At 52.4% G+C, this 139,166-nt stretch overlaps 1 pseudogene; it reads left to right on the plus strand.

The window, feature by feature from the left end:
• Window positions 1–15,237: 15,237 nt before the first annotated feature.
• On the plus strand, window positions 15,238–114,560 carry LOC129783362 (hydrocephalus-inducing protein homolog; annotated as a pseudogene).
• The last annotated feature ends 24,606 nt before the right edge of the window (window positions 114,561–139,166 follow it).

Below are 139,166 nucleotides of genomic sequence, written 5' to 3' on the forward strand. Positions count from 1 at the left end.
CTTTTAAGAGACCATTCTGGGTTAAACAACATTTGTTGCTGACCTGTATTTCTGATTACATATGGTCCAATTGTATAAATCTTTGGAACTGGTTTAGTTAATTTAAGATCAAGTGTTAATGGGGTTGTTGTAACTGTGGTGGTGGTAGGAACAGTGGTTAGCATGATTGTTATTTTGATCTTATAAGTCAGAGCTGTTCTTGGGGATTCCTTTCCTAGGCATATTATAAAGATGGGCTCGGTTAAGGTAAAATTGTGCCAACATTCCCGTGAATTAAAGCACACGGTTGTATTTAGAAGGGTAAATTCCTTATCTGCCTTTCTGACATTAATCTGGGTGTCTCCCGAAATCTTGGTGTTATCCTTTTCATTATATGTTTGACATCCTACTTTTATCTTATCTCCTAATTTTCCCCATAATCGGTCGACTTTGTGTACATCCTCCCGATCCCATTGATTCCTTTGGTACACCTCATTTTCAGAAAAAACCACCATAGCTAGTTTCGTCTTTGAGTCCACCTTTCCCATTATTCCAGTGTGTTTTTTCTGGGCATGATTCCAAGGCCATTTATCAGGCTCTTGGTTGTAGGCAAGAGAGAGGGTACAAAAAAACACAAATGGTTTAAACCCACTATTGATCATTTTAAGAATCTAAACGTTAAAATCTGTTTTGATCAAAAATATCTTTGTTTGAGTTGGGGCTTACTAATAACAAGTTGGGCAAGACTGGCCACTGGCTCAGTCCCCGACTCTTTTGTTCTATATTGTTTGTTGTGGTGCCCTTCCCATATGGTGGATCCTCAACCGCTCAGGTTCACTTACTTGCCACCCACATTGTTCCCATTTGTCCGAGTAAATTTGAGTTTCAGTTCTTTTTTATCTGGGGTTACTTTCCAAGAAGTTGCAGGGGCTTTCTTAATCCGGGTATGGTGAATCCAAGAATTCTGTCCCTCAACCTTGATTGCAGTGTAGGTGGTGAGTAGGACTTGAAAAGGTCCGGTCCACTGTGGTTCCAGGGTTTTATCTGCAAAACACTTAACGTATACATAGTCTCCTGGTTGTATATCGTGAACAGGTCCATCCAGACCCCTACTGCGTGTTCCCATCACATGCTTCTCAATTCTTATTAATTGTTTGTTTAGTGCCACCATATAGGAAGTCATTGTTTCTTCACCAATCCGTGAAGACATCCCCTTTTGTACCCCATAGGGTCGTCCATATAAAATTTCAAATGGGCTAAGCCCCTCTTTTGCTCTCGGTCTAGTTCGAATTCGTGTAAGAGCTAATGGCAAAGACTGGGGCCAAGTTAGATTTGTTTCTTGGCCTAACTTGACAATCTGTTGTTTGATTAGATGATTCATCTTTTCCACCTGGCCACTCGATTGTGGTCGGTATGGGGTATGTAATTGCCAATCTATTCCTAGATGGTGGCTAATTTGTTGCACTATTCTGGACACAAAATGTGGTCCTCTATCCGAGGACATTACCGCTGGGACTCCAAACCTAGGTATTATCTCTTGGAGTAGTATTTTGGTCACTTCCCGGGCTTTAGCAGTTCTGCACGGGAAGGCTTCTGGCCAACCTGAAAAGGTATCTGTTAGTACCAATAAATATCGATACCCCCCTTTTCTAGGAAGTTCTGAGAAATCGATCTGCCAGTGTTGCCCAGGAACATTTCCTCTCCCAATTTTTCCCAACTTTGGCCCCTTGGTAATCTTAGGATTAGTCTGGAGGCAAAGATCACATTGTTGGGTTACTTGTCTAATAGTAGTATACAAATTTCGTGCTATTATGTTTTTAGTGAGATCCTTATATAGAGCTTCTGCCCCCCAGTGCCTTTTTCTATGTTCTTCCCTGACCACTGACCATACCATGTAGGAAGGAATTACTATTCTCCCATGTGAGATTATAGCCCACCCTTCCTCATTATATGATCCCTTTAGGTCAGAAATTAGTTTGCGATCTTCTTTTGTATAGTCTGGTTTACCTTCTAGAGATATTTGTCCATCGGGTATTAGCGCACCCTCTACCTTGATTGCTTTTCTGGCTGCCTGTTTTGCTTCCCTGTCTGCCAGTTCATTTCCTCTTTCCAATTCTGTGCTCACTTTCTGGTGTGCCTTAATGTGCATAATTGCCACCCTTTCAGGAAGCTGGACCGCATTTAGGAGTTTCAAAATTTCTTCCGCATGTTTGATGATTTTTCCTTGGGAGTTTAACAGTCCCCTTTCTTTCCATATTGCTCCATGAGCATGTACCACTCCAAAGGCATATTTAGAATCAGTCCAAATATTTATAGGTTTTCCCCGAGCTCTTTCCAGAGCTCGAGTAAGGGCTATGATTTCAGCCTTCTGTGCCGAAGTGTCAGCTGGTAGCGGCCCCGATTCTATCACTTCTTCAGAGGTTGTAACAGCATATCCGGAATGTCGCTTTCCATTCAGCATATAGCTGCTCCCATCCGTGAACCAATGTTCAGCTCCATTAATAGGAACATCCTTGAGATCTGTCCGACTAGAATAAGTGGCTTCGATTGTTTCTAGACAGTCATGATCGACTGATTCTCCAATATTCCCATTAAGAAATGAGGCTGGATTGACGATGTTTGTAGTCACGATCTCAACATCATCTTGTTCCACCATTATGGCCTGGTATTTTAGGAATCTCTGTGGGGAGAGCCAATGCCCCCCTTTTGTTTCAAGGACTGCAGACACTGTGTGGGATACTAAGACAGTCATTTTCTGGCCCAGGGTAAACTTCCGGGCCTCTTGGATGTTTAGGATGACGGCTGCTACTGCTCTCAGGCAACCAGGCCACCCTTTTGCAGTGGCATCCAGCTGTTTAGAGAAGTATGCCACTGCCCGTCTGTATGGTCCCAAATCTTGTGCCAGTACTCCTAATGCCATTCCCTGTTTCTCATGGGAAAATAGGAAAAATGGCTTACTCACATCAGGAAGTCCTAGTGCTGGTGCCGACATCAAGGCTTTCTTCAGTTCATGGAAAGCTCTGTCTGATTCAGCATCCCACTGAAGATCCTTCTGGTTAGCTGCTATCAGGGAATATAATGGTTTAACAAGCAAGCCATAATTGCATATCCAAAGCCGGCACCATCCTGTCATTCCCAGAAATGTCTGCAGTTCCTTTACAGTTCGTGGTCGGGGGGCTTGGCATATGGCTTCTTTTCGGGCCTTCCCCAGGACCCGTTGTCCGGCACTGATCTCGTACCCCAGGTATGTGACCTGTTGTAACACCACCTGTGCCTTCTTCTTAGAAACTCGATATCCCTGTAGTCCCAGAAAGTTCAGCAGACTCACAGTCCAAATAATACAAGATTCTTCGGTTCTGGTTGCAATAAGAAGATCGTCTACATATTGTAACACTTTCCCTTCTTCTGACGGTGGTTCCCATAACTCCAAATCCTTTGCTAATTGGTTTCCAAAAATTGTGGGGCTATTTTTAAACCCCTGTGGCAACACCGTCCATGTGAGCTGGGTCTTTCGACCGCTTCTGGGATTTTCCCATTCAAAAGCAAAAATTCTTTGGCTGGCTTCATGGAGAGGGAGGCAAAAGAAGGCATCTTTTAAGTCTAAAACTGTGAACCAAGCTAGGTCAGGTGTCAGGGTGGTAAGTAAGGTATAGGGGTTAGCTACTACAGGATACAGATCCTCTGTTATTTTGTTAATGGCCCTTAAATCTTGAACTATCCTATAAGACCCATCAGGTTTTTTAACTGGGAGGATAGGTGTGTTAAATTCTGACTCACATTCTTTTAGTAGTTTTAGTTCTATGAATCGCTCTATGTTTGGACGAATTCCTTCCCTATCTTCCCTTTTCAGTGGGTATTGTTTAATTCTTACCGCACTCTGTCCATCCTTCAATTTTACTATTACAGGTGATGCATTCTTGGCACGTCCCGGTATGTCAATTGCCCATACTCCGGGATATACCTGATCAATAATCCTGGTATCAATTTCCCTTTTTATAGGAGTATTGGCCAGAGATAGGCTCATAACCTGTATGTATTGATGATTATTTACCTCCAGAGTAACTTCCCCTTTTTTAAATTTGATTGTTGCCTCCAATTGTTCTAATAAGTCTCTACCAAGAAGGGCCTTTGGGGAATTTGGCATAAATAGGAATTTATGGATCCCCATCTGTTTTCCCAACTTATATTTTAAAGGTTTACAAAAATAAGCCTTTTCAGTTTGGCCAGTTGCACCTTTTACTGAAACATAATCATTTCCCAAAGGCATTAAAGCCTGGTTCAAAACCGAATAGGTGGCTCCTGTGTCTATTAAAAATTCCACCTCCTCCTGTTCTTCTCCTAATTTTAATTTTATTAATGGGTCGGCTAGTCAATTTTCTTCTTCCATGTGAGCTATTGTTTTCCCTTGATTATTGCGCCATTTAGTGTTTTCTTGATGTCTGCGTTCAGGGCATTCGTTTTTCCAGTGTCCTGTCCTTTTGCATATTGCACACTGATTCCTACCCAGGGGTGTCAGCCCACGCCTTGATTTAACTTTAGATTTTTGATTCTCATTTTCTCTTACTACTGCTAATATTTTCTTTTGGTCCTGCTTGTAACCTTCTTCTCGATTACTAAATATTCTCCATGCTTCCTCTACTAATTTTTCCAAGTCTCTATTTTCAGGAGGTCTCAATTTTTGCAACTTGCGCCTAATATCCCCCTGTGATTGTCCTAAAAAGAGGGATATTAGTTGCTGTGCGCCTACCTCCGAATTTGGGTCCAGAGACGTGTGCCGGCGCATTGCATCTCTTATTCTGTCTAAGAATTCTGAAGGTGTTTCAGAAGGACCCTGTCTGACCTCATATAACGCTGCCCAATTTATTGTTCTAGGAATTGCTTTCTCCATTCCTCTGAATATCCATTCCTGGTATGCTTGTAATCTTCCCATTTCAGCGGCTCGGTTTGGGTCCCATTCCGGGTCCAACAAAGGAAACCATTCTCTATAATTATCTCCCTTTATATTATAATGTTCCTTTGCGAGATCCCCCGCTGTTTTTATGACTAATTGTTTTTCAGTTTCAGTCAAACAATCTAATAATAATTGTATATCACTCCAGTCAGGATTGTGCTGTTTTATTAGAAATTTAAAATTCTGTGCCGTCTTTATCGGATCATTACGGTATTCTCGGGCAGCCTCTTTCCATTCTCTCAGATCAGCGCCCGTGAACGGAACTTTTATTTTCATTGTTCCTCCGTCCGGATTTACAGCTTCTCGGAGGGGTGCCTGTAAAATAGACTTCTGTCTGGTGCGTGAAGACACCGGACTATTTGGAGCCGTAATGGCAGTTTTTGTGTTTCCTTGTGTGGCACCGGGTGTTTGGTTTTCTTTATAAATAACTTGTGGAATTTCTTCCTCTTGTTCGCCTGGGGGTGGACTGGGAGCCCCGGCCGAACCTTGTCTCTCCACTCTATAAGGTGGATTAAATAAATCATTTAATTCGGGCTCTTGTTCTCCGTTTAATTTGATACACCTTTGTCCAATACTACATGCTGAGCAACATCTTTTTAACTTTCCTTTACGCTCCGTCCTGTCCTCTCTTTCTAGTGCTAGTACCATAGGATCCCGAGGGGGTACTAAGCCGCAGTCCTTTTGCCACTCAGGTTTGTCCCGGAGGACAAAGAACATGTCTGCATATGATACTTCATCCCATTTTCCCTCTCTCCTCAGAAACAACATTAATTGAAGGAGAGTGTTATAATCTAACGTTCCTCCTTCCTGAGGCCATTTCGCATCGCTCTCCAATTTATACAAAGGCCACCACTGATTACAATATTTAACCAATTTCCTTCTATTTTCGGTACCACCCTGTCCTACGATATCACTCCAATGTTTTAATATACAACCCAAAGGCGATTTTTCACAGGGCTTACTCCTTCCATTTCCCATTTTGCAATTTTAATTACTTTGTTTTTCTCCGGCCGCCTTAGCCACCCAAGGTTGGAAACGCGGATAGAGCTTTTTACTCGTTTTGCACTCAAACGCCTGTCTCAAGCACTCTTGCACTCACACTTAGTCAAAATAATTAAGCTATACACGGAAAATCAAAATGCGCATCTCAATCACACCATTCACACTCTCCGGGCAGCCCGCAGTCACACAAGCAGTATGTTATACGGTACCGTGCACTTATGTACAAACTCTTAGGAACACTAACAGTTCACAAAGTATGCATTTCAATGAACAATTGCCAAAAACCAAACAACAAACAAAAACCAATTTTTCCTGGTCTTAAGCAGAGTGTTAAGTTTTCCGCTATTTGCCACAAATTACCAGAATGTTAATATTTTTCAACATACATTTCATAACTCCGAGTTTTGAACATATAACAAGACAACACATAGAACAAACAAGACACAGAGCGCTATTTCAGTTGTTACATTCCAGGAATTCCCCAATTCTTAAGACAACCTAAAGGAAGTTTTTAGCTTCCTCTTTTTCCTACGCAAAAGTTTCCCTTTTACTTTTGCTGTGAGGTCCCTCTTGTTCCTGTGAGATTCCGCCTTATTCCGTCCCGCCCCCCGCTTTCCGTCACGAGGCCTCCGGGCTTTTAGGAATGGCAGTAACCTCGGGTTTGCTCGATCTGCCCTCAAGATCGCTAGCGGCCACCCCTTGGTCAGCAAACCCCCTCCCAAGGTACCTTTCCTCCTGGGGACTACGCTGCGCGCCGGACGTCTCCGTGCGTCTCACCAGCCGCCCCGTTACTAAACATACCGTTTTATCCGTGGATCCAGGGGTTTCTCTTCTGCTCCCGGGTGAACAGCTGAGAAGAGGAGGCTCCTCCGAGGAAATCTCCCGGGGCGCGCCTAGGAGCGTCCGCTCCGCAGCTGGTCCCTCAGCCGAGCAGAAATCCTCCTGGCTGGCTCGCCAAACTGACGTGCGGAATTAGACTCTATAACTCGAAAGTTATAAAGTAGGTATGTTTATTGCGCGCAGATGCACGGGGGATCGCTCCTCCACAAGCGTGCATACCCGAAGTGACGAACCATCTCACATTTATACAATGAACAAATGAATATTCAATTAACGCCTATACATATTTGTTACCTAAACCCCGCTTCGTATGTTAATTAGCTTATCAGTTCGTTTCCTGGAATGTGGTGGTCTTGCAGGTTTGTAGGTGATTCATGTTCTTGTGACCATCCGATCTTCTTCAGGTGATTCATGTCCTTGTGACCACCCGATCTTCTTCAGGTGATTGTGACCACCCAATCTTTTCCAGCAAGGAGACTTAGCACTCCCTCCCTCTAGATAGCATTTGAATGTCTCTCATCTTTTCTTATTCTCTTTTAAATAGCCCCTTTGTTAGAAGAAGAAGGGCAGGCGTCTCCCCTTTGTTAGAGGAAGAGGGGCAGGCGTCTCCCCTTTGTTAGAGGAAGAGGGGCAGGCGTCTCCCTGTCTCCCCTTTGTTAGAGGAAGAGGGGCAGGCGTCTCCTCAAAACTGTAGTTGTCACCGCACCCATGACTAGTCACCATACCCACATTCCTTAAGCAGACACATACAATCACAATCCATGTCCATTATCCCCATTTCACATTATTTCTCCATATCAACACATTTCACATTATTTCTCCATATCACTCCTAGCTGGAGGAGCCTCTGTGTCCTTGAAAGGAACGTGAGGGATTCAAACAACACTCAGCGAGCAGTGACCTCCCTCGAGCCCTGTGTCAGACCCTGCACAAGGGCAGGGCAGAGGCGCCCAGGTAAGTGCATCTGTCTGAATGGACCACCGGTGTGCCTGGTGCCCGAGCTCCTCAGCGAGGGCGTAAGGGCACCTGTGGGCTCTGTCAAGAGTTGAGAGCTGTGTGTGATGCTGTGCTTAGCAGGGTTTGCTGGCTGCGGTGCTTCCCTGAGAAGGACAGGTCAGTTGTGCTGGTTTGTGCCCGGGTGTGAGCCTGCGCCGAGAGCCCTGCCGCAGGCAGGCTGCGAGGGGCGCGGTGGCAGCGCAGCAGGTGAGCTGCTTGAGCTGGGCTCCAAGTTATCCCAAAGTGAGCAGGCCAGAAGAGCAGCTGGTCCCTTCTGAGGGCAGTGCTGGCACCTCTGTGGGTTGTGTGGCTTGATTTTTAGGATCTGTTGTCATAGTGGGTGTTTCCAGATGGCGTGTGGCTCTTGGATGATGAGTCTGGAGTGCTGGCTTGCTTTCTTAGCCCCGGGGGAAACCCTGTGGGTCCTGCCATGAATTTCTCTAAGGGCTGCCGCCGTGTTTTGTGCTGAGACGGGCAGGGCTGTGGCTGTGCTGAAGCTGGGAGGGTGTGTTGGAGGCAGTGTGGCTGCATGCTTGCTGTGGGCGTTGCACGCGTTCCCTGAGCTGCTGTCAGTGCTTGGAGAGCAGGCTGTGCTAGCCAGGCACCTGCAGTGCCTGTGCCCAGCAAGTGCAGGGAAGCGCGGCTGGTTCCAGTTGCCCTGGGGCAGGGGTAAGTGGGAGCTCCCTGCTGAAGCCGTGAGCTGGTGTGGTAGCTGGGCACAGCTGGGCTCCTGTTTGTGGGTCCCCCTGGGCTGGCAGAGGCTGGGTGGGAGCCGGCTGGGTGCTGAGCATCCCTGCAGCCCTCTGCTGTGCCTCTCCGCGTCCCTGCCGTTGCCACGGTGGCATCAGCCACTGTCCCTGCCGTTGCCGCGGTGGCATCGGCCACTGTCCCTGCCGTTGCCGCGGTGGCATCGGCCACTGCCCCTGCATTAGCCACTGTCCCCGTTGAAGTGGCAGCCAGGACAAGGGGCTGGCTGTCAGCGCCGACCGGGAGTGCGCGGAGTGCGCGGGTGTCCCTGCGGCCCCGCCGGTGAGGTGGCGGGTGGCTTTCGGTGCCGGGGCCACCTGCGGGTGGGAGGGCTTGGGAGCGGGGCTGGGGGCAGCTCGGAGCGGGGACACAGAGGCAGGGCTGTGCCTGGGCCGGGGTGACACGGCTCCTGCCAAACGCCTCCCGGCAGGACGTTGTGCCCATCTTCCGGCGGGGTCTGTGTCCCTGCAAGGAAGCTGCTTGTGGGGGGGAGGGTTTGGGGGATGTGGCTGCCTGTGGAGGGAGGGGGGGGCTCCTGAGGCACCTGGAGGCTGCAGACATCCCTTGTCAGGCACCGGCAGTTGGAGCCCCTTCTCCTCCCCTCCCGAGCCGGACAGGGAGCGAGCTTTGCTCCCCGAAAGAAAACTCGGTTCTTCCTTGCTTCCCATTCCCACGGGGTGTCGGTGTGCCTGCATCCGGACTGGGTTAACCGTGGAGGGGGTGGAAGCTGCCTGCTTAGCTGCTGCTGCTCTCGCCCTCCTCATCTTGCTTTCTCCCTGTGTTGCCCCGTCTGTAAATGAGGGGTGAGATGAGTTGTTCTTGCTCTGTCTACAAAATGCTGTGAAGGCTCGCGATGAAAAATCGGACAGATGGCCCAGGTAGAAGTGACTGCAAAGCTCACTGCTTTCCTTGCATTTTAAATCCATAGGTGACTTTCTGAGAAAAAGCAATTTGTGTATACATCTAGAGAAAATGCAGAGGCTAGAGTGCTCCAGGAGGGAGCAGATGATTCTTAACAGGCTGTCCAGCCTCACCCCTTCACTGAAGGATGAGCAGTAACTTGGTGGTGAAGCCAAAGCTTCCTCTGTAACACCTTGGGGTTGCAGCCAGTGCTGTAGTATTACAGCAGCAATCCAGAAAATGCAGAATATTTACTCTTCTGGCAGCCAGTAATGTGTGTGTGTGTGCTGGAGAAGCAGGCAGAAGGCTGGAGCCAGCCCAGGCCGGCTTGGGGGGTTGTGTTTCTGCTTTTGGTTGTTTCCCTGCCTCCACTCTGGTGTCTTCAAACTGAGTTAATGTTTATGCTCTGCCAGAGGTAGAAACTCCTGTGTGACAACTGGGCATGAATATACGTAACTTTTCACTGAGGAAGTTTTGAAGACTGAGGTTCTAACACTTTGGGTTGGATTAAGGCTCGTAGGAGCATTTTGGACAACTGGGCTGATGCCCAAGCTCTCAGGGTCCTGGCAGGTGAAGGCAGCTGGTGGGTATACGTGAACACCGTGCAGCCTGTGCTGTGCGCTGCGAGTTGATGGTGCAGAAACTAAGAGATGGTGCAGAAACAAGGGGAGTGAGTGGTGTTTAGGGCTGCTGGCAGTGTCCCTTGTTCCATCTTGGTGTGCACTTAAAGGGTGGATTAACAAATTCTTGCAGATCATCAGAATGGAGATTACTGGTCTTATGCTTTTTCATGCTGCCCAGGGAAGCGGTTGAGTCACTGTTCCTGGAAGTATTGAAAAGGCACATAGACGTGGTGCTTAGGGACATGGTTTAGTGGTGGACTTGGCAATGTTAGGTTTATAGTTGGGCTCAATCCGAAGGGTCTTTTCCAACCTAAATGATTCTATGAAATGCGATCCAGGTGCCAGAAAAAGAGTAAATAAAGAGGGAGTTGCAAATCTGCAAAGCTAGGGTAGCCGAGATCAAATGCTGGGTGAGGCAGCCTGGAAAGGGACAATAGTACTGTAAATACTTAGGCAGGAACCAGAGTTACTGTAAATGATGGTACGTGAGGCTAGGGAATCTCCAAGCAGACCCTTGGAAGTGAGCTTGGTTGCTGTCACTGTCAGCTGGCAGCTGAAGTTTATTGAAAGAAATTAACAGGAAGGTATAACATGAGGCTCCTATTAATTATCTCGGCTATGGTAGAGCTTTTGTAATAAATTGCAGGATGGCAGAATCAAAGTGATAAATTAGAGGTGGACTGGAATATAAAGGTGACAGGTGAGGCTTCCTGCGTAGCAAGGCTTGATTTAGAAAGCACTCAACCACTTAGCAGCGGGCTGGAGGGGCAAAAGAGTAGTCTTGGAAAATCTGCTTCTCCTTTCCTGGCTTCCTTGAGATGCTGTTGATATGGTAATTATAGGTAAGCAGGTGATTTCTAAGCAAGAGATGTGATGATGCTACTGAAGCCTGAACAGGGCAAGATGGTCTAACTGAACAAAATTGTTCAATAGCATCCTGATTCTCACTTTTAACGGATCTCCTTGTCTTGCTCTTCCAGCAAAGTGTAATAGAAAAGCAAATTAAGCAGTTGCTCCAGAGAGAGATGGTTTATCTTTGCGGAAGCAAGAAGAGGATTTATTGTGTATGCCAAAGCAAGACTGAGCCACCAGTCTGTGCTCCTACCAGAAAAGCTGGGTGTAGTGTGTTGCAGCGCAGTGTGCGGGTCCATCCCCAGCCTCTGCCTGGAGAGCAATCGGCTGGTGTCAGACCGGCTCAGAGGCTGGTGCTGGTGCTGCAGCACGAGTGACGTGGGGTCCTTCGAAACAGGAGCACTGGCACATGGCATGGTGACAGCTGCAGGATCTGTATGGACAGAGCTGTGCCTTTCCGTCAAACTGCCCTTTTTCTCCTAGTGGGCATTAAGGATTTTGCTGTTTGTTCTTAATTTCCTGTCTTGTTTGAGCACAGTACCATCAGAGAGTGGTTCAGTTTCATTTATAGAGGGAAGCTGTTGGACTTGCACACAAAGGGATTTGGATGCTTTAGGGCCATATCTAAGTGCTCTCGTCAAAGTGTTCCTCAGCACAGCTTTTGCCAAGCTCACGGGTGCTGAAGGGCCACTCTGTGCCTGCGTTGGTTGAGCTTTCTGACTTTTCAAGACGTGAAGCCCTGCCTTGTGCCTGCAGATACTTTGGCTGTACGGCCCTAGCCTGTATCGTGAGCCAGGCAGTGTTCAGAGGTTAATACTGCTGCCCTAAGGAGAAGAGGTGCTTTTATTTATCCTTAATGTAGCTCATGGCCAAAACACTCGCCTGGGAGCAGGATGATCCTGTGCAGACCCTTCTTTTCTGCCTAACCTGACTCAAGGAATCTCTGTAGTAGCTGTGAGCCCACATCATGAAACGGATCCTTTTCTGTCACCTTGAAGATTGTCCTGATCTTTTTGATTTTTTTCTCCAGAGGCTCCTTATGTGCTGCACGTGAGTCATTAGCTAAAAGACTTTGTAACCCAGGGAGCAGAGCCCCCCCAGCCAAGGGTTTTCCTTAGCTCTCAAGCATCCTAGCTGCTAGCCTGCAGATCAAGCTTTTTCTCACTTGCTTTCTGGAGGCAGCATTGCTAGGAGATCTGGAAGTGATCTTGTTACCGAAATCTCGGAATGAAGAACTTATCGACACCAATGTGATGTAGATAAGCAGACACTTCTTTATTGACGGCCGGGTGCGTGAGCGAGTCCTCTCACGATCAACGCACGCCAGGTCCCAAAATCAGATTCCATAGATATAACTTATTCATACATATTCATTAAATATTCATGCATAATCATAACATTTCGCGTAAATCATTAACATACTCTCCTCCTATATCCGATTCTGTGCAGTAGAGCTTAGAAAGGTCTAGAAATGGGTCTGGGGTGCAATTTGGGTAGGTGGTGTATGAGTCGGTGGTCGCGATCTCCCCCTGCTGGAATTACCTTTTACTGAAGTTCACAGTTTCTTGGCAGGTAACCACAAGCTGTTCCAGTCGACTCTCCCCAGTTCCCATTAATCTCATATTCTGACATTTCAGTACACCTCTGCATACAGAAGACTGGTTAAATACAAAGAAACCTTTCAACCCTAAAGTTATTACCTAAGTTTTAACAATGGTTCCAGCCCCTTCTTCTAGCCTTGGTACAGGACGTACAGAAGATCCCATAACAACTTTTACTGTGCAGCTATAAGTTTCTTATAAGATTTTTTTTCTTATCCTTCTATATTTTAATTTTATTAAATGATTTTATAAAATCAATTAATCAATCAAATAAAATCAATCAATCTTAACTTATTAACAAATCGATAACAATCTTGTCTGGGCTGACGAGCAGGGCTGAGGAATGGATTTGGCCCTCTCCATCTCCCTGGGAGGGCGGAAAGGTTTGGGCTGGAAAACCAGAGGAGTTCAATGGCAGGGACGCAGCTGAGTGTGGGAGCAGGGTGCTTGGGTTTGAGAGCAGGCTGAGATGCCAGCGTTGGATGCTGCGGTGCTTGCAGGCTTTGCACAGGTTCCATGTGGCTTCTGCCATGCAGCTCCATGAAGGCACTTTGCAGCTGGTGGTTTCCCTTGCTAAGCACCTGTGGCTGCTTTGTCAAGTCCTCTGAGTGTGAAGCCTGGCTCCAGCTGTGCTGCTTGCCTGCAGCAGGCAGGAGTCACTTCTGTGCCGAGCCGGGGAGGCTCTGGCATTGCTTCTGAGGTGGGGGAGCGGTGGGCAGGAGCACGTGGTGGCAGACCTGTGGGTGCATCTGAGGCCAAGCATGAGAGCCCTGATGGGTCTCACCTTGACGTCTGTCTTGGAGTTCTGCCTTCTGAGGCAGGAAGCATCACCCAGCGTCTGGTTTCCTTTCTTTAGAGCGCTTCTGTCTTGGAGCCTGGAGCGCACCGGGGTGTCATATCTGAGCTCTGCAGTTCCTGCTCAGATTTGTGGCTGGACACCATGTGGGAGACGTGTTGGAGTGAGTTGCCGCAAGCTAGCTGGCTGGAGAGCCAGCTTTTATCTTCCCTGACCGGACTGTAAAGCCCCAGATAATGTATGCTGGTTTTCCAGCGGAGGGTTCCTGGTTCCCTGCCGAGCAGATGTGCTGATTTGGTTTGCTTGTGGCCGTGAGTCTCATGGGAAGCGTTTGTTTATGCCGTATGCTGCGCTGAAAATGCGTGAAGCTCCCTGGCAGCCGAGATGGCCTTGTAAGTTGGATGTCCTCAGCTGGCGTGTGTGTAGATGTGTGCACGGTTAATTGGAACAAGCTCATTAGGTGGCTACTCACCAGGTGCAACAACAGAGGACACCCCAAAGGCATTGTTGGAGCTGTGGCAACACGGTGATTTGCCTGTTCTCTTTTGCGTTGATGTGCTTGGGGTCCTCCCCAGGCAAGCAAAATAGGAATTAAGTTCTTGCTTTGTAAGTCAGCATGGAGGTTTTTCTGTACTCCTTAAAGAAATGAGTAGCTTGTCTGCAGTGTCTGGATGAACTTACCTGAAGCTGGGATCTGTGAGTTTTTGCTTAATTTTGGGATGTCAAAAAGTGTTAGGGTAGAGCTGGGTCTTTCAAGTCCCATAAAATAAGAAGTGGGCAAATCCATCCGTCCCTTGGTCCAGTTAGCCAGAAAGGGAGGGGAAATGATTTCTAGTCCAAAGTAGTGCTTAGTAAGTGCTGTACATACCTCTCTTTGATTTTTGTCGATGCTTGAGACCTGCTTTCTGGGGGTGTTTTCTCCTCTTTCCCTTTCTTGCACCCGCACTTTTTGAGATGCAGATGGAGAGGTCGTCAGCAGGCTGGTGGTAGAAAAAGAATGGCCCATGGACCTGTTGACCCATGCGGCCTGCAGGATGAGGATGCTGGAGAAGAGCTGCCGTGAGGATAGCCTTAAGTGGCCCTGCTTTCACTAACGTTGCGTTTATATTTGAGCTAATTGCTCATGCAGCTTGAATGGTTTCATGCTTTTCTTTCTGCTGTTACACCTTCGAACGCCTGTAGGGAGCCTTGAGTTTGGGTGTTAATAAGTGAAAAAAGGGGCCCTCGTTCTCCATGGAGAAAGGCTCTTGGTCACTGTGGCAATTTCATGCCTGGGAGGAGTCCTGTTTGCTGGATCATTTTTGCAAGTTAACCAAATTAGCTTTGAGAAACCATAGTTGATAATCAGAGTACTGAGCTCTGTGCTCCATTAGTTAAAACCATCACCAACCTCCTTGCACAAAGGGTGGGCATTCGGTTTGCAAAGTAGGAGAGCGGTCTGATTTTGATGCTCGGGGCAGCAGCGATCCCCGGCTTTAAGGTTGTTCCTAATACTCTGAGCACTTAGTAGGGTCAGGCGCAGAGTCGCATCGGGTCAGCTGCTTTTGCAAAATGAAGCAGTGAAGTGACATTTCTCTTTTGTTCCCACCGAAAAACTTTTGAAGAGTAATAAAGGACAGTTTGGGTATTAATCGAGATTTGGATAAAAATTCCAGTAAATAGTTCCAAAATAGATGGAAGTTGGAGGGAGAAGGTGAGAAATGCCAGCAGGCTCTGATGTGTGCGTGTGGCTTGTGAAAGGCTGTTTTGGCTCAGGGAATGTTTGTTGTGGGGTTTTACTTCTATCAATCTTCACTCTTCTGCTTCAACATGGTCTAATTATGAGACAGGGTGGGGAGGCCGCAGTTATGAAGGATGCCACAACCCGGAGACACAGCTGTCTCCTTTGGGTCTGCCATGTAGGGGATTCTGGATTTTCAAAGTCCCGTTGTTGTTCCTTGCAGGTCAACTGAGGCATGGCCACTGGAAAGCCCTGCTGGTTCACGGGGTCCTCCAGGATGGCTGGTGGATTCCCGAGCCAAGTGGTAGTGCCTCGTAATCCGAAGCTAGTCAGAGAGACAGAGAAGCCTGCAACTGTAAGTACCTGCTGCGGCCAGGTAGGAGCTGTGTAAGGCTGGAAACTGCCCCCACGTCCTTCCTCTACCTGCCCCTCCTGTTGTCTGGCCGCACTGTGAATCTGGACACCACCTCCCCGTCTCTCTGCTGCCGTGCTTCTGTTGGAGGTGGCGATCATGGTGCAGTAGGGGATGGACTGTGTGCTGCTTCAGGGCAAGCCCAGAGTCTGTCTGGATGTGCCACCGGAGCCAATTTAAATGGACGTACCGGGCATTGCACCGGAATAGCTGAAGCATGAGCGTGTGCTTCGTTCTGTCCCCTTTGTGTGGGCAGCAATGTTTTGTCACGTCGGGATGCTTGCCAGCGCTGCTCTGACCATACCTGCCCTCCAGGCAGCTGGGCATGTGGTGGGCTGCTCAAACTCTGCCTGAAGGTTTCGAGAGGTATGGCTGGTCCCAGATGGAACAGGTTCCAAAACAGTTGTTCTGTCCCGTATCCCCTGTGGAGCACAGACCCAGCGCTGCAGACAGCAGTGGAGTCAGGGCAGTTCCTCCTCCCCATCCTCAGACGTCCTTTGCTGACCAGAGCTCACCTGACTGAAGGCGACCTGGCGCTGAGGCTCTGTCGAGGAGATCTCTCTGCATACTTCTGTGGAGAGGTCTCGGAGGCCAGAACAGAGAAAACAAGTGCTAATTCAAAAGAGATAACTAAAACCTGGAGCCATTCCTCTCCACCTCAGTTTTGGCACAACACTGCTTCTCTGCTTTCCTCTGACTCACCCAGCAGTGACGTCTCCACACGTGTGGTGGTTGTAAGCGTTGTGCAAGGATGGAGTTAGGGGGTTGCTGGTAACTCCTCCCGACCTTCTTCAAAGGTCACTGGCTCAATCCAGCAAATCTGAAGAGGAAACAAATGCCTGAAGAGCCAAATCCCCCAACATGTCACATCAAATCACAAAGGAGAAGCTACTGGGACAGAGCCACTTGGTTGGAGCGTGTGTATTCCGCTCTCTATCATTAATTTACTGATGTTAAATATTTCAGCGGGTAATTATGGGACTTCCAGGACTATCCTAGTGGCTGTGATCACAAATTATTCATCAGTGGCTCTTGCACAAGAAAAGCCTTTCTGAATGAAGGCATTTCTGTAGCTCTTGCTGGTGTTTTGCATTTCAGCTGACTCCCTCTGCCTTCCTGAAGGAGATGACTCTTAGCACCAAGCAGAGGCTGGCCAGCACTCGGGAGATGCGGCGGCCCCAGATTACCCAGCTTCTCGACGTGAGCGAAGCCTCCCGTCATAAGGTAGCCTTTTCTTGCCCTTTTCCTTGCTGTTTGACGTGACATTTGAAGTGGGCCTATGCTTGTGACAGGCTTGCCTCCAGCTTATCTAAATACTTTGGTGGCAGTTTGTCGTTTCAAACTGCTGCTGGTGGTGGTGGCGTTCCTTCTGCTGGGGGAAAGGTGAAATGTTTTCCCCCAGTGAGCTGTTGAAGTCCTGGCCTGCACTAAGCCCATATAAATCACCTCTGCTGAAGTTGGTGGCTTTTGCTGGAGACGAGCTACTGTGGCTAAAGCATGATCCTGGAGAAAGGCTGGGGGGGGACACAAGGATGCAAGTTTGCAATTTCCCACCCTCCTGCTGAAATAGGCAGCCCTTGGTCTGGTGTAGTCTCTGTCAAACGCTTGGGGTCATCGGATGGCCTCAATGGTGGCAGCGTTGGTCTTTGAGGGCTGAGGGCCTACGGTAACTCTTCAAGGTGTAGCTCAAGCAATTGCATGAATGCTTTGGGTTGGAACGACGAGTGGGACCCTTACAGGGTGTTAGATTTTTCAGGCTGCCAGGTACACAGGGGAATGGCGCTGGGCAGAGGGGAGCGGGTGTGCTTTATCTGGATCAGTGTTTGCTTACATGTATGTTGAAAGCTGCTCTTCTTACACATCTGCTTAGTAGAACGCACGTTCCAAGTGGGTAGATGACTGAGGTAGGCTGTTGAGTGGAAAAGTGCCAGCAAGAGACCTGTAACAAATTGGTTGGGGATTGCCTTAGACAGCACGTGAGGTTGGGAACGCCTCGGACGAGCGCACACAGAACTGGCCGTGTGCTGTGGCTGCTGGCTTCAGCACGACCCTGACTCCTGTGCAGAAGCAGGAGACGTGCCTGTGTCTTGTGAGTGCGAAGAGTTCAGCTGGAAGGGGGGAGACAAAGCAGGGAGGGATTTTCTCCAAGTAATGCCTCTGCGCCGTAAGCGTTTGCTGTTTCTGTGTGTCGTCAGGCGCGCTTCTGTAGTGGTATTAACTGACGTGGCAATAATGGACTGTAATGAAGCATCCGTTGAAAGCTCATGGGAAAAGGAGATGCCAAGTCCAGCCCTATTCAAGTTGCGCAGTAGTGCTGGGGAAGGAGCTGAACCTTATCACCTCATCTGTTGCTTTCTTAACGGCGGTGTTCCTTTTTGGCCTGTCTTCTCTTCCTCATGGTTTCTAGGCTGTGTATCAAAAAAGAGATTTGAGGATGGGTTGGACTTGGTGACTGTCTCAGGGTAAAGATAATCCCCAAACTGTTTCCCGTGGAGTCTCCTGTAAATGCTTGGCTTTCACTTGCTGCACGAGTGCTTACGGCTCTCGCAGTAAGTGCTCTGGAGCGGTGTGACCGTGTTAGCCCAGGGCTCTGCCGGAGGTAAGCGCTGCCTTGCCTTTTGGAGCAGGAAACCTGGAGAAACGGCCAGCAAAAGAGCTGCTCGCTTGAGCCTGCTCAGTGTGGCCCAGAAACATTTGATCTGCTCAGAGCACAGGTGGGTGAGCTGCCGTTCCCCTGGCGTGAGCTGGGCAGGCGTACTCACCGGGAGACTGTACTTCACTGGGGACCGATGTAGTATTCTCTGATTGATGAATCTTTCTCCCAGCGGCTGAAACTCTGTTTTGCATCTGCAGTTCTCGGCACCTTCCCCGAGACAGCGCTCGTTCCAGCCTTTCCCGTCAGAGGTGGTATTCCAGAGCTACGTCCCCTACGAGGTCTATGAAGTGCCACTGACTCTGAGGAACGAGGACAAGGTAAGTGCTGGGATGTGGAAGTTTAACCCTGTGCTGGAACTGGAGAGCAGTGTCATCCGCGCGGTGCACAGCACAGCCAGTCACCTGCTGCAGCACAGCACATCCGGAGTAAAATGTCTCGCCACCTTTATTTTGCAAGATGGTGGAAATCTTGCCATGCTGAGGTTTCTCGCCCTGGTTTTGGCTGTGTGTTGGTAGTCCCTAACCGAAAGGAGCTTTTCTAGTCAGCATCCTTCCCCCTGAAAGCCCTGGATGGCTGGGAATGTTGAGGGCTGTACAGTTCTTCCCTGCCCTCGTGCTTTCCCTCGAGTGTACACCGTGTCCTGGTGGCTCCGTGGTTAATCTTGGTTTCCACAGGGCACCTCTGCCTCTGGGTGAGCTGCACAGAGAGCTGAACGGGCTGTCAGAGCTCGGGGGTTGAGTCTTCTCCGCTTTATGCTGGAGTAAGTTATAATTAGTGGTAACAGCGCTTCAGGAAAGGTGGTTTGAAACAGCAGTGGAAACAGACTGATGTAGCAGAAGCAGTGGGAGGCCTTTAGGTGCCGCTTCAGGCTCCTGCTAAGCTTAATTGGGTTCTGCTCAGGTTTTTCTGAGGCAATGTGACGCTCTGCTTCCCCTTTGGAGAGCCACAGCACGTTCAGAGTCAAGTGCCCTCGGAGGTCTCCACCTTTGCTTGAAAAACCTGATCATTTTGAGATTTCCCAAGAAAGCTGCAAATGGAAAAGCTGGAAAATGTCAGCAGTTTTGTTCCACTGTAAAGAGGGAAATTGAGACCTTTTGAATTTCAGTTGGGGAAACATTTGCTGGAATGAGGCATGTGCCAAGAGCAAGCTGGTGGGAAAAGGCAGAGGGAGGAAAGGAGCTGAGCTCGGTGTTCTCTCACTGCGCACTTTCCTACACGCAAGGGTTTCTCTTGATCTGTAGCAGTAAGTGCACTGGCAGCAGAGAAAGGTCAGGAAGAGAGGTGTAATTAAGGATACTCTTCTGTAATGAGGAATAAGAGGTATGTGTGAGGGGAGGGTGGGATGGGAAGATGGAAGTGTGCGCAAGAGCCGGTGAATTCCCCCCAGATTTCCAGATTTACCTGCTGGGGGGGACAAACAGGTGGACAACAAAAAAAAGCTGCCAAGGCAGCGAGTGGAAGGACAGCGGGAGAAGTCCAAGTATTTCCTGAGAGAACAGGTTTTGACAGGGATGTGGGTGAAAAGGGAAGACCCTTTGGCTGGGAAGGATGCGTGTGTGGTCCCTCAGTTATTCCTGGAGAGTACTGCACCATTCCTGGTCTGGCATTTAACTTGGGAACGTGGATAAGGTGTGGCATGGGTGCCTGCACCCAGGGAATGCCACTGGTGTGGTCTACACTGGGGTTTGGGCACCCCTTGCTGTAGGTATCTTCTTCCCAATTAAAATGTGCCTCAGTTTCTCTCTTCCTACTCTCTGCTTCGTTCCCACTGAGTCTTTTGGCTTCAGCTGCTCCATTATCCATGCAGCACCTCAAAATGGTTATCTTTGCCAAGTACCAGCCAACAGGCAAACAGTTGATTTGCTCTGTTCATGCTTCCTCAGGTGGAAAAGAACATCTGCATAACATTTCTGCCCTTCCCAGTAAGGAATAATAAACTTGTCCAGCTGCGCCTTGGGGTTTACGGGCCCTGTAAAGGGGGAGGCAATGTGTGAATGTGGGATTTTTCCAAACCGAACTAGTTTTGAAGCTGGTAAGACCTCAGCCATTGGAGAGCGTGGGTGTAAAAGTAAGATTAGCTCTAAGGAAAATCCTTGGTATGTTCTAAATACAGAAAGGTAGAGATGATAATCCTGAGAGGGTGTTCTATTCTAATTTTGTTGGCTTTTGGCAATGTCCTGGAGAAGAGCAGTGTTGTGCTCTGTCTCAGAGTTTTCGCACTGGTTTCCCAGATTCTTCTGAATCTTATACTGCATGGCAGCCTGAAGTTGTTTGCCCCCTAAAAATCCAGCTGACAGCAAAATGTATTCCAAATAGAGGCTCTGTAATGGTGCAACTACAGAAGTGCTTCGCTATATACTTACTGCTCTCACCTGTGTTGTACAATTGCTTTTCTGTCTTCAGGCTGTTCCTCAGCACCCTCAGGTGTTCTGGGTGGCTTTTGCTGAAGGTCTTAGCCACACGTGCTCCTCTCCTAAGGGACCTGGTGACCAGACTGCTTGTGTGCACTGTGAAACTGGCTCCTGGAACCCGCTGCCCCAGGACATTGCTGGGTTCCAAGGGCGTTTGGAGAGTTCAGGACTGCCTGGGCCATGGGTTACCAGGCTCGGGTGGGTGGTGCAGAACAAGCCTCCATTTTTTCCAAGCCTCCTGTGGGGTTGTTGTTTGTCAGTGAAGCTGCCCGTGAGTCCAAATCACCTGCTTTAGACTTTGAGATTTGGTGCTCAGGGGTCGAGAAATGCCTGCGTGCTGTCTGTGTGCTGGTGGTGTCCCAGAGGGCAGAACCGTGCAGCAGGGTGCCTGCAGGGACTGCTGGGGGTGGGCAGGGATCCCCAGGGATCTGGCTTGCCTGCGCTGGCAGCTGCCTGGCTACGGTCACAGGCAGCAGGAGCCTCCGGAGAGCAGAGGTTGGCTTTTAAAACTGAGACTCCAGCGGCAGTCAGTGCCGGTCATGTATCTCGAGGCAGAAGATGCCTTTGGAGCCCATAGTTGATAGCCAGAGCCTGGGGGGTTGCCTGGATTTCCATCACTTTGCCAAGTTGCTGGCTCTCATCCTCTGCATCAGCCTTTCCTTGTAGCGTATTGTGCTTCTCCCTTGCTTCTTTACAGCTCCCTGTGAATTTTCCTAGCCATCCTCTGTTTGTGGGGTTGTCGCTTTGTCTTCCCATGTTCCTCCTTTTGCTCTTCAGGCTTGCTTTTATTCCCAGTGAGGCCACAGTATGTGTGGTCTCCTCCTCTTGCTGGTCTGCATGCATGACTCTAGCCCTGCTCAAACCTAGCATGTTAAAGTGCATTTCTTCCTTCCCCCAGGATTAACACGTACTGTTTGGCTTTCAGACAACACAGTCCCCTTCTAGGGGCATGACTGCCTGGGTGTGTACAGGCAGAAGCCGGCAGGTTCTTTGGGCCTGTTGAATACACGGGTGGCTTGATTCAGATATTATATCTCGGTGCTGCTGGTGTCTTCCCTGCTTGGCCCTTCCTTCATTGCCCTGCTGCCTCTGGCCTTGAGCTATTTTGCCCAGGCAGAAGGGATTAATGTTGACTCTTGTGTATTATGTGCACGTACCTCCAGAGCTAAAAGTGCTTTGGAAAGGTGGTTAAGGAAGGCTATTGGCAGGTCTCTTCTGCTCCTGTTTCCACAAGCTGCAAAATCATACTTTCTTACCTTTTCTGCAGGTTCCTCAGCTGCTGAAGGTCACCTTGGAGAGGTCACCTTATTTCAAGTTGATCAGCCACCATGCCGTGTGCCGCAAAGTACCGCCTGGCATGCTTGTGACTTTCCACATCGTTTTCACCCCCAATGAGAACAAGGTGAGACTGGAGGTCCCAAGAGACAGGTGCCTTCAGCGGGAGGCGAACCTGCGGGGCTGGGTTCAGAACAGGGCGTCTGCTGTGGGGTTTGCGGCACTGCTAATATCTGTCCGTTGCTGTATGGTTATGGGTTTGCTCTGATAATTATAAATACAAAAGCCTATTTAAAATTGACCTGTTGTTTGGAGGACGCGAAGTTGAGCCTGATCAGAGTGAGGACCACCACTTTTGAAAACTGGAGTCACTGGGATGTGTATCACGTTGGACACAGCAGTGAGACAGTGGAACGTTCTGTCTGAAGCCGGCACTTTCCTTGCGCACTGGTTATAGCCCGTGCCGTGCTGCAAGGTTTGCTCTAGGCTGTGGTCAGGCAGCCTGCGGCTGGTCACATCCTGGCTGGCAGCACCATGCGATGCCACCGCAGCAGGGACTGATGGGCTGTGCATTCCCTCCCCGTGCTTTCCTGGGCGTTTGCAGGGGAAGGTGCACGTGGGACAGTAGGAAGATGGCCGGGAGGAGTGTTGATGTTTAGCCATCCCACCTCTCTACTCAGTGTTAGGGGCTTAATTATGATAGAAAATACTAGAGGAGTGAATAGATGCAGAGAGCTTTCCTCTTTCCCATCTGGCAACCAGTTCCCTGCCTCACCCTGGGCTGGAGCGAAGGTGATGCTTTTTCATACCCTCTGTGTTCCAGCCTTGCCGCTGTGCTGCCCCTGAGGATACTTGCCTGCCTGTGCTCCAGCTGTGATTCTAGGGGAGAAGATGTGCTCGTGGCGGGGAGCCAGCCTGGCACAGCCGCACTGAGCTCTAGATGTCTTTAATCACAGGGGGCCGGTGTGCTGCAGATGACAGAGACATCTGGAGCACACCCAGGCATTGAAGGGGCAGGTAGAATCTGCAGGCAGACACTTACCCCGGAGCCTTTGGGCAGTCACGCTGGTGTGGCTGTGGCTGTGTGCATGTGGCTGTGGCTGCTGTGTCAGCTGGCACCTATTCCCTGCCCCATGTGCCATGCTTTTGCTTGGAGGTTGGAACATCGGTGCTGTGGCTCTGGCAAGCCTGGCACGGTGCCGTGATGTGAAGGGGTGACAGTGTTGTCTGGAGGCTTCTTAATGCAGAAGGGTTTAGCACATGGCATGGAAGGGAGGAAGCATCGCAGGGGCATACAGCCAGGCTGACTCTTTCCAGCAGCACTCTGCTGCCTCTTGGCAGGGTTCTTTGTGTGGCTGTGTGGGCGAGGCGAGGTTAGGGGATAGCTCTGAGCCAGCTGATGCTTCTGCGCCAGGCCAGAGGCGCAGGATCCCTTTGGGCACAGCTGTTCTCTCATCTTCTGTTTGCTGCTTAGATTTAGTTTAATGCCCTGTCCTATCCTCAAACAGCGTGGCTGTAGCAAACTAAAGAGGAAATGCCCTGCGGCCCCTGGCTCCCTGAGCTTGTGAAATGATCTGTTGCTTTGGGGAGGGACTGAGAAATGGTTTTACATCATTCGTATGGAAGGTTAAAATGACCTTGGCCTAGGGCAGTTCTCCATACTGCCCAAGTGACATAAGAGCTTAACCTCACCGAGGTAGGCTTTGCAGAGGACGCTGCTTCCTTTAAAATGTGATTTATTAGTATTCATGAGCATTCATTTTTGGGGTGGAAGTAAATCGGTTCCCATGAAGGGCAAATTGCTGCTCTTCAACTATAGAGAAGCAGCAGAGCAACACATGAACATCACCCCAAATAGAAGTAGGGTGAGAGAACCCCCAGGAACACTCATGTCCAGTACTTTGTCCCTTGTCTTGCCCTTGAACTGGTGAGTGTGTGGCATTAGGGAGCTGTGCCAGCGAGGTCCTCTGTACAGCTTCAGCGACACCACGGCAGTTTCTGCTGACCTGGGTTTTGTGCTCCTTGCAGGGCATTGGGGGAGGGATGTGGGCTGCTTGGTGAGGAGCACAAGGGGGATTGTACAGCAGAACCAGAATGTTGTACAAACGGAATGTTTTGGCTCATACTTGATGGAGCGTGAGTCAGCGGAGTGCCAGAGTGCTGTAGCTGAGCTAGAAATGCATCAGTAGCATGGTCAGGAGGTGCAGAGCACCTTGCAAAGCCCTTAGCCAAGAGGCAGGCTTTGGGAAATGGTTCCGTAAAGCCACCTGCGCTGGGCTTGCAGTTGCTTGCCTGCAGAGTATCTGTGTGTTAATTGCAGAAGGCTCAGGAGTGCTGCCTTTGAACAACCTCTACATCCCTGATGCTGCACGATCCACAGGGACTGTGGGTAACCCAGTGAACTGGGATGCGGGTCTTCCTGATGGGGAGTTGGTTTGTATAATTCTCTTGCTTTGAATCTGTTCTTCCCTGGGGTAAGTCTGACTTGAGTGAAGTCACTCCTGAATCAAAGGAGTACAGTTGTGGCCAAGCCTTAAGTACTAGGGCCATGTGAGCTGTTGGTGGCTGAAATGCTGTGTGCCTCGTAGCCCTTTCTTGGAAAATGAGCAGTTCCCTGCTGTCTGGCAGTCATTTGGGAATGTGCCACGTGATTGGACTGTCAGTAAATAAATAAACAGCTGGTGTGCCTCTTGGTTTATTGGCACTTGTGTTATAAATGAACTGCTAATTTTTCTGCTGGGCAACATTTCCAATTTGTTACTCTTGCTGCTTCTGATTTGCACGTTTCTGTTTTATGGCTCCAGTTGTACAGCGTGGGTGTTCTCGTGCCAGCCCCTGTTCCCACATGTTCTTGCGTTATGGTCTGACGGCCTCTGCTGAACTGGAAACCATTGTGGCACTGACTGGCAGATAAACAACAGACAGAAATACTTCCATTTGTGCGTCCTACAGGCTTATTAATAGTTTATTGTAAAGGAAGAAGGAAGTAAGAAGCACATAAAAACATAGCACAGCTTATTCCGTGTTGTCGTCTTGCTCTTTTCACTGTAGCAGTGCACTGTTTTCAGGCAATGCAAGTTCAGTCTGTGAGGTTTGTGAAATTCATTACTGATGCTCGGTGGAGACTGAATTAATGCACATTGATTACTATGAAATACGACAGGACAGCGAGTTACTGCATTACTGAAATGAAGTCCTTTACAATTCAGCGCAGCCCTGTTAGATGCTTTGTAGCGCCCAGAAGCTATTCCAAGTATACTTTCAAGATGACTCGTGTGGGGAGGAAAGGGGCAGAAGACCAAGGCAGATGGCCCGGTGATAAATGAACCTGGAGCTAAGCGACTCATTTCAGAGTGCTGCGAACCGGCAGCTGAGGGGGGCAGGTGCAGGGGCACCCCCTTCTCCTGCGACTGTATCTTCATCCTCCGGTCCCTCCTCTCTGGTCATGGCCCTTATTTTCCAGCCTTTGATATCAGGGTTTCAGCGGGAGCTTTCCCTGCTTGGCTTGCCGTGTGACCTCATGCTACAAGGATCTTTTCTGTGCAAGTCGTCTGCTGCAAGGAATTCAGTGCAGGATTTAGGATGGGTTATGCAGGAAATCTGACATCCGAGTGTGGTGTTGTGGGCAGCTAAGGTTGATATCACTGTGGCAGTATTACCGTTAGCCCCTGAGTTTGCAGAGAGCCTGAAACAGCATCAGAGACGAGCAGCTGCTTCAGTTCCAGCGGGTGCCAGTTCAGATGCCAGTGGCGATACCTGGAAGGCCAGAGCTTGTAATTTACTGCTTGTCAAAGGGGTGTGAGAGAAGGGGAACCATCGTACAACTGTCTGCCATCCTTGCAATGGAGAGGGGAGTTGTATGAAGGATGTAGTCATGTTTTCATGAAAATCTGTAGCCTGAAGCTGTGTCTAAACACAACAAACTTTAGAGCATAGATGGGATGCAACCCCTCTGTCATCCAGGCACGTTTATTTAGAAACGTGGTCTTAAACAGTCTGCTAAGGGTTTGTAGTTGCGAAGCAGAACAAGATTTTGCACTGGTCTCAACAGTTGCCCAGGCTGTAAGCAAGTGTGTAGCAGAGTTAGTGTCCAGGTAGCACGAGGCAGTGCTGCAGTGGAGACTGCAACCCGTTCCCCACCCAGGGGGGCAATTCAGCTTTCAAAAGCTTAAGGGACCATGGGTCCACAGCGACACAAACAGCCAGCTTCTGCCTAGCACCCCTCCTGCCTTGGGTTTCGCCCTGTTTGGGCTGACGCTGCATTCAGCCTGGTGCAAGGTCCCACTTTGGTGGGGTGGTAGAGCGTGGCTGAAGGGTCAGCCTGCTCTGAAGTCCTGAGTCAAGCCTTGCACGGGATGCCATGTTCCACGGTGTCCCTGGAGAGGGGGCTTGGGACATAATGTGCATCTGCATGAATGGTGAGAGGCAGCTTTCTCTCCCAAGGTCGTGGTTGTCTCTGTGAAACCAAATCCTTGCTGCTTTAGCCTTGCCCTCGGGTCCCTGGAGAAAGAATTCCCTTTCCTTGTGCGTTGCTGTGCAGGTTGTCCCGGTGCCCCTCCAGCAAAGGAGCTGGGAAGGTTGCCTGTGCTTGCTTTTGGGGGAGGGGGGGATTTATTTCTTGGGCTCTTAATTGCCTTGCTGTCATCCATTTGCTCCTTAGCAATGACAACGACTTGACAATTACTTCCTTTTACTTCCCTCAAATACCTCCAGTTGTTTTAAGTTCCTTTTTTTTTATCTCCCTGCTGATCTGAACTTGCATCCTCCTCTGTCTACCTGGCATCTGGAAGAGAGAGATAAGTAAATATGGCATGCCAAGACTTAATAAGGCAGGTAGCTTTCAATTGGCTTTGCCTTTGTTACAGTAATGTGGCCGAAATAACAACAACAGCAAAAGCAAATGGCACTCTCCATTTGCTAATGCAGTTTCTGAGCATCTGAACAGTCTGGGAGGTGAAGTACCCAGGAGGTAATGGGTGCTTTAAAGTCATATGGGCTGCCCGTAGCTTTTATTTTAGAGGGCCTGGGCTGCAAGATTGAGTACAAACTTGCTAATTCAGAAAGACTTGCTGAAGATGAAACCCTTGCCTGGAATATGATGTTAAATCCTGCAGGTTGCTTGCTGCAGTTCCCTTGCTAGTATTTTACCTTCCAAATAGGAAAAGCAAAAGCCCTTGTGCAGTTTGTAGGGTGACTGTTTGAGATGTCTAGAAGAAGAGATCCTTCTTTATTCTTTGTGCCTTGGATGGGGCAGCATCTGTTTTGCCAACCTTAGTGGTGGGTGAGGCGCTGGGTGGTGGGTGAGGTGCTGGGTGTCAGCTGTTGTGTTGGAGCACTGGGTACGTGTCTGTGCCACGGCTGGCTGCCTTAGGGCCCTTCCAGGAGGGGATGGGGATGGGAGCAGGAAATCCCAACCGCGGAGGAATCCGGATCAGTTCTGCTGAAGGGAGTTTGCTGCTGTGTGCGGTTCCTAAATCAAAGTGCTTGCTGCTTCAACAATTACAAGAATATCAAATGAGTTAAAAGCACCGGGGCAAAAATCAGGGCAGCGAGTGAGTGATGAGAAGCAGAGCTTTGATCAGCTCATCAACAAGAGCGCTGCTGGGGGTAATGGCTCCTGGCCCTATGGCAGCAGCTTTACCACTGATTTCAGTGGGGGCAAGGTGATAGTTCCAGCGCAGCGACGCCATGCCATACATCTGGAGACTGCTCTGCTCATCCCTACAGTAAAATGCTTTTGGTAATTTGATTTGCCTTCCTGCTGCTAAACGCCAGGCAGCCGGGGCGCGGGGGGGATTGCCTGGCTCTGTTCTGAACGAGCCAGTGGCTGGGAATGCACAGCCGGCTTTGCTCTGGTGGGGTGTCTGAGTGTCCCCCGTGTGCAGCTCCCGATGCCGCCTGCCTGGGGTGGGTGTGCTAACCAGGCACGCCGTCACTTACTCCTCTAGAACAGACCTTACAGAGGGGTTCGATTACGGCATCAGCCAGAGCTGTCTCTGTGTCCCCTGGGGCTGGGTGAGATGTAAAGGGAAACTGAGATGAGGCAGAGGAAGAACTCTCTTGAATTGCAGTGCAGAGCTGGCGTAGGCTGCTGAGGGCAGGGGTGGAACTGTTAGTGCTTTGAAGTACCTGTGAAACCTCTTGCAAAAACAGTTTGGGTCTGGAGCTGAGCCGGCTCTGGTGTGGGGAGATGGGTCAGGTGGCTTTTGAAGGGTGCGTGTCCCCAGCCTTGGCCCTGTAAGGCTGTGGGAGCGGGTGAGAAATACAGCTGTACCCTACACTCAGCTGGCATCGCAGCAATTACCGTGTCCAGCTTGTGAAGCATTTCCCCAGCGACTGACCGTTGACCATGCATGTGCTGAAGTCCTTTTGAAAACATACCTGAGCATCCCCTGCCAAGCTTCAACGAGGTCTCCGCGTTGCTGGCATTGGAGTTAGTGCTGTGGCACAGCTGGGTTCTCAGTGGTGCTTCCAATAGTCTGCGGTGGCGATCGAAGCAGGTTCCATTAGTGCTGTGATCCCTTGCGTGAAGCGACTCTGTTTTGGTGCCTCGGAATCAAAGCATCAGATAATTGTGGTGCTGCCAGCTTGCTGCGAAAGCGGGTGAATCAGTGGGCTTGTTTCTTCTTTGCAAGTTAACAACTGTGTGCAAGTCATGCTGGAATGAAAGGTCATGAAGGTAAAAAGTACTGTTGCGTTACTGAATGATACTGCTACAGTCCTAGAAAACAGCAATTTTCCTTCTGCCATGGGGAAAGTACTAAAAGCATTGTGCTGAGATTGTTTCTTTCCCTGCAGGATTATTTCCACGAGCTCATCTGCATCACAGAAAGGGAGAAGTTTGTTGTGCCAATCCGAGCTATAGGTGCCCGAGCTATCCTGGACTTCCCCGACCAGGTGAACTTCTCAGCCTGTCCAGTCAAGTACAGCACCCAGAAAACGCTGCTGGTTCGCAATGTTGGTAACCGGGCGGCCCGCTACTGCATCAGCACGCAGAGGTAGGGAGCTCATCTTTTTTTGTGCAAAACACTGTGGCGTGATAATATAGTTGGGAAACAGCGACAAAAAGGAACCGGAGCACCTGAGCTGCCGTGCTGCTGCCGTGGCTGGAGATGGGCAGGGCACGTGGGTTTTGCTGTTGATTATAGTGTTTGAAGCATGGCGCAACCTCTGCTAAAACCCTGCAAGCTGCAGAGTGGAGTTTTATAGTGCAACGGTGTCTTCAGAGCACAGTCGTGCAAGACTGATTCTGTTAGACTGAAGGAGCAATTGTAAGAAGGCAGCTGGACTGCCCTCGGGCTGTGGAAGATCCTGCGGGGCAGACGACAGCTCTAGGAGCTCAGTTCCTGCAGACCAAGGGCAGTGTTAAGAAATGGGCAAGCTCTGAGCTGGTGGAAGAGACATTTAAGAATTTATCAGCAGCTTTGTCTAGAGTAGCAAGTGCAATTGGAGATTGTAGATCAAAGCAATTGGTATAGAGACCCTGAGAAAAACAGGCTGTGATCCAGAACCTGGTTTTCCAGTAGGTTTGATCTGGTCCCTGGGATCCAATATTCTTCAGCAGAATGAGCTTGTAAGTGGAGATGAGCTGGCAGTGGCTTCAAAGCTGCACTACAGCCCCAAAGAGGAATGCCTTACAGCGGGGGCACAGGCCAAAGATGCAGCAAATACCTGGTGCATGGGTTGGGAGCCTTTTCTAGAGCTTTGTCTCTCTCGGATCTCCTGGAAAGTGCTCTAGCATGCTGTAGTAGCCACCACCAACCTCCTTGATCCTCAGTACCTTCTGAAATGGTTATGTGGCCCTGTTGGACAAATATACGCGTTCCTTGGGAGGCCACAAGCACGTGGTATTTGGGCAGTCTCCTGGTCAAGCGCCCGATGTGTGCTGTGTCGTGGACAGCCTGTACTGTTCCTGTTGGTCTGAGAAGACAGTCACTGTTTTTCCAGTTTGCTGAACTGCACCTGCAAGGAAACCAGTTCAGCTGGCTGGTAGTTAGCTCCGAGTTGCTTGGTCCCAGAGGTCTTGGTGCAGGAGCTGAGGTCCAGAACACAGCAAAGACGTGCCGTCTGCCTTAGTGCACCTGAGTTGCTTCAGTTTCTTCCCCAGGAAAACAGGGGTCAAGAGAAGGCTCTTTGCTCTTTCTCCTGGGAAGCGTGAAGGTCCAAGAGGCTCCTACCAAAGCCTGGCAAGGCTATGGAAGCTTCCAGGATGCTATTCAAGCAGGCTGCTGCTTTTCACTGTGGAAATACGTAGGCAGGACCTTGTAAATCCCTGTACAGCTTCCCTCTGGGATTTCCAGATCTAGTCGTCACCACCAAAACAGATACCCAGTCGTGTCTGGCATCTCTTGGCAATGTCCTTGCCAACTCTTCTATTGAGTGATCCAGCGTGTGTTGAATCCTGCTTGATACGGATTTTATGCTGAACTTCAGCAATTAAATTTTTCAGTCCTGATTTGCAACAGAGAGATGGGAAGTGTTACAAAAGCTTTATTTCATACGACACACAAAAAAGTACAATTCTGAATAACTGGATTGTGTGTGTGCAGAGATCAAAAGCTGGTAAGATTTCCCATGTCAGCTGAAGGCATCAGTCATCTCTTCCATTTCATTACGAATTTTGAAAGCCAGTTTGAAATTTCAAACTGATGATTTAAATCTTTGAGTATAAGCAGCGTTTTATTCTAATGAAGTCGCCTCCACTTTCATTCAGATTTCTTTTTAAATACTCTGAAGTTCCTGTGTTTCTGCTGTTTTTATTTTTTTTGCTTTAAGTGTTCAGCAAAATGTCATAATGGATTCTTCATTGGGAACTTTCTTAGAGGTTGAGTTCCTCCAATGCCTGTCTGTCTACCATCTGCTTGGATATATGCACAAATGTATAGGAAATATGAGAAATTTGGGGGCTATATGTGAAATGGAATTGGGCTGATGGAGAAGAGAAACTCAGAATAACTTTGGAAGGGACCTCTGGAGATCATCTGACCAAACACGGCGCTCAAAGCAAGACCAGTGTCAAAGTTCAGTCGGGTGTGCACACAACATGAGAAGTAAGATCGGGTAATACCAGCCTTGCTCTGTCCTCCTCCAGGCTGTGCAAAGCCCTTTATCCCAGCATCTCCCTGTATGTCCTGTGCTGCAGCCTCTAAGCTCCCTTTCCGTAGAAAGGCTTTTGTGCCCTCCAGCCTGTACTGCCAGGGATTCTTCCACCCCAAATACAGGTGGCTGCATTTCCCATCCCTCGGCTGCATGCAGTTCTGCTGTGTCCCAGTGAATGGCAGCCCAGCCCTCCAGTATCTGGACCGTAGTGCCCCAAGCTTGTATCCCCCACTCAGAATCCAAGTGTTCCCCCCTCTTGACCAGGTCAGCACATCCCCTTGCAGCCTGAGAGCAGAACCCCCACGTTCTTTCTCCCTGTGCGATGAGGCCATGGTGTGCCAGGAGCGGTTCTTCCAGCCAGTGCTGGGGACTGCACTGTGTGACAGTGGGTTCCCTGCTGCTTGTGCTGTGAGAAGTTGCTCAGGTACCTGCCCCGAGGTCCCAGGTGAGCTCAGTGGCTCCAGCAACCCCAGCAGAAAAGAAGTGGCCTCCCAGCTGGCTGGGAGTAGGCTGGAGAGTCAGAGCAGTACTAGTGTAAATATAGAAAGTCTCTTCCTGTCGTTCTCATTGTTAAGGCTGGATAACGAGTTTCTTCTCCATGGCATTCAGGGAGATAAATGTCATTCCAGTACGTTTCAGTTGAAAATGGCGTCTGGAAGCAGATCTCAGCGCAGCACTGCCTTTTCCTGACGTTACAGACCTTGTGCTACGCTGTGCTATGGCGCCAGAGAGGATCCGTCTGAGAAGATACATTAAGGAATGGCCCATCAGGCTCTGAAAGCTCAGGAAATGATGCTACAAGGTGCAGTGCTAGGAGCCCCCTGTAGTACCCCTATACGACATCGAGGTGTGGGATTGGAGAGTTACCACAGGATGTACAAGGACAGGACAACAGATGCCAGAACAGATCCCTATGAAATTGCTTACTAGTCTGGTGTTGCTCCCTTTCTGCAGGGCAGTAACGGGCAAGATCTCAGCAGGTTCTGGCGGGAAGGTCTCCCTCAGGCTGGTGTGGCTAGAGGAGTTTATACAAGCTGGGGATTGCAAGGCACCGCTGGGAGATCTGGACCTGTGACAGTTTAGATGTTGTACAACAAAGCAAACGTACAAATGGACGTAGTTAAAAAGGATGTCAGAAAAGAAGCTGTTAAAAAACCTCCAAACCTTATGTTTCCTGTTTTTTCAGGAGCAGTAGTGATTCACTAACAGGGTAGATCTAACAGGACAAGAATTATCCTAAAGAACAGCTCACAATTAATGGAGAGAAGGCCAGAGTTTAGCCTGCCAGCTTCATCTCTTGGCAGTGGCTTTCATGTGGCTATTAGTGTGTCAGGGACGTTTCCTTAGCATCTCTTATCTGTAGGCTGCAGCGAACAGCTTAGTGATGTGGACTGAAATTCAGAGTTCAGGTTAAGCATGGACCTTGCATCCCTCTGGGTCTTGGAGAACCAGGTCTATGTGAGGGATACCAAGCTCCTGCGACAGCAGTAACAAAGTTGTCCCGTGGGTACAGCGTGGGGTGGGAGGCAGGAGGTGCGGTGTCTGACTTGTGCTCTGTTTCTCAGTCCTGAGAATGAGTCCTGACCTTGGTGGGATCCTCTTCTTCTGATAATTTGAAGATGGGAAGATACCTTCTTTCTCGGGCATCCCCTGAAGTCATCCTCAGGAGTGTTATGCCCATCCCAGCTATCTGAGGGCAGGGGTATGCAGACAAGGGGATGGGATGGGAGGTGTGCTGAAGTGTGGCCCTTAACCAGCAGCTTTTCTGTTCTGGCCATGTTTCGGGGGGGGGGGGGGGGGGGGGGGGGGAGTGAAAAAAAAAAAAAAAAGTTGGGGGAATTTTTCTGTGCCTTTCCCCCAGCAGGCAGTGACGCTAGCCAAGCACCAGCAGAGCCCTGCCCAGTATAACCAGGCACAACCCCCAGTGCAGGTGCAGGGCCATGTAGAACAATCCAGTTCTGAGGCTGGCAGGGCCTTGGCTTTCCTCCTCCCTCCCAGGTGTCTCAGGTCCAGCACGTGAACATCGCAGGCCCAGTGCTTCCCCATTAGTCACTGCCAATGTTCTTGCTGTTGTCAGGGGAGCAGGTCAGGCCCCTAATTGCAGCAATATCTCCTTAATGAGCAGGAACTCCAGCAATGTCATCAGCTGTCACTACTTCCATGAATGAAGCTCAGCTCGTGCATGGCTCCAGTTTTTCTCATTATTTTTGTGTGCTGCATTCCCTAATCACTGGGAAACTCTCTGGAAGGTGTTTTTGAGGTGACAAATTGACCACCAGCAAAGCACTAAAGCCAGTAACTTTTGCTTTCTAAGTGAGGCTGTACAGGAGCCACAAAGCCCAGCTGCTGTTGTGCAGGAGCATGTTGCATCTGACTTTTCCCTGAGCGTTAAAGAACTGAATTATGTGTCTGTCAGCCGAGAGCTGTTTACCTGGCCACAAATCATAATTGCTCGTGTTAAATCTAAAGTACACCAACACGTTTTCATAATTATTTCCAACACATTGCACAGAATTCCTCCAGCAGGCCAAGCAAACAGTTACCAAGCTTGGATTACAACCCGGAGCCCCAGATTGCATTGCTTGTGAATACACCGAAAAGCTCCTGTTAAACTTGCCTCGATATGCTCCTGCTGATGGTGCTTCATTTAGCCAGAGATCTAATTGTTCAGGTTGTAAATGGGTACTCCTTTTGTGTCTTGTTCCCTTGTTATTGTATCACTCTAATGTGCCTTTGCACTCGTAGAGATTTTTCTTTGCTTAGAGCAGCTTTCACTGAAACACTGTTAAAATGTGCCCTTTCTTAGGCAAAACCAGGATGCTTTCAAGGTAAAAAAAAAAAAAAAAAAAAGAGTTGAATTCTGCAAATTAAACTCCAGTTATTCTCTGGTCTTCAAGAAGAAATTCTCTTCTCCCTGTCTGATTTCCAGGCTGCAATCTCACTGCCTTGACATTTGTATCTCTTGAGGTGTATAGGTGGCAGGAAAAGACGGATTCCTGAGGAAGTCTGTGTCAAGCTGTGCATGCAAATAACCCTCACCATCTCCGTGTTCTTCAAAAACCCTCCTCCGATCGTATTGCTAGCAGTCAGACTCTTGAGCCTTGCTGCAGAGAACTGGATGCAGGGTATGGGGGAGACGAGGTCGTTTTATAGCATAGGATGTTCTGAGGGCTGGAGCTCTTCAGGAGTCGAGTTGGTGGCTCAGTTTCTGATACTGTCTGTTCTCTTTTTCTTCTGCTGACTGTGGTTTGTTTGCTTCTTGCTTGCGCAGGTGAGCTGGAGTGAACGAGACAGCCACATAGTCCCCAAATGTCCCACAGTAATCCTGATGTGCCTCTCTGTGTTGCAGCCCTTTCTCTGTCGATCCCTCTGCTGGGACTCTTGGGATTGGTGATGCCGTGCAAGTAACAGTGGACTTCCACCCACAGAAGACGGGTGATTATTCCGGGTCCCTGACAGTACACTACGACACAGGTAAGTGCGGGACACTGCATGGTGCCCACGCTCTGCGTCCTTCAAAGCAGAAGACTGTTAAACTTGCTTTGCAGACTCCTCTAAACCCTTTTCTTTCTAAACCCTTTTCTTTCAAAACCTCTGCATGTTTTGGTGCTTCAAGTGAGCAGGTAAGGGGCAAAGGCTGAGTGTGCCCTTGTTCTGTGTGGCTGCGTGCTGGTCTCTCCCTGGGGGACGCTGGTGTCAGCCGGGAGCGTAAGTGTGTCTGTGTCCCCGGCTCCTCTCCAGGAGAGCAGCAGTAGGGGATGCTCAGCAAAGCGTGTAGAAGCAGGCAGTGCATGTGCTTTCTGCCTCGTGGGCCCTGGAGTTAGCATTTTTCTGTGCTAGAGGCTTTATTCTCATCTTTGTTTAATCACTTCTGATGGTTTTACCTTCCAAGCCTTTGTCCAGTTGCTTTGTGGGTTTGTAGCTATGAGCATCTGTAGGCTCCCATGGCAGTACGTTCCAAAGGAAGGAATATTCTTTGGGAAAGTGCTGGTACTACACTTCTGTAATTTCTGACTAATACTATTTCAGGCCCTTGGGTTCCTGTTTTACGACAAATGGTGACAAATTTTTCCTCCTTCGGATTTTCCCAGGCCGTTTGTGCTCTTACAAACCTACCTATCTCTTGTGTGATTTCTAGGTTAAGGAATCCTGTTCAGTCTTTGTATAGAAGCTGCTCTGTACTTTGGAGAAGGGCAGAAAGAATGATTACATTTCAAAGGCTTCAGCTTGGCTTTGAAGATCAAAACTATACCCATTATTTCGAGACCCACGTGGCCATGGGTTTAGACAGTGAGACCATGATAGTTTTCGTGGAGTTTATTTTGCAGTAGTTAGTTGTCTCGTAGAGCATGAGGTCATGTTTCCATGAACCGGAGTTGTGCATGCTCGAAGCACTGTGCATGTCTCCCAGTTCTTGGGTCCTGCTTCCTCTGCTTGCCAACGTATGCCGAGGATTCAGCGGAGGGGGAAGGCAAGCTTATAAAGCACGCCTGCCTCTGTAACGCTTCTGAACCTCGGTTATTTTTGTACGCTGAGTTGTCTGTTACAGAAAGCAGGCTGTCCAGTCACTGGAGACGTTGCTGTTTCTCGCAACATAACTCGTGTCTGGCCACGAATCCCTCCCACTCCTCCTCGGCTCCCTTAAGAGCAGAGAAGTCGAGGTTATACAGGCACGAAGGCTGAACTCTCCATGTGTGGAGATGAATGAATGGCTGCAGAGATCTGTTTGAAGGGTGAGTCGTTCTCCAACCTCCCTCCAAGAGAGGGGGGGCTCTTTTTGCCGGCACGACTGTGATACTGCCGCATTGTGTCTGGCTTAGGGTTTAAGGAGTCCATCCAGTAGGCAGCCAGCTCTCCCCTTGTGCTTTTGTGTGGCAGCCTTGGAAAGGCAGGTCCATCCCCTGGCTGCCTTGCTGTAACCCGTGCAGCGAGGGGAAGGCTCTGCCTCGGCAGAGGGATGCTCTCCAGGGATGGCCGGGTCGCTGCCCTTCTCAGCTGGGGCTGGCTCTGAGGCTTTAAACACGCTCCACAGAAGTGCCATTTCGATGGAGAATGTCTCGTGTTTGGGGTTTGCTTCTCACCTGGGAGGCCCTCACCTGCAACAGGCAGAGTAGGCTCGGTGCTCAAGTTTGTGCTTAGTTGACTCCTGGGAGTTGCTTGGTAGGAAGAATGAAGGTTTGGAAGCTCTGGCAGTGAGGGACGCTTTGGTGGGGGTCTCTTCTGGAGGGTGAAGTGCTGGCAGGTGCTCCAGCAAGACTCCAGGCGTTAATCGGCTGCTGTGCGCAGCCAGGGACTCTCTCCTCTTCAGCTCGGTCTGAGGCGGAAAGCAAAGGTGTGTTCGCTCGGGTTGTGGGACAGCTTGGGAATACTCGGTGTAGACTTGCACGCTCAGGCATAGGCACCAGCAGGCTCCAGGCAGAAGAAATGGGCTTGCAGGGCTGTGATGGGCAGGTTGGTGTGGGCCGTGCCCCACCGGTCTCATTCTGACATATCTTCACAGACCCACAGCAAGTGAGGGCACTGCTGCTCCAACACAGGGAAGTTCTCATCCGCGTCCCATCCTGCCGTGGGCTGTCACTTTGCCTGTTTCTCTTCACCTCCCTCTTCTGCCTGCATGCCCCAGGCATCTTGTCATGTTGGCAACAAGGGATCAGGAGAGACACAACCCTGGTGGCGTGCTTGCAGGAGACTCTGGGCGAGCCGTGACCGAGGTGGGGCCTCCTCCGAGTCACCTGAATGACTTTGGATGCAGAATTCCCTGTGACCCAGGTGGGATGGCAACCCAAAGGCCACCTGGGCACACTGAAAACATCTCCCTGTAGATAGTGTTGCCTTGGGGATAAATGTCTACAAGCCCACCCAGAAGTAAGGTGCTTAAGGTGGTGCCCAGGACATCCTCATGCTGTACACCTGCAGCTCTTGGGGTGCAATAAATATATTGATCTGTGGAACTGCTCACACAGCTAAAAGCTGTGACACTTCTGTTCCCTGTGGTTTCCTCCGTTCCTTGTACTCCCATCAGCAAGGGCGATGAGCAATGTCTGCCTTTTGCTTTGTTCTAGGTGAAGATACGCACACAAGCCTTCATGGAGCCGCTGAAGATGTCAACATCAGGCTGGACAGAAACTCCTTGGCAGTTGGGAAGACCTACATCACGCTGTCAAATCACAGATGTGTGGTCATCCACAACCGGAGTAAAATCATAGCCCACTTCCAGTGGAAGGCTTTTCTTACTCAAGAGGAGGAGGATCAGGAGAAGCTGAGGTTCGTTGGAAAGATTCCTTTCAGTAAGACACACTGCCCAGGAGTGAAACTACCATACGGCCTCAGAGGGATGTTGGTGCTTTTTTGGATGGTGTAGGAGAAATAAAGCATCCACCGCATCCGGGTCTGTGTCCATGGGCTTCAGGGTAATGGAGCTCGGTGCTTCCCATTCTGGTTCCATCCATGTTCCAGCTGATGTTTTGGGGAGGAAAGGTTGATTGCAATGACTGCATTTCCTCGGAGAGCAAATTCCCGTCTGTGGGAGCCCTAAATCAGTGAGGCCAGGTCCCTGGGCTCGCAGGGGGTCTGTGAGGCTGAGGAAAGTGTCGGCACTCCTTACCTGGGACGGCGTTGAGCGGTAGCACCTAACAGCTGCAGGCAGCGTACCTGCTGTGATATTCACTGCAGTTTCTTCCCCTCCAGCTCTGGTAGGATGGCAACCTTCTTCAGCCTGCTTTTGCAGTAGTGCGCAGGGCAGGGTGCTTTGCTGGCCCCGAACGTTGAGGCCATCCGGCTGTAGGATGCTGAATTGCCTTGCGCTGTCCCGGCTTCCAGCACAGCGAGGTATCCCTGCCCCTTCTCCGGGGCTGGGGAGAGTTCGGAGGTGGAGGGTTCTGCGGGGAAGGCAGGGACAGGACTTGGAAGTGCCTTTGGGCGTCAGCACCTGTGTCTTCACGGTGCTGAGAGGTGGGGCAGGCTCTCCAAAGGGTGTCTCTGAAGCTTTGAAATTCCGTTTGGGGCAGGAAGGAAATGCTTCTAGCCCAGGGGGAGGCACTGGAAGTGACACTTCAAAGCTGGGGTGATGTAGGGGGGTCCTTGTGTGACTTTTCAGACTTGGACGGCTGTAGGTGTATAGGAGTTAGTCTGAACCCAGAGCTGATCAGGAAACTGCCTTCAACTGGAGCAATTTTAAAGGGCTTCTGAGCAAATAAAGTTCAATGTAATTAGGTCAGAAAAGCCTTGAAGGCCAAAACTAGTTTTCCAGTGTTCTCTGTTTTTAATTACACAGTGTGTGACTTTGGTGCAAGCGCAGTGTGCTAAAGGAAAAAATCTCATGACCTTGTCTTGCTACTTCCCTGCACCATTCTTTTCGCATCTCTCCCCAGCTGCCCGTCACAGATGGGACCCTGAGCGATCCTCTCTCCCCTCAGAAGCGACCAGCTTTCGCCACAGTTAACGTGTTTCCCCAATTTTTTTGCAGTGACGCTTGATCTCGTGCCAGCCTGTGTTCTTTACTGTGACCAGGGCGCTTTGTTCTTCCTTACTTGCAGTCTTAGGGGTGGTCATGGCTCCGAGGCCACTGTGCTGCTGTCGGAGCAGCTTTTGAGATCTTTTGAGAGCAGAGAGGACTTTGACAATGGGAGGAGGCAGTGCAGCAGCCTGTGCTTGGCTGTCACCCAGAAAGACCTGGCTCTCACAAGGTCTACCCAGGGGTTTGCTCTGTCTCCCTCCTGCAGGACTTTCTGGGATGTAGCGGTGGGATTCTTGTCCGTTGCTGAAGGCTGAGTTGAGGGTTGCTCATGTCGGTGGCTGGAAGCCCTCCTCATGCACAGCGCTGTAGGTCAGCCATGGAGAAACATTTCCCACGACACTCCACTGGGAGCGAGCCAAAGAAAGTATTTTTGGCACCGGTGACAGCATCTGCCCGAGGCTCTGTCTATGTGCCGCTAGTAACGTCCGTGACTGTGTTTCCTTGCTGATTGTATTGGAATTCAGCTGGGTGGTGACTGCTGTCCTGTTTATAGCGTGTTGCCTCGATTTTCTGTGTCCGGAGCCTTCCCCTCATCCCCCTCGAGTAGTCACCTGCTGGTTCTTGGTGGCCGGGGGACTGGAGCGTGAAGGGGGCACAGCAACGTGCCAGCTGGGAAGCAAGTGCTCTGCAGCAGTGCTCCCTTCTCACCTCTCGGTTGTGAGCTTTCAATGCTGCAATGATCGCTGCTACAACTACCAAGTAAGGGAGAGGTGACCTGTGTCAAAGCTCTGTGGAGAAGGCCCAAAAGAGGAAAAAGGTGAAGTGGTTCAAGGCTGGATGTAAGGGTTTGGATTCAGAGGTGCTGGTGCTGACTTCTTTATTGGCTAATGCTGATGCCAAAACGGCACAGAGTAACAGCTCAGAGACTAATTTTTTCTTTAAGCAGCAAAGGTATTTATTTCGTGCAACACTGGGGAGCTACCGATTTGCACCGGACAAACTAGCTCCGAAGTTTTCGGTGAAAAGTCGGGTAATTTATACAGTTTTTGTGAGAGGTTACAACATCTTTACATACATATTCATTTGATTTTGACATCTAATCATTCTATTCATAATAGGTGGGATCTAGGTGGAGTAAACCTTTCAACTTTCTTTGTTCAATGATCTTCTGACTCATGGTTTTCCTTTAACATCCTCAGTGGAACCTTTCCTAATTATTCAGAGTACACGCCTTTACCTTTTCTAATCATTCAGAGCACATTCCTCTACTTTAACGTGGTCAGTGGGAGGGAATAGGCCCTGCCATCTCTCTCTTACCTCAACACAAAGAGAGCATCACCCAGAGCACAGTACCAAACACATCCTGACTAATCTTTTTAAGACCTTGCTCTGTTTCAATGCCAGGCAAAGCTCTCAGGGCCTCTGTCTTCATGCACCTAAACCCATTAATTTCACTGAAGTGATGCGATGCCCGAATGCATTAGCTTGCTATGCAAGTGCTCTGGGATCCTCTGCTGGATGGCAGTGTAGGCAACGGAGCAGCCAGTTTGCTTATCCCTGCCGGTGCAAAAGGGAAGATAAACAAGTGATGCTGGTAACCTGCAGCTGAAGCCCAGCTGCTTCTCCGCTTCCCAGTGAAGCACTGCAGTGGGTGCTCCTTCATCTCCATCCGTCTCCCCCGAGCACCTCTACGGGCAACAAAGCCATCTGAGGGTGTTGGTGGGGTTGTCCATTAGTCGTGGCTGTAGCCTTGAGCCAGGAGGCTCCCCTGAGGGCTGCTAGCTTTCAAACCCCTCTTCTTAGCTTGTGAGTGTGGCGTAAAAGTACCTGCCGTGCCAGTGCAGGAGTGATAACCTGATCTGCTTGGGACCCCATGGCTTGGGGTCAGCCCCTTGCTGAGCTGCTGCTGCTCTTCCTCCCCCAGTGCGTTGCTGCTCCTGCACTTACATGACAGTCTCTGCAAATATGTTGTTTATTAAATGATCTGCTTGGTTTGTGTCTCCCCATGGCTGCAGGCGCTGTCGCAAGCTGCAGAAGCAGGAGGAGAATGAGAGGAATTCTTTTCTCAAGCAGCGCGCGGTGGACCCCACGCTCCAAGAACGCCTTGCCCTTCTCTCCCGTGCCTTCCAGAACCAGAGGGCAAAGGTGCAGGAAGACTCTATGCTTTTCTCTGATGATATTTTTGCCATTGAGCCAGTGGTAAGTGATAGCTGGGAACCTCCCTTCCTCCTCCTCCTCCTCCTCCTCTTCCTCCTCCCTGAATGAGGTTGCTTGGCAGATCCCCACATCAGTGTCTTGATGTGCCGAGAGGGAAGACATGAGGTTTGTAGTGAGGCTGGGAGAGATTGTTGCAAAAAGCATTTCTAAACTGCGAGCTCCGGGCAGGCGCTGAGAGCCTGCCTAAAGCTGAGCTCTGCTGCAAGGGCTGTAAATTAAGGGCACTTCCTAAGTGTCCTGACAGTGTTCCGAGGTATCGATGATTATATATAAGGGCACTCCTTACACGTAGCGTATGGGGATTAACCATGAGTATTAGTTCACATACTGAAGAATGAAAAGGTCCTCTATGGAAAGGAGGGCAAGTTCAGCCCAAGTTTAATTGCGGCAAGACCAATCCCTTCATATAATCTGGACTTAGACCGTGCCTGAATCTCCCTCCCAGCATCGTCTGTGACCTGCACGCAAGGCTGGCGGGTTTAAACAGACTTTTTTGAGTTCTATTGCACGCTTAGAGAAAAGTTTTTGCTTTTGTATTTATGCAAACAAAACCTCATGTCCTTCAATTAACTAGAGCCCTGATTCTGAGTATTTGTGTGGTCTGAGATGACGAGTGCCTGCTGTCTGAGCAGTGTAAAATCCCTTCTCATCTTGGAGCAAACCCTAGAATAATCTTAGCCTCTTCTTTCTTGTAAAATAGGTGAAACTATTGTTTTATTATTTATTTTTAAGGAAGGGGATCGTGTTCTCTTCTTGGTTGCTCCTATAGCCCGTACAAGGCTGAGAGCCCCCCATGTCAGCACAGCTGCAGTTTCACACCGCCGCAGCTGAGAGCAGCGTGATGTGACCAAGAGCCTGTGTCGGAGCAGCAGGGCTGTAGCAGGGAGTGGGAGCTGATCAGCTGAACATGAAGAGCATCCTGCAGTGTGTCAGCTGGTTTTGGAGCGTGTCCCAGGGCTCCTGCTGCGGTACAGCCGACTATACCTCCATAACGAGCTTAACCTGCTCTTGGGCTCCTGAAGTGCATTAGGGTGAGGTCCAGCAGCCTGGCTGCCCACTGAGTCCTGGTGCTCCCTGTAGCGCTGTACGGACCCAGAGTGTAGCCTGGCCTCACGCCTTGAGTGGAAACCTTTCCTAAATGGCTGTGTTGATGTTATAGTTTGCTCTAGGACTGAGCGTAAGTGGGCTGCTGCAGGAGCCTCTCCCCTTCTGTCCTGTCCAGCATTATCAATCTTGTGATTCCCATTAATTCCATGATCTATGGAACAATGAGTTTCACATTCAGAGTTTTGCTCGTGTCTGTCTTCCCCCCCGGCATATGGGTGTCTTCACATCAAATGTTAGTATTTTTTCCTCTTTATCAAGTGTAAAATCTAAGAATGCACTGCCGCCGACTTCCACAACCTTCTCCCCGGTGACAGCCCTGTAACTTTTAGCTTGGGCAGGCCCCTTCTGGCAGCGCCGTGTAAATCTGCTGGAGGGGCCCCGCCAGAGCCTGGACCTTGCTGCCTCGGACCTTCTGGCCAAAAGCGGCTGCTGCTCTTCCCACCTATCACCCTGGGAGCACCCTATAGAAAGAATCAAACCCTTGGAAGAAGCGGCTGGAGGTTCCCAGAGGTTAGGAGGCTGCTGGAGGGACGATAGCCTTGGAAAGGCTCTCTGGGCAGGGTGGCTTTGCAGGGTTTGTGCAGCAGCTTTGCTGTGTAAGCGGGCCGGTAGCTGCCAGGTGTTGCTCTCTGTGGAAGCTGCAGCGGGTTATTTCAGCCTGTATGGGGTTAACTTGTGGATGAAAATAATAACAAAAAAGGAGGCAGTGATTTTGGAATTAGCATGTGACCATGAACATTCCGAGCAGCCATCCAAGCCTGTGGGAGACAAGCTGTTGTGTAAGTCTGGCTTTCTGAGCGTGTCTCCGATTTGATTTATCGGAGATGTCGGCTGTATTTCTGTCACAGATGTGCTGGCCTTGGGGTTCATCGAATCCCAAAGTCAGCTAAACTCACTCAGCTGGAAAAGTGCGCTGTTGTTAGCAGATACATATTCACCAGGCCAACGGTTCTTTTTAATTTTCTTCCTTTCCCGCTTAGCTTCGTTTTTGCTTATGAATTGTGTTACACTTGCTTCCATTAACGGGAGATGTATTGCCTCTGTCAGCCTCTGAGTAATAACCAAACTGCCCCGAAGCGTCCACAGGGCCAATATATCTGATGGCGGCACATAAAATAGACCAGTGAGTACCACTGGCTTGTGATCCAGCAGAGACGAGCAGCAAAAGAGTACTTTGTTAGATAGTTGACCTGAAAGACTGATACTGCTGCCTTAGGCTGCCAGAAGCTTGTTTTCTGGCCTCAGTGGAAGGAGAGATTTGGTTTGAAGGCTCAGGATGCGCTCTCCTTCCCCGCTTGGTGCCCCTCTAAGATGAAGACCTCAAGCATCGTCACTACTCTCAGCATTTCATTAACGTCCTTCCTCAGCACAGCAGCAGCGATGGTTTGTGTGGCGGGTGGTGCTGGTAAGCCTGGCAAGGCACAGTTTGTCGCGCAGGAGCCGAGCGAGGGCTGTCAGCAGCTCTCTGGGCAGAGGGCCCCAGCAGCTGGAGGATCTAAGGGCACCACTGGGCAGCTCAGCCCACGCAGTGCCCTTTAAGGAGGAGCGCAGAACGCCGGTGAGCCGGGGTGTGTGTTCAGCTACAGCTGTCAGGCTGGAAGCAAATGCAAGCAGCTGCCTAATGCACGCCCCCCCAGGGACTGCCTGCCCAGGGTGAGACCACTGAATTCAGTCTGTTAAACATACAGCGAGCAGCTGGGTGAGGAGCGCTGGTGAGTTATTAGACTCTAATTAGCCAAGCCAGGGAAATCCGTCATCTGAGTGTTTCTTCTCAGTGGCTCGGCTTAGGCAAGCTCCAGGTGTCGTAGCAGGGCTTATGTTGTTCGGAGCAGCACCCCAAAGGCTTTTATTCCTGTAAATTCAAGATTACTCTCTGGACGCTTTTGAGTCTGTGCAGCATCCCAGCAGGACCCGAGGGATCTGCTATCTCGTACGCTGACTGTGGGTTGCAGGCTGGTGTCCCCAGTTTGCTTCCTCAAGCGAGTGTGTTATCATCTAGTAATGCTTCATCTTCCTCCAGTTGCTTGCTGGGTAGAAACACAAAGTCCGTTTGATCTGGCAAAGTGTTTTCTCTAGGTTTTGAGAAAAATCCAGGTGACTTTATTGTTTCTTCTGTGTTCTTACGCTTGGTTTGTTGGAGTTGGAAACAGTTCTCTCTACCTGTTCTTCCCTCTGAGCAGGCTGTGCATTAGGGAATCATTGTAGCTGCAGCCCAGTAACTCAGCATGTCATAGCTCTTTAATTTTTGTGGGGGCTGGCCTCTGAGCTCTATGTGCTAAGTTGATGGGAAGTATTATAGTTGTTTAATATTTATGCTGTGGCAGTGCTGGAGGCTCCACTCAGTTCAAGATTCCTCTGGACAAAGCACGGAGAATACCCAGCAGCAAGCAGAATCAAGCTTTGTGCATAGAAAAATAACTGTTCTTTTTGTGGTCTTCCCAATTTTTTTCATTGCTTTAAAATATTATTACGGTTGTCAGAGATGCATATATTTATGCCAACAAATGGATGAAGAAGCATTTGTAGTGCTGGGGACTGAGGGGAATATCAGTGGTGCCTTTGTTGAAACCGGTCGCAAGAAGCAAGAGCCTTTAGAAGCCAGGGATGTCTCTGAAAACACATGACGAGGCTCCCTGGGACTGAGCACCAGTGCCAGGACTCTGAGAGAGGGGGAGAGAATGAAGACCCTGAGGAAGCAGCGGTTGCGCACACACTGGTACCATGGGCCGGAGTTAAATCCCGGAGCAAGAGCCTGGCAAGGAAAAGAGCTTGCTGGTTGCAGTAGGTGTGGAGCTGTAAGCAAATGCCATCTCTTCTTGTTTGAGCCTGTGTTCAGGGAAACAGGGATGTACGCACCTTGCAGAGAGAACCGGGCTGCATGTGACTCTCAGCTCCCTTCTCGGGTCATCCATCAGCTGGAAGAGCCTGCGAGCTGGCTCAGTGCTGGCGGCACAGGGCAGGAGGAGCCTGGTCTTCACTGCTCCCCAGGAGGGCTTGTTCTGCTTGGTGCTGAGTGCCCTGACTCACCAGAATCCATTAAAGAGTTACATGCACGTACAGGTTGAGGGTATAAGAGGCAGCACGTTTGTAACGAAGAATGGAAAAATCCCTTTGACTTGCTGACTCTCTTCTGATCTGGGTAAAACATTCCCATGGCCATAGGGAGACAGGGATGCAAGGGAAGGGTTGGAGGAAAAGGTGCCTTGTGCTTAGATCAGCTGGTACTTCTGAAGAAATGCTTGATTTGCTGAAGCCAGCCAGTTGGGTTCCTTTATTAGAACCCTAATTAAGAAAAAAAAAAAAAAGCCTTTACCAGGTGCTAGTAAAGGTAAGGGACTGACATTTTTTGCAGCTGCTTCCAAAGTCTTACAAACCTGGATAAGTGCTGTTTGCTTCTTGCTCTTCATTGGTGCTCTAAATAAAGGCTTACAGGGCTGTGGTTGAAAACAAGAAATGTAGTGTTTGAGGATAAATGGTTTGTTGTCTGCTTCTGTTTTAGGAGGGAGATGTCTGGCCAAATTCTTCAATTGAAATTAAGGTGATCTTCAAACCCCGAGAAGCCCGAGTCTATCAACAAACAGCCTACTGTGACATCTCAGGTACGGCTCCTTTCTCCTCCTCCTGCCACCCACCGCAAAGGCAGGGCACAAATACTCTTCCAGCCCCCTTGGTCCCCGTGGACTTGCTAGGAAGGGCCGGTGGTCAGCAGGGCAGCGCCGGCACCTTCCTGCTGTCCCTGTGGCTTCCAGCTGGTCTGTGCAGAGCCAGGGCTTAGGATGCCTGGCTCTGACCACTGATGGCTCTAGAGCAGCCAAAGCAGCGAGGGGATAAGCCTTCCTACCAGGCATTTGCTCTGCTGCAAGGTGTTTGTAAAGGCCAGAGAGCTACACCGCAGAAGAGCTTTGGTGGACGAGCACTGAGCCCCTGTAGACCTGCAAGATGAGCCTTGGATCCGTGGATGCACTGTCAGGCTCCTGAGGCGGTAGGAGCTGAGTGAAACGTGCCCCCTGCCCCTGGGTCACCTCCCGCTCTCCAGGCGCTGCCAGACCGTAGGTGGCTGAGCCCCGCTGAGCGCAGGGTGTCTGTGAAAGTACCAGGCGTGTGCCGCTCTCCCTGCGTGGGACCAGTCACCTCGTGGCTCGAAGTCCGTGCTGCATCTGCGTAGTGTTGTACAGGGCTCGCTGCCCTCAGCAGGGTGAGCTCCCTGCCCAGGAAGCACAGTGCGAGCAGCCTGCTAGACAAGCTTTATGCTCCTCCTGGCTGACAGAAGTGCTGTCACGGCTTTTGCTGGGAGCGGTTATCACTGACCCACCGCGTTACGCTGCCTTTGCCCTTACAGAGGTGTGACGGCTTTGCTGTGCTGGCACGGGCAGGGAATGCTTGCAGCAAGCTCCGTGGTTCAGGTTACCTTGTCCTTCCTCTCCGTCTGTGTGGTGCTGCTTGAGGTGGTTTTCAAGAGCGGGAGGTCCCTGTCAGATTTCCATCCAGGGAAATGATTTTCCCCATCTAAGAGGAAGGAGGTGCGAGGCCAGTGGTCCCCAGCAGCCAGGCTCCCGTTCTGGAGGGTGCTGAGATCACTAACCCAGCTGCTTTGATCCCGTCCTTACTGCTCCAAGCTGACGGATGCAAAGGCCATGAAACAGCTTTTTATTGATACGGTAACTGCGCAGGGTTCAGCAGGCTGCTGGGGCGCGGCTGTCAGCCGGCTGCTGGGCCTTGCTTGGGCTCTTCCTTCTCAGCTCCTGTGCGGTCATCTCTGATGGCAGCGATACAGACAGCAGGTTTTTATGTTTGGTTCTGTTTTGTGAGCTTTGTGCCTTCACTGAACGGATTTCAAAGCTTGTCTAAGTGCATGGGAAGGAATTCCGAAATCGTCTTTTATGCGCAGCATATCTTCTTCAGGGTGCAAAGTGATTGCTAAGTTATAAAGCAGCCCGAGGGCTCAGTTAGAAATGAGAAGCCAGCCCCGAAGTATATCTCCTGAGGGAAGAGAGGGGTCCTGTATCTTCTCGCGGAGCACCTAGTGCTGGTGCCACCCAGCCCGGAGTCAGGGACTGGCTCCGAGGCTGCCTGGAAAATCCAGGCGAACCGAAGGAATTCTGTACTGACATGGCAATCTCTCCCCAGGCCGTGAGACCAGGCTGCCCCTGCGCATCAAAGGGAGCGGCATAGGGCCCCAGCTGCGCTTCAGCTTTGACCAGCTGGACATCGGGAAGGTTTTTGTTGGATCAGCCCAGAGCTATGAGGTGAGCAGTGGGGTTTTCTGGGGTTGGGGTGGATCCTGATGGCTCCTGGGGCAGCGGTGAGCTTTGTGGGCCTGCGGGATTTCTGGCAATGCCGGCAGTTGTGAGCACGGAATATTTGACGTGAGTGAAATGTGGGAGTTTTTGCAGAATCTGGATAGTTTTGATGGGGTCTGAAGGGTGTGTCTGTTGTTCCCAAAGCCCCGATCCCTGCTTTTTGGCAACCTCCCTTTGAGACCAGCTGGGAGGCTTCATGCAGAAAAACCAGCCCTTGACACATGAAAGCACCACCGGGTCAAAAAGGTCAGGATCCAGAGGCTTTTGTTTCAGCCCTAGATGCACTGCACCCTGGTACCCTGGCGGTTAAAAAGCAGCTGGAACAAACGTGTTGTGTTCCAACTCGAGTCCGTTGCAAACACCTTTCAGTGAAGCGCATCCTCCTGGCTCCTGGCGCCGGAGGGAAGCCGGCCAGCCTCCCCGCACAGAGCTGCCCGCGCAGGCACCGGGAGCGCTTTCCCTGCTGACCAGCCTCCTGCCACCCTTCAGACCTGGTGCACCTCTGGCTCTGTGAACAGAGCAGAGCAGTTCTGGAAATGAAGCAGAGGAGCTTTCTACATGTTTCCCTCCCCCCACCCATGATGGCAAGTTTTCTGTCAAAAAAAACAAACCACCAAAACCCACACAAAGAAAAAAAACAACCCAAAAAAACCAAAAACCCCCCAAAAAACAAACCCCCAAAACCCCAAAAATCTAACCCCCCCAAAAAAATACAGCAACTGAAAGAGGTAGAAAATGAGGCAATACGTCGTGCCAGACGCTTTCAAAAGCTTGACTGTGGCAGGGAAGGACATGTTAAGGGGTTTTCTTACCAAAATCTTGTGCGCTCTATGCATTTTTAATGCTGATACTTTATGGAGTCTATTTATATAAATTATTTTTTTTCATTACTTGAGAAAATGTGAATGAGTAGATGATACTGTAGGTGCTGTATTGAGCAGCCAGACTGGAGGTGAACCTCAGCGCAGGATCCCTAAGTGCAATTTGTAACTAAGGTGTAAAACACATGAGTAGTTTTCCAGTTACCAGTGCAGAGTTGGAATAGGTGAATGTTTTCAACAGCAGCTGCAAAACTGGAAAATAAGGGCTGTATGTCTGCTTCTGTCTCAGTTTTTCTGACAGGTTTTGGGGGGACAGAAATTAGGGAAAAAACCTCCAGAGCAGGTAGTTGGGAGCGCAGAAATGGCAGGCTGTCACCTGCAGCCATCGGAAACTGTAGGGCTTTGCTTTTGGGTAGGTCTGGTGACCAACAGCGTGCTGGTACTCACAGGCAGGTGTGGGCGCTCCTTGCTGAACGTGAAGAGAGCTAAATCTCACCAAGCGCCGCAGGATTGTGTCGCTTGTTGGAACAGTAAATAATGGTAAATTGGCAGATGATGGCTGTGAATATTTGTGAAAGAGAAATTCTTTAGACTAGGAGGAGCTGCTATGCACCTCACTCTCGCCCTTTCTTGACGTGTCTGGTTGAGCAAAGACAGAGAGACTCTCGGATGAAAGAAAAGAATAAAATGAGCCTCACTGACGTACCCTAGCAGAGTCGGGGAGTGCTGCTGAAGCTGGTTATAGGGCTGTCCCGAGGTATTTTCCACATCAGATGAGCTTGTTGGCGGCAATGGGAGCTGAATGTGTTTGCCCTTGGCGGGACTGGGCTCGTCTGGAGCAGAAGCAGTTAGGTGGCGATGCGCTAGTAATGCTGTGACCGCCCTTTGCTGCTCTTTGGGGCAGGTCTGCATCGCCTTGGTGATGCAAGTCCAAGCGGACTGCTCTGTGTCAGTGGAATAAGCCCAGGGTGACTCAGTTTCTGTGAAGTTATCGCTGTTCTGCATGCAAAAGCCCAAAGGCAGAACCTGTCCCGTTGTGTGTTCTTTAGCTTCAGCCAAGCAGCAACACGTGGCATCTTCTGCCTTTTATAGATGTCTAATTAGAGAAGAAATCAGCCTTCTGTAAGGAAGGAAGATTCCTCATGTATTTCCATTTTGATTTCTTGCTGCTGCAGGCGATCCTGTTTAACAAAGGAGTCATCGATGCCCCCTTCAGCTTGGTCCCTCCAGGGACGGCTCTGGGCTCCTGCTTCTCCTTCCACCCCCAGGAGGGCATCATTTCACCAGATGGCCTCCAAATCCTCCGGATCTCCTTCAGTTCCACCATCCTGGGGCCATTCACAGAAGAATTCCGGTTCAGTGTGGGTGGGTCCCCTGAGCCTGTGACCTTGACTGTCAGGTGAGGAGGGTTCTAGGAGCCTGGTGGGCACATCTGTAGCCATCTCTGGGTAATCATCTCCCACCTACCTCATTTGGTGATGGAGCAGAGAAAAAAGGGTGTCGTCTAATGTCTTAGTCGAGCACGAGGGTGACGGGTTGGTTTGAAACCCACTGTGGTGCTGAGACCAGCTTTTCCCTGTCCCGGTGGTAACAAAAGCTGAATGCTTTGCAGTTCTTTTTAACCAAGCCAGTTCCTTCTCTGCCTTTGTCCTTACAGGGGCTGTGTCATTGGACCAACTCTCCATTTCAATGTACCTTCCCTCCACTTCGGTGATGTCTCCTTTGGTGAGTGTGCCCTGGGCTTGGACTGCAGGTCGGGAGGTCTGTGCCTTACTGAAATGAAGCACTTGAAGAACATCTGTCGCTTGTGTTCCTCCACAGCAGCCTTCAGGGTGTTAAAAGCAGGGCTGCCGCTTGCTCAGGTGGTGTTTTACTGTCGTGAGAGCAAATAGGGCCAAAGGAATAGCAAGCCAGTATTTTTCTGGTGCCCTCAGAGCCTGCTCAGCCCCAGCCTCCCATACCTTGGCGACAGAATGATGGTGAAAGCCTTTGTCCCAGAAGGGCCCAGGGGCTGGGGCTGCAGGAGAAGGGCGTTGGAGCCACACGCTAGCCTGTGGCTGCTCAGGGCGAACGCTCCTGCTGCAAGGCGAGGACACCACTTACCCACTTGACCTTTAGTGTGAGATGTTGATTTGTGCCGTGAGGGCTCCTGGTTATCTAAGCCCAGGCAGTAGCTCTGTGTTGGGCACTGATGTCCCCAGAGATGTGGGCTCCTTCTCCTTCCCCAGCTGAAGCGCTGACGGAGCGGGTGGCTGAGCCCCAGTGTCTCCATTGAAATGCAGATTCTGATTCTCCATCTCGAGTCTCACAAAAGGCTTTTTACTGAGATGATCTAAAGTTTAAATGTGAAATCAATTGTGGATTGATTGAAGGGCCGTTATCATTCTGCACCCTGGATGCCTCTGTGTTTTCATGATGTTTGTGGGCTTTTTAAAGTAAACTCATTACCTTCCCCGAGCCGCTTCCCCCTCTCCCTGCATCACCGCTCTGCCACTGCTGTGTTACCTTTTGAATAAATAAACCCACAAGAAACGCACCAGGCAGGAATACGGTTGTGTAATAGGAGATTCATCCTACTTAATCTGATTTCGTTAACAAGGCCTTTTCAGCTGAAGGCAGCTATTGTATTTTTGCTTCTTGTAACTGTGCTGCTGACTGTTGTCTGCCTCTGGCGACTTCGGTCCCATTTGGGGCTGTGCAGTCTGTGTGTGTCCTTTCTGTGCCCCCCCCACCCCCCGGCCGGAGTAATTGCTGGCCGTGGGCAATGCTCACTGCTGATGGGCACGGAGAAACATCTGCTGTGCCTGCAGGTGGTTTTCCTCCCTGTCTGTATGCAAATAGCGCTTGGTAAGCAGGGCATGGGAGGTGTCTCCTTCTGGCAGAGCTGGTGTCCGCTCCAGAGCAAGCTGCGGGCTGGTGTCCTGCCTCTGCAGCACATCCCCTGCCACCCAGTGTGGTTGTATCACTGGTTTTCCATTAGGGAAAGCAAGTGTCAGAGCTAAAGTGATGTCAGGCGTTGCGGGCAGTAATCAAAGGCAGCGAGGATGTGATGTCCCCATTTGTTAGGTAAGGCGAGACACGTTCCTGCTCGTTTCTAAGGAAGCGTCAGGTTTCCTGCAGTGGGGTGGGCTGAGTTGTCCTGTGCTCAGTCGTCCTGTGCTCAGTCTGGTTGCCCCGAAACAGGAGCTGCCTTAGGGATCCTGCCTAGGGAAGCTGCATCAGAGTGCTGTGCATCATGTTGTAGTGCCCAGTTTCGTCCTTCCTTGTTATTGAAGAGAAGCTACAGCAAGGAAAATCTGCTACTTTCATATATTGAAAACCAGGGGAATGTTCATGGAGTTAATGGGGAATTTTACAGGCTGAATTTTCAGGATAAATGGTCTGTCTGGATGCACGCTCGTCAGTGAGAAAGAGTTGGGGCTGGTTTGGGGGCAGGTGAGAGGGCTCCTCACAGTTAGAGGGAGACTTCTGCTCTTCAGCACCAACACCGCTGCCCATTGCCAAGGAAGCAAGCTCGGCCGTCGAGAGAAAAGGCAACTTCAGTCACAACTCGCTCCTCCCCGAGCTTCTCAGTTACCTGCCGTGCACATTGACAAGAGCTCAACTCCAAGCAGGGTTTTATCCTAACAGGAGAGTCGCAGCAGGAATCGCAGCGTAACTGGGGACTTAACTGGTATTTGTCTCACCTTTCCAGGCTTTCCTCACACCCTGTCGTGTCGCCTCACTAACACCTCCTTGGTGCCTGTGACTTTCAACCTTCGCATTCCTGGCGATGGCTCAGGACAGCGCAGCATCACCAGTTTTACTCAGATTTCAGACAACGCTTGCCTGTCCTGGAGGAAGGGAGCCCAACATCACGTCGAGCCAATGGAATTTACCATAATGCCTTGCAAAGGCACCATCCGCTCCCAAGGAGCCCTGGATATCCAGGTATGGGATGAGCCCGGCCATACGTGCTTCAACAGGTGGAGCTGCAGCGCTGCTGGCTTTGGGCATAACCGAGTAAGAGATGGGCTTTTGTTAGCTGGGGGACTCTGGGATGGAGCAGCGTTTTGTTTCCAGAGTCGTAAGCCAAGGATCACGTATCGTGTGGTCAAGCACAGAAGCCGTGCGTGTGTTTCTGAGCTGCTTAGAGCGATTTGTTTGATTTGAAGGGGGCCGAGGAAGGGTGAGGACGGAAGGTGGCTGTTGAAAAGAGAGATGCCATTGCCTAAAGCAGTTTGCTTTTCTTCCCGGTCTTATTTTTCCTCTCCTGTTGAGCAGGATGAGTTGCATTCACTGCAGCGGGGGCTGAGAAAGCTCCAGCAGCCATGAACAAACTGCACAGCTTTTGCTGGGCCACGTTTTGCCCTCAGCTTCCCAGTGTAAAGCTGAACTCGTTCTGGGAAAGTCAACAGATCTCCCCTGGGTTCCCGCTATTGTAGTTGAGATGAAAAATTGGTCCCTTAATACAGTGGTGAGTAGACCATGAGTTGTGCTTTGATTTAGCTTACACGTGCCCTGGTGTGCAAGGTGTATTTCACAGGTGGGGTTTGTCAGCAGAGTTTTGTTACTGGGAAAGGCAGTGGTCCACACGTGGAGCAGCAGCAGAAGCAAGGCAAAACGCTCCCTTTCCTTAGCGTGGAAGGAGAAGGGCAGGACACCACACGTGCGTGGCTGATGGCTTCTGGGAGTGCTGAAGTATTTGACGCCGCTCTTCTCCTCTACCAGGTCACCCTGTGTTCCAACACGGTGAGGCAGTACGAGCTGGCGCTGGTGCTGGACGTGGATGGTGTTGGCCAGGAGGTGTTGGCGCTGCCTCTCACAGCCAGGTACCGGCGCTTTCCTTGCAGCTGGCCACCTTTCCCCGCGTAGCCAGGCCCAGCACGCTGCCTGGCGTGTGGTGTGCTGGCTGCCGCCCCAAAGGAGAAATGGTGCTTCATGAGCTGGTTCTGCCCAGCTCGCTGTGAGCACAGCCGTGCTTTGCCAGCGGCCCTGTTGAGAAGCACCTGTGCTCCGTGCTCAGGGCCATGCCTTTCTTGTTCTGTTTTGAAGGCAACAGTGCTTATATTCCTTGTTGGCCCATCGTCTGGGACTTGAGGAGTAACGAATCTGCAAAGGGCTGCCCCTGCTTCTCCCTGCAAGCGGTGGGCTTGTGTTGGGTTGGCCCAAAATGCAGCATTTGTTTGGAAGGCGGCGAGCAGCCTGCTGAAAGCTGGGGTCTGGCTCAGTTAATGAAGGCGTGTGCAAATGGGAAAGGGGCTTACGGCAGGACTGGTGGGGGGAAACTAAAGGGGAAACTCGTCCTTGGTGTGGCAGGTGAGCTCAGCTCTCTCTGGTTCTCTTGAGCATGAACGTTCCCAGACTTAAGCCAAAAGCTGCTCTTGCTGCAGCCACGCTCAATGGCGTTGCGCCGCAGCGGGTGCCAGTTTAATGACGAGAGGGACGCAGTTCGCTGGTGCTGTTCCCTCTCCCAGGCAGTCAGCCAGGCGGTGCCTGGGCTGCAATTTTGTAAAACGAGTGGGAATGGGAAAAGTCAGTGTGTGGGCTGGTGTGTGGAGGACCCAGGCAGCTGCAGGAGCTGGGAGAGGCTGGTCACCCACTGCGAGAGGCAGGCGGTGCTGGTGCCCTCCATCGCGGGGGCAAGCGGCTGAGGTTTCAGGCAGGGCGAGAGCGGTACGGGAGAGGAGGGAGTTGCTTTTACTGAGATGCTGGAGTCTTGTTTTTCTTGAGCTTTGGGGAGCGCTGGTCCTCAGCGGGAAGGCTCCCGCAGAGCTCGTGCCTTGCTGGGACTGTGGGAGGGTCCTTGCCGGCCTCCTGGGGCAAAGGAGGGGCAAAGCTTGATGAGAGAGCACTGGGGCAGGGCACTGGGCAGCCTCTGCCACGGGAGTCTGGGGCTGCCCCTCCTTTACAAGAGTCTGTTGATAAAAAAGAAGTTAGAGGTGAGTGATTGCTGTAGAGGTAGGAAACGTCTATCTGGCAGAGACAAATGCCTTGTGTCTATTTCATGCTGTTTGGGGAGTGAACAACTTCTACATTCTCTGTGTCTCTAATTCCTTTTGGTCATCTCTTCACCCAGATGTGTGGTTCCTCTGCTGCACGTGCTCAGCCCTGTTCTGAGATTCGGACGGTGCTTTCTGAAATTCCCTTACGAGCGGACACTGACCCTTGTGAATGACAGTGATCTTCCAGGCTGCTATGGAGTCCTTCCTCAGGTTTGGCATTGCGTTCGCCTCCTGCCCTCCAACGTCGTTATCGAGGGGTTTATTAGGAAAAAAGGGGGTTTGGAGAAGACCTTGCTGTTTAGTGTTCAAACCTAAAGTTTTGCAGAGAACGGGAAGCTACCTGAATATGAACTTCAGGAGCGGTTTGAACTCTTTAGGAAGCAGTTTTGGTTCTAGTCTTTGGGGTGCTTTCATGCAGGAGAACTTTGAGGGTTGTGAAAAGCAGCTGCAAGGAGGCCGCCAGCACCGGAGTGGGTGTTTGTGGGTGCAGCAGCTTTTGGACCCTGTGAGGATGCTACTTAGCCCCATATAAATCTTGCACCTTGTGTTGCGCTTTTCTGCTTTCTCCTAGGGATTTTTAAAAATGTGGGTGAATTGCTGTTGTGGTAGATGTTAAGGAGCTTGAAGTTTCCTCAGACTCTGAGGTTCTGTCAAATTCTGACAATTGTTGTCTTTGATTCTGTCCCTTATAGGAGCACAAGGAGGATGCTGCTGTGTGGTACTCCAGCCCTGTGCCGTGTGGGATTATCCAGCCTCACAGCTCGGTGGAGATCCCGTTTACGCTGGAAGCCCAGGCGATGGGAAGGCAGGACACTATTGCTAGTGTCTCAGTGTTTGGGAATGAAAGATCCCCGCTGGTGAGTGCTAGGCGAGATGCGTGCCTTTGTGTGACTCATCTTGGTGGGGCATAAAGTGTACTGGGGTTCTGCCAGGGAAAAGGAGAAGGTCATAATATGTGGCTGGTGTGGACAAGGAAAGAAGGGGTTCGTGGCATAAGTAACAGCTAATGCCTAGAGAAGGGTGGTGTCCTCGTAGGCGTCTGAGATGGTGTTTAATTATGGGCGTGTGAAGCGGGATAACAAGCCCAGCCTGAAACCCAGAACAATTCCTGGGTCTCTCGCTCTCCTGCATCATTAGATGAGCAGCAACAGATTTCTGTAAAGCTGGATTTAAGCTTTCATGAAAGTCAGGTCCATCCCACCTGAGAAATATCCATCATATCTCTTTGCCAAAAGCCCCATCCAAAGATGCATGAGACTCCACGCTGCTTGCATCTGGAGCACAGACTGTTGTGTGTTTGGTTTTTTTTTTCCCTACCAAGCTTGGAAAGGGGTGAGGCGAAGCATTCCTGGACTAAAGCCTCCTACAAGACATTGGCATTCAGGCATGTACAGCAGCAACAACAAAGTGTAGGCAAGAGAATGTTGTATGTGGTGTCCTGGCTTCCACTGGCTGAAACAGAGAACAAATTTAGTTAATAATTTAATTTTAGAACCTTTTTAATTTAAAAGGAGATTAACTTTTGAAGCAGCTGTTTTAAAATGTCTTGTCCTCTCTCTGAGCACAGAAGGGGATATCAGAGGATTCCTGAGAACCTGAAGCTTTCTGTAACGGAAAGGAAGGCTGGCATTTTGAAAGCAAATGCAGGGCTATAAACTTTTTATAAAATGAATTGAAACGATGATGCCAAATCCCCTGGATGCCACTGATCATCTCAACCCCGGCTGCTGGGGATGTGCATGTAAACCAGTCAACAGCAAGGCCAGGCAATGCAGGCTTTGCAGGGAAGTCTCACGTTTGACAAAACAGTTGCTCGCAGATAGAAGGCATGCTTCCCTGGAAGAGGAGGGTTTCTCCCCACTGGAATAGCCAGTTGTTTAAATGTCACCTGGTTTTTGAGCTGCAGGTCCCTTGAAAAGCTTTTACCCTTGGGCTAACAATTTATAAATTGAAAGTTGACCTTACCTTAATCTTTTCTATTTGGCCGTGAACGTGTCGATGTTTTGCCCAAAGGGCGAGCATTTCAGCTGGAGAATCGTAGCTGTCCCTAAAGAAAGGACTAGATGCATTGCGTTTTCTATAGGTCTGTCTTCTGGTTGCAGTGCAGTTCCAGTAGTTCCCTGGTAGCTGACGCACCCAAAGCTTTCTGGGCTGGCAGAAGAGCTGGCTGTCTTGTTACATGTCCTGCGCTGGTGGCAGATCCTACCCGTACGGCTGCAAGTCTGACCTTGGGAATCGCTGCAGCGTGTTCCAATAGAACTTCAAAGCTCGTTCTTGCCTTCGGCTGGGGTGCCCAGTGTCGATGCCTGGTCTTTACCGCCATTTCAGGCGGAACGTGGTACAGATCTTTCATCCAGGTTGTGCAGAGTCCCTCCACAGCTCTGTTGTCGGGTATTTTGTTTGCAGGTGACCGCGTGCCAGCTTCAGTCTGGTGTGTGTCATCTGCATGAAGGAGCTGGTAAATCCCAGCCCTGGCGTTACTGGTGGCAAGGCAGCCTCGTGTGCCGCGGGCAGGGGGTTTGGCAGCTGACCGCTGTCAGAATAAGCGGGCACTCGAGCACAGCTGTCCGCCAGGGTCAGATGCTCTTCGTTCCTAAGTGATCAAATGTGACATGACCTACCTGTTGACAAAGCCAGAGGTGCTGGGGGGTGGGGTGGGGTGGGGCGGTGGCTGGTGGCTGTTTCTGTAGCTGTGGCAATATTGCTGATGGCAGAGCTGCCATCTCTTCTTGCTGCCTTTCCCTGTGCCATGTTGCCTGTAACGCTGTTGCATGGCATTTTTCTTGTCCCTTTTAAGAACCCTGTAGACGAAGGGGTTGGGGTTTTTGAAGCCCTCTCCTTGGTGGTGAGGATGCGTCGTGTTAGTACACAGGCTGACAGAAGCCAGCTTGCCTGGGCATCCTCCAGATGTTGTTCTGCTCATTCCCAAAGAGCTCTGCCCTGCCTTTGCTGCTGCTGTCCCGCTGTCACCAGGAAGCTGAGCTGGCTGGCGAGGCGCAGCTCTTCCCTGCAGCTCCTCCTTCCCGGGAGCTTTGGGCAGCATCGCCCAGACATGCATCGTCGTGCGTGGCTTCAGTTCCTTATTTTTGAGGCCCCAGCCTTGGTAGGTGATTTTTTTTGGTGCTTAGTTGCATGCATCAGTGGCCTGTCAAGGGATGAGCATTTCTGGATGCTGCTGCTTCTGGCTGAGTTGGGCTGGTGATTCTGACAGCTGTCAATGCCACTTCCTTGAGCCAGACATCATTAAAGGTTGTACACGGTGGAGGCTGGTTTCTTTTTCGGTTAAATCGTACTCTGTGCCCTCCAGTGAATCATACAGCATCTGGTCAGCATTGGGAGTTTTATGCATTCAGATCCTGTTGAAGTGTTGAGGTGTTTGGAACCAGTAAAATCCACAGCAAGACTGGACAAATTCTCCTTGTTTTTAATGATGTGGGAAGGTGGTTTAGCAAAGGGATCCGTGTTCCTCCTCCAGTAGTCTGTGCCAGTTCTGCAAGGAGAAAGCTTTTTGGGTCTGACTGTCAAGAGGAAAAACACGGCTTGAATGATGTAATGAATAATTAATGCCTGTTATTCATGTCATACCGGCAATGCACCTAGGCACACATCAGATGTGTGCAGTAACTTGCACGATCTCTGCTCTGAAGAGCCTGCTTCGCTTCTGGCTTGTGCTGGTTTTCAGAGGTGCATTTTTGGGAATGTCAAAGAAGTAACCGTCCAAGTGTCACTGTGCAGCAGCAGTGGTCAGGGAGGTTTGGGGCTCGGCTGAGCAGCAGAAGGAGCGGGAGCAGGCACAAGGCAGAGAAAGGAGAGCTAACTGTGGAGGAGGTCTGGAAAGGAGAGCGTGGGACCCAGGGTTTCTCTGTCCCCTGAGAACGGGAGCTTGTGGCTTTCAGATGGGATCGCTCCCGAGCCTGCACTTGCCCCAGGCCTTCTGTTTCAGCCTTGCAACACTGAAAACTTCCAACAGCCGTACTTATCGCCCCGTCGAGGAGGAACCTTAGAGCTGTCTCATATTTTTTAACTTCCCCTGCTTTTCTTTTTTCTTTCCTACCTGCTTCCTGGAGCAGAATGTGTCTTTAGTGAGCGTTGGAGAAGAACCGGTTGTCTATGTGCATCCGAGGGAGATAAATTTCGGCAGTATTCAAGTTCTACAAGATGCGTCCAAAAGTCTCCACCTCTCCAATCAGGCTGTCATCCCTGCATCCTTCTGTGTAGAGATGGTAAGTATCTGTGGGGCTGTTTCCCAATGAAAATTGACTGGTCTGTAGCAGCCTGTGGCTTGATTTTTACATGCACCGTTTCCATATTGCTGTCTCGGAGAGAAAGCAAGGCATTCCGTCCCAACGCAGCGAGAGAAGCCTGGCTCTGGGGGCAGTTTTAGCTGGGGCACCCCTCAGTAAAGTAGACAGCTTGCATAGACGCTTGTGCAGAAAGGAGTCTGGATCATCTTTACAAGTTTTCCCTTTGTTTTCTGGAGGGTATTTAACCGAGTCGTGTCTTTGGAACTCTGAGATCAAGAGGCCCCTGTGGCCCTTTGCTCCTGGAAGGGCATGGATTTCCCGACACTTTCCCCATTAGGTCTGCGTTTGCTTTGTGTCAGACTGCTGTTTGTGACAGTCTGGGGTGTGAAGTTTGTCCTCAGCCTGGTTGTGGCGAGGTGAGTTTCACACCTGCTGGGGGCCCAACCAGCTGTGGTGTTGCACAAACATGTAACGGTAAGGGTTGTGTAGCTACAGGGTCTGTGGGCTCCGTCGCGTTGCAGAGCATCTCCAGGGGCCAGCCGCAGGGAAAGGCCGTTGAACTGATGGAGGCCGCAGCTGACAAGCTGCGTGGCAGGTGGCAGGAGGCGGTTGGGTTGCTGCCCTGGCGGGGGGGGGGCAGGGCTGGTGCAGCCAGGGAGGGCTCCGTGCGGAGGCTGGGTGGGATGTGCTGCTCACTGGAGGTGGGATCTGTGAGGGGCTTAAAAACAGGGTTGGGGGGAGGTTTGTTCTGCTCCACGCTAGGTGGGCTGGATTTGTGGAGCTGGTTCACCCAGGCCTGGCTCTGTGGGCTTGGTTGGGTCTGCGGGTAAAGCATCAGGCAGCGTGCGAGAGGCCAGGCTCAGCCTCCTGGGCCAAGGGGGAGGGGGACGAATTTCCTCCTTGCTGCTTTTCCAGCTGTTTGGGGGACAAAGGTAACCTCCAAGTGGGGGAGGGATTCCCAGGGCAGCTTTCTCTGAATCCACCATGAAAACCCACTTTCCATCTGTGGCGAGAGCAAGCCACCAGGGATGGCTGGTACTGGTGTTGAAATGATGGGTTTGCATGCCTGTCGCAGGCAGTGACCCGCAGAGCTGTTCGGGTCCTGCTGCCCCGGTGCAATGCCTCCCTCCTCCCCGGGCAGCTCGCGGTGTAGCCGGGGGGCTTGCAGGGTACATCTGCCCCTCCGTTGCCTCAGGGCCCTAACCCATGGGACTGGGCAATAAAGCCTGTCGTGCTTCACCGCCATCTCTGCCAGTCCTGGGGCTGATCAGTCACTAGAGCAGTAATACGAGGCGGCTCAGGGACGGTTTCTTTGCCTGCAATAAAGACAGGCTCTGCTTGAGCAGTGGCTTGGACCAGATGATCTCCAGAGGTCTCGCCAGCCCCAGCCGCTCTGTGACTGTGTGTGTGATGATCCCCCCTGCTGACTCCACGGGGCCGAGTTCCCCCATGGTGAGCATCTCTGCTTTTCAGGGCAGCTGCTGCTCTCATGGAGACGTGCCAGGAGGCAGGTCCTGGGAACCTGCTCCATCAGCCGCTTCACCAAGGGCTCTTCAGACAGACTCCGGGCACGGTGCTGCTGAGGCTGCCTGATGGGAGCAGCGCGGGCGTGGGCGAGATGTGCCCGAGCTGCGCCCTGGCCCTCAGCAGCTGCCTGCTCTGCCGCTCTTTTGCTGCCCCAGTTGAAGTTTTGCCCTTGGCTGCCTTACGCTGCCTGGCAGCTCCTTGACGGGAAGCAGAGGGGACTGAATAATTGTGGAGATAAAGCCTGAGATGCAGTTGGGCGTCAGGGTGACGCGCACGTGTCCACCTGAGAGCGGAGCAGGCTGGGCTGTGCCTTAGCCCAGCTGATGGGTGACACGGGCATCCTTCATTCCCCCGTGTCCCTGAACCCAAGCCTTGTGTCCTCTAAAGCGCCAAAGCCGCTGCTCTGATTCCTGCTTGGAGGTTGCTGCAGGGGGGTGAGCCGTGATTTCCCTGTCTCCCATTTGTTGGCCAATCTGCAAACGGTGGCTGTGAGGCTCAGAGATCATGGTCTCCACTTGAAAGAGCAAGTTATTGACTGAAATTTTCACAGGAGCGTTGCATCGGGAATGTTATGCGCACTGACCAGCAGCTTGACGAACTGAATGAGGTTAATTTGAGGGGCAGCAACAGGGCAAACGAAAGGCTGGTGTCTTGTTTGAAACAGAAAAGGAAGATGCTGTAATGCAGATGGCCGTGCTGCCACCCCGATGGTACTCTTAACCGTCGAGTGAAAATTGCTCTTCCTGTTAAGGCAAGCTTGCTGCTCGCTTTGGGGGAGGCAAGATCATTACCTGAGCAAGCCAGGATGATTTGTGGTGAACTTCACTTTGGGACAGTGACTTCAGGAATTACTTGCAGTTCCCCTCAGGCACCAGCTTCCCTGTACCCCTCTCCTCTCTGCTGGGTGAGTTGTGTCTGTTCTGTTCTCAGTTGCAGGGAGCAGCAGGGAGCATCTCTGCCACCAGAAGAAAATAAATAAAACCCTGCCAAATCTGTGTGTTGAGATGGGGCTTTTTGGGTGGGAAGAGGGTTGTAGGGACTGCATACCTGCGTCCTCGGTTGGCTTATCCCTGCTTGCCAGGGTGTCTGCAGCTCTGCGACCCTTGGGACCAGTGTGTCATCCTGTGCTCACCCAGTGAATCCTGTGTCTGTCGGGTGTGCTTTTCCCTGTCAGATTGCTTTCCCAGCTGCCAGGCAGCCCAGCCTGCTAGGGAATCCTCTGGATCCAGCGAGGGGGGGATTTGTGTCTGTCTTGGGTAAAAAAAGACTGGAGCAATGGGTCAACATGAAGGAGCTGTTGCAGCTTAGCTGGGGGCTGATGTAACCTGCTGATAAAAGTGGCTGTTTCTCCTCCTTGCTCCGCTGTCATCTTCTTTTCCTGCCTCCCTAAGTGCCTGATTTTTGCCATATTGACAAGTGCCAAAGGCTTGTTATGGATAGATGGAAGTGTTTGCTCTCCCTGCAGAAAGGAAAAAGCATCGTTCTTAGATCATTTCCTACTTGTTCTTTGTCATGCTGTCTTCTCAGGGATCTTTTGTGTGACTGCTAAGGTTGACATCTCTTGGCATCACAGAAGGCAGCTGCGTATCACGTCTCTGTGATCAGGAAAGAAAAGACAGGCCTAGGGTGTAATTTTTCTTAATCAGTGGCAGCTTTCTTCTGCCTGCATAACCCCCGTGCTGGGTCTGTTATATGCTACCGCAGGGTGGCAAATGGTTTCCCAGTGCCTTGTAACGAGGAGGAGACAGAAAAGCTTCCTTGGGGTTTCCTCTTCTCATGACAGTCGTAATGCGGGGTCCTGTCTCCTTCAGCCTGAGCCCTGAGCTCCCGGATCCAGAGCCCTGTGCTCCAGGTGAAGCTCGCTGCTGCCTGGTTTCCAGCAGTGCTTGTACAGCCAGCTGGGTTGTCTTCAGGAGGGTGCCTGGTGGCTCAGTGCAGATCCCCGTCTGCGTTCCCAGGGATGAGCTGCTGCCACATTCAACTGGAGCTGACCTTGCAGCATAGACCAAGATTTCGTTGGTTGGTTGTTTTTTTTTTTTTTTTAAAAAAAAAAAAAAAAAGCTGTACCTGGTTATCTTGTCACTGGGATTCGCTGTGGATAACTCCATGGATTTTTCAGGCAGCGTATAAAGGCTCTTGGTCAGGTGCGGTGTAAGCAAGGGCAGAACACGCAGTTCCCATACTCTCTGCTCCCCTGTAGTGCAGGATTTGTTTCATTTACTAATTTCATTGCTTATTCCCTCAAGCTTTTGATGACATTGCTTTTATTAATGAAATGGCCATATGGAAAGACCGCAAAACACGGAGATAAACTTCCAAACAGTGCTGATGCTGCTTTAGTGACTCTGTTTCTGGGTCTGGCTGATGGGCGATTCTGTTGCTCTCTGAGCAAACCGTGCAGGTTCCGGGCAGTGAAGGCTTTGAAGAGCACATCAGCATTGTCTGCAGTTCTCCCCAGCTACTCTCGCTGAAGTCGGAGCAGACTTCAATCAGCAAGAGGATGGTTTTCAAATCTACTGTAAATCACTCCCCCCGCCCCCAAAGCAGCTGAATAATTGGCCAGCCTGTCAGTGTTTGCTCATAGTGAGACAGAGGCAGACAGTGCTGCGCCCTTCTCATGATATCTGCAGTGCTGTTTAGAAATTAGGATTAAATTAACTTTCCAGGGTACGGGCAGCACTAGCCCTGCATATGTGGCCTCTTCCAAGGTGAGCAGAAGTTTTGAAGATGGATAGGCTTAACTCTTTCCTGAGCTGTCCCACCAGAGCCTCATGGTGCTCCAAAAGCTCACCTTTAGAATGAAACCCTTGGTTTGGCTTTAAAGGCTGTGTTTTGCTTATACACAGCGGTACCAGTTTGTGCATTTCCACCCAGTTTGGTTTTGCCGGAGCCCTTTGTTGTAGCTGACAGGGCCTGGAAACACACAGCATCAGTCGTGAACAGGGCTCGTGGCCAGGAGCGTCCAGTCTCATGCTGGTGAGGGGTTGTACCAAAAGCTGAGGAAGGTAAAAGGCTGTTTCCCTCCCAGTGTCACTCAGGCTTAGGTCCAGGGCACGTGGGCCTTAAAAGAGGGAGCAAAGGTTTGGAGGAGACCTTGGAAAAGGTGCCTGAAACCTGGCCTCAGGGAAGAGTTTGGATTTTATGGCATCCGGTATCTTCTATGGGTTCATGGTCTTTCAAAATTGCTGTGTTTCAGTAATGGAAGAAATTGTTACTCTGCTCATCTAGGAGAAGGGAACTTGTCGCATTGTGCTGCACCCGCTGGCCAACAGGGTTCAAGAAGGGTAGAAGTCTTCAAGGCAGTTACGCTGCTACAGGCCAGAGTGACTCAGCTGAGCTCTCTTCCCAAGGGAAAAGCCGGAGGATTTTGGTTGTTCAATCCTGTGCTTGGCAGCAGCTGGCCAAGCCGTGTCCGTGTCCTGGCTGGAGAGCCCCAATGTGCAGAGTGGTGGCACTGGTCTCCCCAGCCCAGCGGGGAGGGCAGATGGGACCTGGAGGGCTGAGCAATGGCCAGGGGACACAAATGGAGACAAGCTTTGCTGGCTCACTCAGCAGCTGCTGTTAGCTGAAGCAAGTGTGACAAATTGGGCTCCGTTGTCGGTGGCAGTGAGTGCCACACTTTAATTCTTTTTTCTTTTCTTTTTTTTTTTCCACTGGCTTTAGAAGCTCTGCCTCGATTTCACAAAACTTCTCCTTGCTGGTGCTCTGGGGCAGAGGCTCAACCAAAGCGGTCCCCCTGCTTTTGCCGAGGAGATGCTGGTGCCGAGGTGCCAGGAGGAGGCTGGTGGCTGGTGGGAGCATCCGGCCAGCCTTGTGCTCTGATCCCCACCCTGTGGGCCTTAGGGTGCTTCTGGGCTCTTTCTGCCACTGGCAGTTTGTGCGGGTGAGGAGTCACTCTGCTATGAAGAGCACAGGCTCCCGCCCCTTAGGACAGCTAAAGCCCCTGGGACAAGGCTCCGTGCGCAGCTGATGTGGTGGGGGGTTATTTCCCCTTCGTGCGTGACCCCCACTGGGGGCGGTGGATCCGCCTGACGAGGTGTGAGCGCTCTCTCGCCAGAGCTATGGCTTGGTAAAGTACAGCTGCATTTTTTGTGTTGAGTTCTGCTGCTTCTTCCACTCGTGCAAGGCTGGAATGACCAGATGGCTTCAATTAACGGGCTCAAAGTAACTTGCAGAGGGCAGCGTGGTGGGTCCTCGGCCATCCCTTGGGGCAGCCATCCAGCCGTCCATCTCTGATGCGCGCTGATGCCCGCTAGAAGCGAACGTTGGCAGCTCTTATTCCCAATGAAATCTGTCCCAGGAGAAGCTAACGATCTCAGCGCTGAGCTTCTCGAAGCGGTTGATGCCAGCCCTTGCCTGGCGCTCTGGCTCTGGCGTCCAGTGGTGCAGGCTCCTGCAGGGACAGAAATAGCTGCTGTCTTTGTCTGCCCAGCACGTGCAGCTATTGCATCGTGTCCTGGAGCATTCAAGCCTAAGCAAGGAGCAGGGATCTTGTCAGAAGTTAGATTTTGGCCTTCAGAGCAGGGGGATGGATGCTTTTAGCGTGTTCCCAAGGGATTTCTTGTCTCTGGGACACAACCTGGACCGGTGTAGGCAGAAGCTGACCTAAAAACCTGAGCGGAGCTGGTCCGGCAGAGCCTTTTGGTCCTGGCAGGTCTCCTGTTCAGCGGTGCACTGTGCTGCCCCTGGGACCCACACCAGATGCTAACGGAAAGGATGAGGATGCGATGCAAATCGTGCTCCTCCGGAGTGGGCTATTGGCCTGGCAGGGCACGGTGGGTCTGCGCTGGGTCACCCTGGGACACTGCGAGTCTGGCTCCATCGAGACAGCCTGTCATTGTTCCTCAGTAATAGTTCCTTGGGTACAACTTACTGCGCGGCTTGTTGCCAAGCTGTGATAAATGAGCTTTGTCAGATAGCAGACTTGCAGATTCACCTCTGGAGCAGAGCTATCGGGTCTCCTTTTCAAGCAAGCTGCTCGGTGTCAGCGTGAATCGGAGGAGAAGTTGTACATTAACGTCAGTGAAAACCTAACGCCCACTGGCTCGGTGTGAATGAGCTGGCTGGGTAGCCCTTGGCTGGCGGCAGCGCAGCCGATGCCTCCGAGGCCAGCGACCAGCTGCAGGGACCACAGGGGAGGGTTGGTGGGAATCCTCCGTGGTCAGTGAGGTCCCAGTGTTTACCCCGTGGCAGCCACCTGCCTCCATCCCAGTCTCGTCTTGCTTTTTTAAAAATTTTTTTCAAGACTCTTTTTTTGAAGCCCTAGAGGACAAATTAAATGGAGCTGAGTGTATAAATGTTGCTGGTGCCTGGAATCGTTTTGATGCCTTTGGCACGCTCCGTTATGGGATGCAGGCATGCAGCCCTGACCTGCTCTACGTGGAGGGCACAGCCAGCCTAAGGAGTTAGCGTAGCGGGAGCACCTACGCTTGCTGCTGGGACCCTGAATGCTCAGCAAGTTATCGCTTCCCTGGCCTCCAGCTAGCCTTCACCTTGTCAGCAGAGGTCATTTTGGGGTGTTATTTTAAATGTTTCTGTGACTTCAAAGTGCTGCTTGGTTTTCTGCTGCTCTTCTCCCTTGGGCTGGCTGGTGTCCTGTTAGAGCTCAGAGCTGCCAGCCCGCCGGACGGAAACTCGAGCTAACTTCACCTGGATCGAGCACTTGCTTTTATCATGTCAGGCCTCTGAGCACACCGTTGTTTTCTATTTAAAGGAAAAAAAAAAAAAAGAAAAGGAAAGTAACCCTCTCCTCGACAATACTGTAGAGTTTTGGATGAGTGGTGCCTGTCATCCCAAACACAGCGCTGAACTGTGATGCATGTAGCACTGATGCTGTGACGGACACTTGAAAGCCACGTGTCTGCATCCCAGTGCATTTCCTGCTGGCCCGGGAGCACTGCGTGCATTTCTCTTCTGCGAGCTTGCTCCTTGTGAATGTGGCTTTAGGTGGGCTGGAGGGGTCCAGCACCTCTGTTGCCCCATCCGTAGAGGGAGGCCCGTGAGGACCCAGAGGAAAAGAGTGCTTGGGAAGCCCAGGCCATGCCCACAGGGCACATGTCTTGTGGTTTTCTTTCTGCTTCTTGTTTCGCTGCCCTGCTATAAACACTTAGAGCTGACTTTGCCAAAGCAGAGGGCCTTGGGGCACCTCACTGCAGGTGATGATCCGTGGGAACAGAGGGCTGCAGCCCTTGAGGGGCTGTTGAGAAGCCTGACTCTTGGGAAAGAAGACTTTGGGGTTTCATCAACCGCTTTTGCAAAGTTATTCTTTGGGGTCTCAGCAGTATCCCCCAGCCGTGTGGCTGCTGCGGGGGGACTGGAGCAGTCCTGGCTTCCTCTGGCCTGGAGCCTTTATGGCAGAGCTGGCCACCGTTGTCGGGAAGCCAGGAGATATCAAGTGGCTTCCCTGGGTGTGCCCTCCAAGAGGGAGGCTGGAGGGACAGTAGCATTCTCCTGAGGGTGAGCATCCCTTGGGTCAGACAAAGCTGGGTTAACAAAGTGAGTCTGTTAAGGGAGGGTAAAACAGAGGTTGTATGAGCTCCTGCACGGGTGCTGTTTCCAGGCACTGTAGCTCAGAGCTGGGGAAACGAAGCCTTCATGGTTTTTACCCTCATGTCTTTAATCCTTTTCTGCATCCCGCAGGAGACCAGGGTCCATGGTTTCCATCCTAAGTTACTGTTTGGCTCATCTTACAGGCTGGCAAACGCTCGCGCTGGAGGATTGAACCCAGTAAAGGAGTGATCCCCCCCGAGAGCGAGGTGTCTGTGGCCATCATAGCAAACTTGGACGACACCGAGAGATTTGAGGATGAGGTGAAGGTGTCCATAGAGAACAGCCACACCTACGTCATCCCCGTCCAGGCTGTCGGCACGGGCACAACGATTGTCACCGACAAACCCATTGCTCCGGAGCTCAACTTGGGCCTCCGCTTCAGGTAGGGATCTCTCGGCTCCCACTTCCCACATGGGCTCGGCAAGGAGTTTTGCTGTAGTCCTTCAGGCTGGTTGTTCTTCAGTGCTCGAGGTCCTGGCTCTGCTTCACCGAAGCCACAGGAACTCCTTTAGGAATGTTCTATGGCCATTTCAAAGTCGTTAGATACCCTCAGAAGCTACCAAAATGGAAACCAGTTGCTAGGTTGTCCCTGACTTGTCTTTAGTTGGAATATGTTTATTTCCATACTTTATCAAAGAATGAGCTGGAGGAAAACAGCAGGTCCCAGAAGCCTCCTGCTGGAAAATGCTACATTACAAGTATAAACATATTTCTGTTTGCAATAACGTTGCTTACCTTTCCAGTCGCTATGGTCTATTCTCTCGCAAGAGTGGAAAACCTTGGTGGTAGCTTGTTAGCAACTCCTCGACTGAATTAATGGTGCTGGTTTATTTCCCTTGTGCCTGGGAGTCCTGCAGGAGCTGCCGAGTTTCTTTGCCCTGTATCATCCATCAGTTTGCTCGTCTTCCCCGGTTCCCCGGCTGGGCCGCTCTTTAGAGGCGCTTGCTCTTCCCTCGTTTCCCCCGCCCGCTTTCCTTGCGGTCTGCCAGCACTGCGGCGGCGGCAGCCCGAGGCAGAAGCGAGCGAGGGTGCCTGCAGGAGCAGCTCTGAGCGGGAGAGGAGGAGAGGTTGGCTGAGGTTGGGTGGGATAAATTGCGTGTGCTACCTGAAAGAGCTTAGCTCGGGAGGGGGCATTCGCGGATCCTAGTGCGTGTGTCTGAAACTGGCTACATTCTTATAAATGGGAGAGAAAATAAGCCTTTTCAAAGCGCTGTTGCTGTTGGAGTCCTCTTGGGACGAGAATAATACTCTTCTCCAAGTGCCTGTTCCTTTTGCTGGCTGCAAAGAGGCTCCACAGTGCTCTGATACCTAAATTTTGGGCTAGAAAGAGGAGGTTGATGCTGCCTTAAGCATTGAGGCTAGATTAGTGGGGTGGGGTGGGGTGTTGGGGTGTGTTAAATGTGCACCCACAAGCCCCCCAGGTAAGCAGGGACATTACAGGGAGATTGGCACTTGGCCAGCGTGCCCTGTGCTCTGTGCAGCCACAGATGGGCTGCACAGCGGAGGGGAGAGTGTGGGTGGGATTGCTGTCGTCGTCCTCTGCCCCCCTTCATGTCTTTGCCCGCAAGCTAGTTGGGAGCCGCCGTTGGCAGCGGGTGCAGAGCTGCCACCAGGTGAGCTGGGGGGACCCAGGTGACATCCCAGATGAGGTGGGCTTTCCCAGAGCCACAAATCAGGCATCTACCCAGAGCTTCCCCTAGCCTTCATCTGCCGCTGTCCACAACAGAAAACCGGTTCATACTAAGCCTTGTACACATCATTTGTAAAGTGTGTTTCAAAGACTCGTTTGTTCTAATCTGTCACTTCTGTGTTGGTGTTTAGCTGCTTGTGGCAGACGTGCATTTTGCAAGCCACGTGTTCTGTACCTTTCAAAAACCCAATAACTGTTGTAGGAACAATTCTGTTCCTGGTGGTGCTCAGATTTATAGAGGGTAGAATAATTATTCCACGCTGGCCTGCAGTTAGTGTTTCTTTACATAATGGAACCAATTTCCATGGAATATTCGTTTTGGTTTATATCTAGCTGTAGTGGTCAATCTCTTGTTGTCACTCCATTCCCTCAGCTGGTAGACCGGGTCTTGTTGCTGTGTTTGTCTTGGGCGAAGCTTATGCTGATCCTGCGTTCTCACAGTGCGTTTACCTTCCGAAGACACAAAACCATCTGCCCTGTTCAGCTGATGCGTTGGGGGCAGGGAGAGTTGGATGCTCCCTAAGAGATGGGGGAGTGAGGGGGGTAAGATGGGCCCCGACGGTGGGATAACTGGTGCCCAGATCTCCAGATGAGTCTCTGCACCCTGCCAGCTCCCCAGTAGCATCTTCAGAGGAAGCCACCTGAGGCAGCAGCTCCCCAGGGGCAGGTGAAATGGCAGCAGAGCTGTTCGTCCACCCACCTGCAGCCAGGGCAGACCAGCTTCGTGCCTGGTGCAGGGAGACCTGCAGGACGCACCTTGGGAAAACCCTCTGAGTGCTGAGCACCAAAGGGTGATGCTCTGCTCGCGAGTACCTGAGGTGATGGATCTTTGCAAAGCTTTTCCTTGCTGTACACAAACTGACCAGCTGCTGGATGCTGAACTTCGGGCCAGCCGAGGTCTGGCTTTGGCTGAAGCTTTGAGCTAGGTCAGCCTTTTCAGAGGCGGTTTTATTGCTGGGCGTGTGGTCAGATAACGCCATCGGGGTGCTGAAGCTGGGTGACCGCTGGGAAATAGCAGCTCCCATAACGTTTTCCATCTCTGCTTGTCTTCTAGCTTTGATCGCTGCTGTTACCGTTTCAAGATGACAAACAGAGGACGACGCACCCACCAGCTGTATTGGTCAACAGAAGGCTTCCCCACGTTCAGCCATCGTGACCGTCTCCGTGCCATCAGTAACACCAAGGGCACAGATTCCTCCCAGAGCCCCAAACCTGCCTGCCCTGTGTTTAAGCTTCAACCGCTGAGGACAGAGCTGATGCCGGGCAAGACTGTGGAGATGGTGCTGGAAGGCTCCTCCAGCACTCCCCAGGTGAGGTGCCCCACGAGGGCTGCGCCCTCCCCACCAGGTCACCTCCGCTGGGGCTTCTTCCGACCCCTTGACATTTGCCTTGGGAAGAGGAGCAAGCGCTTTCCAGAAACTGTTTTAATGCCACAAGTTGCCATGGCAGCACCGGCTGCTTTCCTTGCTGGCCGCCATCAGTGTTTCCATAGCCACCATAAACCCAGCTCGCTGGTACCAAAATGCGGGCTGAAGGGAATGTTGCTGCTTCAGAAGCAGAGGGCAGGTTACAGGGTGTCGTGTGCTGAGGCAGAAAGGAAGGGCGGAGAAAATAAGTTACGCTTAGGCTAGGAGCAGAGGCTGTAAATAAATGAAAACATGTGAGGTCATAGATCTGGTGAAAAGAGTGAGTTAAAAAAACCCAAGCACCAAACCTGTGAAGAGAGGGAGAGTCTGAGAGCAGCATCATTTTTCCTCTGTAGACAAACATGGGCAGAGGCTTGTCTAGCGCTGAGTCCTGGAGGAGAAAAAACAGTGTGTGCCAGCCCTGATGGTCAGAGTGACGTTCATCCACGTGGGAAAGTGTTCCCAGGGACCGTTATAAGTGACAGCTTGACTTGTTGTCGGTATTTCCATACCAGCTCACCCCAGACTCTCAGCCAGCCTTGGTGTCCCAAGGGCAGCCGGGTCTGGCAGCACCCTTGGGTGGCAGCTCAGCAGGGTCACGGGGTGTTCTCCCCCCCCGGGCCCTTCTTTCCAGGCCAGGGGAAATCCAACTCTGCAGAGGAGCTGCCAGCTAACCCTGGTGTACATTCCTTGGCTCTGGGACCGCTGGGCCCAGGTGTTTAAGCAAATGTGGAATGAATCTTCATGAAGCTCCTGCTGTTCCTAATGATCTGAAAGGTGCTTGCAAGGGTTGCCTCAGTGGCAGCTTGCAGAAGGCTTGATCGCTCGCCTAGCTGAGTGCCCTCATAAATAGGATGCAGCATAACAAGAGGAGGGGGCTATTGAGGAGAGCAGTGGCTGTAAGTTGCGGCAGGAATAGGGTCCGTGGTTGGGTGGCTAGCAACTGCAGCGTGTTTTGTGGATGCCCTGCCAGCACCTGCTTGGGTGACGCGTGACTCTTGCATGCAGGTGGTGAAGGAGCGGCTGCTGTGTCACGCCGTGGTGGGGAGCAAGGCGGGGAAGGCACAGATAATGCAGATGGACGTCACGTGTGAGTTCGTTGATCCCGTTCTGCAAGTGTCTACCAGAGAAATCGCATTCCGGGTGGAGAAGGTAAGTCTCAGGATTGCATCCTGGCATTGAAGAGCGTGGCTGATGGCCGAAAGCCTGCAGGGTGTGTGTGCCTGTTAAACACGGGGGGGGGACGGGGATTGTTAAACGGCTTCCCCAGGTCCACGGGGCTTCGGCTATCGATTCGAGCCAGAGCAAGCTTTGGCCGTTACCACGAGATGGTTCTACCACAGAGATGGTGATTTTGCTGCCCTGGGGTCGGGGACAGTCACAGCTCTGCCCTTCTCGAGGTGGAGGCAGGATCGAGCTGCTGCGCCAAGGGCACAGGTGAGGCAGTGGGACCCGCGAGCGCAGCGTGGCCGTTGCACAGCTGCCTTGTGCGCTGGGGCTGCTGGGGGAAGAGCCGATCGCTGCAGCTGAGCGATGCTAAACCCCTCCTCACCCTTCCTGAGGTGCTTTGTGAAGTAAGTGAGGGTATTCTTAGTGATGAGATGGTTTTCTGACTTCAGCGAAGTAAAGCTGAGATTGCAGCTGCTGCGCTGAGGGGGGATCGTAGCCACTTGTAGAGAGACACGCATTTGTGTAGTCAGGATGAAGGGAGGTTTTTGAGGCTCCTCCAAGGCATGGGGATGTCTGAACACCGATCCTGCAGGGAAGCTGAGAAAAATGGAGCTTCCTGCCAATTCCTCAGGCTGGTGAAGGAAAACTGTCATCTTTTGTCTCTCTCTGCCTTCCCTGCTCTTGGCATGGATGCTCTTTGCGTTTCCCTCAGCCTCACCTCCTTCAAAGGACCTGCAGTCATCCCTCAGCTGCAGTGATGACAACACCGATGCAAAACAGGAGCCCTTTAGTCTCTGGGTCCTGACTCCTCCATCATCTTTCCCTCTCCAATGCGGTGTCTGAAACAGAGAAGATTGTCCATTATTTAGTTTCTGTATTTTCAGGCCTCTCCTCTGCTTCCCAGGCTTCCAGAGAAGCACAAAATCCTGTGAGCGGGCGGTTCACACTTAATGAGAAGCTTTTCAGCTGTTCCTGATGTCTGCCTGTGTTCTGCTTGATGCCCCGTGCTCTGGTTTATCGAGTGCTATGACACTGCAGCTGTTGGATATCGATACATCCAGAACTAGTTTCCCAACCGCTGCCTAGTTGATGTGAACCCTGCAGGAAGGCCAGAGCGATGCATAAGCAGGAAGAAATAGCTTAGGCTGAGCTTGACTGTGAGGCTACAGACACTTTGTCACTGGAGCAGGGACAGCAGGACACACGTTGCAACCAGACCGTTGAGGTTTCTAGCTGGCTGTTTGTGCGTGTAAATGTTCCAAGCTAACCTTAGGCTACTGCAGGCTCTCTCCTCCAGGCCAAATCCTGCTTGCTTTTCTCTTCTGACTAGCCATCCCTGCTTTTATGAGGCTCCTGGAGCCACTAAGGCTGTACGAAATGACTGGGGGTGAAAATTGTCTTGTGCCATTCTGCCCAAGAGAGGGTAAACTGGAGACAAGCGCTCTGGGTTCACTTTCTGCTTTTGACCTTGGTCAAGCAGCTGCCTCCTCTCGAGGTGCTGTTCCCTCGTCTGTATGTGAGACTGTTTCCCGGCCCCCTGGGGGATGCTGTGGTTTCTAAACGTGAAAAGCACCTGACGTTCTGAAAGAAAAACCTTGTAGAAGGGTAGAAACTAATACAGACAGTGAATAAGAGATGTGTGCAATTTTGGGGTTGAAAACTCTGAAATGCATCGGAAGGGAAGGGAGGTGCGTGGCCACTTCAGGTTGTTTTTTTCTTGTCTCCTCTTTCTGTAGCTACCCAGTGACGTCCTCAGCCTACAGCATAAGCCTCTTTCTTTAAAAAACATGTCCTCCCTGCCGCTGGGCGTCGTCCTGGCCTTAGACCAACCCTTCCGAGTCTGTGATGCGGCCCGGCAGCCCCTCCCTGCAGATGTCCAGGTGAGCAGGACCTTCCCGCGGTGGGCTTTGAGGAGGAGGGATGTGGCGGTGCGTTCCTGTTGGGAGGTCCTCTGGCAGGGTCTCCTGTAGAGTCAGCAGTAGCCTGGCCCCAACTCAATCAGATCTGAAGCGAGCTGCTGGAAGAAACAAAAATACCCGAGTTGGGAAGATACTTCGTGGCTCAAAGCCATGAGGAGAAGGGAGCAGGCACCTAGGGCTGGGCAAGCCATGGAGTAGAGGTATCTCCTGGGACTCGCAGCAGCCGTCCTCAGCCAACCTCAAGAGCAGCTTGCTCTCTGTGAGGGCAGCTCTGCCTTCGGGAAGGCTGAGGGTGCTCCTCCCACTGTCGCCTGGCACCTGCCCTGTCGGTGGTGGAAGGCGCTGGACATGGGCTCTGCTGGACACGCGCTGGTGGAGGTGCGGGCACCGTTCCTGTGCCGCGCCGGTGACTGGCCCCTGCGAGGCTGAGGCTGCCGTGCCGGTGCACTTGTGCTGTGAGGATAAAGGAGTTTCTCTGGAGTCAGGGCAGCAGCCCTGGCTTGCCGGAGTGCTGGTTCGGCTGTGTGTTTAGCACAGAGCCTCTGTGGGTCCAGAATTCAGTAGGACAATATTTATTTCCCCCTGGTATCGATGCAAAGCGCAGAAACGTGAGCCTGCAATAGTCTGACGAGAGCGTGGTGCTTGCAGTCAGGCACTCGCTGTAAAGAATGTGCAGGGTGGGCTGAGAAGCCCACGCTGAGGTCATGCTTTAAGACATTGACGTGTTCCATGCTATCCAGCCTTGGACTTCATTACGCTGGTGTTTGATCTTTTTAATCTCCTTGCAGCCAACGAAGCTGGAGGTAGGGGAGGAATGTCATTTCTTCATCGGATTTAACCCTGCTCACGAGGAGCGTCTGAATAGCTGGGTGGCAGAGAAGGCTCTGAAGATACAGCTGCTCGAGCATCCTCACGAGGAGCAGGTCACTGTTCGGGGAGAAGTCTTCTTCCCAAATCTCCAGTTCCAGACCATGGCCGTGGACTTTGGGTGCATCTTGAATGACACTGAGGTGGAGCGTTACATTGAGATGACCAACTGCAGCCCGCTTCTCGTCCGGTACCACTGGTCATTCCTGACGGGCGGCCACGCGAGCCAGCTGAGGTATGTGCACCGTTGCCCTCTCCTTGAAGCTCCTCTTCCTAGTGTCCTGTCTGTACCTGGCAAAGACCCAGGCTGTTTGCCTGGGATCTGGCAAGCAGCTTTCAACTCTCCCTGGTGGGAATAACACCTGCCAGCCGTGGTCAGGCTAGATGCTCAGGGAAAAGGTGATCTCTGCCGGTTGGACGCTGCAGGGGAGACCATGTTCTCCAGCCAAGCTGGGGCTGTATGACACTACTAACGCTTTTTGCTTAGCCCATACCCTGGAGTCCTGCTGTGCCTCTGGAGCTACAAAGCCACGCTTAGGCACGTGGACGGTAACATCACCGGTTTTCCATCCCTGCCGACCCTGTACGTTGTCATTTCATCCTAAGAGCCTACATAGGCGCTGCCACCAGAAGGACCTGCTGCTGCCCCGGTCCCTTGCTGCTGCTTTGCTGTAGCCCCCGTACTGGTTCCCCGGGAAGGAAAGCTGCTGTGGAGAGCTGTGCTCGCAGACCCTGGTGGCCTGAGGCAAACACCACCCTGGAGAAGGGAGTTTTTGTCTGTTAGCTGTTTTGTGAATGCGATGTGCAGTTGATTCAGCATTTTTCACCAAAACGGCAGGTTCTGCTGGGGCTGTAGGTCCAGCTGCAGGTGTCGGTGGGAGCGCTTGTCTGAGCATCCCTGGGAGGCAGGGCATCCAGCCCTGGTCAGTGGTTTCCAAGCCCAAGAGCACTCTTGCAGTGGTGCTGCAGCACGTCTATAAACACATTTCTAGCAGTTCCTCCCGCTGTGGCCTCTCTGCGTAGTACAGAAGTCTAGTCTGGGCGGTTTTAATGGCAGTAGCAACTGGTTTTTCCATAATGCCCTGGGAAACCAAGCAAAGTTAACCACTGCGCGTTGAAGTGCTGCTATTGCAAATAACAGAGATCAGTTTTGTTTAGGGAGTTGGAATTTGGCTTAGAGGAGACTGGGCACTGGCATTAGCTATGGCGGTGAGGAGGGCTTGGGGGAGAAGCTGTGGACACTGGGGTAGCCCGTTCACAGCGGGGTCTTACCAGGGAACGGCCAGTCTGGTGTGGCCCTTCATGCGCGGCACCTTCAAGAACAGACCCTAAAACGCAGGGGAAAGTCTGCAAAAGCAGGTGCAAGGAGGTGGACAGGGAAAGAGTAACAGGGCTGTAAGCTTTGCTCGGAAGCCCCTGTCATCTCCTGGTAAATTAGATTAGGGTTTAATTACAAGCTAAGGGAAAAATCTAATGTTGATGGTAGAACAATGCATATATTTTATGATAACAGAGAAACACACACATTGGAGCAAAGCCTGTGTGGAATTAATTTCCTCTGGGGCCACTTATTGGCCAGTTGCCTGTTTGGTTTGGTTTTTTGTTTTGTTTTTTTTTTTTTAGGGTTTTGGAAATGTGACTGCTGAATCAGTTTTCAGCTTTTAATTCCCCCATCTCCACTTAAACTAGCTTTGCTGGACCTGAGCCTGCAGGTTCTTCCGGCAGACGCTGAGTTACCCAGCTCTGAGTTGGTAGCAGCTGAGGGTCCTGAGCATCTGGCAGGATAGCTGAGCATCTGGCAGGATAGCAGCCCCTGCTCCAGAGGGTTTGGCATAGCCCCTTTGCTGGCTCGTTAGTGCTGTGGACGTTAGGACAGCTCCCTTTTCTGCTCTGCATGTTAATTCAGCAGTAATGTGCTCGCTCTGGGTCCCTCAGCAGACACCATGTGATTCTCCATGTCAGGGCTGGAAATGAAGATGGTCTCCAGGCTATTAACACCTCAGATGGCTCATTAAGAGCCCAGCAGAAGGGCAGCATGTCAGATATTATTTCTGGTCTACATTAAGCACTGTTGCTATTCTAAATTATCAGATCAAACTAACTTGGTCTGACATCGAGGGAATCAAACATCAGGTCTCGTGAAGGCGAGATCGATAGAATTGAAGCGTCCACACTTCTAACCTTGCTGGAGCTGATCGCCAGAGACTCCCAGCATCAATCAGACACACACATTTATTTTGGCCAGGAGAGAAAAATGTTGTTTCTCTGCCTGGACAAGACTATTTGTGCTTAAAGTGGGTTTGGTTTTTTTGTTTCTTCTAATTGTTCAACCCATTTTTTCCTCCTTACTCTTTAGTCACTGCTGCTACTTTGAGCAATCGTATCAGCAACACAGTCCAGCCATTGCTGTGCGGTTAGTCATTTCCAGGGCGCGCACAGTGACAGTTGGAGCTGTCGGATCTCACTGCAGTGATGTTGCTTCTCTGTCTCCGCGCTGCCTGGTCTGAATGTCAACGGGTGGCTCAGTAAATGCACAAATCTTAGCTCAGCAGAGGAATTTATCCTAGCAAAGAAATAGTCATCAGGGCATTGGGACAAAATGCAGTTTCTAGTTTTTGCTCTTGGCGAGGGCAGACCATCACCACCACCTTCCCCAGCTGCTGGCCATGTGGCCCAGCTCAAGCCGCGTGTTCCCACAGGGTGCACTGGGCAGGTTTTGAGTTTACTTCTGTATCACATTGTTTTGTTTTCAGTTGCAAACACCCTTGAGCTGTCTTGCTTGTTCCAAAGTCCCTTTTTAATCTGCGTCTGTTGGCCTGCAGGACAAATCAAAGTGCATCGTCGGGGTCCGTAAGCCTGTTTAGATGCCTCAGGGGCGCGTGGTCTCTGGTGCTTTGCCCTGTGACAGAGCTCGGGCTTTGTTGGGGGGCTTGTTTTCCCCCGGTGCTTTGGCTGTGCCGAAGGGATGCACCAGCGTGTGGTCCCTGGGGGCCTGGGCAAGGATGCTGGGCGTGTGGGTGCCACGCACCAGGGCAGCAGCCTCAGCGCTGTTAAAACTCCTGCATTTAATGCAAAGGGGTGGTGGCTCCTGGCACGTGTCCTTGGTGCTGGCAGGACCTGCAGGGACCTCGGGTCTTCAGATCACCGTTCTGGGGTGTCTGTCCTGCTGGTGGTGGCTCTCACACAGCCTGAGCTGGCAAGGTCATGTCATCCTGCCTGAATCTTCACGCGCAGTTTGCAGAAGCGGTGTGATTTCTAGCTCCTCTGTTTTGGGAGGTGGGTGTGGGAAGTGGTGTGAAGCTGTGTCCTTAGGAGGCTCAGAAACCAAGAGACAGGCTGAGATGATTTTTTTCCTAATGTCTCAGCGGTTTGGATGGTGGGTGGCACAAGGCTGTCCTGGCCCTAGCAGGAAGGACTCTTCTCTCCCTGCTGTCAGTGTGCCTGTGCTGCCATTGAATCCCCCCTGGATCCATTTTGTCTCATCTGACGGGTGGTCAGGTTGGGTGAGATGGACACAGGGGGGTTAACACCTTGCTGTCAGCCCCTCCAGCCCCAGGCTGACCTGCTTATGTCAGGAGGCTCCTCATCTCCGCTCCAGCGTGCTGGTGGAGGCACTTCTGCAGCCCTTTGGCCCCTCTGCTTTGGGGCTGGTCCCTTCTGCAGGTGGAGGAGCCGCTCTCTGCTCCTTGCCTTCATCCCTGCGTTCACAGCCTTGCTCTGAAAGTGCTGGAGGCTGCCCAGAAGGTCCTGATTCTGAGAAAGGGTTACCTCAAGCCTGGGCTGATGCCAAACATCTCATCATCTTGCCCTTCTTTCCCAGGACCAACCCCCTTTCCTTCAGTGCCAGGAAGATGTCGTGTCATAGAGATCAGCTTTCTGTTGACACCTCGGGTTCCTCACTCCCTTCCTTTTCATGTGATGCTCATTGTTGTTCGTTTTGACTTTCCCCCACTGGAAAGAGTCCCTGGCTGTGCTGCTTCACGCTTCGCCGCAGCAGGACTTGCTAATCGCATCATCTCCCAGCGCTGGGTCCCAGAGGGCTTCTACTTTAGAGGGAAAAATACTGTTGTTGTCTAGGCACCACGGTCTGGTGAAGTTGCCTCAAACTGTTCTGTAGAACTAGAGGTACCTTAATAAATGATTATGGATTTTCCATCTCGGGGGTTTCCCTCTCCTCGGGAGCTGTTACTCAGCCGCAGTATTTATCACGAGCCACTCTAAGAGCTGCGGTTTCATTTCCTCACCATGTGCATCGTAGCGAGCGGTTCTGGGACAGCTGCCGTGTTGACGGCCGGACCCAGGCGCCCAACGGGTGTGTGGGCTGGTGCGTGGCTGGAGGGTGTTGAGGTGCTCCTCTTGGTGGCCTGACACTGCGGGCATCTCCCCTGCCGCCAGGGAAAGGTAGCGTGCAGCTGCAGGCTGCCCAAAAGCACCACTGTCCCAGCTGAGCTGGATTTATCTCATCCTTACGGAGCTGCCCAAGTCAGCGGCCGCTGGAGGTGTCGGGCAGTTTGGTCGCCCATCAGGGCCCCCCAACATGCACCCGGGTGCCTGGGCTGAGAGGAGCAGAGGTTGCGTGGGTGGGACCGTAGGTGGGCGATGCGCTGCAGGGCTGAGCGAGCACCTTCATCCCCTCCAGCCCTGGTTTGTTCTTCCCCACGGACGGTGCCGAGCTGTTGCTCGGGGTCCCCGTGGCGTCCCAGCAGCAGGCGGAGGGAGGGCTGTCAGGGGCTCACCTGGGCCAAGCCGTGTTCTTGCATGTCGCTGTAGGGAGGGCAAGTCAGGCGGGATCTCTTCCGGGTTATGAAGAGCAGAGCCTGTAATCCAGAAATGAAAACCAGCCTTAGATACTAAAGACAAATCTTTGTTTGGAGCCCGTGGTTCAAGGCACTGAATTCCCAGCTGTAAAAAATGTGCCGTGTTTGACTGCGGGGGGAACGCTTACGACTAGGCACAGCGGCAGGTAGGCATGGCCTGAGCGCGTCCCTCCACGTGGCGTTGGAAATCCAAGCAGAGCTACTGTGAGCACCTGCTGCAATTTCATACAGGGACCATAGTCAGAGTCACTTGGGAATTCTGAAAACGTTAACTCATATGCTTTTTACTGGCTGCTGTTGCTCAAAGGATAAACTCGGCTCTGTTTGCAAAACGAGCGGTTGAACTGCTTTGCTGAACCATTTGCCAAATTTGTCCTCCAACAGTTTTTGTTTAGAAACTGCTGGGGAGGTAATGATGGCATCAGGACGTGCCACACCGGTTATAAGCTCGTTTCAGCAGAGCTGCAGCCTTTGTGGCGCGAGGTGCGGTTCGAGCTGCTGTTTTGCAGCCAAGGAGTACCTGTGGCACGGCAGGGAGCTGAATCTCGGTGTCGCGATTGGAATAGATTGATTAAAAATGACCAGCGTTTCCTTCCCCAAAGTACTAATCGCGGCTGCTTTGGTGCTCATCGGGGATCAATGGGCTGTTTAATTGCGAGTCTCTGCCTGGAGCCGCTTGACGTGTCTTCCCGTGTTCCTTGCGTGTGCGAAGGTGTCCCGTGCTGCGCTCGTACCGGCTCTGTCGGGGTTCAGGCACAGCAGGCGGCGGGCTCCGTCCCTGCTCCTGCCATCGCCGCTGCTGGTCCTGACCCGCAGCTGTGCGTAACCGCCCAGGGGAGAATTCAGGGTAAATACCTAGAAGAGCTGAAAACCTCCTTGCGGCGCTGGGTCTGTGCTGGCGCATCGCCATCCAGATCTGCCCCTTTGTGTCTCAGTCCCACCTTTTTGTGCAGTTTGTCCTTTTGTCTCCCTGCAAGGTGTTCACCTCTGATATCTGCAGTTCCTCATGGCAAGCAGTTGCCACTGCTGGACCAGCGTTGTCCCTGGGCAGCCCCCAGCATTGACCTGCTGCATCCTGGTTCTGGAGCTGCCAGGTCGGATCCATTCCTGGGCTGGCGGCACCAGTGCCCACCCAGGGGCCACGTCCTGCCAAGGAGCTGCTTGTCCAGGTCTTCCTCCCTCCTACTGCAGCTTCATGATGGAAGTTACGGTTTCTTCCAGGTTCGGCCCTCCAGCACCTAAACTGTTCATCAAACCCCAGCCACCGAAGGAGGAGGGAGCCTGCTCGGAGCACTCGGCATCTGCAGAGAGCAGTGTCAGTGATGGATGCGTAGAGGAGCCAGCTGAAGCCCTGGGAGCAGTGGGGGATCCTGCCCAAGAGCCAGCAGATGCAGAGGACTCCCTGGAAGCAAAGGTAGATTTTCTTGTACGCTCACTGTTTTGCGTTGCCTCCCCCAGCTTGCCACCAAAAAGCCGTGCTGGTGCCAGCGTAGCGTCCCTTTTTTGCTGCCCTGCTGCCATGTGCCCTGAGAGTGGGCTGGGCAGCAGGGCCAGCAGCTGGACACGGGGCTTATGGGGAGGGACAAGTAGGGTAGTGTTGTTTGGAGAAGCCCATTCAGGTCCTCCTGACCTGTGGTGAGGTTGGGGTTTTTTGGCTGGGTTTTTTTTGCACTGTGAAAGGAGGGGTTTTACCTGCACCGTGATGTGGAGGCTTCCAGTTCCCTTCCTCTGTCAAGCCCTGCCCAGTACTGGTCTCCATGTACCACCTTCTCAGCCCCAGCTAGAGCCACCCGTTGTCACGTCTCTGCCTTCGCCCGAGCCCCGGTATTGCAGCGATGGCCACAGAGCTGCCTTTTTATAAATGGAGACTTGACAAAGTCGCTGTCTTTTCCTCTTAGTATGGGAAACAGCCTTTGGTCTGCTGACCTTCCTGGTGAGCCTCGGTGCTTTGGGGCTTGGCCTCGGTGCTAGTGGGAGCTGATGGCACCTTTTGCTTCGCATGGGACAGAGGCTGCTCCTGGGGCAATAAAAAAGGATATAGGAGAGCACAGGAGGTTCTGAAAGTGCCGGAGTTGGTGTCAAGTTCAAGGAGGGGGGTCGCACCTGCTGACATCTAAATATCAGTGGTTTTAATGTTGTAGCTCTGCACGTGTTTTCTGAATCAGGAAAAAGGATACCTGGTAGGCATAAAGAACAGCACGGCTGAATGTTTTCAGATAGAAGCATGAAATCATTTTTGTGCCCTGCTTTGTTGCCATGTATGCGCAGATAAAGCAGGGAAATTCAAGGGGATATGGCTAGGTAGGATCCAAAATTGCTTCAAAGGATACATCTGGGTTGCAGCGTTGTCTTCTGCTTGTGTCACTGTATCAAGGCAATGTCCATGTAGCCTTCCTGGGGAGGTGGGAGACCATAAGCCTGGGAAAGATGTGGGTTAGCGTCTTTGGGAATATGCCCTTGGCAAAGCTTTGCAGGCTGGAAGATGTGGAGACAACAGAAAGAGCACTGAGATGTGAGAAGGCTCAGCCTTCCCAGTGCTTTATCTCCTTGGAGAGATGTAGCCTCTGGTTAGGCCTGAGGATGTGCTGTACATACCCTGCCCATGTCAGAGCCCCAGCGCAAAGCCCTCCTTCATGTTACCGAAGCAGCAGGTATTCTTAAACTTCAAGAGCAATCACAAAGCCCTTGCTTATAAATAGGGGTCAGAAGCCCAGGGACGAGGTTCCATTTAAAGGATGGCACCTCTGAGGTTAAACACCAGCCCTCAGCTGCTGCAAGGCAGAAAAACATCTCAGCTGCCTTTTCCAGGATGGTGTTATTCAAGAGAAATGGCGATCCTCAGCCCTCCGGCAGTGACGAGTGCACAAGGGGAAAGCTAAGCACCACCTGAAATGGGACAGCTGTGCCAAGGACTTCTGAAGTCCTTATTTCCCCTTTTTGACACTTCTCGCTTGCAGCTGCATTCCTATTGTTGTCACGGAGAACCTGAGCTGTCCAGGGGTGGGGTGTTTGGTGCGTTTCTTGGGCAGGAGTGAGCAAAGCTGGGGTGGCATGAGGGTGCAACGTGCCCTCGAGGTCCCTGCCAGGACAGGGTGCTGGGAGCACCCCGCTTCCTCGTGCAAGCCGGTGGGTCCGAGCCCACCTGCCGGTGTGACACGGGCTCCACCTGCACCTCGTGTCTCATCCGCACGGGTCTTGGACCCACACTCGGCTAATGGCACAGGCGTCCCCGTACTTGGTGTGTGCCTGTGTCCCATCTTAGCTGCTCTTGGCTCGATGAGGCGGTGGAGCCTGCAGCACAGTGATCCCCCTCAGCCCAGCCAGCTGCCTCCTGTAGCCCATGGTGCTTGTTTTCCAGCTGCTGCTGTCCGCTGCTGTGGATCTGGAAAGTCGGAGGCCGGTGAGGACCCAGGAAAGGATGCGGTTTGTGGAGGTGGAGCCCCTCCCCTCGGGAGCGGAGGAGGTAAGTGGGCATCTGTCTCACTTCCCCGTTCCCAGCGTGGCAAGCAGTTATGTAGCCCCTGCTGCCACTGGTGGCCCTCGGTGCTGCTCACGGAGTGGCCTCGCATCCCTCCCAGCACGTTGCGCAGCGCTGCTGAAGCAACCGGCCATGTAGGGCTGACCGAGGGTCCTGCCTGTGCAGCGCCTGTGGAGGGTGTATTCATCTTGTTGCTCATCAGGTGCTCGGTAGGAAATTTTTGCAGTAGCTTTTGCAGTAGCTTTTGCGAGAGCAGTGTGTGGGTCGGAGAGAGAGTGAAAAGTGTCAGGAATCAGACGAGCTGGGCTGGAGTCCACCCCCAGCTCCAAGGGCTCTCATCTCCAAGTCTCGTGTGTTTCTGAAGGCAGTAAAAAGTGTTTTTAAAGGCAAGTTCTTCAGCTGAGAGAATGTCTTGCTGCCAGGAGACATCCCAAATTAATTTAGTGTATTAATACATTAATTAGTATGGGAGAAGATTTTTCCCAGGGTCTCTCCCACCGGTAAGTGGAATGGATGCAGAATGAGGTTAGGGTGATCTCGCCTGTGATGAAGAGGCCCCTCCAGCCACATCTGTACTTTGCTCCAAGCCACGGCTGCTCTTCTGCATCAATTTCCACGCTCGACATCTCTGTCTCTCCTCCCCTGCCTCCAGGTTTTTGATGTCCTGCCACTGTACGGCGTGCTGCCGCCGGGCAAGAGCCAGCGCGTCACATTCACCTTCGTTGGCCGCACAAACATTGCTGCCCGTGTCACGGCGCTGTGCAGTGTGGAGGGAGGCCCGACCTACGAGATTGCGCTGAGTGGGGAGGCTTCGCTCATCAACTACTTCCTTGACGTGACGGAGATCGACTGCGGGCTGCAGGTACCGCACGCTTCTCTTGGTCCTTGTCTTGGAACTGTCGCCGGCGCGTTGCTGCCCACCGAGGTCTCGGGCGCTCTTCCCTTCCCAGCTACTCTGTTGGCTCTGTCGCTTGGAAGTACTGCCTTTGGGTGATACATTCTGCATCAGAGTTGTTTTTTAATGGCCATCTCTACCCCCCCATATTTGGGATTTCCTCCTCTTCAAGGTAACGAGCGCTGCCTCCCGGGACAGGCAGGGACCCCGTGGTGATCTCCAAAGGGACATGTCCCCAGGACCCTCATCCGCCCATCCGTTCCTAAAGCCTGAGGTCCAAGGAGATGCTTTCTTTTAATGCTCTTGATTAATCAACAAAATAAACCAGGGAGGAAGTTAACTTGGGCTTCCAGTCACTGCATCTGGCGAGAATGTCCCAGAACAATTGGCACTCCTTTTCAGTTAAAATCCCCACAGACCCTTCCAGCTGTTGGCCCTGTTTGGCTGTTGCCCTGTCTGTCTCTACTTTTTGCAGGCAAAACAGAAGCAATACTTGTATGCAGGTGCCTCTTGTTCTGAAATGCCTCGATGCCTCCTCTTTTGTTTCAGCTGGCTGTTAGGTGACACCTTAAAGAGCAGGGGGCTTGTATCCCCTGGTTTATTTATTACTGCACCTCTACGTGCTGCCGTCGATAGTGTTCCTGCGTAGGGCTAAGAGGTACCCTGTGGCTGGGGGTTGCCCAGGTTAACCCAGGACACCGCAGTGCCTGTACCTCCTCTGCGCTCCCTGCTTCTGCGCTGTGTTCATGTGCTTTCAAGCCAGGGAAAAGAGAAGGAGACTCCCAGCAGCAGACCTGCGTCTGTAACTTCCCGCTCCTCTGTCTTCTCTCCAGCTGTTTAACAAAGTCAGGGAAGCGGAGGTCACCCTACAGAACAGAGGGAAGATGGGATTCACCTACGTGGTGCTCGGCTCCAGCGCAGCCGCTGCGGACAGCCCTCCGCTCGGCGTGCCCCTGGCCGTGCCCAGCACGGTGAGTAGCACGAGTGATTCACCCTGGCCAGGCTGCCCAGGAGAGGGTTATAGGGAAAAAAGGTGGTGGGGTGGGTGGAAAAAAAGAAAAGGAAGACAGAGCCACAAAACCAGCACGGAGAGCCAGGGCTGTAAGCAGCTGCTGCTGGGTGGCAGAGAAGGTCGAGCAAACGCGGTCCTACTAGAGCCCCTTCATGGCCTTTGCTGGCGGGTGGCTCTGGCATCCTGCAGCAGCCGCCGGCGGGAGGCACGAGGGCTTCGGTAGCTCTTTGGACCCCGAGTGCTGAGCTCTGTGGTTGTGCCGACACTGGAGCCAGATGGTGCAGGCTCTTGTGAGGGTCACCTTCCCCAGGTTGTGTGGTCAAGCAGGGCGTACTCCCTGTCCCTGCCTGTAAGAAACCCCACCTGCCCCCTGCCAGCACTAAGCAGGACTGAAATACTGTCTTGCCTGGGCATGAAGCTGCTTTGCCAGAAATTTTAGCAGCCCCTGTATTGGTCCCTCCTCCAGCTTTGCTGCTTTGCAGCAGTTTTGTGGGGCAGCGAGGGGGTCAGGGAGGATCGGGGCTGGAACAGCCAGGAGAGGAGTTTGCAGCATCCCGGCGCCCCAGCTTCTTAGTCCCGCGTGGATGTCTTTGAGCTGAAGCAGCGTTCTTACCTTTGTCTCTTTTTGCAAGCGGAAGAGGAAGCCAAATGGCTTTCACATTGTTTTCGTGCCCGTCTCCTACAAGGGATGACACACTGATGCCCTCTTCCCGCGGGCTTCCGAAGACGCAGCTCTGCTTGGACCCGTGCAGCCAGCTGCTGCAGCAGCAGCGTGGGTGCTGGCAGCTTGGCAGGGCTCACCTTTGCTGCAGCTGTGCTGTGCGCTGGAGTACGGGCTCAGGGGACCAAGTGGCAGGAGCTGTCCCACTCAGCGGCTTCCCCTGCAGCGTGCAGGGGAGCGGGGAGCCGAGGGTCCAGCCCAGCGTGCAGAGGGCGAGCCAAAGGCGTCTGCGTCTGTGCCCGGTCACCCAGAGCCATGCTGCTGTCTGCTTCCATTTGCTCTCGATGTGGCTGGCGTGAGCCCAGCCTGAGGCTTGGAGAGCCTTTCTGGAAGCCCAGAGAGGAGATGTCCTTCCCAGCAACACCTTCTTCCCCAGAATTTGTCCCAGTCTGCTCCTGCATTTCCAGAGATGTATGTTTGCAGGTCGCTGTGAGTCTGGATGGGCTCACGCACCCCTGGTGTAACCACGCAGGCAGGAGATGTTTGGTTGGGATGATGAATGAGTCAGGCCCTTCAGCAGCAGCCTGGGAACCACTGACGTGCAGTGTGAGGAGCTGCTGGCCCTGCTGAGGGCATGGGCTTTAGCTCGTCTTCCACAGCAGCTGGTAAAAGAGCTTTTCTTTATTCAGTCTGGCTCTTGCTAGCAGAGGGTAAGCGCTGTGAGCAGCAGAGCTGCGCTCCTGCTGAGCAAAGGGCGGTCTGTGCTGTGGGAATGCAGCCTTGCGAGCCCTCTGAAGGACGTACTGCACCCTGGTGTAGGAGACTCGAGCTTTTAGGATACGAGAAAGCCAGAAGGCCATGTTGTCTGACGTTTTCTTCCATAGGAGAAGCTGTTTTCTCTTCTCAGTGTGTCTGTCGCCTGAGCCGTCCCCCCACCAAACGCTCTTTGGTGCATTCCCTCTCTTGTCTCCCGTGCCCTGCAGGGTTACATTGGACCTGGCAAGGAGCAAGTGCTCAAAGTCTGTTACCTGCCAGGAGTGCCTGGAGTCTTCTGCAGGGCTTTGCAGATTCAAGTGGGTCACCTGGAACCAGCAAGCATCACCCTGAGAGGAGAAGGGACCCTTCCCAGGATCTGCTTGGACCTGCCCAGGAACATCAGCGGTGAGCACTGCCTCTCTGCTCCGCAGGAAGGTCCCCTGGCTTTTTCCCCATGTCATATGCCCACAGGGCAGCTCACCCCCACCCCCACTGAGCCTGGAGGTTTCAGGGCTGTCAGAGCAACACTCAACCCTCGGGTTGCTTCCTGAGTCTCTAGTAGGTGAGTCCATGTGGGCTTTGCCCCAGGAACCACCCTGCAGAGCTTGCCAGCATATCTGTCGGAGGCCTGGGAAGGTGGCGGCTGGGCAGAAAAGCTTGGGGAAGCTGTAACGCGGGCTGGCAGGGATGTTGGCAGGGTTGGATTTGCCATGGCGTTGCAGGGGATGGGATGCTCCTCTGTAGAGGGGAAGGTGGGTGGTAGTGAACGTCAGGATTCAGAGAGGAGCAGCAGCATCCACTTCCCATAGATTGCTCAAGGAGTTTGTTTCTGGGAGAGGCCAGCATCAGGGGAGTGGGGCTTCCCAGCTTAAGTGGGATTGGCACGGCGTCCACGCTTCTATTTGTGGATCTCTTCTTCCTCCAGGAAATGCAAAATATGAGAAGGTCCTCAAAGAGGCCAAAGAAAAGATGGCAAAGGACAGCCAGCGAGCTGAAGCAGTTGCTTTGGGGGAGGCGGCGGCCGCGGAGCCACCCAGGGACGATGCGGACACCGCGGTGAGAAGCCCCATTTGGCATGTGCCACCCTGCCCCTGTGTCACTCGAGCCCTGGGCACCCCGCAGCAGGCTTCCTGGGGCCCTGCTGGCACTTGGGACCTCCCTGCCCGCACCTGGCCACGACCATGTGTCAGCTCAGCGTTGCCCCAGGGGCTGCCCAGCTCTGGCTGTTGTCCCTCCAGCAGATGCACCAGCTCCCCGACTGCCTCAGGGAGAGCTCCTGAAGGCCATGCTCAAGTGACTGAGTTCCTGGCACTTTGAAGGAGCTGCGGGTCGTGGCTGAGGTTTGCTCACGACCCAGCTTACCAGCAGCAGCCTGACTGCGCCCTGGGGCTGTGCTGTCAGCGGTCATCTCCAAGAGGCGTCAGCTTTCTCGTGGTTCCCTTTCCAAGAGAGCTGCTGTCCAAGCTGCTCTGGCACTGGTTGGGGGGCAGGCAAATACTCGGAGCTCTGGAAGGTTCCTGGCTTGTCTGGCTGTCTGTCTGGCCAGATCAGCTTTTGTGACAGTGACTGGGCAGGCGAAGGTGCTGGAGTTTGTTTCCCTTGAGATCAGGTCTTGACTAAGGGAGCAGGAGGTGTCACAGACGCTGAGCAGCGAGGCAGAGGGACTCCATCGCCCCTCTCAACAAGATCAGGGTGGGATCCTCTCTCAGAGACAAGCCTGTGCCTTGGGCAGGACCTTTGCTAACCAGCCGCTCTCTTTCCTTTCCTCAGTGGGACACGCAGCTGCAGCTGCAGATGGAGCAGTTGCTGATAGAGGAACATGCCCTGGAGCAGCAGAAAGCTCTCAGCTCCGGTCCCCCAGAGGAAGCGGCCTTTGACCAGCGTGCTCGTCGGAGGCTTCTCAAGTTAGTAGAGACTCCAGGTGCCCCGAGGGTGACACCCAGCAGTGCACCCCTGCTCCCGAGAGCTCCTGGTGTCTGCAGAGCTGGCAGTAGCTGGGCACTGCAGAAAGGGTCTGACCCTGGTAGCTCTGACGTGCTCCCTGTGAGCAGCCGAGTGTCCTCACTTCATAGTGCCACCCTGGGGTGCTCAGCTCCCCACAGATGCTGGGTTCTGCTCTTAGTGCTGAGGGGGTGCAGTGCAGACCATCCAGCCCCTCCAGACAGCACAGACACCGTCCCTGCTGACCAGCTCTGAAAGAGGCAGCTCAAAGCTGGCATCTTTGTTCCAACTGACAGGCCACGCTAAGCAAAGCCAGCAGGGAATCGCACGGGCTGAGAAACCCTAAAGCAGGGGGTGTAGATGCTGGTGGGACCGTAGGGCTTGCCTGGGTGCCTTGGTCCTTCCCTCTGCTCCTTCCTGATGAGGCAGGGGCACGGTAGGCTCCAGTTCAGGAAGAAAATGCTCTGCAAAACAGACCACTTATGCGCTTTCCCGAGTGGGATTGCTCTGGAGAAGGAGCTGCCCTTGAACGCTGTAGGTGTCGATTCCTGCCTTTCCCGGGGCTGCTCTGGGGACAGACCTGGCTGCAGAGCAGGGAAGATTGCCTGTGCAGGCAAATCTCATTGCAAGGTCCTGAAGCGATTTCAGGCTTGGGCTGTACACCAGGTTAGCAGTTCCACTGAGGCCAGTGGAGGTCTGGTGGACTTAGCCACAGTGGCTCTTTGTAGCCGAGGAGCTGCGACCAGTTAAACACAATTTTATGTTGAGGTCCCGTTGGTAGCTGATAAAACCTAGGACCTGCACCCTCCGTGACTTACCAAAGTGTTACTACCAGGTGGTCAGGCCTTGGCTTTCACAGGCTTGAGCTGGGTTTTTACAGCAGCAAATACCCACTTTATTTGTGTCTTCTGTCCACCTGGAAATGTAGCCGAGCTGTGGTTTAAGGAATGTCTCTATTCCTTTCAGAGTTCAGCTGCCTGAGTACATCCTGGACTTTGGCTGTGTCATTCCTGGTACCGTCCGCACACACCTTGTGAAGATCACCAACCCCGGGCGGTTGCCTGTGTCCTTCCTCGCCGATAGACGTGTCTTGTGTGGCACAGGTAACCAGTGCTGGAGGGACTTCCCGTGGGCTTGACAGATGAGCTTAAGTCACTGGGTGTGTGTGGGGGTGTTGAGTGCCTGTTTGTACAGCTTTTTTCTTCCTGACTGCCCCCGCTCGGTGCTTTAGAGCCTGAATTCTCCTGGCCAGCAGTGCCCAGAGACCTGGTCTGCCTGGGACTGCCCTGACACCTCATTTCAGGGACTAGGTGGGCTGATCACCTTGGTCACCTCTCATCATCTTCTGCTCTTGGCTACCATGAGTGACAGCCGAGGTTTTGTGCTCTTTGTGGGCTCATGTTGCAAACGGACGGGACCCTTTGTGGTTTGGAAGTGCTTTGTTTAGACTTCATGATGTCATAGCCCTTCAGTTGAGCCTTTATTGAGAAAAGAGCCTGTGAGATCCTCTGGTGTATCAAAACAGGCTTCCACGACAGGCCCTGAGGCAAGGCTGTGTCCCATCAAACGGTGACTTGCTGTGTCTGAGGGGTGGTCAGGTGTCTTCTCTAAGTTGTTGTCCAGGGAACACCGCAGCATGGGGGAACCTTCGTTGGAAATTCTCCTTTGGGGAGGTCTGTGCCTCCTTCCCTGAGATGCCCAAGGAAGGAATTGCTGAAGCTCAGCTGATGGGTTTCATTTTTACCATGTGGACCTTGGATTCTGGCTGCAAAAACGCTTTCTCCTTGGGCGGTGACAAGGGAGAAAGAGCAGCAGGCTTCTCCGGGGATACAAGGGGGTCTTTCGCAGAGCTGCCAGCCAGGACACCCGCGTGGCCTTAACGTGCTTGTGACACACAAGCGGCATGAGATGTATCTCAGCTGCTTTATTTTCATCTGTTCAAGGTTTCAGCGTGGATCTGGACCATGTGAAGTGCCTGCCCTGCTGCAGGACTAAGACATTCAGAGTGCGCTTTGACCCACAAAGCGCCAACCTGCCACTGGGAGAGGTGGACGTGCTCCTGCCCATCAAGGTACCACCTTTTGGGGCAGGCAGCAGGCTGGACACAGCCGCAGATGTCACCTGGTCTCTCAGCTGGATGTTCTGTCCTTCACTAGGTAGCAGGTGGCCCCACGTTCCATGTCCGCCTCCGTGCCGACGTGACTGTGCCGTCCCTCTGCCTCTCCAGGGACAGGCTGGAGTTCTCCGCTGTCCAGTGTGGGCAGTGCCGGGAAGAAACTGTCCAGCTCCACAATCAGCTCCAGGTCCCCTGTCAATGGTTCGTCACCGTGCACGAGCCTGTTAAGGTAAAGCACAGACAACGTGTGACACGTAACTTCTTGTTGGGTTTTCTTTGCCTCTCTTGCCCTTTCTGCCCCCGTGGCTGCCTGGGCGCTTGGGCTACAGCTGGGCTGAGGAAGCTTCTGAGGGTACGGAGCAAGGCTGCTTCGCCTGGACCTGTTCGTTAGCTGATGCTTCACTTCTCTGCCATCTTCACCCATTCCTCCTCCTCTGAGGACAGTGCCTCCCCATATGCCTGCCCTGCCTACACATCTTTGCTCCCATTTATGGTGCCACCAGGTTATGGTGGCCACGTCTGGTTTGGACGTGGGTGCTCTCCGCACCGTAACAGTATCTCAGAGCACGGCAGGAACCAAGAGTCTGTCCCCACAAAGGCCACCTCACACGCCTGGTTTCTGTGCCCAGGTGGACAAACGCTTGTCAGCGAGCATGCGTCGGAAGCTGCTGCAGGAGTTGGAAGCCAAGCCCCGTGTCTTTGAGGCACTGCCCTCGGCCGGAACCCTCGCTCCCGGACAGCGATGCAACATGCGAGTCAGGTTTTCACCCGTGGAAGAGGTGAGATTGGCAGGTGTCACCCCGCGGAGGTCTGGCAGGGCAGTGTGGAAATGAGAGCCCAGCGCAGGGGATGAGGTCTGGCCTCCGCATGGAGCTTTCTGCCAGCCCCGTACCCACTGTGCCCCAGTTTCCCCTGTAGCGCGCACTTCTGAGAAGCGCTTTGGAATCCCCACGGGGAGTTGCACAGGGAGCATCCAGGCTCGGCGGTGTGGCTCCCTCTCGGCACGTGGAGGAGATCCACCTGTTTCCCCTCATCTTCCACCTGGTGTGGGCATATCTGCAGGCTGCAACGCCCCGGCGCAGAGCAGCTGGCATGCTCGCAGGGGACAACCCTGGAAGGGCCAACCTGGGCTAATCCTGCTGCCGGTACCAGCAGACAAAACAGCCGCCAGACACCTTCCTGGGCACGGCGGGACTGTCACCTGTAGCGGTACGCTGCCAGCAGTCCCTGTGGCTCTGGCCCAACCTGCCTGCGTGTTCCCACGCGGTCTGGGAGTCAGCTTAAGCGATGGAGCATTCCCAAAGGCAGTTTGCATGTGGCCACAGTGACTTGGAAGCTGGCAGTGTGTGACAGCATGGACACAAGTGCTTCCATGCCTGGGAACAGTCCCAGGGACGGTAGAATTGCTAGTAGGGATGCAACCAGCTTGTGTTGGGCTTTGGCCAGAGCCAAACGCTGAGCAGAGAAGATGACCCTTATTTCTAGCCAGCGGGAGCTCATCTGCCTCTTGCGTGGCTGGTGTTTGCCTGATGCAGCAGTGCCACAGCTGTGTCTGGGCAGCGTAACCCCGAGGACCTTTCTCACGAGCACTGCGCTCCCTCGTGACTGGGTGAAAACGTGTGACAGACTGTTTCAGATCTGACACCAAACAGCCAGTTACACCTCACCCAGGATCCATCCCAGTTACCCGGAGCCAGCATGCAGGTGCTGCAGCCTCTGCTATAATTAAATACCTGTTTTCCATTCACCTTAGAGGTACCGATGACACCGCTGACCTTGGGGCAAGGGTTGAATTCCAGGCCCTTGTCACCTGGGACTTAGTGCAGGACCTTTCTGTGCTTCTCTCTTTTCAGAAGTCCTACAGAAGGAGGCTGAAGATTAACATTTGCCAGAGCAGCCAGCACCTCCAGCTGCAGGTCTCGGGACAAGGTCTGGAGCCGCAGCTGGAGTTCAGCCCCCCAGTGCTTGAGCTGGGACCGGTGCTGCCATACAGCCGTGGGGCGGAGGGGACAGTGGTGGTGAAGAACCCGTGCGAGTTTCCCATCGAGTTTTACTCGCTGGAGTTTGACCAGCAGTACCTTGAGGAGGAGCAGGTGAGCGGGAAGGTCTGGTCCCCGTGTGCGTGCTGCCGTAGCTTCACAGCGCTGTGGTGGCATTCCCGGGCTTGCGCCAGGGAGATGGAGGCAGTCCCCAGGGCACAGCCTGGCGGCACTTGAGGGGCAGCCAGCTCTGCTGGCAGGCGGAGGGGGGTGCTTGGGTAGTCCGTGTTGGGAGGAAGGCATGAGGGAGAAGACTGGTTGGCTGGGCAGTGTGTTCGTGTGGTCAAGAAACCCCTCCTGTACGTGGTTTCTCTTCCCTCCGCGCACAGGTCCTGCGCATGCTGAAGGACTACGACAGCCGCAACACCTTGTTGCTGCCTCTGCGTGGCCCGGGTGAGAAGCTGCCCCCAGAGGTGCTGGAGTACTCTCAGGACCAGAAGAGGCTGCAGGATGATCAAGCAAAGCCCAAGACTGGGGACCCAGCGGACCAGGACAAGGGTGAGGGTTTGGCATGGTCTGTCCTGAGTGTGGACACAGCAGGGAGTCCAGGCTGCGTACCCTGAGTTCTCCATGACCTCATTCTCCACGGAATGCCCGTGCTTTTAGCAGCCGCCTGTTCCCCAGCTTGGTGGAGGAATTGCCAGGTGAAAACCTGTGGCTTGTGAGACGCATCCTCTCGCAGCCCTGAGTGCAGCTAAAGCAAGCTCATATCTTACTGCCACACACTGGGGAAATCATCAGGGTGTCCCCTTGTGTCCCTCAGCCGCAAAGAGCAGGCTCAGATGAGTTCTTCAGCCTGTAGGACCAAGTCTAATCTAACGAGCTGGTTTAGATTTGTTCCTTCGCGGCAACACAAGCACAAGCTCAGAATACCCCTGGACAGGCTCCTCGGTGCCTTGGGAGTCTCCCTCCTTAGGAGATTTTTGCTTTTGCTTGTGGCCCTGCAAAGTGGGAATGGCCAAGAGCAGGTTGCCGTTCCTTCCCCACGTCCTTCCTCCTCGGCCAGCTCTGAAGGTGCCTGGCACCTGTCAGATGGGGGCAGAAAGCACTCCGCTGGGGTTGTTTGCAGCACCTCACCCCGTAGCTCGGTCGTTCCCCCCTCCCTTTTCGATGAAAGCCAGTCCAGCAGGGTGAATTCAGAATCCGAATGTGGGGAAGAGGAGGAGGAAGGTGTTAAGGAAAGACGCGGGACGGCTGGTAACCCGAAGCTCTTCACCTATTTTGTCCATTGTAGCAAAAGAGCCCCAGCGGTGGACTTCAGTGCCACCTCCATTGCTTCACTGCAGCCTGGTGCCATCTCCCTCGGGACTGTTCCCAATGCCCAGTTGCACCTGTCACCCCCCTTAGGCACCAGGACCCGGGACCAAACTCCCATGAGGACCGTGGGGAGGGTTCATGGAAGATGTGGCCCGGGCCTCTTGGGTGTTGCCAGATGCTCTTTCCTCCTCCTGCCACCCCACTTACTGTGCTCTGAACAGGCCCCTTCACCAGCAGCTGGATCTGCGCGAGCCTCGAGGACAGGCACGATGAGATCTGGGCTGTGACATTGGTTTCAGCAGTCTCCTCTCGCAGGATCTGAGGGGATGGGGAGGGCGATCAGGGTCACAGGGAGGCAGGAGGCTGACTTTTCTACCTGGTTCTACACAGCAGAGCACCAGCAGAGCACCAGCAGCAGCAAGGAGGCTGCGGGAGAGCTGGCCGACAGCCCTGTCCATAGGGCCATCGCCCGCCACCTGGGCATCGATATCCCTGCAGAAGGGCGCACAGGCGGAAACCGCAGAGGGATCGTCATCATCGTCCATGGGGCACCTCGGACAGGTACGTGAGCTGTTGGCTGCAAGGAGAGCGGGAAGCAGGAGAGACTTATCCTGGTGGGCCGTGGTGCTTGGTCGGCCAGTTGAAGCGAAGCGAGGCAAGCCACAGCTCTGCTGGTCCGTGAAACAGTCCCAGGCCTTTGCCTAGCTGGTGCCAGTGGTGTGGCTCATCTTGTGTCCGTATAGCTAGGCTCTTGTCCCCCCAGACGGGGTGGCCACGTCCCTCTTGCTGCATGGGACCACATTGCCTAGTGCCCGTGTTTCCTCATGGGAGCAGCCCCTAGCCCGTGCTGACCCCCAGACTGTGCCCAGCTGGCACCCACCAGCACAGGGTAGCGAACGGTGGTGGTGGGACAGGGCTCGAAACAATGTCCTGGCCCAGGGCTGAGGTCACACCACAAGGGACAGAGTCCTGGGCTGAACCGGAGGTGGAGGCGATCCACCTGCCTCTGGAGTTCAGCGCTTCTGACCGTGCTGAAGCTGCCTCCCTCGTGGTGTCCCCTAAAGGGACATGTGCTTTCTGACTGTCCTTGAAACCTGCAAAGCCTCTGGGGGGGCTTTCCAGAGCCTGTCCCTGAGAATGCTTCACCTGCAAATGTCACCAAGCCGCCTTCCTCTCTCTCTCAAGGAAAGACAGCGGCAGCGGTCGCCCTGTCCAAATATTACGGCGCTGCCTGCTTGTCCATCGACGCCGTGGTGACAGAAGCCATCTCTGACGGGAGCAGCGCGGCAGGGCTCCGTGCCTGGGAGCTGTGCGTCAGGGCTGCCGCTGAGCAGAGCCACAAGGAGACAGAGGATGAGGGTAAGGAGGAACACTGGGCGCGGAGCGGCGCTTTGGAAACCCACCACGGCCACCTGCTTCTGCTTGCTCCAGAGGAGTTTGGCAGCCCTTGGGTCTCTTGGGGAGCACGGGTGCAAGCGTGTAGAAATGCAGAGCCATTTCATAACACAGCTCGGGTGATTAAGCAGCTCTGTTTTGAGGGGTCAGACAAAGGCATTTTTACTGCCTCTGGGCTTCTTGACACACGTCCCTTTTTCTGGGAGTGGTGAAGCACACCCGTACCTTTCTCAGAGCTTTATAAAAACATTTTCTCAGAGCTGAATCCAGCTTGCTCCCTGTGGCCATCAGGCAGAACTGCTGCCCACTTGAACAAGGAATAACCCTCTGAAGTGGCTCATTAAGCTCTAGGTGACTGACTGTGAGTGTAGCTTCACAGACATGAGAGGAAGGGAAGAATAACCTCCTGGAGGAATTTTGGATGAGACTCACTGCAGATGAGCTCTTTTTCTCTGGAAATGTATTTTTTTTCCCCCTATACTGACACTGCCAGGTTGCGGAGCTGGCGCGTGCTGTGCTGTGCTCCATGTGAGACTGGAGACTTTGGGGAAACTTTCTTGGGCAGTTGTTGCCCTGAGCTCTGCAGGGTGAGGCCAGACGCTGGCCTTGGCGGGGGACGTTTTACATTGCTCAGCTTTGAACCTGGGTGGTTGGGAGCTGGTGGAAGGGAAAAGGCTCTGGGTGCCGGGTGGGGTTATCCCAGGCAGAGGGTTTAGCTTCCGTGGAGATGGGTGATGCCGGTGGGGCAGGGCTGCCCGTTACAGTCTCCACGGGAGAAGGCAGGATGGGTGCAAGGTAGGAAAATGATGGTGCTGGGGGACGAATCTTTGGCTTGATCCATAGGGGAGCTGCTGTGCAAAGTGTCACCTGTGTGCATGTTTATTAAGGAGGGACACGGGGCTGTGCACGACAAACTCTCTGGCTTTTCCGTCCTCTCTCAGCTTTATCGTGCTAGTAAGGGAAGCAGGGCAGGAGCTGCTTCTGGAGAGCAGCGCTGCTAGTGCCCAGCAGGCTGGGGGACAAGTGCTGTGTCCCTGCCAGGGGTGGAAGGTGCCCGCTTGCTCCCCGCAGCACCCATCGCCAGCCCCGCTGAGCCATCTGTCCCCTCTGCAGGTCACAATGCAGATGTCTCTCTCAGCGTGCAGTGCCACGCCAAGGCCGGGCACAGCTCAGTGCTGCGCCAGTCCAGCTCTGGGGAGGACGGCAGCCTGCAGTCCCCGAGTTCCCAAAGGCCGGTGAGCACTGCAGCAAGCAAGAGGAAGGCGGATGGCCGTGCATCCCAATCCCGGGAACAGCATCGAAGGGATTCGACAAGCTGCCAGGTGAAGCGTGATCTGCGCTGGTTAATGCCTGGGTCCTTTCTGTTGCCTCTGAGAAGCGAAGGGGCTGCTTAGAGTGGGGGCTGGTGTGTGGGTGTGTGGTGCAGAGCGCCAGCTGGGCATGCTTGGGGTGGGAACAAACCCCTGTGCTCTGGCAGAAATCTCGACTGGGCCTCAACAGTTTGTTGGCAAAGTGCAGTCCTGGCTAATGTGGCCGCAGGCAGTGGGCAAAGCTGCGGGATGCTGCGCTGGGGGCTTGCAAGCCACGGGATGTGTCCTCCAGGGTTGTCCCCTGGAGCTGCTGGCCTGCAGGGTTGGTTCGAGCCTCCCGCTAGTGGAAAACCCTGGCTGCAAGCCCAGCAATTGGAACTGTTCAGGGGTTACCCAAGTGGTTTACTTTTCTTGTGGCGTTCAACATTGCAGGGCTCCTCCATTTCTCATCTCCACCCTCCCCTTCCCTGCGTCCCTGCGCAGCGACGGCTGAGCATCGGTGGCAGCACAGAGGGAGGGCTGGGCTGTCTGAGCTGCGTGCTGCCCGAGGACTTGCTGGTGGCCATCCTCTCCGAAAGGCTCCAGGTACGTGGGTGGGGTGGGGGCAGATGCTGCGTTCCTGCTCCAGAGAGACAGGCAGCGAGGCAGTTTGGAGAGGAGGTCTGTATCTGCTCTCAGAGGAGCCCCGAGCTGCACGCAGGGATCCTTGGGGGAAGCTGCAGATGCCCCAAGGTGGCAGAACGTGGGGAAAGATCAGAGCTCGTCTGGGCTGATGCGCTGGACACAACGATGGCTGGTGTCCTTTGACATCTGCTGACAGTGGACATTTACTGACTGGCTGAGAGCCCCATGTGTGCCACAGCTGACTAGAAAAGCTGTTCCTTTTCAACTTTATTCACAGCTGAGTGACTGCTACCAGGGCGTGGTGTTTGATGGCCTGGAAACCCTCTTTGCGCACAACATGGCATCTGCTCTCCTCTGCCTGCTCAAAGCTGTTGGAAATCGGCCTCACATCTACGTCGTGAACCTGTTCCAGGATTATGTGTCCTTTAAAGCCAGGGAGACAGCTGCAAAAGAGCAGGAAGGTGAGACTTTTCATCTCCGCACCTCTCAAATCTTCCCTGTCAAGCACTCAGCCTTATCTGTGTGTATCTGGGTTACCAGCAGAGCTTGTAAGAAGTGGTCTTATTAATCCTTCCACCTTCTGCCTGGGTGTAGCCAGCGCTCAGCTCACAGTCGCTTAAAATGCAGCAGAGCAGAGCTGAGGCTGGGAAGACTTCCCTTGGTCTCTACCGTGAAAGCCTGGGCACAAGTGCCAGCTGTTGTGGCTCAGTACCGAAGCAGCAGCAGCAGCTGCCTGCCACGCTGGTGCGCAGGAGCCAGGCAAGGCGCGGGAACTCGCCGTGAACTGTTGACAGTTCAGGGGCTGATCTGAATTTTGGAGCAGGGCTGTGAGCTCCCCAGCATCTCCTGGCAGGATGATCGGCTGGCTCGGGACACAGCTGTGAATCCTGGCAGCTCACCCCCAACAGCAAGCTCTGCTAATGGTTTCTCCTCTGGCCTTGGCTGAAGGACGGGAGCAGGAAGAAGCTGCCCGCAGGGAGAGAGAACGTCTCTGGGAGATGGACGAGGATGAGTATGATGCCCTCAGTGCGGAGCAGAAAATTCAGCTTCATAACAAGATACGCCAAGTCCAGCGCGAGAGGAGGCAGAGGTCTGTGCGCCTGTAACTCCCCAGGAGGGTGCCCCTGCAGGGTTTTCCTGCTCCGGAGACCTCGGTTGAGCTCAGAGGGGTCACGGGGCGAAGGCCCGAAAGTGTCTGTTCCAAGCGGGCAGTTCCACCCCCCAGGTTCCCAGCAGAGGAAGGCCCTTCCTCCCGGGAGAGAACATCTTCTCTCCAGCTGAGCGGAGAGCCCGCGGGTTTAGACGGTGGCTGCCGGGACCTGGGCTCTGGGCTTGCCTGACCGCTGCTCTTAGAAGTGTCTCTAAGTTAATTACGTTGGTTCTCATCTTCACCCCCCTTCTTCCCCACACCAGAGGGGTTGTGGTGTGGCTTGGTGTGAGGCGCAGCTGTGCTGGCTTGGTTTAGATGCCAGTCCTGCCGTAGGGGAAGTCCTTGCTGATCTCCTAGGTTTTTCCTTCCTGAGCGACACTGGCCATAGAAGCCGGTGGCTCTTGGGCTCACCCTCAGCTGCAGCAGCAGGTCAGCCTGGGAGAAGCTCTGATCCAGCAAAGCAGCCCAGGAGGGGAGGCCGCAGGGGTTGAGGAGGATGCACAGGCTAAGTCTGAAACTGGGAGGGGGACCTGTTTAAAGCGAGCGTGTGTTTCCGCACGTCGTTCAGCCCAGGCTGACCTTACGAAGCAAGGCTGAGGTTTGGCTGGCCCTGGAGGTCCCCTCCCACCTCTCCTCACATGGGATATTCCCAGCCTCCCCAGGCTGAGGGAGGTCCACAGAGATGGCCTAACGGTTCTGCCTGGCCTCAGGGTCAGGGAACGAAGTGCAGGACCAGCTGGGATGGCGGCAAGCCCAGGCTTCTGGTGGTGACTCTCGGGCATGTTTTCTGTTTGGCTTGCTGAAGGGAGATGGAGCAGCTAGCTCGAGAGCTGGAGGAAAAGCGTCGGCAGGAGCTGGAACGCTTGAAGGAGGAAGAGCTGAAGAATTCTGAGCAGGGGAAGAGAAAGGCTGGAAAAGACCAAGAGAATGCTTTGAGGAGGAAAAGCCAGCCTGGTGTCAAGCAGGTGCGTGGTTGTTTACAGAGATGACTGAAAGCCCTGGGGACCTTCCTACGGAGCTGCGCCGTGCCCCAGGGAGCCCCACGCAGTGCTGGGGACGAGCACCTGGCAGGAGCAACATGTGGGGCTGTGCTGGGAAACAACCACCGGGGTCTGATCGTGCTGCTGCTGCACCGGGGTGTCTTCCCATGGGTTTGCTGCTAGAGCTGCTCTACTAAGATCATGCCGCCTTTGAGTCCCGGCTTCATGTAACTCCACATACTGACTACTGAAGCCCTAGGTAGTTTTAGTCCAGCGTTTCTTCCCACTCTGCCTGTGACTTACACCTGTGAGCCATGATCTGTCTGGGATGTGGGGTCTTTTCCTACATGTCTGGCAGGAGATGCCCCCAGGCCTTAGGTATTCATTAGCAGGCAGACTTTGCAAAGGATCAGCCAGCCACAGGGATGCTCAGCGCACCAGAAATGAACCCAGAGGACTGCACGGGAGTAAGGAGGTGTCTTAAGTTCTCTGCTTGGGTTGGGAACCTGTTCTGTTCCTCAGCTGGTTTGCAGGACTCCTCATCAGTCTGACACTGAAGAGTTTGGTTTGTTGAGCTAAACTGGGTACCAGCTATGTTCTGAACTGGGATCTGTAGGGTGCCTAGCACAGGTCTCGAGCGAGGTTTGGGGTGCTATTGTAAAGATCATTGCTGCCCTACAGCACCTGAGTCAGTGCTTTGAAATGCTCACTGCTTTTTTTGCTCTTCCTGCCCAGGGCATGAACAGTCCCACCAGCAACACCAACACATCCAACAGCCGGAGGTCGGAGGTCGCCAAGGGGGTGGTCGAGACACGATCTGTAAGGAAGCACCCGGGCTCTGTTGCACATTGCACAAAGGAAGATGAGCAAAAGCAGAGCAAGGTCACCCTGATGGATGCCCACCTGGCAGCGGCTGCACACCCCACAGACCTGGAAGAGGGGGAAACCAAAAATGAGGCCCAGAGTGACAGCGAGAACTTAGCCCTGAGGTTTAATATCTACGAGACGTCACAGAAGGATGTTGCGCATATTTTGTCATCCTGGGACAGGGTTCAGGGTATCCTGCTGTTCCCCCTGAACCACGAGGACGCACGGCACCCAGCAGAAGAGCAGCCCCAGCACACATCCAGCCCCAGGAGCCGGAGGGACAGAGAGAAGGAGCATCAGGGGAGGCTGGAGAAAGAGCATCTGGCAGAAATGAAGGCTCTTGAGGATGCCAGAATACCTCAGCTGGAAGGGGAAGGTGCAAAAGGGTCAGCCAGAGGCCAGGGTGTCGGGGTGCCCTGCTTGGACATCCAGGTGCTGGGCTCAGAAGATGTGACTAGGAAGATCCTGGAGAGCAGCGAGCTGCCAGCGGCAGAGCAGGTAAAGCCCTGTGAGGCTCGGAGGCTGAGCCTGCCGTGCTCCTGGGCCCCGGTGCATCGTGTCCCACCAGGTGACAATGGCACAGAGCCTTGTCCGGGCCACCGATGATGTTCCACAGTGGCTCCACAGCAGCCCCATGGCTGCGGGAGGTTCTCACCATCCCTCAGGTGGGTGGGAAGCAGGAGTGCTCTCTGTACAAGCATCCCGTCTGTTGAGAGAATTTCCCAGCCTGGAAATCATTGCAAATGGTCCCAGGGCAGGGCAGCTCAGGTTTCCTTCAGCTGAGTCACTGCAGGGAGAGGTTTCTCTCTAGGTCCCACTTGTAGGTCCTGGCACTGCTCTGGAGCCTGCCCACTCCACTGGGCATGAAGAAGCACGGTGCCCGATATAAATAAACCCCCACCACATTGCCGAAAGCTCCGTGCCTTTAAGGAGTGAGTGTGAGGATGAAGGTGACAGGAGTACAAACAGGGTTTTCTCTTACGCTTTAGGTCCTGGATAGCCTTGGACTGGGTCCCTCCGGGCTTCCCATCCCCCCTACTGCTTTCTACTCCGTGATCCACTACCCGGCAGAGCGGATGGCCCCTGCAGCAGAAGCCCTCAAGCACTTTGTCTTTGTTGTGCCAGAAGGCGCCACTGCAGAAGAAGACAAGAATGCTGCCGTAAGTCTCGTGGATGCCCCCGTTGTGCCCGAAGTGAAGGTGCCAGGGCAGGGGGGTGGGTGGGGAAGGATCACTGTGATGTCTGTAAGATGAGAATAACGGTTTAAAAAAACACCTCAAACCCTCGCCTTGCCTTGAGGTCCTGGGCAAGGAGAGTGTTGTAGGCAAAACTAGACCTGATGAGGAAGACCAAGTCCCTGGGCAGATGTGGTTGTTTATTTAGTGCTTCCCCTAATTGTTAACAAACCCACAGCTTGCTTTCCAGGAGGGGGATGTCTCGGGGCAGGTCTCACCTCTCTGTTTTCTCCCTCCCCTTGTGGCTCAGACCCCAGAGGAGCAGGTCGCCCCTGTGAGGAGCCAGTCGAGTGAGGAGAAAGCTGCGGGCAGCTGGGAGGCTGCGAGGGAGAAGCAGAGCTCCGGTCAGGGCAGGAGATGTCTCCCGGGGCTGGACAGGGAAGCACCCGTATCTTCTCCTGGGGCGCACCAAAGCGGCGAGGACATGGTCCCATCCCCGCCGAGACATGTCAGGTGAGCTGAGGGCTGAGGAGATCGCTCTGCTTCATGGCCACCCTGTCAAGTGAGGTCTGTCATCCCCAGCTCCTCAGGGCCCCTCTGTTGGTGCCTCCGTGGGATGGCGAGTCCACAGCCCTCCTCCTCGTCTTGTTTGCTCATTAGCCGTGTCTGAAGCCCTCTCTTTAACTGCCAGGCTGAGCAGCTGCCGGTGGATAGTGCCTGCCCGCGGTGAGGTGGAACTGAAGGTCCACTTCAGCTCCACGGTGCTGGGCCAGTTTGAGCAGACGCTGCGTTTCGAGATCCTGGGGACAAAGCGACTGTACCAGCTGCCCTGCAGGGGCACCTGCCTGTACCCCACCATCAGCCAAGACCCACGGTAAGGCTTGCCCCTGGGAGCCTCCCACGCTGCTCCCCCCTGGGCTCAGAGCCAGGGCTGCCCCTTGTACCCCGGTGACCTTCTGGCTCGGGCAGAGCGTGCTGCCTGAGCCGCCCAGCATCTTGTCCCATGCCTGGAGCTGGGAGTACTGGTACCGCAGCCACCAGTAAGGGTTACGGCTTTCTGACCAGGTTTTCTACTTGGAGCATCTCACAGCTCTTCATTCCCTGTTTTCTCTGCCCAGGCTGGTGTTTCCCCACCGAAGGAAGAGCAAGGCAGACGACGACATTGTCTTCAAGCAGTATGTCACGGAGACGGGTGTCTTCCACTTTGGACCGCTGCTGTGTGGGAAGTCAAGAGACTGGTACGTGCTCCCCGCCCTGAGCGAGCATCCTGATGCGCTGCCTGCGCAGCATGGGACGTTGGGATGGCACCTCCAGGGCCTCGTGCTGTCACGGACACGTCTGGGGACGAGCCGTCCCAGAGGCACAATTCAGGGCAGGCCCAGGTGGAGACCTGCCTGGGAGATGCAGGGGGCTGAAGGGCCACAGATGTGTGAACTTGAGCAGATGATGGGCAAGTGAGTCCTGGAGGAGCAGGGGAGAGACGGAGCTGATCTTCCTCCCCGGTGGGTGCCTTGGTGGCCAGAGCCATGTGCTGCTTCCAGCCTGAAGGTCACTTGGAGCAGCTTGTGTCTCCCCGCCACATCTCAGCTTCGCCACCTAAGAAATGAACTTTATGGTGTTTTTTAAAAGTGCTTTGAGCTCTACAGGTGGACTGAACAAGCAATTATTTTGCTGATGGTTTTATAAAACATTCATCCGTTTGTAATATTAGTAAGGCCTTATGATTCGACCTGCCGATATGGGGGCGTGGGGGATCTGCAGAGGAATGAAAATGGAAATTCTGTTTCCCCGTCCTCAATGCTGGACAAAGTCTGCCGGAAAAAGTTGCCATTGTAGCTGCTGGCGCATTTCTATTTTTAACATAGCTTTTTTTTTTAAATATTAGAAATTAAGTTCTCCTCTTCATGGGAGCTCTGGAGAGCCAGTGGTATTTTGACAACCCAAGCAAATGAAATCAAAACAGTTCAAAACCCAAAAGAGGATCTTTAGCCAGGCTGCTGCATGGCCTTGGGTTTCTGTTTGTGCTTTTTAACCCTTTAACTCCCAAATCTGCTCCATCCCCGAGGGAAGGGACGTTTTTTAAATTCAGCATTCCTCTTGGGAATGAATCCTCTCTATTTCCTTCCCTCAGACTTTGAGCTAACCTGTGAAATACAAGGCAATCTCGTGACTGTTTTGGAAGACAAAAGCTAAACTATTTTTAAAAGCTCTTTCCAAGAGCATTTCTTTGTACCCTGCAGGGAAGGAAACCCAACAAAGAAAGGGGGAGAACCCACGTGCCTGCAGTACCTCTGTTTTTCCAGGCATCTTTGAATTTCTAATTTGTAAAATGCTCTTTAAGTGGCCTGTGCATCATCACGCGTCTGGGCTGGAGGCACCAAGTACAGGGGTGGACATCAAAGTAACGCAAGGATGGACACACATAGCATCCAGTGTGCCCCTGAAAATGATCCTTTTTCTTGGCCTGCTTGTTGGTACATGGTCTTGCAGTGCAGCCTCCCGCTGCCAGGACATGGCGCTTTCCTTGGTGTGGGATGAAGGCGACGGTCTCCTCTGCAGCCTTTTCCCCTTTTGTGGACAGGTACAAGGCACTGGACTGTCCCAGCAACTGTGAGACGATAACCATCCTCAACGTCACCCCCTTGGAAGTAGAGGCGCGTTTCTCCTTTGAGCGCGATCTCAAGGCGGACACGTTCCTTGTAGAACCTCCCAGCCTGAGGCTGAAACCGAACGAGAAGCAGGTAGGGGACAGCAGGTAGGGCAGGCACTGGTGTAAGTGCCCAGGAGCCATTCCTCCTGCTCACTGAGTGCTCTTCTGTATTTCTTGTTTCGGGGACGGGGCTAGAAGCTGAGCATTTGGGCGTACCCCACTTCAGCTGGTCTGGTGGAAGACAAGCTCGTCTGCCGCGTTAAGGAGAACCCAGAGCCGGTGGTCTTCCCCCTGTGCTGCCAGGGGGTGAAGGTGGAGCTGAGGGTCAGCCCCAAGCACGTGCATTTCAACAGGCTGCTTCTGCACAGGTCAGTCATCTCACGGCCCCTCTGCTGGGGACGGGTGCTGTCGGTGAGCTCCCCTTCAGCCTCTCTGGCTGGCTGCATGGCCCTTCAGGCTGGATGTTGGGCTGGCGTCCCTCTTTCTGCCAGCAGTTCCCGGTCTCTTGCTCACCGTTCCTTGCTGGCTTGGTTCTCCCAGGACAGCCGCAAGCTCTGTAGCCCCCAGCAACGTGGTGCAATGGGCATCTTGATTCATTTGTATCTCGTCTGCTGGTTCGGAGAGCAGTGCAGTTGCTCCTCCTTATGTCCCTTCTGTTGGATACACCGTTAGCACCCAGCCCTTCCCCAGGACCTCACCTCTGAGACTTGTGACACAGAGAAAACATTTAACTAATGTTATGGATACTATAAATACTGGATGTGTATAGATAAAGATATATATATAAACTAATGCATAGGGCTGCTCCAAGATGCATTCAGTTGCAAGGCCTATCCTGACCATCGAGCAGCTGGTGCAGGGTGTCTTTCTGCCTCTGCAGGGAGGACAGCAAGACCCTGGTCCTGCAAAACAGCACCCTGCTGCCTGTGGCCTGGCAGCTCTGTGGGCTGGAAAACCTGGGCGAGGACTTCTCCGTGTCACAACGCGAGGGCATCGTGGCTCCGCGCACGGAGTTTGACGTGCATCTGTATTTCAAGCCCACAAAGGCTCTCAACATTGAGAAGAAGATCCGACTGGAGGTGAGGGGGGGACTGTGCCCTCCCTGGCAGGGCAACGAGATCTTCGGGGTGGAGGCTGTGCTTGAAGGGTTCCCTGCAAAGAGGGGGACAAAGGATGAGCCTTCCTGAGGTTCCTTTCTACCCGCATCGCCGGGGGGGCAGGCCCTTAGCAGCAAGGAACTTGCTCTTATAGCTGAGCTTCAGGGGGCATGTGTGCTGCTGGGCCAGGAAGAGCTGCACCTGAGGGACACAAGGCTGCTGTGACCCCAACTTCTGCTGCCTCAGCCTGGGTTCACCAGAGCACATGGTGCATCCCTGAGCATCTGCGTCAGCCCAGACAACCAGGCGCTGTGTCCTGAGCGCACGTTACAGCCACCTTGCCGCTGTGCGTGGTTGAACGCTGTTGTTTGGTTGTCCAGACCTCGGCATGCTCCCTGCGCCCATGCTGGAGCCTGTCCAGGGCTCTTAACGGAGAGCAACAAGCTGTCACCCTGGGGTTTTGTTCCCCGTGGTTTGGGGGCTGCACTTCAGTGAGGATGCTGGGTGATTGAAGAGGAGAGGGTTGACGGTCAATGCCACCTGCTCTGGGACACCTCACAATTCTTGAGGTTGTTTTTCCATCGCTGTGTCTCCCCGGGTGCTTCCGCGGCAGCACTCCCTGCTGAAGGAGTGCCGAGCTGGGCTGGTAGGGCTTCTTACTGCAGCAGCATCTCGCTGGGTCAGCCCGTGAGATGAGCAGGTTGGGAGAGTTTGGGAATCCACAAGTGCTTGTCAAGCAGGGGAGGCCATGGTGGAAGCAGCCAGCAGAGACAAGGACTCGTACGTTGTCTACCAAAAGAATTTAAGAGAACGGTCTAAGCAGTGTTCGTTTCTCGCTGCCTCAGGTTTCAGATGCAGAAAACATCCTGGGGATTGTCCAGACTGAAAATATCCTCATTTCTGCAGAGGGCTATGATGTTGCTCCAATCATCAGCATTCCTAAAGGTCAGTGGATGCCCCAAAACAAAGCAGTCTGGGTGTGTTGCCTTGCCTTGGCAGGTGAGCAACCAAAGCGCTTGGGATGGGGTAGCATGCAAGCGTGGCCCAGTCACATAAAGCGCGTATCCTGCAAGTTGAGTGGAGTGAAGGGCTGTCAGGGCACAGCCAGCCTCGAGTCTCTCGCCCCTGAGCTTTGCAGTGTGCAGGTTGGTCTGGGGGCTTAGAAACAACAGCGATGTGAGCGAGCAATTGGCAGCTCCTGAGGGCTCAGCAGGGCACACAAAGTTGTCGGATCAGTGCTTGGAAGCAAGAAGACAGAAACGCAGCTCCTCACCTGCTAAACCCTGCAGATACTCTCCGAGTAAGAAGAGCAAGGGCAGCAAAGTAGCTAAAGAAAATTTCCAAGAATGGAGACTTGCTGAGAAGGGTTTTGGGCTGCCTGAGAACTCCAAGTGTCATAGAACAGTTTGGGTTGGAAAGGACCTCAAAGATTGTCTTGTCCCAACCCCCCTGCCATGGGCAGGAACACCTTCCACTAGTCCAGGTTGCCCCAAGCCCCGTCCAACCTGGCCTTGAATGGGGCAGCCACAGCTGCTCGGGCAGCCTCTGCCAGTGCCTCGCCACCCTCACAGTGAAGAATTTCTTCCCAACAGCTAATGTAATTCTCCCCTCCAGTTCAAAGCCATTGCCCCCTGTCCTGTCACTACAGCCCCCCCGGAAACACCTGTCCCCACCTTTCTTATAAGCCCCATTTCAGTATTGAGAGGCCAATTGAAATTGGCCTGGAAGTGTTGAAATATCTGTCTTGTCACTTGGTGTGGTCTGTAGCAGCTCACTAATACTCCCCGTTTCTTGCCTGGCTCTGCGGGTTTTCTGCAGGTGCAGGTGGCACCGTGGATTTTGGAGTCCTGAAAGTCCTGGATGATGCAAAGCAAGTGCTGACTCTGAGGAACAAGGGGAAGTACGAGATTGCGTACAGGTGGGTCCAGCTGCCTGGTCTGTGAACGTGTGGTGCCACCATCTGCCCAGGCCTGCCTTCTCCTCCTGCCCTTGGCTAGAACCGCTTCCCGTGCTGGCTGCCTCGTGGTCTGGTTAAATAAAAAGCCCGGGCTCCCTAATCTCAAAGACTTTAAGGGAGAATGCAGCCCCACACCAGCAGTCCTTCACAGCTGAGCAGGAACCAGAAGGAGAGACCCTGAAATTGAAGCCACTCACTGCTGAGATCCATTGCCTTCCTCTGAGGGGCAGCTCCTTTCTCTTTATGACTCTTTAAAGGAGGGGATGAGAAAATTGGGTGTCGAGGTTAGTTTGCAACACTCATGATGGTCTGCACTCTGTCAAGATCTGAGATTCCCCAAGCAGAGCTGGACTCATTCCCTTTTAATTTTTTTATGGTCTTATGTCAAGTCCTGGCTGTGCTGGTGGCACTTGTACTTTTAACTGCAGAGGTCTTTGTTCCTTCCCTTTCTCCCCAGTTTCCAGCTGAAAGCTGCAGGCACCACCATACCAGACCTGGCAAGCCACTTCACTATCCAGCCGCAGAAGGGCCTGCTGGCTGCCTCCGGGCGCCCTGTGCAGGTCCAGGTGTTCTTCCACCCCAAGACGGAAGTGAATATCGAGGACAAACCCATCCTGCACTACCAGGTGAGCTGCCCCAGCCAGGCAGTGGTGGCACAGCACGTCTTGGGAGCGTGAGCAGGACAGGTGCCTTCTGGAAGGAGGGCTTTAGCTGGGTAATTCTCGTAGGTGACAGCAATGTCTCAGAAAACATTTGTGATGCTTCCTAAGCGGAGCTGAAAGTCTGGCTCCGGAGGAGGCGTTGAAACAGGGAGGATGAGCTGGTGGGGACCTGGGGTGGGATCAGGGAACAGAGTCAGAGGCTGGCCTCTTTGCTGGTTTTACCAAGCCCTCCTCTGGTTGCAGGTGATGGAGCCCAGCATCTGCGGAGGAGGCGAGACCGTCGCCGTCATCCCAGTGAGGGTGTCGGCGAAAGCTGTGTTCAGCAAGTACAGCATTCACCCCGCCTCGCTCATCAACTTCGGTGCCATGGTGAAGGGCAGCAGGAAAACCTGCACCTTCATGCTGGAGAACAAAGGCAGCCTTGACTTTAAATTCCTCATCTACCGAGCAGACCAGGACGCATCCCGATTGCAAGAGAAGAGGTGAGAGAAGACCTGCACCACCTGCCCTGCCTGAGGAGGCACGACAGCATGGCTGGTGTGTGACAGGCAGCCCAGACACCTGGGTTATTGTCCAGTTCACGTCACCTGCTTGTGAACAGGGAGTGGAAAAATGCCTCAGTGTCCCCGTGTGTCGGGCAAAGCTGGTGATACAGCTGAGCTGTCCGTAAGCTGCAGGAGGTGCCGCCGGGGGCTGCGAGGGGCAGGGAGGCTTTCCTCGGTGGGGAGGGGAAGGTCAGCTTTGGCTTCAGAGGAAGACGGGGTGGGGGCTCAGCATGATGGACGTTTCTGCTTTCTCCTCTTAGTGGATGTCAAATGAAATCTGCCCACTCTGGCAAGAGTGAGAACTTACACCAAAGGACTTCCTCAGCCAAGAAAAGCAAGCGCTCGCTGCAGAAGGTTGCCAGCCCCTTCATGCAGGTGGGTGGCTCCCGCTCCCCAAGACACACTGCTGTGGGTGCTGTGGGAGGACGCTGATGGGGACTCATCACCGTGGGATGGGACATGGTCTGCACGATGGAGGTCCGTCATCTCCCAGCCACAAGCAGAGGCAGGAGCTGCTCAGTTGCACTGACAGTCCCGTGCTCCGGCTCAGACTTGGAGTTGTGGGGTCAAGACAGAGGAGCAGGTCCCGTGTTTGGTGGCTGCTAGCCAAAATAGGTCTGTGAATACCACAGATGTGGGCACGTTCCTGTTTGAAGTCCCACTCCATAGATACCAGCTGACCTTGTGTTTTCGTCTTCCCAGTCCCCTCTCTTCCCTCCCGTCACTTCTCACAGTTATTTCTGCTCTCCTGTTTTACCCCTGAGGCTGGAGGATCCCAGCTAGCACCTTCACCTTTTACACCCAAACTCCTTCCTGTGTGCCAGCCAGGACAGGCCTGCAGCTCCTCCTGGCTTGTTCCTCTCCTCCTGGCTTGTCCCTCTCGTCCTGGGGCTGCCTCTGGGCCGTGGAGTCATCCCTCCCTGCCCTGGGACTGGGGGCTCGGCCTGGCTGGAGGTTGAGGAGTGGCGTACTCCTTGCTGGGGATGCTCAAGGCTGGGCTGCTGGACATCAGCCTTCTCCTGGGACTCTTTCTGCAGGCTCGCATCACTCTAGGCATGTTCACGGTGTACCCTGGCTTTGGTTCCATCCCTCCTGGGGGCCAGCAGATGATCACGGTGGATTGCTCTGCGGAATCACTGGGGACGTGCGAGGAGCACCTGCGCATCGATATCAGTGACAGAGACCCCCAGGACAATCCCCTCGGCATCCCCTATACCCTGCTGGCTGAGTCCTGCCTCCCAGGTACGCCCCGTCCACAGGTTCCCGCAGCCAGACCTGCTGCTGGTCAGCACCTGAACTTACTGCTTGGTTAGAGAGGCGCCCTGACCTTGAAGCTAAACCCTAAAATCCTCAGAGGTTCCAGTTCTTTTCAAGTCAGCCAGCGGGGAGAGGCTGGGAGGGATGCATGGAAGGATAAAAGGAAAGCAATACTCCTTGACTGGGACTGAGCTCCATCCTCGCAGCCGACTCCCTGCCCAAGGCTGGGTTTTGCAGTGACCTGGACAAAAAGGGTTTATCAAGCCTTCCGAGAGGCCAGCAGGGTCCCGAGAAATTCATCAGGAATTCAGCATTCAGCCCTCCCTCTGCTCTGCTCGCAGCATTTGTGGTTGATGACATCGAGTCCATCTTTGAGGAGCACCGAATCTGCAGCAACGTCAACCTCTGCCAGACCCCGCAGACGGTGCGAGACAAGGGTGTGTATGTCAGAGATGAGAACAAGTTTATCTTCACCGATGTTCGGGTTGGGCACCGGGCCACAGCTCGCTTCAAGATCCACAATGTCAACAAAGTCCCCTGCAATGTGGTCCTTTCCATCAAACCCGTCGCCGGTGAGGTAAGAACAAGAGGCCAGGGTGACCGTTGCTCTTTACAGGCTGCGCTGCCTTGTTCTCCAGACTCGCTGCTTCCTCTTGCCCGCACTAGTCCAGCTCCGTGCAGGTCAGGCTGCAGGGGGGAGCAGCAGTGCCAGGGTGGCAGTTCTGAATTTGGCACGTCTCGAGCAAGGCTTTGGCTCGCCGCTCTGGGTCTTTGGTGGGAGACCCAAACCCTTCTGCACATCTCTTGGAAGCCCGCTCGGAGGGGGCCTTTACTGGCCTGACGTGCCTGGGCTCAAAGCAGACCATTCCCTCAGGCTCCCTGGCCTTTTCCTTCTCTTTAAAGGCCAGTTTGAGGTTAGTCGCGGGGTTTCCGTGCAGTGCCCCCCTCCCTTGTGTGCTGGGGTGGCTGCCCAGTGCTCAAAGCCAGCTTTTGCGCTCCTGGGCTCCCTGTGCAAGGTCAGCACCGCTTTGGAGTCACCCCCTGCGATGGAAGGAGCCTGCCCAGGGCAAGCAGGAAGGGAGACACGCTGTCTGGGGCTGTTCCCGCTGACGCATATAAGAATAAGACTGCGTAAGAAACACCGAAGGATGTTTCCTCCTAACAGGGCTCTGTGGGTTCCCCCAAGTTTCACAGCCCCATCAGGGACATTTTCAAGGTGGATCCCGTTCGGATGTGCGTGCCCAGCTGCTCCCACGCCTTTGCTACGGTGACCTTCACTCCACAGATGATGCGGAGCTACCAGTGCACTTTTGAGGCTTCCCTCGATGTCCTGGCGAGGTAACTCCCCCTGTGAAATCTGGGCGGGGGGACCTGCCTGATGGCTGCCCCTCCTCTGGGAGGACCCCGACCTCTTGTTAACCCTGATGCTCTCAGTAGCCTTAGGCAGAGTGCTTAGCATTAGAGAATAGAGGAGGCGGTAACTACTAGACAGAGTAGAAGGAGAAGGGGTTATAGCTTAGCCTCGAGTGACTGTGAAGACAGTGCAGCATTTGGCAGCCAACTGGGAGTTAGTGAATCCGAAAGAAATGGAGATGTGCAACAGTTGAGCTGGGGCTTTCCAAGGACAAAGGTTTAGATGAAGCCGTTTCTGTGCCAGCCAGCCAGCGTGCGTTATTTCCTCCTTGTTTCTGTTAAAATGAGATGATTGTATGTGATTACCTGGGGTATGTTAAGCTATTCTCTGTCAAAGGAGCGACTGGAGCCCTTCTAAAAGAGGAGCCCAGTTCCCCTGTCCTGGGACGTGTGTACCAGGGCCCTGACCGGCTCTTCCCCAGCCGTTTAGTGGCTGAGTCAGGACAAGTCAGCTTTCTGCTCTAGTACGCAATTCCTTTTTTAGCGTCCTTGGAAATAATCGTTACTGATGGTGCTATTTATTTTTCCCTTCTTGCTTTTATACTATTTCCATGCTGCGCTCGTGCTTTTTGCATGTGTCTCATATCATCGCAGCCAGTGAATTTGCCATGTCTCACCTGTCGCCTCATTATTTACCTGCTGTGCTGCACGATTCGATTCAGTGACATGTTCTTTAACTGCTACTCTGGAAGGCTCTGGCTCTTCAGAGCTCTTGTGAATGGCCCTGATCGGACTGGGAGGAGGGGGGTGGAGGAGACCTGTGTCGTGGGGTACAGGAGCACCAGCCAGGGGAAATGCAGTGGTTGGCCCCTGCTTTGTTGCTTGCCAGGTGGGAAATTGGTTAGTGCCAGCCGTCATGATTTCTCCTCTGCCTTTCCTGCAGCCCTGCAGCAATTAAAGCGCAAAGCCTGACCTTCCGTGTCAGTGGAGATGGGACTCTGCCTCGGGTGACAGTCCTGCGCCCGGTACTTCACAGTAAGAGAGGGAACCCTCTGCTGGTCTTTAAGAAGCTGTTGCTGGGTGATTCACAAAAACTCCCTCTGGTCCTTCGTAATGGTGGCACCCTACCTGTCCAGGTGAGGACCTGCTCAGGAAATGCTCTGGTCTGGGAACAAGTGCTTGTCTCGTGGAGAAGAGGTCCCAGGAAGCATGGCAGACCTGGAAACAGCTCTCAAATTCTTTTTAAGCAAATGAATGACTTGTAATTTCCAGGAAGAGAGTTCCTCTTGGAAATGCGATTTTTCTGACTAGCCTATCCTTTTCAGTTAAATACAACGCAAGAAAGTTGGTGGGGTGTTTTCCCCCCATCTCTCTTCTCACGCTTTGATTCTCGGGTGGGCACGTGTGATGTCCTAGTTGCATTAGATTGTATTTGATCCCATTTTACTACACTTTAATGAAAAATTCTGTTCATTACTTTTGTATCCCAGCGCCTCTGAACACTTCTTTTTTCTGTCTAGTTTTACTTGAACTTTGTAAGTTTAGCTACGAGCTGTGTTTGAAGCGGAGAAGCATGCTGGATGCCCCGTGCTGGACCAGCACCAGTACGGTGCCAACCCACGTGCCAACCCACTGTACCCACACCAGTGTGGTTGTGCTCTGTGTTCCTTTTTCTCAGTTGACGATAGACCTGTTGGATGAAGCGGGAGTTTTCTTCTTGAAAGCCAGGCCCACCACACAGTGCGTCTACCAAGCTGGGGGCGTGAAGGAGGACTCTCCTGCAGGACGTAAATCCAGTAAGCGTGAAGCGCGGTCATCCACACAGGGGAGAAATGTGTGCCCTGCTCTTGGCTTGGCCAAGCAGCCGCCAAATGTTAGATGTTGTTTCTTTGCTGGGGCTCTCTGTACCCCCAGCTTCTCATGTGGACTCTGCGCAGGGCTTCCTCCTAGAAAGTGGTTGGAAGTTTTTTCTGTTCCTCTGGACATGGTGGGTTGAGTTGCGGGGGCCTATCACCACTTCAGCGGACTATCTGAGGTCTTTGCTGCGTGTGAGAGTAGCAGCCTGAATGGAGGCAGCCCCTGAGCCCACAGCCAGCCAACAGAAGCCAAACCCATTCTTTGGCTCAGCTTTACGTGTGGCAGGAGCTGACTGACTGCAGTTTGAGTGAGCGCTGGGTGTTAACCTGTGTTTAAGACACTTCAGCAGTGATACGCGTGGTGCTGTCGTAGCCTTGTGAACATAGGAGGAGGGTCTGGCACCATTGGTGGGAGAACCTGTGCTTGGAGGCAGCTGGGTTTCAGCCCCTTACGCCCCACGGAAATATTTCAGCGGTACAGCTGTATCACTTGTCGCTGATTCCATTGCTGTGCAGAGAGAAAGCCTCACACCGCTCTCCTGGTCCTGCTCCGTGGGGAATTAGCAGAGTTTGACGTGCTTTTCAAACCCACCCTGGCCCAACGTGTGGAAGGCAGGATCCACCTGTCAGTGGTGAACAACCCGTATGAGGAGACCGACATTCAGCTGGTGGGCGAAGGCTACGAGGATGACTTCACGCTAGATAACATCCACGGACTGGTGGCAGACAGTGAGGAGGAGGAGAATGCTGAGGGCAATCTAGAGGAAGACGTAATTGAGGGTAAGAGAGGAAAGGCTGCCCAGGTGGATCAAGGAACAGGAAAACAGACGTTTCTGCTCACCCTGTGCCGCGCACCTGCGGTCCAGCTTCAGCAGCCAGATCCTGCTGCCTTTTGTAGCCTGCAGAGGCTTAAGAGGCAGCTTGAGAGCAGAAGAGAAGATCTTCTGTCAAGGGAGAAGCTTGCAGGCTAGCAGGGAAGGGTCAGAGATACCCACGTTCAGCTGGGTATCTCCAAAAGGAGGGCTGCCAGCCCATGGTATGCTATGGAGATGAAGCCTGTGCCTAATGATTTGTGCCCTCGATATACGCAGCCTGTGCTGTCACCCCCTGACCTGGCGGTCTGGGAGCGTGCTGGCTCTGTGCAGAGGGGCAGTGCATGCTGTGCTGCGTGGCTGTGCACAGCCACAGCCACGGGTTTAGGCATGTGGCAGGGCGCTTCCATGGAAGCGGGAGGATGGGGAACTGCGTCTCCCCAGGGAGGAAGGCTCGGAGCAAGGAAGAGTTGGCCACGCCTGTCTCTGTGGATGTGAGGGGGGTGGATGGACCTCAGGCACACTGAGACCTCCTGCTCTCATTCCTAGCAGCTGCCAGAGTGAATCACATCCCGTTTGGGGACTGTCACATTGGGAAACCCTACAGCGTGACCTTCACCATCACCAACCGCAGCAGGACGGAGGCGATGCGGTTTGAGTGGCTGGCAGACACCCCATTTCACTTCTCCCCCAAGGTGAGTTTGGATGGCTCTGCCTTTTCCCATTGCTCCAGCCCTGCCCGGCGGGTTCCCAGGAGCTGGCAGGGAGTCACCACGTACCGGTGAGAGCCTGTTTCAGTGCCACAAAGGAGCTGCAATCCCTGGCTTAGCTGGCGCGGGGCTGTCAACCCCACAGAAAAGGCTCAGTGTTACGGGAGGTGGCATCTTTTGTATTTTCCTCTGTCAAACCTCAGATGAATACACGGTAAGAGGCAGATTCCTGGCACAGCTGCTCACCACATCGATCTCTTTGCTGTCAGTCCTGCCCTTGCTAGTGATTCCAGTTAGGTCTTGGCTCTCTGGTTCTCCCTAGGTGGGACACCTCCATGCTGGCTGTGCTAAGGCCATCACAGTGACCTTGAAATCAGATGTCGCGGTCACCTTCAAAATGCACCCTGTGAAGTGCAAGGTGGCTAGGATCACCTTCGCGCTGCCGCCGGAGCAGATTAAAGACTGGGATGACTGCCTGCGCACCATCAAGTGGGTGGATACCACCATGAGGGGCCCAGGAGCCACGTGGCCTGTGAAGAAGAAGGTAAGAAATGCAAACAGGAAAAGCTAACGGAGCTGCTACAAAAAAACCCTGGCAGGCCACCATCTCTGCTGGCTGAGCAGCTCCTGCATCCTCCTGACGTTTAATCCATCCGTGAGGTTCACCCGCAGTGGGTTTTGGGGGAGAGGCAGATGCAGTGACCTGTGACACCAACACAAAATGGGGAGGTCTTTTGACAAGACACGTTTAGCCACATGCAAACTACCGGTCTCTGCCAAAAGCTGAAGTGTTGCAACCTGTTTGAACGGGAGGGCACATTTTACGATTTTATCACATTTTGAGGTGTTAAAATTTCTTCATCAAATTCAGTGCCTTTTCACCAACAGGGAGTTTAAGGCGCTGCACTCTGACTCTTGTTTTGGAGTGGAGAGCCACACTAGTGCTCTTGTGTGTGCGCTGGCCAGCCCACCGGCACATGGTGGGTGAGCTGTCAGCTCTGCCTACACCGATAGCAGAGATTTTGGTGGTGGTGCCCATGTTGTGTGGGATGTCTCATTGTGGAGCAGCCCGGGCGCTGCGTGGCAGTCGTGCAGCAGTCTGGAGAAGCATCGCTCCAGAAACTGCCACACACACGTACCTGGAGTGACGGTTCCTCCCTAGTTTCTGAGCCTTTTTAAGACCTGTAAACCACACTTCTTCCCCGTCAGCAGCAGCACTCGGAGGCTTTCCTAGTGAGTTCGTCCCCATTCCAAAATGCCCGTCCCCAGCCCTCACCAGCGTGGCTGTTGCCCCACACATGGTGTCTGGAAAGCACCTCCCGCTAAGACAAGAGGGAAAAGGTGCTTTCTGGTTTTGTTCAGTCTTGGGGTTCTCCATCCACAGACCTCCCACAGGGGAACTTAATCCTAATTTAGAGGCCTGCTGGATCTGTAGCGGGCCATGAAAAAGGTCTGACACTCTACAGGGTTGAAACACAGGGAGAGGTACCTATGACCCGGTCATTGTCCCCATGGGTGTACTCTCAGTCATGGTGGTGATTATGGTGTTCAGTCGGTAGAAACAAACACTGTAATGGAAGGGTTAAATTTTATCACCTTCCCGGGGAAATAAATGGGAATGGTCCTTTCTAGCCCCTGTACGTGGCTGATCTTGGAGGCCAAAAGCCTCCTCTTGCTCAGCCGGGCTTTCTAGGCTCTGCTCAGTGATTCTTCCCTTTCCTGTTTGGAGGTGATCGAGACAGACCCAGAACCAGCTCACACTGTCCTGGAGGAGAGCAGCCGTGAGGTGGAGCTTTGCCTCAGTGCTGTTGTCGACTACGCTGAGCTCAAGCTGGATACGGACACGATTCAAGGAAGTTCAAGGAGACCTTGCTCTTCCAGATGAGGACATTCACGTGAGAGCCAGAGGCCAGGCAGGGACCCGTGCGTGGGAGCTGCCTTTGCCCAGGGCTGACCTGGTGCCTGCTTCGCCGGAGCCGTGCCGTGCTCTCTGGTGGCCTCTGCTTCTCCTTCTACTCGTGGTCTGGCGAAAATAAAGGCAATAAAGTGCCAATAAAGGCAAAAAACCCCCACTGACGTGTTTATTGCTTGGCCACTTAATAAACCTCTTCTAATTTCTAACTGGGTGATTAGGCCTGGCGGGGGGTGGGGGCAGGGGGGTGTGTGCTGCTGCCTGCTGGTTCTGAGGTTTCAGCTTCCACACATCCTGGGCGCCTGGAGATGCCTCACATGTGGACTCGAGTCCCTTCTAGGGCTTTGTGTTCAGTCTCACCTGCTGTTCTTCTCTTTAAACAAGTCATGTATTGTTTCATCCTGTCCAAGTCCTGGCAGGGTGCTGGGGCCTGCGTATCTGCACGTAAAGCCAAGCAGGAGATGGTGGCCACCATCCTGCCAAGACGTGCCAGGAAAGGTTCGATTCTGCCATGCCTTTCTGCTGACAACAACCATGGGTTTGCTTCCATTGCGTGTTGCCTGTCCTCATCTGCTCGAGGACAAGTTTGCAGTCAAAATAATGTCAAACTGAATAAGACCCTTGGATTAAGTCTCCTGGGCACCATGCCTGCCCTTTCCTCTTTAACCTCCAAACTTTGAAACACTTTGTCTCGGGGCAGCCCAGGGCAGTGGTCTAGACGTGGCAGAGTTGCCTGGGGACAAAGATACTCCTGAGCATCAAGGAAGGGGTACCAGAAGCTCACCATACAGTGTTACTTTTCTACTTGCTTTGTATTTATTGGTCATTGTCTTTTCACTCCTCCTTCTTGCTTTTCAGTTCCATGCTGTCCAACACGGGCAATGTGGCCCTGGAATACAACCGGATGGCGGCTGTGGAGGACGAAAGGGCACTGAGCCACACTGGGGAGCTGCTTCCACCCAGTCTGGATGGTAAGGTGCTGCAGCAAATGAAGAGACGGGACACAGCTTGATGCAAGCAAGTTGTCCATTTATTAGTGATTTTCTTACAATAATATATGTTTCTACCTTCTACATATTACACACTGATTGGTTAAATCTTAGTGTAAAAAACACGGATTGGTTGATATTTAAGGCACACCGTTAGAACAATAGGAACTTATTAGTTTACCTTGACATAGCAACAATTTCTATACCCAAATTAGGGGGTTTCTTTCTACGCGGCTTTCTTGATTAACAAAGTTACATATCGGCGCCATCCGTTCCCTTATCTGGCTACTTGTTTCTCTGTCCGTCTGGTTGCCTCCTCAACTGTGACGGCTCAGGGGTCTGCAGTTAGCTTGTTCCTTGGTTCCCAGGGCTTGTGCCCTGCAAGTTCTAACAAGTCTCTACTCATCAGGCTATCAGTACTTGGACTCTTGTCCTTGAGGCCTTGTCCTACATCTCCCCCTTCCTGTTGCACAAAAAGAACCCTGAAATCGAATGAGTTATTAATTTTTGTAAGCATTGTAAAAGACAAGGTGTAAGTAATAAAACAAACAAAAACGCAACTAAAGCATATATAATCATCTTCACTAAACTTAACCATTCTGAAATGCCCCAACCACTAATATCTAACCAATCCCCAGTATCACTTTGTTGAAGATGAGAAACTCCATCCTTCAATCTTTGGATGCTAGCATGAATTGATTCCGAATGATCTGAAAGGTTCATGCAACACATCCCTTCAAACTCTTCACAGCCGTGACCTTGTGCCAGAAGCAAAAAATCTGTTGCAGCTCTATTTTGTAATGTCGCGTGGCGAACACTATCAACATCTAATAAAAGACCAGACAGGGCACTGCTTGTGGCATTAGTTTGTTTGGCAAGCCAACAGCCAAGCTTATCTAATGTCGCTAGAGCCTTTCCTGCAGCAGCTCCAGGCAACAGAAGAGATGTAATAAAGCGTTGGCCAAAGGACCAAAATTGCATGTTATCATCACAATCGGAGGCAAATGCATGAACGCCACGCTTTGTCCTTCGAGAGTAGCGATGTTGTAAAATCATAGATGTGTTAGGAGTCAGGACGGAAAGTCACCCTAAGCTACACGGACCTCCTTTTATATGAGAAGGAATGACAGGCCATGCTCGATCACCACAAATAAAAAATACTCCAGTAGGTAGTAAGAGCGGAGCATTGCTAGATTTAGACAAGTTGTTAGCAGTGTAATTACACCAGATACTTGCATTTCTAAAAACAGGATGAATAGGGGAAACGTCCCATTCCCTAGATTGATTCTTTCCCATGTAGTTAAATTTTATGCAAAAATCCATTTTTACAGAACCAAGGAGTTCAATTTCTTGTGGTTCCAAAGTGGCCAGTGGGAGATGGGGTATCCATACATCCTAATTGTCTGTCACATTTTTTGATACGTTTTTGGGTGGAAAAAGACTTTGAAGGTCCCTAGTATAGGCCATTCATCTAATGGTAAGCCCACAAGACAGGTGGAAAAAGGCTGATCCGGAGAGGCCATAGCAAGACACAGAGTATCCTGTCCAGTCAAGTTCGCCAACGTGACCCAAACATTTACCTTTGGTAGAAAAGGGGGATAAGAGCTACCTTCAATAGGCCAAGGTCCAGGTATGAACATCATTATCCATATTACTGTCAATGCTTGTTTCTCTTTTTCTTTTTCCATTGTCGTTTTACAACCAGCCATTCTTCTGGTCGTACTGTCCACGACCGAGGCACTGCAATTGATTGTCCACACTCTAATCCTACAATAATGTTCTTGTTAATAATATAAATTCTGCTTGCTAATGCAATATATTGAAACAACAACCGTGCAATAGCCCGTACTTCTAGGCTTTCAATCAATGATAAAAAATTTGCAAAAACTAAGTTTGGCAAAATCTCAGAACCTAACCCTGTAACTCCCTCTAATTCCAAAAGAGGTTTTCCCATAAAACATTCAGCCCACTGTATCTGATTAAACCTTAATATTTGATTATTACACTCAGAACACATCCAATGACCCCATCTGTCCCTTAGTCTTACAACTCGCCAGCGATCGTGATCACAGAGTTCACAATGGATCTTGATCCACGGTCGACAAGATGGTCCATGTTCATAGCAACATAACTGTAGAAATGGAGACGCTGTCCAATCTGGTTCATGACAGTGTCGTTGAAAGTCGATGTAAGGGAAGATAATATCTGCTAGTGGTGCCGTCAGTGCGTTGGGGATCTGGTCTGGTCCAAACGTATTACCTTTGTTAAGTGGTTTAATCCAGGATGATATTGTCCGTTCCAAGCGCTGTAAAAAGCGAAACCTAGATGCTATATCCTGAATTTGTTTACCTGACATTAATGCAAAACAGAAATCCTCACGCAGTTTTTATTTCATTCTGTAGGGTCGGTGTCGGTATCAGTTGTCTGCGGTAAAGGTTCACGGAAAGGTCGTACATTCTTTGCTGGGATCCATCTGGGTCCTTTTTCTGTGGAGACACAAGCATAACCTTTTCCCCATGTAACAAGAGGATGTGGTCCCATAATTTTACCTGTTTCTGGATCTCGGACCAACACTGGGGCTTTAACCTGTGCCTCAAAAGATGTATTTGCAGTGAAATGTCGAACTATCGGTGGGTTGTTATCTATTAAAGAACAATTTAAAAAATTAAAAACATACAACGCTTTCTGTAACCGTTCCTCCGGAATAGCCATTCCCATTCCCCCTTTTTGTTGTTGTAATAGACGTTTTAGAGACTGATGAGACCCTTCAATGAGAGATTGACCGGTGGGGGAATGAGGAATGCCAGTAATATGAGTTATACCCCATAGGGCAAAAAAGGTTTTTATAGTTGTTGAAACATAAGCTGGACCATTATCTGTCTTGATCTCTGAGGGAATACCCAAAGTAGCAAAAGCACGCATTAAATGTCTACGAACATCTCGTGCCTTTTCTCCTGTGTGACACGAGGCAAACAAGGCACCTGAAAATGTATCAATGGAAGAGTGGATATATTTAAGGTTACCAAATTCAGAATACTGTGTGACATCTGTTTGCCATAACGGTAGGCTTTGTAATCCTCTAGGATTAACTCCTGCAGCAACTGATGGGAAAGAATGTTTTTGACAATCAGGACAGACAGCAATAATATTTGACGCTTGTTGAGAAGGAAGGTCAAACTGTCGTTTAAGAGCTCCAGCATTTTGATGGAAAAAAGAGTGACTTCGTTTAGCTTGTGCAATGCGGTCTGGCAGTACTTGAACTGGTAACGTCAATAGATCAGCTCGTCGATTGCCTTCTGCAAGAAAACCAGGTAGTGAGGTGTGAGACCTAATATGCATAACAAAATAAGGTGCAGATTGAGAGTCCAAAAGGAAAACAAGTTCCTGTAACAGGGTAAAGAGTTGTGAATGTGAAACACTCCGCAGCACAGAAGCTCCAGCTCGTCTAACAATACCTGCAACATAAGCGGAATCAGTAACAAGGTGGAGTGGTACGTTCCATTTTCGGAAAACGCGAACAACTGCATTCAGTTCTACTGTTTGAGGTGAACCGGAGACTGTCTCTATGTCCGAGTCCCATCGTCTCCGTTGATCATCCCACCATAGGAGAACAGATTTATGTGATTTGCCTGATCCATCTGTAAACACAGTAAGTGCCTGTAGGGGTTGCTCGCTTCTTCTGGGTTTTAACATCAGACGAAAGTCAATGTTAAACAGTTTGTGTGAAGGTGGGTGAGAAGTTATTTGGCCTGTATAGTCGGCAAGTGCCATAACAGAGGTGTCTGATTGCTGATAAAGCCATTGTAAGTATACTGTTGTTATTGGTAGGCCAATACAGACAAAATCCTTCCCTGATAAGGTTAACAGGCGTGATCTAGCTTTAACAATCAGGGAGGCAAGCATTTCATGTTGTGTCAAAATAGTTTTTGTAGGCTGGTTAGGTAAAAAGATCCATTCAATAATTAACAAGGGGTCTGAGTTCTGAAGATCCCATTGAAATATCAGGGCATGAGGCTGTCGAGCAGGGTTTAAAATAATCAAGTAAAAAGGTAGTTCAGGGGCCCATCGGTGGGCCTGTCGAGAAGCGATAGCTGAGGCAACCTTTTGTAAAGATGTATCTGCTTCAGGGTTAAGATTACGTGGAGAACAAGGATTAGTGTCCCCTTTTAGTAGGTCAAACAGAGGACCCAAGTCTGTATTAGAAATTCCCAATAGTGGTCGAACCCAATTTATTGTTCCCAGTAATTTTTGTGCATCATGCAGGTTTCTTACATTGGTATTGATCTGCAATGGTTGAGGAACAATAGTTTGTGCTCTTATTCGCCAGCCCAGATATTTCCAAGGGGGAAACTTCTGGACCTTTTCTGGTGCTATACAGAGACCTGCCGAATTCACGGCATCTGTGACAAGGGCTACAGCTTTCTCCATGACTTCGTGATGTTGTGCTGCCACTAAAAGGTCATCCATATAATGATACAATAACACAGTAGGCATAGCATTTTGGACAGGACTGAGTATTTTTGCAACGTACCATTGACACATTGTAGGGCTATTTTTCATACCTTGTGGCAGTACAACCCACGGATATCTCTGCAATGGAGCTTGCATGGTGATGCTTGGAAATGAAAAGGCAAATTTCGGGGCATCATCTGGATGTAACGGGATACTGAAAAAGCAATCTTTAAGATCTATGACAGTCAGATGCCAGTGTCGAGGGATCATAGCTGGGGACGGGAGCCCGGGTTGGAGGGCTCCCATATCTTCCATAGCATCATTAATTTTTCTGAGATCATGGAGCAAGCGCCACTTGCCAGTTTGTTTTTTAATAACAAAAACAGGTCAATTCCATGGGCTAGTAGAAGGTACAATGTGTCCTTGGGACAGTTGTTCTGAGACTAAGTTTTGAAGTGCGCGAAGTTTTTCCAAAGGAAGGGGCCATTGATCCACCCAAATAGGAACATCAGATTTCCAGGTTATTTTTAGGGTGTCGTGCACTTCAGTGACCCCATCTAAAAATGTGTGCGGATAGACATTCCCCATTGTGACAATACATCACGTCCCCACAAAACCATAGGGACAGGCAGCACAAAAGGTTTAACAGAAGCCACATGTCCCTCTGGTCCTTGAATTTGAATTAGTTCCAAACTCTGACGACTGTTACCGGTCCCCCCAGTCCCAGCCAGTGCCTGAGAGACATTAGTCAGTGGCCATTGCGGAGGCCATTTGGCTTGAGAAATTACTGTGACATCAGCTCCAGTGTCAATGATCCCATTTAGTGCTATTTGTTGGTCATTGTAAATAAGGGTACACTGATACATAGGTCGCTGTGGAGAAATGGATTGTACCCACAAAATGTGAGGTAACCCTGTGGATCCAAAACCTCCTCTCCTCTGTGGAGGATGATCAGTGATAAGAGAGTTTACCGTTGCTGGAATCAGAATCAATTGCGCTATTCTACTACCCTGAGCTATCGTACAGGGTGGAAATGGAGTCCGTGCCATAATTTTGATTTCGTCCACACTGTCATAGTCAATAACACCTGGTAAAACAAATAGACCAAAAAATGTTGTGGAAGATCTACCAATTAACAGAGCTTGTGTATCAGGGGGTAATGGTCCTTTGACATTTGTTGATAATAAATGAACCGAGGAATCGAGCAGTGTTACTGTGTGTGAGTTGCCAGGTCCAATCCGGCGCTGCCTGAGGTTGCTGGACAGAGACTTGAGGTGTCGGTGCTTCTCTCCGAGCTTGTTGAAATGTCAGCTGTGGCACTTGTGTCTGCGCGCATCGCTGCCCCGCGCTCCGTGGTCGGTTTCCCTGTATCGGTTGTCCCTGGAAGTCATACTTAGATCGACATCGATTAGCATAATGTCGCCCTTTCTGACATTTCGGACAAAATCCAGGACCAGGAGGTTGTTGTTTATTCCCCGCAGCCCGAGCAAGACAATTTCTTTTTAGATGACCAGGCTTACCACAACCATAGCAATTCCCCACACCATGCATCGTTGCAAAAGCAGCAGCCATAGCTTCAAACTTGTGGTCAACCGTACCGATTCGGTTACATGCTTCCACCATTTCCACCAGAGTGGGGTTCGGGTTGGGAAGAGACTTCAGTAGCCTTTTACAATCAACATTAGCATTTTCAACAGCTAGTTTTGTTAGCAATATATCCCAAGCTTCCGCATTATCTACTTGATGTTCCAAAGCCTGTTTTAGTCTATCAATAAACTGCATATAAGGTTCTCGAGACTCCTGAGTGATGTTAGTAAAAGCTTTTTGTGGCTTTTGTACGTCAGGGACCTGGAAAAAGCCTTTTTCGCCTCTTCTCTAATTGCCTCGAGAGCCGCACGGGGGCAGTGTTGAGCCCGCGCTACCGGATCAGCACGTGCCCCGGTGCCCGTACGATGCTCTATTGTCAGTGCAGCTAATGCAGCATCATTACGGTTAACGTACGTGAGCAGGAGTGCTGGCAGTCCCCCTCTCCAGTGCGACTCCCACAACGTGTACTGAGTCGGGGTTAGCAGCAATCGTACTAAAGGTTTCAAATCATGAGGAGCATGACATAAGTATCAAACACAGAAGATAACAGGCTTATAAAATAGGGAGAAGAAATACCACGTTCCGTAACAGTGCGGCGCAGTTCTTTAACAACCGAAAAGGAAAGAGCCTCCCATCGTGCTCCCCCTGCCCGACCCTGAGAATACAAGACCGGAGCAACTATAGTTTTAGCCATTTCTAGATCCCCCTCCTTTAAGGCTTGTTTCTTTATTTTTGCCCACACATCACGCAGATCAGGAGGGTATAAATCAGGCTCTTGTTCAGGGTCTACCGGTCCCGGGTCAAAGGGGTCTTCTTCTGGCGGATACCCCACTGCATTGACACCCAGGGGTTTAGAGCACTGTGATTTAGAGGCTGATAAGGACAGGGCTATAGGAGCTTGCGACTCCTCCTCTCCTTCCTCTGCCTTTTCTTTTTGTGCTTTCATAGTCTCAAAAATAACTCTCCATGAAGAGAGCAGATGGTGGGACTCAGTATCGCCTTTTGTCGCAGAATCCCACAATTTCACCCCTGTGTCGTCCCAAAGTTCCCGCGTGAAAGTTGTAGTTGCAGTCACTGCAGGCATATTTACTTGCACCCACTTAAGCATTGCTTTAAGGTCATGCCCAGAAATACTTTTCTCATGTTTGTTAGGGAGACCTTTCATAAGCTCATAAACGTCTCTTTCTGGGGACGAAGCCTGATTCCCCATTACGGATTTCCCACAGCTCACCTCTCAACTCCGGAGGGATTTCTGGCCGGCTCCCGCTTCCTTTCAGCAGATCATTCAAAGTTCTGTGGGATTCGCTGCATGTCGCTCAGTTAGGCAATTCGAGAGCCCTTCACGTCAGATCCTTCACTGGATCACGTCGGGGTCACCAATTTGCGGCGAATGAAGAGACGGGACACAGCTTGATGCAAGCAAGTTGTTGGTTTATTAGTGATTTTCTTACAATTATACGTTTCTACCTTCTACATATTACACACTGATTGGTTAAATCTTAAGCGTAAAAACACTGATCGGTTGATATTTAAGGCACACCGTTAGAACAATAGGAACTTATTAGTTTACCTTGACATAGCAACAATTTCTATTCCCAAATTAGGGGGTTTCTTTCTACGCGGCTTTCTTGATTAACAAAGTTACATATCGGCGCCATCCGTTCCCTTATCTGGCTACTTGTTTCTCTGTCCGTCTGGTTGCCTCCTCAACTGTGACGGCTCAGGGGTCTGCAGTTAGCTTGTTCCTTTGCTCCCAGGGCTTGTGCCCTGCAAGTTCTAACAAGTCTCTGTTCATCAGGCGATCAGTACTTGGACTCTTGTCCTTGAGGCCTTGTCCTACAGGGGAACACAGACAGACAGGCTGACTCTTTGCACCAGCACTCTGCTGCCTCTTGGCACAGTTCTTTGTGTGAATTTGTGGGTGATGCAAGGTGAGGGGGTCGCTCTGAGCCAGCTGGCGTTTCCGCGCCAGGCCAGAGGTGCACGCTCTCTCTTTGGGCACAGCTGTTCTCTCATCTTCTGTTTGCTGCTTAGATTTAGTTTAATGCCCTGTCCTATCCTCAAACAGCGTGGCTGTAGCAAACCAAAGAGGAAATGCCCTGCGGCCCCTGGCTCCCTGAGCTTGTGAAATGATCTGTTGCTTTGGGGAGGGACTGAGAAATGGTTTTACATCATTCGTATGGAAGGTTAAAATGACCTTGGCCTAGGGCAGTTCTCCATACTGCCCAAGTGACATAAGAGCTTAACCTCACCGAGGTAGGCTTTGCAGAGGTCGCTGCTTCCTTTAAAATGTGATTTATTAGTATTCATGAGCATTCATTTTTGGTGTGGAAGTAAATTGGTTCCCATGAAGGGCAAATTGCTGCTCTTCAACTACAGAGAAGCAGCAGAGCAACAGATGAACATCACCCCAAATAGAAGTAGGGTGAGAGAACCCCCAGGAGCACTCATGTCCAGTACTTTGTCCCTTGTCTTGCCCTTGAACTGGTGAGTGTGTGGCATTAGGGAGCTGTGCCAGCGAGGTCCTCTGCACAGCTTCAGCGACACCCTGGCGGTTTCTGCTGACCTGGGTTTTGTGCTCCTTGCAGGGCATTGGGGGAGGGATGTGGGCTGCTTGGTGAGGAGCACAAGGGGATTGTACAGCAGAACCAGAATGTTGTACGAACGGAATGTTTTGGCTCATACTTGATGGAGCGTGAGTCAGCGGAGTGCCAGAGTGCTGTAGCTGAGCTAGAAATGCATCAGTAGCATGGTCAGGAGGTGCAGAGCACCTTGCAAAGCCCTTAGCCAAGAGGCAGGCTTTGGGAAATGGTTCCGTAAAGCCACCTGCGCTGGGCTTGCAGTTGCTTGCCTGCAGAGTATCTGTGTGTTAATTGTGGAAGGCTCAGGAGTGCTGCCTTTGAACAACCTCTACATCCCTGATGCTGCACGATCCACAGGGACTGTGGGTAACCCAGTGAACTGGGATGCGGGTCTTCCTGATGGGGAGTTGGTTTGTATAATTCTCTTGCTTTGAATCTGTTCTTCCCTGGGGTAAGTCTGACTTCAGCGAAGTCACTCCTGAATCAAAGGAGTAAAATTGTGGCTAAGCCCTAAGTAGTAGGGCCTTGTGAGTTGTTAGTGGCTGAAATGCCGCGTAGCCCTTTCTTGGAAAATGAGCAGTTCCCTGCTGTCTCACAGTCATTTGGGAATGTGCCACGTGGTTGGACTGTCAGTAAATAAACAGCTGGTGTGCCTCTTGGTTTATTGGCACTTGTGTTATAAATGAACTGCTAATTTTTCTGCTGGGCAACATTTCCAATTTGTTACTCTTGCTGCTTCTGATTTGCACGTTTCTGTTTTATGGCTCCAGTTGTACAGCGTGGGTGTTCTCGTGCCAGCCCCTGTTCCCACGTGTTCTTGCGTTATGGTCTGACGGCCTCTGCTGAACTGGAAACCATTGTGGCACTGACTGGCAGATAAACAACAGACAGAAATACTTCCATTTGTGCGTCCTACAGGCTTATTAATAGTTTATTGTAAAGGAAGAAGGAAGTAAGAAGCACATAAAAACATAGCACAGCTTATTCCGTGTTGTCGTCTTGCTCTTTTCACTGTAGCAGTGCACTGTTTTCAGGCAATGCAAGTTCAGTCTGTGAGGTTTGTGAAATTCATTACTGGTGCTCGGTGGAGACTGAATTAATGCACATTGATTACTATGAAATACGACAGGACAGCGAGTTACTGCATTACTGAAATGAAGTCCTTTACAATTCAGCGCAGCCCTGTTAGATGCTTTGTAGCGCCCAGAAGCTATTCCAAGTATACTTTCAAGATGACTCGTGTGGGGAGGAAAGGGGCAGAAGACCAAGGCAAATGGCCCGGCGCCACATGAACGTGAAGCCAAGTGACTCATTTCAAAGACTCCTGCGAACCGGCGGCTGAGGGGGGCAGGCGCAGGGGCACCCGCTCTGCTGCGAACGGATCTTCATCCTCCGGTCTCTCCTCTGTTGTCACGGCCCTTATTTTCCAGCCTTTCTGGTATCAGGGTTTCAGCGGGAGCTTTCCCTGCTTGGCTTGCCGTGTGACCTCATGCTACAAGGATCTTTTCTGTGCAAGTTGGCTGCTGCAAGGAATTCGGTGAAGCATTTGGGATAGGTTATGCAGGGAAACTGACATCTGAGTTTGGGGTTCTGGGCAGTTAGGGTTAATATTGCTGTGACAGTAATTACTGTTAGCCTGAGTTTACAAAGAGCCTGAAACAACACCCAAGATGAGCAGCTGCTTCAGTCTCAGTGGGTGCCAGTTCAGATGCCAGTGGTGATACCTGGAAGGCCAGAGCTTGTAATTTACTGCTTGTCACAGGGGAGCACGAGAAGGGGAACCATCGTACAACTGTCTGTATCTTCCTTGAAATTGAGAGGGGAGTTGTATGCAGGATGAAGTCATATTTGCATGAAAACCTATAGCCTGAAGCTGTGTCTAAACACAACAAACTTTAGAGCATAGATGGGATGCAACCCCTCTGTCATCCAGGCACGTTTATTTAGAAACCTGGTCTTAAACAGTCTGCTAAGGGTTTGCAGTTGCGAAGCAGAACAACATTTTGCACTGGTCTCAACTGTGCCCCTAGGCTGCAAGCAAGTGTGTAGCAGGGTTAGTGCCCTCGTAGCACGAGGCAGTGCTGCAGTAGAGACTTTGCAACCTGTTGCCCCCAAGGGAGGGCAATTCAGCTTTCAAAAGCTTAAGGGACCATGGGTCCACAGCGACACAAACAGCCAGCTTCTGCCTAGCACCCCTCCTGCCTTGGGTTTCGCCCTGTTTGGGCTGACGCTGCATTCAGCCTGGTGCAAGGTCCCACTTTGGTGGGGTGGTAGAGCGTGGCTGAAGGGTCAGCCCGCTCTGAAGTGCTGAGTCAAGCCTTGCACGGGATGCCATGTTCCACGGTGTCCCTGGAGAGGGGGCTTGGGACATGATGTGCATCTGCATGAATGGTGAGAGGCAGCTTTCTCTCCCAAGGTCGTGGTTGTCTCTGTGAAACCAAATCCTTGCTGCTTTAGCCTTGCCCTCGGGTCCCTGGAGAAAGAATTCCCTTTCCTTGTGCGTTGCTGTGCAGGTTGTCCCGGTGCCCCTCACCAGCAAAGGAGCTGGGAAGGTTGCCTGTGCTTGCTTTTGGGGGAGGGGGGGATTTATTTCTTGGGCTCTTAATTACCTTGCTGTCATCCATTTGCTCCTTAGCAATGACAACGACTTGACAATTACTTCCTTTTACTTCCCTCAAATACCTCCAGTTGTTTTAAGTTCCTTTTTTTTTATCTCCCTGCTGATCTGAACTTGCATCCTCCTCTGTCTACCTGGCATCTGGAAGAGAGAGATAAGTAAATATGGCATGCCAAGACTTAATAAGGCAGGTAGCTTTCAATTGGCTTTGCCTTTGTTACAGTAATGTGGCCGAAATAACAACAACAGCAAAAGCAAATGGCACTCTCCATTTGCTAATGCAGTTTCTGAGCATCTGAACAGTCTGGGAGGTGAAGTACCCAGGAGGTAATGGGTGCTTTAAAGTCATATGGGCTGCCCGTAGCTTTTATTTTAGAGGGCTTGGGCTGCAAGATTGAGTACAAACTTGCTAATTCAGAAAGACTTGCTGAAGATGAAACCCTTGCCTGGAATATGATGTTAAATCCTGCAGGTTGCTTGCTGCAGTTCCCTTGCTAGTATTTTACCTTCCAAATAGGAAAAGCAAAAGCCCTTGTGCAGTTTGTAGGGTGACTGCTTGAGATGTCTAGAAGAAGAGATCCTTCTTTATTCTTTGTGCCTTGGATGGGGCAGCATCTGTTTTGTCAACCTTAGTGGTGGGTGAGGCGCTGGGTGGTGGGTGAGGCGCTGGGTGTCAGCTGTTGTGTTGGAGCACTGGGTACGTGTCTGTGCCACGGCTGGCTGCCTTAGGGCCCTTCCAGGAGGGGATGGGGGTGGGAGCAGGAAATCCCAACCGCGGAGGAATCCGGATCAGTTCTGCTGAAGGGAGTTTGCTGCTGTGTGCGGTTCCTAAATCAAAGTGCTTGCTGCTTCAACAATTACAAGAATATCAAATGAGTTAAAAGCACCGGGGCAAAAATCAGGGCAGCGAGTGAGTGATGAGAAGCAGAGCTTTGATCAGCTCATCAACAAGAGCGCTGCTGGGGGTAATGGCTCCTGGCCCTATGGCAGCAGCTTTACCACTGATTTCAGTGGGGGCAAGGTGATAGTTCCAGCGCAGCGACGCCATGCCATACATCTGGAGACTGCTCTGCTCATCCCTACAGTAAAATGCTTTTGGTAATTTGATTTGCCTTCCTGCTGCTAAACGCCAGGCAGCCGGGGCGCGGGGGGGATTGCCTGGCTCTGTTCTGAACGAGCCAGTGGCTGGGAATGCACAGCCGGCTTTGCTCTGGTGGGGTGTCTGAGTGTCCCCCGTGTGCAGCTCCCGATGCTGCCTGCCTGGGGTGGGTGTGCTAACCAGGCACCCCGTCACTTACTCCTCTAGAACAGACCTTACAGAGGGGTTCGATTACGGCATCAGCCAGAGCTGTCTCTGTGTCCCCTGGGGCTGGGTGAGATGTAAAGGGAAACTGAGATGAGGCAGAGGAAGAACTCTCTTGAATTGCAGTGCAGAGCTGGCGTAGGCTGCTGAGGGCAGGGGTGGAACTGTTAGTGCTTTGAAGTACCTGTGAAACCTCTTGCAAAAACAGTTTGGGTCTGGAGCTGAGCCGGCTCTGGTGTGGGGAGATGGGTCAGGTGTCTTTTGAAGGGTGCGTGTCCCCAGCCTTGGCCCTGTAAGGCTGTGGGAGCGGGTGAGAAATACAGCTGTACCCTACACTCAGCTGGCATCGCAGCAATTACCGTGTCCAGCTTGTGAAGCATTTCCCCAGCGACTGACCGTTGACCATGCATGTGCTGAAGTCCTTTTGAAAACGTACCTGAGCATCCCCTGCCAAGCTTCAACAAGGTCTCCGCGTTGCTGGCATTGGAGTTAGTGCTGTGGCACAGCTGGGTTCTCAGTGGTGCTTCCAATAGTCTGCGGTGGCGATCGAAGCAGGTTCCATTAGTGCTGTGATCCCTTGCGTGAAGCGACTCTGTTTTGGTGCCTCGGAATCAAAGCATCAGATAATTGTGGTGCTGCCCGCTTGCTGCGAAAGCGGGTGAATCAGTGGGCTTGTTTCTTCTTTGCAAGTTAACAACTGTGTGCAAGTCATGCTACTGGAATGAAAGGTCATGAAGGTAAAAAGTACTGTTGCGTTACTGAATGATACTGCTACAGTCCTAGAAAACAGCAATTTTCCTTCTGCCATGGGGAAAGTACTAAAAGCATTGTGCTGAGATTGTTTCTTTCCCTGCAGGATTATTTCCACGAGCTCATCTGCATCACAGAAAGGGAGAAGTTTGTTGTGCCAATCCGAGCTATAGGTGCCCGAGCTATCCTGGACTTCCCCGACCAGGTGAACTTCTCAGCCTGTCCAGTCAAGTACAGCACCCAGAAAACGCTGCTGGTTCGCAATGTTGGTAACCGGGCGGCCCGCTACGCATCAGCACGCAGAGGTAGGGAGCTCATCTTTTTTTGTGCAAAACACTGTGGCGTGATAATATAGTTGGGAAACAGCAACAAAAAGGAACCGGAGCACCTGAGCTGCCATGCTGCTGTCGTGGCTGGAGATGGGCAGGGCACGTGGGTTTTGCTGTTGATTATAGTGTTTGAAGCATGGCGCAACCTCTGCTAAAACCCTGCAAGCTGCAGAGTGGAGTTTTATAGTGCAACGGTGTCTTCAGAGCACAGTCGTGCAAGACTGATTCTGTTAGACTGAAGGAGCAATTGTAAGAAGGCAGCTGGACTGCCCTCGGGCTGTGGAAGATCCTGCGGGGCAGACGACAGCTCTAGGAGCTCAGTTCCTGCAGACCAAGGGCAGTGTTAAGAAATGGGCAAGCTCTGAGCTGGTGGAAGAGACATTTAAGAATTTATCAGCAGCTTTATCAGCAGCTTTGTCTAGAGTAGCAAGTGCAATCAGAGATTGTAGATCAAAGCAATTGGTATCGAGACCCTGAGAAAAACAGGGCGTGGTCCAGGACCTGGTTCTCCAGTAGGTTTGATCTGGTCCCTGGGATCAAATATTCTTCATTAGAATGAGCTCTTAAGTGGAGATGAGCTGGCAGCGGCTTCAAAACTACACTTTAGCCCCAAACCAGAATGCCAATGGGTGCACCGGCAAAAGATGTAGCAAATACCTGGTGCGTGGGTTGGGAGCCTTTTCTAGAGCTTTGTCTCTCTCAGATCTCCTGGAAAGTGCTCTAGCATGCTGTAGTAGCCACCACCAACCTCCTTGATCCTCAGTACCTTCTGAAATGGTTATGTGGCCCTGTTGGACAAATATACGCGTTCCTTGGGAGGCCACAAGCACGTGGTATTTGGGCAGTCTCCTGGTCAAGCGCCCGATGTGTGCTGTGTCGTGGACAGCCTGTACTGTTCCTGTTGGTCTGAGAAGACAGTCACTGTTTTTCCAGTTTGCTGAACTGGAGAAGGTAATGCATTTTGGACACTGCACCTGCAAGGAAACCAGTTCAGCTGGCTGGTAGTTAGCTTCGAGTTGCTTGGTCCCAGAGGTCTTGGTGCAGGAGCTGAGGTCCAGAACGCAGCAAAGACCTACCATCTGCCTTAGTGCACCTGAGTTGCTTCAGTTTCTTCCCCAGGAAAACAGGGGTCAAGAGAAGGCTCTTTGCTCTTTCTCCTGGGAAGCGTGAAGGTCCAAGAGGCTCCTACCAAAGCCTGGCAAGGCTATGGAAGCTTCCAGGATGCTATTCAAGCAGGCTGCTGCTTTTCACTGTGGAAATACGTAGGCAGGACCTTGTAAATCCCTGTACAGCTTCCCTCTGGGATTTCCAGATCTAGTCGTCACCACCAAAACAGATACCCAGTCGTGTCTGGCATCTCTTGGCAATGTCCTTGCCAACTCTTCTATTGAGTGATCCAGCGTGTGTTGAATCCTGCTTGATACGATTTTTATGCTGAACTTCAGCAATTGAATGTTCGGGCGCCATTTGTCGCGACGGAGGGAAGACACAGTCACTCAATATGAGTGATCAGCAGACTTCGTTTATTGTTTCTCACAGTCACCTTTTATACCTTGTTATAATTAGCTCATACATATTACAAAAGTTAAGCTCATTATTGGTTAGTTGCTTAAATACCAAGCCCGCCCCTAGTCTCTCTTCTGTAGTTATCTCTTCCCACCTGCAACATTCTTTTCCCACCGCAATCTTCCTGTTATTGTGTAACAAGAACAGCCAAGGACAGTGTATTTTTGCTTTACTTCAGATAAGCTGAGAGCCATGTGCATTTTTGTCCAGCCAGCTGGACTATGTCTATGTGACCCTTTTCAGCTAGCCAGTTATCCACATTCCAGCTGATGTTTTGGGGAGGAAAGGTTGATTGCAATGACTGCATTTCCTCGGAGAGCAAATTCCCGTCTGTGGGAGCCCTAAATCAGTGAGGCCAGGTCCCTGGGCTCGCAGGGGGTCTGTGAGGCTGAGGAAAGTGTCGGCACTCCTTACCTGGGACGGCGTTGAGCGGTAGCACCTAACAGCTGCAGGCAGCGTACCTGCTGTGATATTCACTGCAGTTTCTTCCCCTCCAGCTCTGGTAGGATGGCAACCTTCTTCAGCCTGCTTTTGCAGTAGTGCGCAGGGCAGGGTGCTTTGCTGGCCCCGAACGTTGAGGCCATCCGGCTGTAGGATGCTGAATTGCCTTGCGCTGTCCCGGCTTCCAGCACAGCGAGGTATCCCTGCCCCTTCTCCGGGGCTGGGGAGAGTTCGGAGGTGGAGGGTTCTGCGGGGAAGGCAGGGACAGGACTTGGAAGTGCCTTTGGGCGTCAGCACCTGTGTCTTCACGGTGCTGAGAGGTGGGGCAGGCTCTCCAAAGGGTGTCTCTGAAGCTTTGAAATTCCGTTTGGGGCAGCAAGGAAATGCTTCTAGCCCAGGGGGAGGCACTGGAAGTGACACTTCAAAGCTGGGGTGATGTAGGGGGGTCCTTGTGTGACTTTTCAGAGTTGGACGGCTGTAGGTGTATAGGAGTTAGTCTGAACCCAGAGCTGATCAGGAAACTGCCTTCAACTGGAGCAATTTTAAAGGGCTTCTGAGCAAATAAAGTTCAATGTAATTAGGTCAGAAATGCCTTGAAGGCCAAAACTAGTTTCGCACTGTTCTCTGTTTTTAATTGCACAGTGCATGACTTCTCTGCAAGATCAGTGTGTTAACAGAAAAAGTCTGTAGTTACAGAAAAAGTCTGTAGTCCCTGCATGCACAGGCTATCTGCCCTGGCTGAAACCTGACAGGATAACAAACGGTGATTGCTTCAGGCAGCTTCCCTATGCAGATGTCCCAGGAACCCCTTTGGAAGAGTAACCCAGAGAGGGTGCTTCAGGGAAACCGCAGGCATGTCCAAGGCGCGGAACCAATGTGCAGGACATGCACGGGAGAGTCTGTGTTCAGTAGCCACCTTATAGCTTGAAGTGAGCTTTCCAAATCCATTTTCCTCCTGCCTAACCCAATTGGAAGAGTGAGTTCCACCGCATTTTTTTGTGATGTACTGAATGTATTCTTTTTAAAATCAGGTGCCACCTTCTTGGCTCTGCTTCACGCTTTGTGCTCTCCCCTTTTTCTATGTACAAGAAACCCCCCTGAAGACAGAGCGTTGATGGTTCTACTCAGCTGCAGGGGAACTGCCATGGAGGCTGTAAGAGAGGGGCAGGGCCGGGCGCAGGCCGGGGGGTTTATCCGTTCTGAGCCCCTCGACCCCTGCTGTGCATATCTGACAGCCCTGCCTCGCTCACAGCCGCTGTCCCAGAGGGAACAGAGCCCAGGAGAGAAAGTTCTCTGTCGGCTCAGGGGAAGCACACATGCATGGGTGCAGCACGCTCGTGTTGCAGCCAAAGTGATAAACCAGCCTTGCTTAGCGCAGCTCTCCGTGCAAAAACCTCCGTGGCTGCAAGGATCTCAAGCCTCGACTCTGAGCGCTCGATGGAGCTCCCTCCCAGCCAGCCGAGATTCCCGACCGTCCTGACGTGGCGCTTTCCCTCCCAGCAGCGCCCATGCCCATTGAGTGCCTTTCGCTTGCAGCCGGCTGTAATGCCGGCATCACCCCTGCACTCCAGTTTTTGGCCTCTCTGAGTGTTGCTCACTAGAATAGCCCCGAGAGTGACACCCCCCCCCGCCCCGTGCCAGCTGCCCCCATTGTGTCCGTAGGGATAGCGGTTTGCCTGCGGGCATGGTGGGATGGTGTTTCTTCCAGGAACCACATGGATGGCAGGGTGAGCCCTGGGGGGGCTTGCGCCGCCCGGGCTCAAAGCTGGGGAGGCGGATTCCCCGCTCGCAGGGACTGGGGGCAAGGGGAAGTGTTTTAGGGACGGACTGTGGGGGCCGGAGGGAGGGATTTGAGGGACGGACGCCGAGGAAGGCCTCCTGCCTGCAGCGATGGCTCAGGCCCAGGGCAGGGCCCTTCTCTGGGTGCCACGGGGTCGATTGCAAAGGACCAGGCCGCCCCACGCAGGGAGCAGGTGCGTGCCGGGGTGCCAGGGGCCCTGCCTGGCTGTTCCCAGCCCAGCCCCGGCTGGGGCCAGCCCTGCGCTGCAGCCCTGGGGCCGAGGCGCAAGGAGCCGGGCATTGCTGAGGGTGCTGCACCCTGCCGGGCCCCGCCGCCGGCTGCCGGCTGCCCTGGGCTGCCCCTCGCTCCCCCAGCTCTGCCTGCTGCCAGCGCCGGGGGCACCGCCACGGGGCTTGCCCCCTGCCCACAGCTGCCCTGACCCACGTCTGCAGCTGCACGTGGTGCCCACATCGCACAGCTGGGGCGGGGGGTGGCAGGTCTCTCTGGGGGCAGCCTGGGACTGGGGGCAAAGCCAAGCCCGTCCCTCGCTTGTGATCTTTGTCCCCAGGGAGAGCCAGTGCAGACGTGTGCTGCGCTGGGGAGTGTCCCGCGGGGAGGTGACGGCCGACTGCAGAGCAGCACTGAGACCTGCGTGACAGCAACGGCAGCCGGTGGCCGCAGAGCAGCCCAGGGGAGCTGGTTCCCTCGACGGGCCCCAAAGCAGCCTTCCTCAGCCCCTGCTTTTGGTGACGTGTGGAGCAGCGCGGGGATGTCTCTCAGGCTTCCAGGCCTGAGGAGGCTTTCCTCCTCAGGGGCACTGTTACAAATCCTGCTCCCAGGATTAAAGCACCCCTCCCCCCATGGATCCGAGGCTGTGTGTCCAGCCCCCTGGAGCTGGGTACAGGTGCCCTGAGCGGTCTCTCAGGAAGGATGGGGCCACCTGCCTGGTGGCTCTGACACAGAAATGATGAGCTCAAGCCCTGTGACTGTGGCCGGCCGGTTCAAAGCCTCCGAGTGCCTCAGTCTTTCTGCCCAGGAGTGTTTATCCCAGGCACTGTTTCAGGGTGTGAAGATGGGTGCCGGTGATGTTCTGGTGCCTCCACCTGGCTCCCACTTCAAGGTTGCGATGCCTGAGGTCAGGGTCCACCTGAAGGCCCTGACAGAGATCTCCAGGGACTTTGTGTTCCATTTTGTGTTGCCTTAGGGCTACAGCGTGCTGGGGTTTGGGGGCGACAAGGTTGTGGTATGCCAGAGGTTAAGCGAGTGAAGCGTTAAAGCGTGTTATTGTTATGGACAGAATCTGGGTTTGTTGGCTCTGAGTTCCTGGGGTTATGGTAGTGTGATCTTATTATGTGTTCTTTGTGTGGTTTTGGTTTGGTTTTTTTATGTGGAGAGTGCCTTTTTTCATCTTTTTGGCCTTTGCAGGGTTTGGATGGGGGCCTTTGGTTTGTATACAATGTTTCTTCTGGTTGTTTTTCTGCTGTGCTGGTGGATGGTGGTGTTTTTTCTGTCTTGTCAACCAGTAACGATGGTTTCTATATCTCCTGCAGGTCAGGCAGTGTCACTTCTGGTGTGGTCTGACTCATTTCTGGTGAGTTGGTAGGTAGGTGTGGAGGACTTGTGGTCCCTCCATGGAGGATGACTGCTAGAGGACTAAGAGGCAGATCTGTGGAGGGGTGAGAGGACTGCTGGCCCACAAGTAGTGACTGTCAGAGGACTAAGTGTACTTGAATTTATGCGGGCTTCCAAATTCGTGGTTGTTTCTCCTGCCTTGAGGAATAGCCATGGGAAGTCACCAGCCACGCAGAAGAACAAGAGGATTCCCAAGCCTGTGTGGCTTTCTGGTTTTGCTTTCGAGTAAGAAAAGTCTTGTCTCTGCATGAGTACAACTAAACCGGTCAATTTCATTCACCACAGAAAGCAGGGAGCAGAATTTTTGTGCTGTGCCTCACATGGCTGCCAGGGCATGGTGAGAAGCAGCAAGAGAATTCCTCCCTGTCACCTTCTCCAGGGGAGCAGTGCTGCACTTTCACCGGGTGAGCTCTGGTTCTGCATGAGTGCAAAAGGTTCGAGTCAATTTTCTCACCACAGAAAGCAGGGAGAAGAACTTTTGTGCTTCTCCCCACATGGTTGCAAGGGCAGGGAGAGAAACAGCAAGAGGATTCCTTCCTGGCACCTTCTCCAGGGAGCACTGCTGCACTTTGTCAAGGTGAGTTTCTTTGGGCTGTGCATGATTGCCAATGAAAAGAGGCCAATTTTGCTCACCACAGAAATCAGGGAGCAGAATTTATGCTCTGTGCCTGACAGGGCTACCAGGGCAGGGTGAAAAGCAGCAGGAGAATTCCTTCCTGGCACCTTCTCCAGGGGAGCAGCGCTGCACGTTCCCAAGGTGGCTTCTTTTGGAATGTGAATGATTCCAGGTATGAGAGGTCAATTTTCTTTTTCTCAGAGCAGAAAGCAGGGAGCAGCACTTTTGTGCTGTTCCTTACATGGCTGCAAGGGGAGGGTGAGAAACAGCAAGAGAACTCCTTCCTTGCACCTTCTCCAGGGGAGCAGTGTTGCGCTTTTACTTTTCCAAGGTGACTTCTTGGGTCTGTGTATTATTGCAAATGTGCCGTGTCAATTTTGCTCACCACAGAAATCAGGGAGCAGAACTTTTGTGCTGTGCCTCACACATCTGCCAGGGCAGGTTGAGAAGCAGCAAGAGAATTCCTTCCTGGCACCTTCTCCAGGGGAGCTGTGCTGCACTTTCCTAAAATGTATTTTTTTGGCTCTGCATGAGCGCAAAAGGTTTTGGTCAATTTTTCACCACAGAAAGCAGGGAGCAGAACTTTTATGATGTGCGTCATATGTCTGCCAGGGCAGGTTGAGAAGCAGCAAGAGGATTCCTTTCTGGCACCTTCTCCAGGGGAATTTCCCAGGTCCCGAGAGACTGCTGGTGCCGGCTGCAAGGGCGCTCCCAGATAAAGGGTGGTTCTGTGTGATGTTGGGGTTGGAATTGGTGATGTCTCCTTTTCCTTAGTCACGTTAAGGCTTTGCAGTGACAATTTGGTGCTTCGCTCCTATTGCTCTTTTGTCATATCGCTCACAATAGCTACTGCTGTTTCCTTTTATCATATTGCATGCTATTTTCCTGTATTATAATACAAGAAACTGCCTTGGATATGTTTCAATGATTGATATGTTTGATCGATTTGATGTGGAGTTCATCTTTGCTGGGTATCCAGTCAGTCAGCAAGACATAATTTGGCGTAGTGGGCAGCATATGAAGCAAAAATGTCTTTATTTAGGAAAAATAAATGTTCCTCAACTTGCTGTTGTCAGGTGGGAACCATTGCCTTATGGTGTTTGGGCCAGAGTGGTCTGGCGGTGCTGGGCAGTTGGGCCATGCCAGGGACAGAGGGACGGGAGTAGGGGAGGGGGCGGGGGAAGGGGTTTAGGGACGGACGGGTGGGAACGGATGAAGGATTTTAGGGATGGACCGGGGTGGGCGGGGGTGTTTGTGGGTATGGGGGTGGTGGTAGGGGTGTGTGTGCCCCACCCCGCAGCTCCCCTCGGCTGCTTCCTCCTCACCAGCACCTGCTCAGCACCCCAGAGGGGCTTCCCGGAGAGTTCCCGGAGAGCCGGGGAAGGGGCTGTCCTGCACCGCCCCTCCAGACGGGGGCCACGCAGGCAGACCCCCGAGCCCCGCCGAGGGAGGGCAGCGCCGCTGGCCGCCCCCCTCCCGCCGCGTCTCCTCACCTTTGCCCCGCGCCTCGCGCAGCCAGCGACCCCGACCGCCGCTCCCACGCGCGCACAGCTGGCGGGAAGAGGCGGGCCCCTCGGCCTCGTGCCCAGCACAGGCTTCGCTGCAGGCCTACGAGAGGTAAAGCCGGTCCCGGGGCACCATCTTGGTGAAGAGGAGAGAAGTGCGTGACCTGCCAACACAGGTGTGGCCCCGCCCCCATGTGCCCTTTGGTCGGTTGCTATGGGAACGAGTCGGGCTCTTCCCCTAGCAACCGGCTGACAAAGGGCACACAGGGGAGGGACCACCCGTATGTTGGGAGGTCACACACATCTCTCTTCTTGGCCACGATGGCGGCAGGCCCCTGGGCCTCGTGCCCAGCATAGGCTTAGCTGCGGGCCTACTAGAGGTAAGGCCGGTCCCGGGGCACGCGGTGGCACTGGCCGCGCGGGGCGGGCGGTGGGGGTTGGGGGTATAGCCTCAGCTATAGCGGGAGGAGGGTGCGGGCCCGTCTCTGCGGCCGGGCGGGTTGCGCTGCCTCCAACAAGACAGCGGCAGCAGAGAGACGGGCTCCGCAAGCGGGATGTCCAGCGAGCACCCGACTGCACTCTGTGGTCTCGGCCTTTCCCATTGGCGTGGTGTGGCCCACGTGCCGCCAGGGCAACCCTCCGCAGCCAGCGGGGGTGCGGGGGCTGCGCGGAGGGGCTCGGCCCACCGGCCTCCTGCACCCGCCCAGCCTGCCGGCCTCCCCAGCCGCTCCCCCACGCAGTGGCTGCCCCGCACTGCGCCGGCAACGGGGAGCGCTCCGGCGGCACCCAGGGTGCGAACCAAAGCCCTGAGTCACGTCGCGCTCCCCCGTCTGTGGCGGCTGCCCCGCGGGTTGGTGGGAGGGCCGGGGCCACCCCCGAGGGGACAGGGCTGCGGGGGGCGGTCGCCCAGTCGCCTCCCCGCCGCTCTCCGGTAACAATGGTGACTTTTTCTTTGGTAGGATAAGGGCAGTTGCTCTCGGTCGGGTAGCTAGTCTTTTTTTCCCAATGCACATTAAGCTGCTTCTGAAGAGGGTACGGCCTATTGGAAGAGAGATCTGTAACCCTGGATTTTACAGCTGTTATCAGAGTGCAGAGCCATCCCAGATAAGCCCCCCTGTGCGGTTCACACCTTGTCAAAGAAAATCAAGATGTGCTATTGGTTACAGTATTTCCGCTGATACTGCCTTTCCCAAAACATACTCTTCCCTTTGCATATAGAAGCATGTTAAGCTGATACAAGTGCACTTAGGATTGTGCTGCTGCGGGGATCCAGGTCATTCACCCAGGCCGCTACCAGTCAGGTGGTTAGAGCAGTCAGCAGCTGCACTGAGACCAGTCTAACATGTTCAAACTGAATGCGAGCGTATGGCTGAAAAAGTTCATTCGCCGTGGCTGTGAGGCTATCTGACAATTTGATCTGTGGGTTTCTGCAAAATACCCACTTCATGTGAAAGCATTGTTTCTCTTAAAAAAAAAAAAAGTACTAAACTATGGTTCACATTTGTTTTGTGTTCAAGAATGCTACAGAAGAAAATCCTCAGGCCTATACTGTGCAGAGCTTATCAAATGAACCTTACAGCAGGAGAGCAAGAGCCTGGCAGGTGTCCTCGTGGCTGTTTTGAAGCTGACAAGCAGTAAAGGCAGGATCTGGAAACTGCCTTTGCACTTCCCTTGCGGCCAGAAAGAGAGAAGTTGCAGATCCGTTGGTCCCATCCTTAGCAGGAGTGGGCACCCAGGCACGGCCTGAGCAGACACTGTAACAAGAAATACAAGCCTTTTAGCCCCTGTGGATCAAGCACAAGAGCAGCCTTCTTTCTGCAGCATTACCCTTAGGGAAATGCTGTGACATCCTTGACAAAGACATGCACTGCTGCAGAAAGTCCGGGGCTTTTCTGAAGTGGGCTGGGAAAGGCATGTTCACCCAGCATGTAAGGAGTCTCACTTGTCCAAGAGCATGTCACTGAGAGGCCCAGAGCCTGTAAAACTTTTGCAACACGGCTCTGTGCAAGAAGTAGGGAGGTGTTCTTTGTATTAAAATATGAAAACAGATAAAGTAGAGACAGGAAAGTAAAACCCAGCTGCAGGATTAGCCCTCTTTTCCTAATGTTCCTAACCTTGAGAGAAGAAACTGTTAGGCTGCATGATGTACTGTAGTGGGCTTTGCAGGTAGGTTTTTTGTTTGGGTGATTGTTTTTCGGGGGGGGGGGGGGGGGGGGGGGGAGTTCTAGAAGCAGTTCCAGCAGAGTCTGCTACCAGGAGGCTGTGGTATTTACTGTGGGCTGTGAGACTGTATGTGGAGCGGAAGGGAAGGTCACGCTCGGTAGAGCCTGTTGTGGGAGGGATTGCAGAGGAGCTGGAGACACCAGGAGCTGCTCTCTGGGCCCCAGGTGCTCATGCTCGGTTGGTAATCAAGGCGTAAGTTTTTCAGGAAGAGGCAGCATCCTGGGCTCTTTTTTGTTTTCTCTCCAGGGTTCCACAAGGGTCTTGCACTGCCTATGTGTACCTTGGGAGACTGGTTTTAAAACTGCACGCCATTAATACTTGATAGATTAATGAGAGTATGCTTTAACAGCTTGGGGTGTCCCCCTTTCCAAGAGGCTTCTTAGGTTGCACACC

The sequence above is a fragment of the Falco peregrinus genome, unplaced genomic scaffold (assembly GCF_023634155.1).
Source record: "Falco peregrinus isolate bFalPer1 unplaced genomic scaffold, bFalPer1.pri scaffold_35, whole genome shotgun sequence".
NCBI classification, from domain to species: domain Eukaryota; kingdom Metazoa; phylum Chordata; class Aves; order Falconiformes; family Falconidae; genus Falco; species Falco peregrinus.